Raw genomic sequence first — 144,179 nt, forward strand, 5'->3', positions numbered from 1 at the left:
TACAGTTGTGAGCCAGCATGTGGTTGCTGAGATTTGAACTAAGGACCTTTGGAAGAACAGTTGGTGCTCTTAACTGCAGAGCCATCTCACCAGTCTCTTCTTTTCTTCCTATGTCTTCCAACTCCTCTTTGGAGAGGAATTTCAATCCAGCAACAAAGCTGCTCTGGCAATGGACCACATGCAAAGATTTTCTGGGTCTTTGTGATCTGTCTGGAATACAGACACACTGTATACCTTTATACCTTTAATCCCTCTGGCTGGAATCAGACTTAGTACACTCCTTTAATTCAAAACCAAGTAAGTAAAGTTAGTTTATACAAGGAAGCAGCCAAGTTTGAAAGTGACAAATCAGAAGTTTTGACAGAATGAATCGGACATAACATGTATACACCTCTCACAAGAACAGCACAGGAGAGAGAAGGTTCTTAACAGCAGTGCAGGAGAGAGAAGACTCATTTGAGTTCAAGCAATGCTCTTAGAGGCAGTTCAGTTCATTGTATTCAATGCAGTTCAATTAAGTAAATGCAGATCAGTGAATTTGAGTTTGTTTTTGATTTTGTGCAAGAAACAGTTGAAGCCAGAAAATAAGAAGTAGCCAGAAGATTAGAACAAATCGCCAGGGTTAGATTGAGGCCAGGAAGAGCAACTATGAAAAACCCAGAGAAGCCAGATTGATTCAGGCAGCTTGGAAAGGAATTTCAGCCAAACAACTGAGTGCAACAAGCCAGCCAGAGCTCAGGAAGACCTAGAACATTCCTGACAATGGTGACATTAGACATAGCTACTAATAATAACCGTGTAATTAGAAGATGGCGTTCCTCATTCTTCTACCTGTCTTCCAGTGCTTACATTCTTATATTCCTTTGAGCCTTACACAGTGGTATATTTTTTTTTTGGTATATTTTGTTTAAGCTAAGTCATTAACCATTAATCTTCAGAATCTTGTGGAAGCATGAGTTTTTGTGCTCAGCTCCATCACTAAAAAAGAGGCTTCTATAGTTAAGGAGGAGAGCAATTTTCATTTATGAGTATATTTTACCCACACACACTTGGAGGAGACTTTGATGTATATCATGTTAGCAAGCAGCCTCTTTATCAGCCTCATCATAAGTTTAGGAGAAGGTTTAAAGTTTCAGGCATAGATTGTCTTGTCTGGAATAGGCCTTGAATGTTAACTAGGATATGTCTGACTTTTCCATATTCTGGTGTCTTTCTCAATTTCTTTGTAATTGTTAAGGCCTAGGCAAAATATTAAGGCCTGGATCGGTTGATAAGGAATAGGCAAAATGTTAAGACCTATGTAGCAGTTACCTGGCTAGCCTGTTATTGTAAGGAAACTTTCTCATATGATTCTACTGTTACTAAAAACTTCTAATGCCAAGATTGATTACATATTCTGTTATGTTTTATCACAGTAAAATTCAGTAAAACCTTTTAGTATAGTTACATATAATAAGCTTGGACCTGAGTCAACCACCAAGCAATACTTTCTACATGTTTGTATAACATTTTATGATATAAGCTATTCCTGAGATGAACCCCATCTTAAGAAAGACACCTGTACCTTATCCCTATTGGAATAAGATTTCCATTTTGAGTCATGCTCAAGTAAAGTTTAAGTTCCCAAGACCTCCCTGGGAACCGACATTCTATTTGGCAGAAAGAGACATTTATTTGGGTAACTGAAATCCTGGTTGGCAAGTTAAGACATGAATATTAGACAAGTCCTATCCTGGAAGACAAATTAAAACATGAATACTAGACAAGGCCAATCACCTCAAACAGTTGAATACCCGAAAGGAGGAGAGCAGGATAAGACTACAACAAAGACAAGTTCCTAAAAAACATCCCCCTATCTATAAATCTTGATTGGTGAAATAATTTGTAACAGGTGTTTTGGATTTTAGGCCTTAAAACCCTGTAAAATCTTAACTCACTGTCATGGTTCAGTTCCAGAATCTGGACCATACTGGACCGTAGGCCGGGTTAAAGAGTCCTAGGTTGTATGCTCAAAAAACAATTCCTGTTTGACTGATATCTGTGATCCTGTGTTTTATGACGTGATTCTTGGATCCCAACATATGGAGAATTGGTCTGAAAGCTTCAACCTGCAAACATCCCTCAGTTGTGATACTGAGCAATGACATGTGGCCAGCTCTCTCCACAAAGAAGAAAGTTTCTGTGCAGTTCTGGTTTCTGGTTGGCTAGACAGCTGGGGACTCAAGTGAGAGAAACTGAACAGAATGGCTTCCCTGAATCAGGAGGCAAGGGAGGCAAGGGATGACTTGCTCCTTCCCAACTGAAGAGGCACAGGTTTTGTTTGGTTTATCGTACTGGCTGGTTTTGTGTGTCAACCTGACACAGCTAGATTTATCACAGAGAAAGGAGCCTCCTTTGAGGAAATTCCTCCATTAGCTCCAGCTGTAAGGCTTTCTCAATTAGTGATCAAAAGGGGAGGGCCCAGCCCATTTTCATGGGTCCATTGTGGCTGGTGCTTTCCCTGAGCTGGGTTCTAGCCCTGGGTTCTAGCAAGCTGAGCAAACCAGAAGAAGCAATCCAATAAACAGCACCCTCCATAGCCTTTACATCAGCTCCTACCTCCAAGTTCCAGCTGTGTAAGTTCCTGCCCTGACTTCCTTTGGTGATAAACCGCAATGTGGAAGTGTTAAGCTGAATAAAACCTTTTTCTCTCCAACTTGCTTCTTTGTCATGATGTTTTGTGCAGGAGTTTAAACCCTGACTAAGACCTTTCATATCTTACCTTCTTCATATCTAATGAGCTCTCCCTCTCCCTCTCCCTCTCCCTCTCCCTCTCCCTCTCCCTCTCTCCCTCTCCCTCTCTCCCTCTCCCTCCTCTCCCTCTCTCCCTCTTCCTCTCCCTCTCTCCCTCTCCCTCTCTCCCTCTCCCTCTCTCCCTCTCCCTCCCCCTCCCTCTCCCCCCCTCTCTCTTGGGAGGAAACAAGTGCAAAGGAACTTTGTAAAGTTGTCAGTATCTGTCTCTGAAATTCTGTCGTTGTGTGTCTTTGAGTCTGCCAATATCTTTGTCAAGTTTGTGTCTCTTTTTTTCTTTTTTTTATTCGATATATTTTTATTTACATTTCAAATGATTTCCCCTTTCCTTGTTCCCCACTCCCTGAAAGTCCCATAAGCCCTCTTCCCTCCTCCTGTTCTCCTATTCACCCCTTTCCACTTCCCTGTTTTGGTGTTGCCCTATACTGCTGCACAGAGCCTTTCCAGCGCCAGGGGAGTTTGTGTCTTAAACATTCATTCTTTTTATTGGAGCTTTCCTTCTCTATTACCATCTCCCAAATTGTTCTAGAAAAATAGCCTTCCTCTATCACCTGAATCTACAAAGGATAGGTGGAAAGTTCTCACTGTAGGTCTCCAGGGCTCACACAGTCCTTTGCCTTGTCTCCAAGCCTTAATTCTCCCAGCCCTGGGAGAGAGGCATGTGGTCCCACTTTTCTGCTCCACTGCTCTGTCACCTTGAATGGCCACCCTTCCAAACTGGCCATCTGAGGTTTTACTAAACCTTTCTAATTTATTTGCAGTCTGAGACATCATCTTCAGACACCATGGATATACCACTCTTAGTTTGGTCTGATTGTTGTTAAGTGTTTCATACTTGAAAAAATAATGGGCCAAACTTAATCTGCAGCCTGTTTACCCCTTAATTCAGTCTTTTTTTCTATATTCTTTGTTTATATTCCAAATGATTTTCCTTTTCTCGGTTCCCCCCTCACCATAAGTCCCATAAGCCCTCTTCACTCCCAAACAACCCCCTTCCACTTCTCTGTCCTGGTAATCTCCTACATTGCTGCATTAAGCCTTTCCAGGACCAGGGCCCTCTCCTTCCATCTTCTTGGGAATGATTTGATATGTGAAGTATGTTTTGGGTGTTCAGAGCTTCTGGGCTAATATCCACTTACTACATTCCATTTGTGTTCTTTTGTGATTGGGTTACCTAACTTAGGATGATATTTTCCAGTTCCAACCATTTACCTAACAATTTCACGAATTCCTTGTTTTTAATTGCAGAGCAGTATTCCATTGTGTAAATATACCACATTTTCTGTATCCATTCCTCCATTGAGGGACATCTGGGTTCTTCCCAGCTTCTGGCTATTATAAATAAGGCTGCTATGAACATAGTGGAGCATGTGTTCTTATTGCATGCAGGGAAAACCTCTGGGCATATGCCCAGGACGGGTATAGCAGGTCCTCCAGAAGTGTCATGCCCAGTTTTCCGAGGAACCACCAGACTGTTTTCCAGAGTGGTTGTACCAGCTGGCAATCCCACCAGCAGTGGAGGAGTGTTCTTCTTTCTCCACATCCTAGCCAACACCTGCTGTCTCCTGAGTTTTTAATCTTAGCCATTGTGACTGGTGTGGGGTGAAATCTCAGGGTTGTTTTGATTTGCATTTCTGTAATGACTAGTGATGTTGAACATTTCTAAGGTGCTTCTCAGCCATTCAAAATTCTTCAAGTGAAAATTCTTTGTTTAGCTCTGTACCCCATTTTTAATAGGGTTATTTGGCTCTCTGGAGTCTAACTTCTTGAGTTCTTTGTATATATTGTATATTAGCCCTGTGTAGGATGTAGGGTTGGTGAAGATATTTTCCCAATTTGTTGGTTGCCATTTTGTCCTTTTGACAGTTTCCTTTGCCTTTCAGAAACTTGTAATTTTTTGAGGTCCCATCTGTCAATTCTTGATCTTAGAGCATAAGCTATTGGTGTTCTGCTCTGGAAATTTTTCCCTGTGCCCATGTCCTCAATGGTCTTCCCCAGTTTCTTTTCTGTTAGCTTCAGTATGTCTGGTTTTATGTGGAGATCCTTGATTCACTTGGAGTTGAGCTTAGTACAAGGAGATAAAAATGGATAGATTTGCATTCTCCTGCATGCTGACCTCCAGTTGAACCAGCACTGTTAGTTGGAAAGGCTATGGTTTTTCCACTGGATGGTTTTAGCTCCTTTGTCAAAGTTCAGGAGACCATAGGTGTGTGGGTTCATTTCCGGGTCTTCAATTCTATTCCATTGATCTACTTGCCTGTCACTGTACCAATACCATGCAGTTTTAAACACTATTGCTCTGTAGTACTGCTTGAGGCCAGGGATACTGATTTCCCCAGGAGTTCTTTTACTGTTGAGAATAGTTAACACAGGGATTTCTAAATTGGTACTGTCCTTGAAAGACTTGCACCTGCAGCTGAACACTGCCGGGAAAGCCCCCCATCCAGCAATGAATCGAGGTGATGTCAAGCACGAGGCTGTGTGAGCTTCAGTATAAGCTGCTCTTCAAGAGGCACCAGCAGCTTCTATGTTTCTCTAGTAAAGAAACTGATGGCTAACTGTGCTACAAAACTTCTGTGCCCATGTGTACTGGATTCACCAGGTAGAAAGGCAAGCTTCCCTTGGGATTATAACTGAAGAATGTAAGAAAAAAATGTCTATTTTAAATGTATGTGGCCACTACATCTTTCTTTCTAATTTTTTAGTCTGTATTATTTTATTTATTTATTCCCAAGGTTCTCCCCCTTCCCAGCCAACCTCCCCCCAGAGTTCTTTACCACTTCCCTCTCCCCTCCACTTCTGAGATGGTATTTCCCACCCACCCACCCTCATCTCACCATCACCAGCATTCTTCTTCCCTGGGCATCAAGCTTCCACAGGATTAAGTGCATCCTCTCCCATGAGGTCTGCCAAAGCAGCCCTCTGCTATGCATGTGCCCTGGGCCACTAACCAGCCCGTGTATGCTCCTTGATGTGAACTTAGTACCAGGGAGGAGCTCTGAGTGTTCCTGTTAGGTGATACTGTTGTTTTTTCCTCTGTGATTGCCATCCCCTTCAGCTCCTTCAGTCCTTCCTCTGACTCTTCCATATTGATTCCTGACCTCTATCCAATGGTTGTCTGTAAGTATCTACATCTGTCTCAGTCAGTTGCTGGTAGAGCCTCTCAGAGGACAGCCATGCTAGGCTCCTGTCCACACACAAAATCAGTAATAGGGTCAGGATTTGGTGTGTGCACATAGAATAGATCCCAAGTTGGGCCAGTCACTGGGTGGCCTTTCTTTCAGTCTCTGTTCCATTTTTGTCCTTGTGTTTCCTTTACATAGGAGCAATTCTGGGCTAAAAAAAATTGAATATGGGTGCATGGCCCCCTGCCTCAACTGAGAGCCATGTCTATCTACTGGGGATGGTATCTTCAGGTTCTACTTTTCCACTGTTGGGCATTTTAGCTGTCATCCACATTGAGTGCTGGTAGCCTCTCATACCCTAGGTCTCTGGGACTTTTTTAGAGGTTCCCCCTGTCACTAATCCCTATTGTTGTATATTTAATTTCTGATCTGTCTTAAATCTTGTTCTTCTTGTCTTGGTTATAGGATATTGTTTTATAAGTTATTTAGTATAGCTAAAAATCTATAATACCTATAACAAAAAATTTGGTTTAAATCAAGTAACTCAGGAGTTAAAGCCATTCTAGGCAACAACCCATGGCATGAACTGACCAAAGAAACAGGTAGAAATTGAGGAAGAGGGACATCCCATAGAAAGACCAGCAGTTTCAACAAACCTGGACCCCTGAGATCTCTCAAACACTGAGCCACCAACCAGGCAGCATATACTAGCTGCTCCAAAGACCCTAACACATGTACTGCAGACAACTGCCTGGTCTGGCCTCAGGAAGAGAAGATGCACCTAATCCTTGTGAGACTTGAGCCCCAGAGAATAGGGATCCTGGTGGGGTCTGGGGAGTATGAGGGTTATGGACAACCTCCTGGAGACAGAGGAGGAGGAGGAATCTGATGAGAAACTTTCTGAAGGCAAAATGGGACTGTATAAAAATTTAAAGATAACAAAAATAAGAAAAACAAATAAACAAATTTAAAAAACAAATATAAAAGATACTTTTAAACTGGGATTAACAGTTTCTGTACTGATTTAAAATCTGACTTAAAAATATAGAATTTAAAATAATGTTTCTTTAATGCTGTATTGAATCTGCACCTCCATACATTTGCATATAAGAACTTTTCTTGCTGGCAAAAAAACTTTTTAACATGAAAATAACCTACTCATTTTACACTGCTAAAACTTGGGTTTGCCTTCTGAATATTTTAGAGGTTCACAACATTGAAAAGGTTAAAGTCACTGCCTTAAAATATGTTTAGCCTTCTTCTTGCTAATTTTATTAAGCTATAATAAAGCTTTAGATTTGTAGAAGATATAGATTGTATAAACTTACATAAAACTGTTATGTCTTATAGCGATATACCATGTAAAGGTCATGAGAGTTCCATTTCTCTATATTGACTATGTACATTTAAAAGGTTCATTTTGATACTATAAGCGCTTCGAGTCAAGATCATGATTTTTTTTTTTGTGGCTCAAATCTAACAGTGATAAAACCTAATGTTTAGTCTCATAAGTTATTATGAAAAATAAGAGTTGATAGTAACCTTATTAATGATCAGATCCTTTAATATGTTTAAAGTCAAGATAATTAGCCTCCTCCTTTCTATTTTCAAGTTACAATTTGGAAGGGATAATTAAAAAGAAACAAAGATTGTTTAACTCAGTTATACTAGGTAACTACCTGTCCACAAACTTGTTAGAGATCTGCTGCATATATCATTAAATATATTAAACTTTCCATGACAGACAGATACTCCAAAATCCTGTCAGTGCCCCCGCCCTCAAGTTTGCAAGAAGACATGGGTACCACCTGGATTGTGGTATAATAACCACAGGGCATAACTGACCCAGTGTCTAGCCTGCTGTCAGGGCCTGGCCTGAATTGTGAACAAAGAACACTGGAGAATTAATTGTCACAGTTTCTCAACACAGAGTGAGGTCAGTCTCTCCCATGTTCTTCCTCTGGAGTAACAGGCAGAGATGGGCAGAGATATGAACTAATCTCTGTCATTTCAATTGATACACATAGGTCATCTAGATTACAATTTATCCTCCTCAGGTCTCTGATCACATTGATGGCTAAACTAGCTATGGCTTGATGGAAAACCACAGGCAATTCATTTATTACTTAAAACTTCTAGATCTCTTATTTAAAGGACAAACAGCTTTGCTTTGCTCAGAGGCTTCATGTTACCATCTGTGACTCGTGGTAAATAATTAAAATTAGAAAATGTTAAGTTTGTATGTATACATACACACACATATATACATATATTACATGTGTAATATATATATGTAATATATATGTGTATGTATATATTTCCACATTATGTCTGATGATGTATACTCCTATGAAAATCTTTATTCAACACTGAGCACTAATGACTATCTTTAATCCCCAAAGAACACAAGACCATCCAATGAGTATAAATAGTAAATGCATTCATTGTCTTCTACAGTGGAAACTCCATCCAGATTTAATGATAACAAAGAATTTTATGGTGAGTGTTTATAGATTTGGGATGTTGAAACAAGTTGTTTACAGCAGGTCTTTTAAAATAAAGCTGTATATTATATTTGGTTAGAGTTTATAGCACAGTGTTTGCAATTTAAAGTTGGCACACACAGGGAACTTAGGGTATTAAATTTATCCATTAGAATATTAGTATTCTACACAGTTGCCTGTATATGCTAATGTTCACACTACTTCCAAATTTCTATATTTTTAATAACTTCAAGCAAACAAGTTACTTGCCAATATAAATAGGATCACAAACAATAGGAAAATTTTTTTTTGCAGTCATCCACATCAGGGACTTTCAGTTCGTTATTACTGCATTATGAGCAGTTATTAGGCAATGTTTTGCATTGTGTGGTAGTGGTGAGTTTTAAGTAGTCTGTTATTAATACTTATCCATTTTAGAGAGGCACTTATTACTCGTCAGAGTAAGAGATCTTAGGAACTTTCTTCAATTATTAGAATGTGGTTTAAATAACTGACTTGTCCACTGCCAACTTCTAGACTTTCATTCCTGAGATCTTAACTTAGTTTTTTTAATATATATTTTTATTTTCAATATTCTTTGTTTACAATCCAAAAGCTTTCCTCTTTCCCAGTTCCCCCCTCCCCATATGTCCCATAAGTCCTCTTCTTTCCATCCATTCTCCTATCTTTCCCCCTCCCATTTCTCTGTCCTGGTACTCCCCTACAATGCTGCATCAAGCCTTTCCAGGATTAGGGCCCTCCTCTTCCTTCTTCCTGGGAATCATTTGATATGCTAATTGTATCTTCAGTATTCAGAACCTCAGGGCTAATTAATATCCACTTATCAATGATTGCATTCCATGTGTATTCTTTTGTGATTGAGTTACCTCCCTTAGGATATTTTCCAGTTCCATCCATTTGCCTAAAAAAATTCATGAATTCATTGTTTTTAATAGCTGAATAGTACTCCGTTGTATATATATATACCACATTTTCTGTATCCATTCCTCCATTGAGGGATATCTGGGTTCTTTCCAGCTTCTGGCTATTATAAATAAGGCTACTATGAACATATTGGAGCATGTGTCCTTATTGCAAGCTGGGGAATCCTCTGAGTATATGCCCAGGAGAGGTATAGCAGGGTTGTACCATCTTACAATCCCACCAGCAGTGAAGGAGTGTTCCTCTTTCTCCACATCCTTGCCAACACCTGCTGTCTCCTGAGTTTTTAACCTTAGCCATTGTGACTGGTGTGAGGTGAAATCTCAGGGTTGTTTTGTGCATTTCCCTAATGGCTAATGATGTTGAGCATTTCTTAAGGTGCTTCACAGCCATCCAAATTTCTTCAGGTGAAAATTCTTTGCTTAGGTCTGTACCCCATTTTTAATACAGTTATTTGGTTCCCTGGAGTTTAACTTCTTGAGTTCTTTGTATATATTGGATATTAGCCCTCTATCAGATGTAGGATTGGTGAAGATCTTTTCCCAATTTGTTGGTTGCCATTTTGTCCTTTTGACAGTTTCCTTTGCCTTTCAGAAACTTTGTAATTTTATGAGATCCCATTTGTCAATTCTTGATCTTAGAGCATAAGCTATTGGTATTCTGTTCAGGAACTTTTCCCCTGTGCCTATGTCCTCAAGGGTTTTCCTCGGTTTCTTTTCTATTATTTTCAGTGTGACTGGTTTTTGTAAAGATAGCCCAGAACATGAAGAAAGGCTGTGCTTTCAACACTTTCAGTCCCTGCCAGTGTTGGGTTTGCCAGTTCAGATGTAGACATGATGGCACATGGTGAAACTCTGTCTCTTTTTTCTCCATTTAGCCCTGGCTGCATTGGAACTCTCTCTGTAGAGCAGGCTGGCCTCGAATTTACAAATCTGCCTGCCTTTGCCTACAAAGTGCTGGGATTAAAGGCATGCACCACCACTGCCTTGCCTCTTTGTCTTGATAGAATCACTTCTTGACAGAGTCCTCTTCCATTATTTTATATTGTGTTCTATGAAAAAAAAGGTGTTCTACCATGTACACATATGTAATATATATTATATATTATATATAACATATATTAAAATAAATAAATATTATATAATAATATATGTATATTAATATAAAAAGTATATATTTCTTTGAAAAAAGAGAATTCTTTTTAAGTGGATCCATAACTCGGTAGCTGTATGATTCTCTTATACACACATGAAATTAATGAATATACTAGTTGCCTTTTAAATAATGTGGTATATAAAGTCTTTTACACCAAATAAAGCACTAAGACGCATTAATATAAGAATATACACCCACTTCCTAAGGTATCATTATTAATAAAGAGATGGAGAAAACATTTCCAGAGACATAAGCATTTCAATATGAAAATACAGTTGACTTACATAAGAAGAAATGATGTAATTGACATATATTTTAATAGTAAACATAGGGTTAAAGATCTGAACTCGCTTTCAGATTGAAAACCTACCAATTCCTAAACTCAAAAACCTACCAATCCCTGTGCTCAAAATCTCACCAGTCTCTGGACTTGTTCCAAGCTCAGGATTTGAAATTTCCCCAATCCTGCTCCCCAACCACCCAGTAGAAAAATCCTCCCCTAAGAAACCCTCTATAAACCTGGCTGAGCAGGTGTCTCCCTGGACAGAGGCACCCCCATCCTCTTTTGTCTTTCTCAATTGATCTCTTCTGGGAGGTTTGTTCTGTGCTGTGACTTTGTGTTGTTATTTGGCTCCCTGCTGCCAGGATTCCTTTCTTCTTAGCAATGTACTCCTCCACTGGGGAAGCGGTTTTTCATCAGAGCTATAACATTTTAATAACTTTAGAAGTGGGGATTATTTCCACAACTAAATCTAAAAGGACCAATGGTAGCTCATTTTTATTTATGAATATTAATATATATTGTCTCAAACACATTTATTAATTTGATTCCTTAAAAAGCTTTGTGACACAGAAAATAACTGCAGTTTAAAAATTTAATAAGGTTTTTACAATTTATTAGGATTTTTTGAGAAATTGGGTATTATTAAACACACAGCAAAAAATTGTACAAAATATTTATTTGTAATTCAGAAAAAAAAATAAAAATTGATACAGCTAAGTGGATAAAATGCTTCAGCAAATTTTTCTGATTGTATACAAAATAAAATCATATCCACTAAAAACACATCATTTTCACTGTAATCAGAGAAATGTTAAAATACAAATACATGAATACAGCAATACATTACATTATTCATAAAATATATTTTGAATACATATATATGTATATATATACATATGTATGAACATATAGAAACAACTTTATAAGTTATTTTTTATATTTGTAAGTACAGTAGGTATGGACTCTATATAGTTTTAACATTTATTAACAAAATTCTCTCCAGTGTTTCAAACTGAATTTCTATAATATTAAAAAAAATTCATATCTTCTAAAAATGTACAATTTTAGGGAAACAAAAATGATGCTAACAACCACAAATATTTTTTAGTGTCAGAAACATCGTCAAGCAAATTTCAATGACTTAAAATATGAGTTTACATTTTAAAAGTCATGTTTTTTTTAATTAATTGACTTGTTTAAATGAGCTATTATTTCTTAATAATATCTAAAACAACCAAAGATATTGGTTAACTTTGGAGTTTAGCAGGAATTCAAAGAATTTTCTGCATTCAGCATGGATTTGTTTTCAATACTTGAGAGGTTAGAAACTGTTTCAAAGTTTATTTTACAGTTTTGTCATAAAACATCATAAATGAGGAAAGCCAAAAGAAATGTTTTACTGCGATTTCATTGTATTTCTTAATGTGCTTGGAATAAAAACCATTTCCTTTTCACAGATCAAAACTGTGTGAAGGTTCTTATTAACATGGTAGAACATAACCTTTGACTTTTTATGGGGGCCTGAGGACACCCACAGCAGAAACTAACTTTTCTTCTAGGTAAAAATTCCATTTTTTCTCTTAATGTGAATGTTTGTTCTTTGTCAAAATAAGTCCCCTGGAAAACACAAGAAAGCATGCATCTCAAGAGAATGGACAGCGTCATAGTAAGAAATAAACAGCTGAAAAGCTACTCATGGTCCATTCTTATAAAAACTAGCATTTTCTCTTAAAAGAGTGTGATAAAACTTTGCCAAAGCACACTCTAATATAAGCTAGGTCTGCCTTCACTTTGAGATAGTATCTATGTTAAATTTAAAACTCTTGATTGTATCTTCCTTCCTACAATATTAGCTGAATACACTCTAACATTGATCCAATTTCCTGATTGATATGTCACTTGAGTCTATACTGTAAATGTACACAATTTATAAAAGATGGGTCTTTAAAATTTTGTTAAGTTTTGTTTTTATTTTCTCATGAATAGCTGTTAAAGGAATGCATCTTTATGATGTTCAAAAATATTTACCTTTTTGCCAAGGGAGGTATAAGTACTCTTAATTTTTTGTTGAAGAATGCCCACTAATTAGTCAGAAGATATTGATGGTTGAAAACAGAGACATTTTCAAAGCATTTGGTAATAGGAAGAAATATTCCTGTGAGGAATATCCCGACTGAAGCAAGACTGTGTTTTGCTAGAGAGGAGCAATGTAGACACCTATACAAGGTGCCTGTTAAGATTGGTATTATGTTGCCTGTGTTCAATAATTGCATAGACTCAACTTTCTGAAAATATTTGCAGTAAAAATTTAGTTTTAAGAAAAAAAATAATTTTTTTTACAGAATTTGCTCAAATTTTTTTTACAGAATTTGCTCAAATTTACAGAATTTGCTCAAATATTTTTACAGAATTTGCTCAAATTTTTTTACAGAATTTGCTCAAATTTACAGAATTTGAATGACTCAGATTATAATATGGTACCCATTTCTTCAATTTTTTAAAGTAATTAAGGATAAAATTTCTTTTACAGTAATTATGGGAAGTGCAAAAATATGTTTTAAGTAGTGAGTTACTAATAGTCAATGCAATTTAAAAAAGAATCAGCATGTTTATTTAAACTGGATGGTTGTTGATGAACTATGTGAATTGCCCTTTCTAAACTGGGATGCACTTTAGGGAATCATTTCTTGGAGCTGTGGGTACTATGAAGGAGGTCAAAGTACATGGAGATTAATGGGAAAATTGAAGAAGAAGAGAAAAGGTGATTTAAGTATGTTTTAATTAATGGTTACAAATAGATGAATAAATATTGACTGTTTGAAAAAAGAATGAAAGTAAAATAAAGCTGAGCCAACAGTGGAATTCATAACTGAAAGCAGCCCTGCTCTCTGGTTCAGAGAGCCCTGCCTCAGTTTTTGTTACATATTCCTGCTTGACTTTCTGCCCTGATGTCTGTGTATGAAGAACTGTAAGCAAAACCATGTAATAAACCATTCTCTCCCCAAGTTGCCTTTGGTTATGGTGTTTATTACAACAATAGAAAGCAAACTAGGATACAATTCATCAGACATTTTAACATTCAGTTTGCTGAAAAACAAAAATTCAACCATTGTAACCCACAATTATATAATAAGATACTGGTAGAATTTTCTAACTAAAAAAAAAAAAAGGAATAAAATATTTTTCATGCTGTATTTATAAATATATGTTAAAATGTTAAAAATTGAAGATAATTTTAGACAAAAAAAAAGGATATCAACAAAATATGTGTCTCTACGTAAATGTAAATCAACTCAGTCACAATGGCTTGTAGGACTTCTTGCTTTTGCTGACACCTCTATATCTGTATGCTTTTTGTGTAAAGTAAAATTATACACTAAAAATAGCACTCAAGATATGGAAGAACAGAATTAAGTTTGCTGTATCAGCAGAGTAATTCTTAAATTCAAATGTGAGAATAACACTATTATTTCCTCTATTTTTAAAGATCTATGTATTCATGTGTGTGTATGTGTATGCGTGTCTGTGTGTGTGTGTGTGTGTGTGTAGCTGTGTGCATTTTGTGCACCTTGTGTAAACAGTGTCTACAGAGAAAAGCAGAGGGTGATACACTCTGTGAACTAGTATTATAGAATCCTGCAGGCCATGAATGCAGGGGCTGAGAACTCAATCCTGGTCCTATGAAAACAAATTAGTGAAAGGCAGTGGGCAATGTCCTTGATCTGCTGTTTGGAACAAGACTCAAATTTAGGTAGTCTACATGGCACAAGTTTCTCATTTGTCATTTTGAGATAAAAATTAATTTAATTATAACACTATTGAATAGGAAAGGGTAGGAAGATAGCCTAGTCAGTAAAGTATTTGTATATAATAATGATGAATTGGATTCCAAATATCTACATTAAAAACTAAGCATGGTGCATGCATTATCTTTTTTAATCCCAGTACTTGAGAGGCAGAAACAGGCACAGCTAACTGGATAGCCACAACAGTAACCTAATCAGTGGGTTCCAGATCTCAGTTAAAAACCCTGTATCAAACCCAAAGTAGATAGCTTCTGAAGGTGGGTGGTGGCTTCCTTATTCATATACATACAATGCAACTCCATACATGTATTCTAGTACATACACAAACACGTTCACACAGGCAGATACACAAACCGCTTATTACTATGTGTGATTTTCTTTGATAGGTTTCTTTAAAGACAAATAGTTATGTTTAGGTAATTTTTAATATCCTTTCAAATAGAATCAATTATCTTTACAGTGCTCAACAACCTAACTCGTCTTTAATGTTCCAGCTTATTTACTTAAAATTTCAATAAATATAATTGAAGTCTTTCATAAAATGACTTTATAATATAAACAAAATCTTCACACTATGCAACTTAGATTAATATTTTTCTCATAGCCATTAACAATTTTCTCTTCCCTAAACTATGTGATTTTTTGTTTCAGTGATTCTCCTGGCTAGAATTTTACTCATAGTCATTGACCCCAAGATTTCTTTGTAACAATAAATAAAGAGGTTTATAAAATGTTATCAGTTTAGATGGATACATAACTATTCTTCTCTCACAGTACATGGACATTACTCCATGTCCATGGAGTTTCATGTAACCTCCAGTCTTCATTCAAAATCCAGAATGAAAGTACTGTCTACAATCCATCATGCTTAAACATAATACAAATTTATAATACTTAGCAGATATGTTAAAGATAAAGGAAATACTATGACTAAACGTGGACAGCATGTAATGGCCTCAACCATGGAGCAGAGTTCTTTCTATAATATAGTAGCTTCTGTGATAATAACTTTTCTATCAAGGATTTTAGAACAGAGGATGAAATGTGGTGAATAGCCATATGTAGAGGCAAGGGCAACTAAGGCATCTACTGTGTTCACAAAGCTTTTGCCAACACACGTGTGCCTGGATAATGTAAGTACAGTGAGCGGCTCCAATTTCAGAAAGTTTATAATTTTTACTGGCAACAAAAGACAAAAAGATAATCACAAATTCAAAGCAGGCCCATTGTACAATCCATGGATAAAGAAATCCAAACTGAATGAAAGTTGGACACTGGCCTGATGCTTCCTTCATTTCACAGTAAACAGAGCAGAGCTGAGAAACAGGAAAGCAAGGTTTGGGCAATCTCATTGAGCCACGGAGAAAATGGGTGGATTTCAGCACCTTCTGAGAAGGCAGCCTTGTGGAAACATGTGGAAGGTTCCTAGAATAAGTAACATCCGAATGAATCTGGGCTCCAAGGTGAACGCAGCTCTGACATTGTTTGCTCCATGCTGTGTCGAAGTCGTTTACACTTACTTTAATTGCATGTCACAAGCACAGATGGCCTTTTCCTGGTAGAGCAATAGCATTATACAGAATTAGTAGGATTAAAACAATTTCTTGTATTTTTTCAGAATAAATCGGTCAAGCCAAAGTATAGGAAATGATAAATAAAATTAGTGAATCAACTCAGATTGAGCTACTTACCAGAATATAAGAGATGCATATAAATACATGCATAACTAAATTGAACCATGGTAGATAATATTTTTGTGAAACACTAAATAGCTAATCATGATTAAAATGTAGATTGTCCAAGATGTTCTGATATCTAATTTAAATAATTTATTATAAAACAATATTATCTCCTAAGCCAACAGGGTTGAAATCTGAGTGGTAATTAATACTTACTTCACTGGTAGGCTTGCTGTGTTAGAAGGGATGGCATTGTTGCTTCTACCAGGTTCCCAGAATTAGGGAATTAGACACTTACTGAAGGATGAATTGGGAATAATTCTGCATAATAATTTTTGTTTGTTGGCTTAAATCCCAACTCCATGATTAACTAGGTTTGTCCTTTGTTGTTTCCATTGACTTCTCTTAATTTTTCTAAATTTGGTAGGTAGATATTCTTCACTGGTGAATATAAGGTGTTGGCCTCTAGTTTGCTAAAATATAAAAATTGCCTCTGCTTCAGTGGATTTCAAGAGATTAGCTAAATGATGCCTGACTGGGGAGCAAGTTTAATGAATATAAGGTTCAGAATGTTGGCACACATCTTACCAAGAACCCAGGATGCGAAGGCAAGCCTGTCTCTGTGAGTAGAATGCTGGGTTGTTCTAAATACTGAGTTTCAGATAACATCTCAAAATAAAGCAAAATAAGTAACATCAAATAAAAAAATCAATAAAATTAAATGTTCTCTATTTTCCAGTTAAAAACCAAACCTACTCTCAGGTATCTGATCATCTGCTCCTCTCAGAAGAGCTCAGGATCCCTCCATTAATGAACCAGACAAAAAACTTTGTACCTATATTTACATTTGGCAAAGGATATTTTTAATCATAAGGAATTAAGATGAACAGAATAATTGTGCAATTACCAGTCAATGATGAGTATCTTTCTTACAACTCAAAATCTGGTTTGCCAGTTCTTCAAAATATATCTAATTATGGTTTTGCATGATGATAATTTCATTTTGCAGCAATGTTGTTTTCTTTAACCATCTCCTCAGAACTGACTGCTGTGATTAGAGAAGCATACCGTAATATAAAGTTTCAGCTTCAGCTAATTGGATGATTTACAAGGACTGCACTGGGTATGAAACCCTCATGTAGTGGATTTTTCCCATGCTTGCTGCTAAGGGAAAATACTATCAAATCACACTGGGATGTTGCTATTCACAGACTTGCTCTCTGTGCTAAAACTGCTTTGTTTGGTAGGCTGACCTGAAATGAAAAAAGATGAGTTGAATATTTCATGCTGTGCCAGAATGTATAATTCATGATCAAATTCTTCAAAAAGAAAAAGATAAGAAGAACTGAAAGCTATAAATGAAATATTTTATACTTAACAGAGACACTCCATAAAGATCTTTTAAGTTTCACTTTCACTGATATCATGAAGAATTATGAAAAATAACAAGTCACTAAAATAGAATAAAAAAGGAAACAGAAGGTAAAGTGGGAAAGAAAAATAAGTAACTAGAAAAGTAGATACTCTTCCAATAAATACAGAAATAGTTTTCTCTGAAGTCATTCATGATAATCTCAGCAAGTTTTGAAAGATTGTTGCTCATTGCCTCCTTGTCCACTGTGAGTGACATGGCTGTCAGAAGGGGGCATTCGAAAGTATCTTCAGAAAACTTAAAAGTTCCTTTACTTATTTAAGTATTAATTTATGTGCTAATGGTACATAGTTTGTTGTGGTGGTTCTGGGTAGAACACCAGCCATGCTAGACAAGCATCCTACTGATAAACTACCTCATAAAAGCCCTTTATTGTGTACCCATGGATTTCATAGGTTAATGCTTATTTGTTCAAAGCACAGGCCTTAAAAATCTAGTGACTAAGCCAGGCATGGTGGCGCATGCCTGTAATACCAGCACTTGGGAGGCAGAGGCAGGCGGATTTCTGAGTTCAAGGCCAGCCTGGTCTACAGAGTAAGTTACAGGACAGCCAGGCCTACACGGAGAAACCCTGTCTTAAAACAAAACAACAACAAGAAATATCTAGTGGCTATATACTTTATCATCCAAAGAAAGACACTTTGCAGCATAAAACAGGACTTATGTGAGAGATTGTTTTAAAATGAGATTGACAATGACAAATAAGATATACAATCACTACTTATTATATATTGGCCTTCTAAGTTCATAGCATAGGGGTAACATAAGTTTATATATGGGCCAACAAACAAAAAATTATATGATCATATGATTAGTTTATTGTGTGAGCAACTCTAGCAAGACAGATGTGTATAATAGTGTGTGGCTTTAAGCTGAAGTTAGGGTAATCATATTTAAGTTATTTCTTTAATAACTAAATTTAAGGCTTAGTAAAATACTCAACCATTAGATAAAGAAATCATTTTGAAAATGAATGTCATTTTTGTAATATCTTCCTAAATGCAAAATAAAATGTAGGGCTTCTGAGTGCCCGGTCTTCAAGTAAGTAGAAACATCCCATCTAAAGTTCAAGTTCTGAGTTATTATAAACTTGTATTGACAAACTTCACACATTAGTTATCAACCTCACTCTATGTTTGGAACAAGAGGCTCTCTGCACTACCAATAAGTAGTGTCCTCACACCTAGTGTGACTCCTGGGAATTACTGAGCTTGTAAAATGGTGCTCAAGGTTATAAATTTAATTCACATCCTTACGCTGTCACCATCATTACTGCTACAGGATGAGCTGAAACTACATAATTTAATTAGTCATCTGGTTCCTTTGGATCATATTACACTGATACCACTGATTTATTTATCAAGGACCTCTTGAAATGCCACTATTTCTCTACTGCATGAGCTCCTAGGTACTAAACCACCAACCAAAGAGTGTGTCCATCATTCCCACTACATAGGTAATAGAGGACTGCTTCATCTTGCATTAGTGGGAGGGGAGACTCTTGGTCCTATGGAGGCTTATTGCCCCAGACAAAAGATGCTTGAGGAGTGAGGAGGATGTGTGAGTGGGTAGGGATCACCCTCTTAGAGGCAAAGGAGAGTGGAAATGGAGTGCTGGAGTTGAGTGGAGACTGGGAAGGGGAGCAACATTTGAAATGTAAAATAATTAAAAATAAAAGAAGAAGCCCTGGAATATTCTCTCATGTCTGCTTCTCTTTCGTACTTACTATTCTTACTCTCTTAGAGAAAATATCCCACAGAGTATTCAACTCCTCAACATTGTTCTGATAATGCTTGTCAACTTTTTCCAATTATAGTTATTTCGTGCTGTTACTTCCCTCCGGTTTTCTCATTTTTATCTTACAAAAAATCTAATCCTTACTCATGTTGTATTAAGGAGAATATGGCACTATATATTTATGCCATCACAGCTTTCTCTATTTCTGTATGTCACCAGGAAGAGAACTGTTGTAGAATCAAAGCTAATTTGGAAACGTGAAGTTTCTGACAAATATGCTTTTAAGGTAAATCTCCAAAGGCTGTACTTCCCAGTAAGTTGTTACAAAGTGTTTTGGTCTTTTCTGTCACTCATTAGTCTGGAAATATCTAATCCTATCATCTCACCACATTTATATCCTCCTTTTATTAAAAAAATTAGGTAACTCGCTGCTTTAATCAGGTCCAATATTATCAATACTTCTACTTCAATTCATGAAATATACATTTTAAACTCTTAATATGGAGATATATCTTCAATTATTTTATAATATATATGTACACATATATAAATGTATTTATATATTTATATATCAACAGTATTCTTCAAAAAGAAAATCTTTAATTCTTAAAGGTATTTTGTGTTACATCACATATGGGACCTCATAAAATTGCAAAGCTTCTGTAAGGCAAAGGACATTGTCAAAATGGCAACCAACAGATTGGGAAAAGATTTTTACCAGTCCTACATCTGATAGAGGGCTAATATCCAATATATACAAAGAACTCAAGAAGTTAGACTGCAGAGAAACAAATAACCATATTTAAAAAATGGGCTGCAGAGCTAAACAAAGAATTCTCAACTGAGGAATACTGGATGGCTGAGAAACACCTAAAGAAATTTTCAACATGCTTAATCATCAGGGAAATACAAATCAAAACCACCCTGAGATTCTTTCTCATACCAGTCAAAACGGCCAAGATCAAAAACTCAGGGGACCACAAATGCTGGAGAAGATGTGGAAAAACAGGAACACTCCTCCATTGCTGGTGGGATTGCAAGCTGGTAAAACCACTCTGGAAATCAGTTTGACAGTTCCTTAGAAAATTGGACATAGCACTACCCAAGGACCCAGCTATACCACTCCTGGGCATATATCCAGAAGATGCTCCAACGTGTAATAAGGACACATGCTCCACTATGTTCCTAACAGCCTTATTTTTAATAGCCAGAAGCTGGAAAGAACATAGATGTCCCTCAACAGACAATGGATACAGATAATGTGGTACATTTTTTTTACATAATGGATTACTACTCAGCTATTAGAAACAATTAATTCATAAAATTCTTAGGCAAATGAATGGAGCTAGAAAATATCATCCTGAGTTAGGTAACACAATCACAAAAGAACACACATGGTATGTACTTGCTGATAAGTGGATATTAGCCCCAAAACTCAGAACACCCAAGATACAACTCACAGACCACATGAAGCTCAAGAAAAAGGAGGGCCAAAGTGTGCATAGTTTGATCCTTATTGGAAAGTGGATCAAAATACCCATGGCTCACAGCTAACCAATAGAATGAACATAGGGTCCCCAATGGAGCAGCTAGAGAAAGGACCCAAGGAGCTGAAGAGGTTTGCAGCTATGCAGGAGGAACAATAATATGTACTAACAAGTATCCCCAGAGCTCCCAGGGACTAAATCACCAACCAAAGAGTACACATGGAGGGACCCATGGCTCTAGCTACATAGGTAGCAGAAGATGACCATTTCAGACATCAATGAGAGGAGAGATCATTGGTACTATAAAGGCTTGATTCCCCAGAGTAGTGGAATGCAAGTCAGGAAATTGAAGGGGGGATGAAGAGGGGGAGGGGGAATGGGATAGGGGATTTTTGGAGGGGTAACACAGAAAGGGGATAGTATCTGTAATGTAAATAAAGCAAATATCTAATAAAAAAGAATAAATCCCAAATAAAATTATTTGAAATGAAAAAAAAAAAAAAGAAGTGCTTCTTAAACGACTTCTACAGGCATGTGTACGCTTTTCCTGTGGTTTTCTTGGAATACAGCTCAATAAATTAAGTTCTAGATTGTGTTCATTTCTTTCTTTTTTTCTACTTTTACTCTTTTAATCTCAAATCTCATTTGTACCTATCTGCATTAGTGCAGAAAGAGGACTGTCATAGTTAGAGTTTCATTGCTGTGAACAGAGACCAGACCAAGGAAACTCTTTTTTATATTTTTATTTTTGTTTATTTATTTTATTAAATATTTTCTTTATTTACATTTCAAATGTTTATCCTCTTTTCTTGTTGCCCCTCCAACACCCCCTGTTCCGCTAACCAATCTACCCGCTCCAGCTTCTCTGTCTTGGCATTCCCTTACCCTGGGGCATCGAGCCTTGACAGGACCTTATAAGAACAACATTTTATTGGGCCTGGCTTACAGGCTCAGAGGTTCAGTCCTTTATTGTCAAGGCAAGAGCATGACAGCATCCAAGCAGGCATGGTGCATACAAAGCTGAGATTTCAACATCATCTAAAGGCTGCTAGGGTGAGGGTATTAAAGCCCACACCCACAAAGCCAGACCTCCCAAATGTGCCACTCCCTGGGTCAAGCATATAGATACCTTCACAGGGATCTAATATACTTCCATGTGGAATGTGTCAAGGATGATCATCAGAGGAAGGGAAATTTGCAAAAAAATCTAGAAACAATGTAACAAAAGGGTACAAGTGACCTACAGGAAAATAAAAGAAGACAGAAACATGACTGTCCCTGGTTTGGACTTAGAAGAGGGTCATTGTTTCTCTGGTAGAAAATAAGAAGTTTTCTATTGTATTTCCTAGTCGTTATGTGTGATTCTATTGGGAATTTGTAATCTCCAAATCTGTGATATGTTAAGGCTTTTAAAATATTTTTACCATCTTTTGCTTAGCAGACTTTTACTTAGAACTACAAAAATGCAAATGTCCTAGAAAATAAATCTGCCTATAACTTTCCCAACTTTAAAATGCTGACAGTATATAAAGAATAGAGGTACTATTTATAGGTTGTGCAAAATGTTCTTGCTTTTTCAACAAAAAAATAATAATTCATGTTTTGTCAAAGAGGAATAGGTTTTCTTATCTATGGATCCTTTATGTCTCTGAATCACAATAGGCTGAGAAAGCAACGCTTACTGTTTTTCATTCTGATGGTTTTGCACTTCCAAGAGAAGAGAAAAGACCCAGGAACTTCTTCAAATAGTAGCTTTAGCTGTTTGTTTCAGTTTTTAATTTTCACTGTATGCTGTTCTATGTAAAGTGCAGTGGGCATCATTAGAAATATGTTTCAGACGCTGACAGTTGTAGCACACTCACTTGGAAATCCTTTGGCCCCTTTACCTGTGTGTGTTTATGTATTCTCATGCCCTATCAAGGTTCTTTGTTACCATGCGCATAGCTAGAATTCAAGGAAGTCTAGACCATTTGAGTCCTTTTCAAAATTTAAAATGCCAGCACTTCTCATCATTTTACCTAAACACTCAAACTACCAGACTTCAAGATCAGTCTACTTAATATCATTTGAATTTTTACCTTTAAAGCATTGAAAAATTACAGAAAAAAATAGATCAATGCGCCATAAAATTATTTGCTCAGACATTACTAAAGGGTGCACAGAATTGTTTTTTTTTTTTTGAAGATATAAACTAGGTTTCAAAAAGACCATACAAATTTTAGTTTTAAAACATCAGATCTGAGGTAGTGTTAACTATATGTCTATTATACCTGCCTAACTTTACCTAACAAGCATGAATTATAAATTTCTGAAATACATCAGTCCCTGGAGAATGTAGTTCAGGCCTATGTATGGCTGATTTTCTTTTCTCACAGTCTGGTTGCAGATACCCCGTCATCCCTGTACTGAGACTGAAACTCTACTGACTTGCCTAAATATGATTTAATTTCTCAGTATTTATTAAACTCTTATTTGTTAAGAAAAAGTGTGTGTATATATATATATGTGTGTGTGTATATCTATATACATATATATATGTGTGTATATCTATATACATGTATATATATATATATATATATGTATATATATATATATATATATATATATATATATATATATATATATATATATATATATATATATATATTACTTGCAGACTCTTCATAATCCTTTGATCAGGTGCTGTCCTAGTCCCTAGACAAACAGAGAAAATCACCTATCTGTCTAACATCTATCTTCTGTCTGTATCTACATTTACTCCTTTTTAAATTTCTCTATTTTTCTTTTCAGGGCAGGGTCTCATTGTCAAACACCAGCTTTGATTTTAGGATTTTATTCACTCAGATGGGTGTATATAGATTATCTCTTTTCTGAGTGATCATTGGCATGCTAAATCGTGTTGAACTTACCCTTTTATTGTTCATCTTGTCTGGTTTATTTTGTGTTGATGACTTCTATGGATCTTTAAAATATTAGTTTTGGATTTACTTTGATATAGGTACAGTCTTCTTTAATGTATCTTCATGAACATACTTTTTTAAGCAAAGGCTCTAAAAGATATTGTTGTTATTATTGACAGTTTCAATACTAGGATTTCAGTATGTTTTTTCCTTTGTATGTCAACTGTTCACACAAGTGTTCTATGTTGGATAATAGTAATTGATGAGGATCAGAATTACAATGAAGCATACTGTAAATTCTTGTGTGGTAACCCCCGTATCTGTCTTCATGATCACAGAAGGGGACAATTCTTTCTCAATTAAACTGATATTTCCTTGGTTCTTGTAATCAATCATAGGGCTGAGTTAGTGTTTCCTGAACCTAATGTTATATGACTCCCAATCTCATTTAATTTTATAAAGCATTTGATTTATTTTTGTATAGCATATTAAGTCTAGTCTACTTTGAGGGAAAAATCAAAATATGTTTATTCCATATAGTATTATTTTGTCATGCTCAAAGGAATTCTAGTTATCTCCTTTCTGTTGTTATTTGAGGGGAAGAAGAGGTTTTGTGATGAAGTGGAGGCTCTTTCCTATCCCTCTTAGGAACAAGAAATGCCAAAAAAGTATATAAATTTTGTTTGTAGATGTTCACTACAATACTTGTTTCTTAAATGACTGAAGTCATCTGAAATTAAATAAGAATTTATTACAGAAATTGTTTATTCTGCAATACAAATTGATAGTTGTGGTAGGCTAAATAGGTATGTTCCCCATAGCCAGATGCATTTGAATACTTGGCCCAATAGGGAGAAGAAATATTAGGAGGTGTATCCTTATTGGAGTAGGTATGTCATCTTTGTAGGAAGTACATTACTGTGAGGATGGGCATTCAGGTCTCCTAGGCTCAAGCTGCTGCTGACATACCAAGATATAGGACTCCTGGCTCCTCCCGCATTGTGTTTGCCTATACACTGCTCTTGCCATACTTCCCACCATGATGAACATTGAAATTATAAGCCAATTCCAATTACATATTTTTTTATAAGACATGCCATGGTTATGATGTCTCCTCACAGGAATGAAACCCTAAGACAATGGCGACAATTGCTTTAATTTCTTCTAAGATACCCACAGATACTAATTTTCTACTAATGAATTTTGAAGGCATTACTGATTTTGACATAGTTAAATCACTGTGCTTCTTCAAAAATCATCATGTTGTGTTGTTTCCGTCAACATGCAGTTTAAATTCTGTATTCTAATGGTAAGTGACTATTTCCTTACATTTGAAGCAGAATATATTTTCATAATTTCCTTCAGAAGTATTTAGAGAATAAGTTAATTGTTTTGCTGAAAATCATTTGTTGGCAATCAGTATATTCATCTAAAGGGAAAACTTTATGATAAGACATAAATGAAATGACTAGTAGTAAATATCCAGATAGGTTTAATTAGGAATTGGGCCTTTTGTCATTTGTTTTATATTTTTTGGTCTTTTTTTTTTTCACTGTTTTCCCTAGATCATTCATTCAACAGTTAGAATTACCTGTTACTACTTTGAGTAATAACTTTTCCCCAAGTTATACTCCAATCAACATCACACTGCCTCTGTAAAGTAAGGCAGCAGGTATGTTCTGAATAAGTCATTAATGGAAGCTGATGATTTAAGTATTACTTTTCTGAGGAGTTTAAAGCAAAGTAATTTAAATATTTCTGAAAAAAACTGAAAAATTAGTGTCCAAAAGGCAACAAAACATGTTGACAATTCTCTGCAGCATGAGCAGACTTATTTGAGTGATGGTTTCTTTCTCCATTTTCATTGGACCATGAAATACGTCTTAAAGTAACTACAGTTCTATTCAACATTCAGTTTTTAGCAGATATTTTCATATTCATTCATTCTCTCAGAGCAGAATCACTCCCAAGATGTTCTCTATTGTTTGGTGTATAGTGAGTGCATGTTGTCTCTTCACAATGAGTTCTCTACTATTGGATATAGCAACTGCATTCCTGCCTTAAAACAGATTGCAACTACTGAAAGAGCTTTAAGTCAGTTCTATGAAGTTAGAAAAACAATTAGTAATTTCTAAACAATCCCCCTAATAACTTTCTATAGGTATAGTTCAAAAGCATATTTTCTCTACTTAAGCAAAAACATTATATTTTACACAATTTTTATATTAAATACTTCCTTAAGAAAAAGTTTTAAAATCACTCAAAATTATGTAAATTTCTTCTACAAGAGCATTGCTTTTAGATTTATCCCATGTTCTAAAGGCACTATGAAATGACACCTCTATAAACAATTCATTTGAGTTCTGTTAGCAAAATATAAAGCAATACTTTTCTGAATTTACTGTGCAGGTTGGTATGCTACAAATTTGTTGCTAGACTGAAGTAATAAATGTCTTGTAGGTGATCGAAATTTTTGTTTTCTTGAGTATATGCAGGACATAAATCCTGAAAAGTCTGGGCTTTTTCACACAGTGAACAAAGCCTCAAAGGTAAGCAGATGGCTCCTGCCAGTGGGGCAGTACGTTGTGCTTCCAGGATTCATGATGTTTGAATGAAAATTACTATAGTGCAAAGTTATTGATTATGAAAGTTTATCCAATTAATTATTCTCCTTTCTTTTTCTTTGTGGATTTGTGACGAAGAATTGTTTTTTTTTATGCCTAAAACTTCCAATTTCAAAGTTACTGTATATCAGACTATCAGGCTCTTTCTAAATCAATGGTTGGGGAAGAGTCCAGTCTTAATATTTTTTGATTAAATGAGTGTTATTTTTTGTAATTTTCTAGGCAAATATTTTTAATTAATAGTCATTGAATTTTATCTACTATTTAAAATATCTCCTTGATTAAGCTAGAATTAATTTTTAAAAATTTACTTATTTGTTTGTTTGTTTGTTTGTTTCTTACTCACTTTTCATCATGCTCACTGACCATCTCCATGTCACAGCCTCCCACAATCCTTGCCCCGCATCTTCCTTCCTCTTCTCCTCTGTGAGGGTGGTGTCCCCTTGTGTATCCCCTAACTCTGGTACTTCAATTCTCCCTGAGGCTAACTTCAAGTCTCCCAGTGAGGCTGGACAAGACAGCCAACGTCAAAGAATACATCCCATGAACAGGCAACAGCTTTTGAGATAGCCTCCTACCCTTACAGTTGTGAAGGACCCATATGAAGACCAAGCTGCACATCTGCTACAAATGCCCAGGGAGGTCTAAGTCCAGCCCATGTATGCACTTTGGTTTGCATCTCAGTTTCTGAGAGCCTCGAGGGTTCAGGTTAGTTAGATTCTGTTGGACTTCCTGTGGAGTTCCTATCCACTGCCTCCCATCTCCAGGCTGCAATCCTTCCTCCTTTTCATTCACAAGTGTCCCCAAGCTCCATCCACTGTTTGGCTGTGTGCTTCTGCATCTCTTTGAGTCAGTTTCTGGGTGGAGTTTCTCAGAGGACAGCTATGCTAGACTCCTGTCTGCAAGCATAACAGAGTATCGTTAATAGTGTCAGGGACTGGTGCTTGCATGTGGAATGGGTCTCAAGGTGGGCAAATTATTGGTTGGCCGTGTCTACTTCATCTCCTGTCCCTGCATTTTTTGTATGCAGGATAGATTTGGGTTAAACGTTTTGCTTCAATTAATTTTTAATGGATGAAATGAAGATTTAATTTAAGATTCTGTCAAGAAAAAATAGGAATTTAAAGTTTTAACTAGTAGATATATCCTTTTATAAAACTAATATCAATATTTTCCCTGTAATTTTCTAAATGCTACTTCACACATATCACAGAAGCAAAACAAGACCTACATCAAAGGAGAATATTGGTGGTGTCTATACCCCGTTACATATTTATGTGGTTTGATGAATCAGTGGATGAGCAAATGAACATACAGAAAGACAGGCATATGGTTATTTAAGTGATTAATTACTGCTCCTTGATTGAATTTTGTCATTATCTTCATAGTTGATTGGTTTTCATAAAGGTAGATTTATTTTCAAAGTAGACTCTGGCTATAGTCTTTCCCAGGTTTTTCCTGCCCTCAATATTTTAAAGGAGAAAAAATAAGTTCTTTCCAGATATAGCAGGATGCTCTTGGATTGCATAGCCTTCCAAATCTTATGAAATAAATTTGTTTCCTTTATCTCATCCAATCTCTCATGTAACAGCCACACAGAAATGGACTAAGGCAAACAACAATGTCTACAGGAAATAAAAAATGTTGGCCAGACAATTTTGAGATGTGTGGGAGGCCCCATCTCTCAACTGGGGTCCCTGCCTAACCTTTGGATATGGTCTCTAGAGGATCTATCTTCCATTTGTTGGATATTTTAGATAATATCAGCCCCAGTGGGTCCTAAGAGCCTATTGCTTTCCTGGCATCTGGGACGGTCTAGTAGCAACCCTATGTTCCCCATCCTCTATCGCTATACATCTCCCTTCAATCTCCTGACACTCTGCTTCTATGTCATAACCTTCCACACCTAATCGTTCTACCCTTTTAGTCTCCCACTCCTCTCTTCCTACCAGGCACTTACCTCCCTCTATGTCCCTGATTACTTGTTCCCCCTCTAAGTAGGACTGAAGTATCCATATTTTGGTCCTCCTTCTTGAGCTTTACATGGTCTGCCAGTTGTATTGTGGGGATTCTTAGCTTCTTGGCTAAAATCCACACATCACTGAGTACATATCATGTGTATTCTTTTGTGACTGGGTCAGATCACTTAGTATAATATTTTCTAGTTCCATCCATTTGTCTGTGGATTTCATGAAGTCACTGATTTTAATAGCTGTATAGTACTCCATTGTGTAAATATATGACATTTTCTGTATTCATTCCTCTGTTGAGGGACATCTGGGTTATTTCCATCTTAAGCAAATGCAGTGACAAAGAGTAGAGCAGAAACCAAAGGAAATGCAATCCAGAGACTGACCCCAGCCCCTAGGGATCCATTCCATCTACAGACACCAAACTCAGAAACTATTGATGATGCCAAGAAGCACTTGCTGACACGAGACTGGTATGTCTGTCCCCTGAGAGGCTCTGCCAGTGCCTCACCAATACAGATGTGGATGCAAGCAGCCAACCATCACTGAGCATGGGAACCCCAGTGGAGGAATTAGGGGAAGGACTGAAGAAGCTGAAGAGGTTTGCAACCCCATAGGAAGAAAAACAATATCTACAAACCAGACCCCTCCCCAAGCTCCCAGGGACTAAACCACCAACCAAAGTGTACACATGGAGGGACCCATGGCTCCAGCTGCTTATGTAGCAGAGGGTGGCCTTATCTGGCATCAATGGAAGGGGATGCCCTTGGTCCTGTGGAGACTTGATGACCCAGTGTAGGAGAATGTTAGGGTGGTGAAGCAGGGATGGGTGGGTGTGTGGGAAAGCACTTTCATAGAAGCAGGGGGCGGGGAGTTGGATAGGGTTTTTTTGTGGAGGGGAACCCAGGAAGGGGGATGACATTAAAAATGAAATGTAAATATTAAAATAACTAATACAAATATTCCCAGCAAAAAAATAATAATAACCAAGAAAAGAAAAGAAAACGTTGGCCAGAGCACAGAACATTGAGAACCCTTCTCTACCTTGCGAATAAGACTGTGAAATGGCTCCACTGCAGTGGAAGAAAGCTTTGCAATTTGTGGTTACTCTTTTATCTTTCTTTTCCTATATATACCTTTCTGATATGTCTGCTTTTATATGCATGTGTGGGTGGGTGGCTGAACATGCATGTGCATATGCTTGCATGAACAGGCCTAAGTATGATATCAGGTGCCTAGATTAATCTCTACATCATTCAACTAATGAGGGTCTCTAGTTGAACCTGGGTATTGCTATTTAGTCTAGTCTAACTATCTAGCTTGTCTTAGGAACACCCTGTCTGTTGTCTGAAAACTACAGTAATAGGGAAACATCAAACTCACCAGGCATCAATGCAGACAGATACTGGAGATCCAAACAGAGGTTCTCAAGCTTCAAAGCATCCCTTACTCTGTATATTGAGACATCTCCCAAGACTTTGGTAGTGGTTAACTTCAAGTGTAAATTTGATGTTTAAGAGATGCCCAGATAACTGTTGGAACATTATATTAGGCTATGTGTTCAAAGTATTTTCAGATTAGTTTAGATGAATTTATAATTGAGTAAAATTACATTCTCCAATCTGGGAAATCACATATCCACTGAGGGCCACCAAGAACAAAAGTGAGTGTGGGATGGTGGGGGAGGCAAACATTTTCTCAGTCTTTTCAACCAAGTTAGCCTCTTCTTTGTTGCTACTTAAGGCCTGGAGAATATGTTATGATAAATTTTTCAAAAACAAACCTGTGTTCCTGGTTTAAAAACATTTAAAAAATAATAGCTTCCCTGTGAAGGCAATAAACTTCAAGAAAATAAAAAATGAGGGAACCCAACCACAAAAGAATACACATGGAATACAATCTCCGATAAGTGGATATTAATTAGCCCAGAAGCTCTGAATACCCAAGGCACAAATTGCATAACAAATGACTCCCATGAAGAAGTATGGAGAGGGTCCTGATCCTGGAAAGGATTGAACTAGCATGGGAAGGGAATATAAGGACAGAGAAAAAGGAGGGAGGTGATTGGAGAAAGGATGGAGAGAAGAAGGTTTATGGGACATATGGAGAGGGGGGATCTGGGAAAGGGGAAATCATTTGGAATGTAAACAAAGAATATAGAAAATAAAAATATTAAAAAAATAAAAAAATAAAAAATGATATACACATTAGAGTGTTTTATTTTCCATTTACCACAAACCCTCAGTGTCTTCTGACTTTGGAGAAAAAGATGAAGAAATTAATAAGCATACCAATTGTCTGAGTGTTGTTTTCATTTGCTGTTATTGTTATTTGCTTGGGTATTGTTGTTGTTGTTGTTGTTTTGTTTTGCTTTGCTTTGCTTTAACCATAGTATTTCTCATTCTTTTTAGCTCCCATTTGAAGACACACATCTTATGCCAAAAGATATACAGGTATAAAAGGACAAAACACTAGATGTTGCATGAGTCAATACAATGTCAAAATGAATATTCATGTCTCTTTCTGTAAGTATTATCTGTTTTACAGCCTCAAGTTTTAGCTTTCACTTTAAGTGAAATGGTTTTGGGAGCCCCGGCAAATAGTGGGTTCCAATGTAAAGGAAATGATCTTCTGCCCTTCTTAGCCTCTGCTTTTAGAAGTTTTCCAATTCTTCCAATCCATTCTAGATTTCTAAGATGCAATTTCATGACACAGTTCTGAAGTAGCAGGAAGCAGAAAAATGATGTCTCATACTCTACTCCACTGATTTGAGTGTCAACAACCTCATATGCCCCTATTCCACAATAAACTCACATGCCTCTATTCCTCAATAATTTGTTTCACATTCAATTGTTCTGGGTTTTTGATAGAACAATTTCTTAAATATCAAAAATCATGAGTCCTACTTTGTAGTTTTAGAAGATGTTTTAAGAGTTGAGGGCAAAGAACTATTGCATGATAAACAGAAGGTGCTAGTACAGAGAAGCTGCTAAAGGGGAATAAAAGCACAGTGGCAAATTATTGAAATCTTTAATCAAAGCAGGTGATAATAGAAATCCCATTCTGAAGTAAGCCAATTGCTGTGAAAATCATCCATCTCTAATATAGTTTTATTTCTACAACTTTCAACTCAGTCTAGAAAAATGACCACAATTCTCTGTAAATTGATAAATTTTGTGTACTTTACTTTTGGTGGCAATATCCATACTAATTTTGTATTTATTTTTGATAAACAAAATAGGAATTTTTCAATAAACAGAAAGAAATTTAACAGATAATTTGCTGTTGATAGGATTATAAAACATAATGCAATAAATGAAGAGGGGTTGATCAAATGATGATCAATATCAGACTAAAAAGATAAGTGGAAAGTAAAGATAGTACCTTGCCCCCTGCTGCTAACATCAGCATCACAAACTCTGTCATTGTGCCTTGATGTCCCTTAGATGAGCCTCTCCTGGGAATGGCAAGCACTATCATCTCCAAGCATATCCATTCACATTTTCCATTAACTTTGGTGGCCATGTAATAGAATTTGTGAAAGTATTTAACTTTAATGAACTTATTTTGAATTACAAATACAGAAAGAGGAGAGAGAGAGAGAGAGAGAGAGAGAGAGAGAGAGAGAGAGAGAGAGAGAGAGAGAGAGAGAGACTGCCTGATATTTTCACATTCTATTTTCTGTCACAGATCAAGGAAAAGCAAGAAGGATCAAATGAGCTAAGTTGTCCATGTATCAGAAAGAGTTCTTGTGAGCAGAACCCCTTTAATGAATTAGATCTTGAAACAGACAAAGCAAACGAATAGGAAAAGGCCCATAAACCCATTGTCTCTTATCTCACACCCAATAATTAGGAGATATCCCAACATGAGCATTAACATTCAACAATAACAAAAGATCAGATTAGAATCAAGTGATCATTTTTGTTGGCTGCAATATTTAGCTCTCAATACACTGGAACTTACATTAATACCATTTAAAATTAGAAAATCTAATAAGTAAAAATGAAATTAGGGAAAGAGTTCACTTTCTCTGATCTTCCCTCTACTCCATCTCTTTGTATCTCTATGCCGCTCTGTTTCTATATCTCTCCGTGTCCCTCCGTGACTCACTCTTTGTTCTCTTTGTTCCTCTCTGTTCCCCTGTATCTATATCTTCATTCTTTGCTTTGTTTCATCGCACAGAATATTCTTATGTATCTCAAGGCTGACCTGGAAGTGACATTCTTCTTTCTTCAGTCCTTTTAATGGTGGCTTTAGAGGTGTGCACAATCATTCCGGACGTAGCAAAGGTCTATTTTCCTAAGGAGAGGCTCGTTGAGGCTTCAATGTTTATATGGCACCCAGATTTGTCAATGTTGTTCACGTGATTCTGCTTAATGAATGGCTTGAAAAACATAAAGACAATTTCAGTGGCCCTCCAAAATGGCACATACCAACAACCATAGAACAAAAGCAAAGATATTCTTTAAGCAAACTAAAGGAGCTCGAAAATGTTTCAGTATGTTCAAATGAGAATTTGAAGGGGTAGTCTGAAGTCTAGGTTAGTAAAATGTAAAACCAGAAACAGAGCTAATTAGATGTTTTTATATAGTGGAAAACACCATTCAAAACTCTACAATAAATGACAAAATTTGTATACTACAACGTAATTTGTGTTATAAATATTTTGTCTAACTGCTAGATTTATAATTAGAGTTTTAAATTGATCTCTGAAAGCCAGAATTATACAAAGGTCTATATGGGAAATAATTCATGGATGTCCCAGAGGAACATCTTGTTTCTCTACTATATGGATTCCTTAAATCTTTGTGACCATAAGTATATATATATATATGTGTGTGTGTGTGTGTGTGTGTGTGTGTGCACACGTGCGCACTTGTATTATGCATTTTATGTTATATAACATAATGTATACCATATATCATAAATATATGAATAAATACATATGAAATTCATAGACACAAGTATTATAACTGATAACTGTCAATAGAAATATGCTTTCATAGGGGATTTCTAAAAGTATTATTTTTCTAATGCACAAAATTGCTTCTAGAAAGTGGATTAGAATTGGCAGTTTCAAGTTAATTCAGCCTATTTAAATACATAAAAATTTGGTGTACTTATGTTTACATTTGGAGCCTTCCTTGGAACAGAAATAAGTTGCTGAAGTGCTTTAATATTCTAAAATCCTAAAAGTGCATGTTTTTGTATAAAGTAGATAAAGAGTGATATTTTCTACAGCACCCAAAACTATCAAAGCTGAACAGCTTAATGAGTAACCTAAGTTCATAAAATAATTGAACAGTAAGGTTTTCTTCATTTTTGTATGGCTTTAAAATACCACAAAAGGTCAAAATGAAAAATCAGGGATGGAAAACATGGCAGACTAATTATACACAATCTTAAGCAAGGCAGTGCTTTTCTCATACGGACAATTTTCATCAAGATAATAAATTGCTATTTTATAGCCTGGGGATTTACATAAATTTGTTCAATGCTTAACCCTGATGCTTGACCTCAAGAACTTTAAAATAGTTATTATGTATTGGATCCTCATATTGGAAATATAATTTGCATTTTAAGTCAGATACATATTTGCCTTGCCTCAGATTAACATAATTTATTAAATGTTAAATCAAATTACAATTCTATCTTAGTTTTTCCATGGTGAATTACTTTTTTCTAATTGCATTCTATTAATAATGGCATCTGGTAGAGGAAACTCTTTGAACTGTTAATAAAAATAATAGTCTCATCTATCTCAAAACAAACAATTGAAGGATATAAGTTGTCATATTAATATTCTTCTCTAACTGCAACACATTGATAGGTTTCCTTAGCTAAGAATTGTGGTATATACATTATTGGTATTGTCAAACTAGCATTTTCTCTCATTTGTCTTTTTCAGCTGTTCAATGGTTACCCTATACTGAGATGTCAAGTGCATAGGAAAGACAGTGCTTACTAACAGCTAGGTAATTCCAGTTGGTGTTGCTTCAGATTCTAATACAAGTTGGTAAAAATATTCGCTATTGTTCTATAAGTGTTCCAATTTGGCCATATTTAATGTGTACAATAAAATCATGGTGGTAGAAAACCATTATTTCTCATTTGTATAGGGACCAAAGAGAATATTCAGATGAGAAAATAATATATTTGTCTTATTTTCACCATTATTCTGTGAGAGTTGCTGTTGGGGATTTAGCTAATTCCTAGGCTCTTTGTGTCCCTTTAAGTTCACTATTCAGTCACTGTTACAGAAATTCAGTGTTTGTCACCTAACATGCTTCTTTATAAATAAAGAAGTGGAATGTACTTCATGTCATAGGATTCTTGTAGTAGAGCAAAGAAAATGTAACTGGGAGTTCCAATTTTATTTTAAAAAGTCTCTAAACCAGACATATAAAAATAAAAAGCAAAACTGTTTCATATACAATGAATTTAAATAAGTAAGTAAGTAAATAAATAAATAAATAAATAAATACATCCTGAGGCTGAAAGTAGAATGGTCTTTAACAAGGGCAAGAGAGGAGAATACACATACCTAGAAAATGCAGAAATAAAGCTAACAAGTTTTATGAGTACTGGGTATCTACAATGTCCTGATATGGATGTGAACACAAATTTTAGGAAAGAGCAATGAGCCCTTGATGTTACACAAAACTGCCTAACTGATTAGAACATTGACAATTATGAAGAGATTAGAATGCTACATATAAATGCAGAGTCAATTTCAGCTTACCATGGTTATCTTAGCAACGTCTCCTTAACCACATGTTTACTTGTGCTATCCCTATAACTAGAAGGTGAAAACTCTCAGGACCTGTTAATGTGCCACAGCATTTTATTCCACCATACAGAGACTAAGCCTGTCACTAGATACCATCCAAGACCTAGAGCAGAGATGTCCCCATATTGTTATAGCCCTCCACCTAATGTTTTCAGCAAAGTACTTGGAAGTTGTTAACTCATAATGTATGATGCTTTGTTCCAATAAAATATACTTACACACACACACACACACATGTATATATATATATATATTCTTTAAAGTGAGAGTTTTTATTTCCAATAAAAATTATCAAGCAGATGACAGTAGATAATAAATATATTGAGTATTCTTGAATTTTATAAGTATTTACTTCTGAACAACCGATTTTTAATTAAGAGTAATTAATAACATATTTCTGCATTTATAAATAAGTAAACTAAAATTATATAAAAATATTTTTCCTAGGTAGTCTATTAAATGTTGAAAGGCTGAATCTAGGGGAATCTTAACATTGTTTCCACTACATTTCCTCCAGTAAATAGTGCTACCCCCTTCTGAAACCTGAAGAAATGATTTAGAAATATAAACAAGCTATATTTCAAAGAACTTTATAAATTGTGAAAAATGTTGGTAGTTACTGAAAATTCCTTAAATTGTTACAAACTTTAAACAATACATACTTTAACTAATAGTTTAACTTTTCTAATTACTTTATGAACTTGATCACAAACTCACGTTTATCTTTTTCACAGGCCAATTCTTGTTACATGACAAAATATTTGTTAGTCAATTAAACCTGCATACTTGAAATAATATTTTTATGAGTAAAAATAGTGAACTCTTTCATATTGTATAATATTGGCATTTTAAACATCACAGAGTTATATAGGACAAAGATCCAATGAAGTCAATTTTTATTCTTCACAGTGTATTCTTCCTTGGAAACATTGGACCTCTTCAATGACCAACTCCAACAGACCAGGTAGTGTTATTTTTAATTTTTTATTATTTTTGTAGAATAATAATTAAGTGTGTTATTCCATGATTTTGACTTTCTGAGATTTGAAGCAATTGTAAACTGCAGGGTTAACTTTTTTCCTGTTAAGAGTTTTATCAGTTCTTTACATTATTTATTTAATATACACTGTCTGCACTTCTTAATTTTTGTTAGTCTTTCAAATTTTCTTTATTTCTCTATCTCAAATCTTCTGTTGATCTTTACAAAAATAATTGTTGCACAATTAGGCTGAAATAATGATTAACTTCATTGTGAAATTAGTTTTTATTTTGAACTCTGTTCTAAAATACACATATGTTGTCAACCAATTTCCTGGAATTGATCATATGAAGGATATTCATAAGACATGGGGAGCTCCTACAGTTACAAAATTAACAAGGACTTTTCTCAGTTATAAAATTAGGGAACAAGTGCTAAAGGCAGGAACTATTCAGGTTGCTTTTTTTTTCTATGAATTTAGTAGGGAACTAATGGGATTCAATTTTCAAGAGTTCTCAGTCACAATAAGTTGGACATTTTAGTGACACGTCTAACTTTGAGTTTTTTATGTAGTGGTAAGTAATCCCAATTATCTCACTGATTCCCTAAGGTAGAAGTGGATATGCCTAGTTCTTTATTGTGTCTATCTAAGGGGAATAGACCTTTGCTCAGATCTCCATTAATTTGGACACAACTGTTGTTCTCCAAAATCTCTAAAATAATAACATATTCCTTGGCTCATAAAATAAAGATCAACATTAAAAACAAACAATGTGTTTTATCTACAGTGATGACATGCTTGCAAGATGTGCTGCCACAAAAGCTTGTAAGAGTAGTGAATAATTATCTGATCAGAGTTAAATCCTACTTCACAAGTTAGAACCCATATATTTATTACCTGTGTGAGTGAACGTGAAGTAGGATTCTGATATGCTATTGATCTTTAGGAAAAGAAAATACTACTGTTTTGCTAAAGGATTTTAGTCAGAAAATTACTCCAAATGTCATTCTACTCTATCATAGATCTGTTTTTTGGTCAACAATCATTAGAGAAGCTTCCTCTTTCATAGAAGAAAACAAATGCAGAGACCCATAAACTGGAATCTTCTGGTTTCATTTTTTTTATTTTCTATATTCTTTGTTTACATTCCACATTATTTTCCCTTTCCCGGTTCCCCACTCCCCAAAAGTCCCATAAGCCCTCTTCCCCTCCACCTGTTCCCCAATCAACCACCTTCCAATTCTTTGTCCTGGTAATCCCCTACAATGCTGCATCAAGCCTTTCCAAGATTAGGGCCCTCTCCTTCCTTCTTCTTAGGAATGATTTGATATGTGAGTTCTGTTTTGGGTATTCAGAGCTGCTGGGCTAATATCCACTTATCAGTGATTTCATTCCATGTGTGTTCTTTTGTGAATGAGTTACCTCACTTAGGATGATATTTTCCACTTCCAACCATTTGCCTAAGAATTTCATGAATTCATTGTTTTTTATAGTATTCCATTGTGTAAATACACCACCTTTTCTGTATCCATTCCTCCATTGAGGGACATCTGGGTTCTTTCCAGCTTCTGGCTATTATAAATAAGGCTGCTATGAAAATAGTGGAGCATGTGTCCTTATTGCATGCCTAGGAATCCTTTGGGTATATGCCCAGGAGTGGTACAGCACGTTCCTCTGGAACTCATGCCCAGTTTTCTTAGGAACCACCAGACTGATTTCCAGAGTGGTTGTACCAGCTTGCATTCCCACCAGCAGTAGAGGAGTGTTCATCTTTCTCCACGTCCTAGCCAACACTTGCTGTCTCCTGAGTTTTTAATCTTAGTCATTCTGACTGATGATGTTGAACATTTCTTAAGTTGCTTCTCAGTCATCGGAAGTTCTTCAGGTGAAAATTCTTTGTTTAGCTCTGTACCCTATTTTTAATAGGGTTATTTGGTTCTCTGGAGTCTAACTTCTTGAGTTCTCCTACAGCTGATAAACAGCTTCAGCAAAGTGGCTGGTTATAAAATCAAATCAAACAAATCAGTGCCCTTCCTACACTCAAAGGATAAGCAGGCTGAGAAAGAAATTAGGAAAATGACAACCTTCACAATAGCCACAAACAATATAAAGTATCTTGGTGTGACTCTAACCAAACAAGTGAAAGATCTATATGACAAGAACTTCAGGTCTCTGAAGAAGGAAATCAAAGAAGACCTCAGAAAATGGAAAAATCTTCCATACATGTGGATTGGCAGGATTAATATACTAAAAATGGCCATCTTGCCAAAAGCAGTATACAGATTCAACGCGATCCCCATCAAAATCTCAACTCAGTTCTTCATAGAGTTAGAAAGTGCAATTCTTAAATTCATCTGGAATAAAAACAACAACAACAAAAAGCCAGGATAGGTAAAACTATTCTCAACAATTAAAGAACTTCTGGGGGAAGCAATACTACAGAGTAATAGTGTTAAAAACTGCATGGTATTGGTACAGTGACAGGCAAATGGACCACTGAAATAGGACTGAAGACCCAGAAATGAAATCACATACCTATGGTCATTTGATCTTTGACAAATGAGCTGAAACCTTTTGAACAAATGGTGTTGGCTCAACTGGAGGTCAGCATGCAGAAGAATGCAAATCGATCCATTCATACCTCCTTGTACTAAGCTCAACTCCAAGTGAATCAAGGACCTCTACATAAAACCAGACACACTGAAACTTATAGAAAAGAAATTGGAGAGGAGCCTTGAGGATATGGGCACAGGGGAAAAGTTCCTGAACAGAATGCCAATAGCTTATGCTCTAAGACCAAGAAGTGACAAATGGGACCTCATAAAATAGCAAAGTTTCTGTAAGGCGCAAAGGACACTGTCAAAAGGACAAAACAGCAACCAATAAATTGAGAAAAGATCTTCTGGTTTCTTTGAAAGGTCAGTTATATCAAATTTTCACTAAGGCACACAGATGAAAGCATGCTTTGTTAAAGCAGACATGTGAAAGAATATTTTCCTGAAGCAGACACAGGTGAAAGGATGTTTTTCTATAGCTAACATGTGAAAGGATCCATGATGTTCAAAATGAATATATATATATATATATATATATATATATATATATATATATATATATATATATATATATATATATATAAAATGAGCCCACAGACAGTGGGAGATCGAGCACTGGTTTGATTTGCCCTGCATAGCTAGTCTTCACTAAAAACACTTAGGTATCTGTTCACCTTACAATTCCTTGCTGAGCTCTGCTTGTGGCACCTTAGGGAGGAACTCACTAGAGAATATCTTGTGAGTTTCCTGCAGCTTCTTGTTGCTTCTGGGGCCTCAGATTTGTTGGCAAGTCTTTTGATTTTTCCTCTATAAACTACTTTTACATGTTGGCATGGAGTGACTGCAGAGTAGACAGAATTACAAATACTGCTTCATGTGTATTTTCTGCTGAGAAGACAGGACTGCAGCTGCTAATTCATAGTTGGTATTTGTTACTGAACTGAATTGCTGATATCCCAACAACAATGATTGGAATTACCTCCAAAGAACTATTTCCAAACAGGTTTATTTCCACTGTGTCCTAATAAATTTTCTTTTCTACTAAATTTGGTGGATGGTGGACTAGAAGAAAGGTTGAACCCTTATTAAAATAGGTTGGAAAAATTATGCATGGGCCCATGAGTAGACAATGTATAGAATGAGAAAGAGAAACATGCAGTCCTAAATGGTATGTCTCCATCAAATCTCACCCCTTAGGACTCAAGAAACCCAGAAAAGGGGGAGACTGAAAGAATTTAAGAGCCAGAAGTAATAGAGGTTACTAAGAAAACAAGACCCTTTAAACACAATAGGATCCAAACACATATGAACACAGAAAGACGACTGCTGCATGCATAGGGCCTTTATGGGTCTATGCCAGATGGAGTCCTAGTGCTCAGATAAGTGAACGCACTCCAATCACTAATCCAGAAGCTATGGCTAATCTATAACTACTTGCAAATGAAAATCAGTTTTTCTCTGGGTCTCTCTGGAGATACAGACTACTTTCAAGTATAGGCTCCATGCCCAGCACTAGATGTTCAAGAGAAAACAGAATCAATGGTATATTTGGAGAGTCTTTGTTTTATTAAATTTTCATAGAACATTGTTTTTTTTTAGAAAACTTTATAGGTCCTTTGTGTATATAATTTGGCTTCTGTTGGGAGTCTTTTACGGGGTTCCTGTGTCTGTGTCTATAAGGAAATAATGTTCCTCTTTGGCTCTTTTTGCTATGTTTGTTTTGTGTCATTCTATACTACTACTACTGCTACTAATATTAATAATATTATTATTTAAAATAATAATAATATTAGTATTAGTAGCAGTAGTAGTAGTAATAGTAATGTCTCTGTTTATAATTTAATAAGAGAAAGTTTGTGAAGCCAAAGAGAAGGAATTTCGGGGCATATTTAAGAAGACAAAAATAATAATTAATACATTTTATGAAAAAAATTTTAATAAGAGAAATAAAAACTATAAAAATCTTAAATTAATTTCTATTTCATGTAAAATGTGAAGAATTTATTGTGTGTGGCTCTTTTCTACAAACAGAACAAGGGCATTCTACATTTTCCATTATCCTAATGCTGCTCATTCATCCATATAGTTGAAGATAAATTACTTCATATCTACATTGTAACTTACTGAAAGGAAGGGGGACTGGGATGTCACTTCATTTATCATAAGTATGTGAACCCAATATTATACACATCTGTCTTCCTTCTGCTCACATTGAACAGGCATTGGAAACACTTGAGGGCTAACCTCAGAGGAGGCTGAGTTACAGTGTGTTTATTTTTGGTAGCCATGTGATTGCTCCTTATTAGTGTTACATTGCTTTATGTAATAGAGGAGGACAACCTTGAACATCTGACATTAGATATTTCCAGAGAATATAGAGGCTTTATTGGAATCTATTTTTATTTGAAGATGAAACTGAAACTTTGGAATAAGAGAAAAATGTAAATTTTCCTTTAAAATACAGGAGTAATTATAATTTAATTATACTATGGGAAGAAATTGGTAAATTGAAATATAGAGATCATAGTAAACATACTAGGTACATGATCCTAAACTGAAATCTATTGTACAAGTGAGTTGTAGTCAATAGCAATATCTTTACTTTTCATTTATTTATCTATAATTTATGTATTATATGGTACTTGATCTATATCTAGTTGTACCTGAGTTCAGTATAAATCTCAAGTATATTCAATATAGCAGTTAAATAGATTCAGAAAAATAAAACCTGTTGTATGAGTTAAATGATGTAGGCACAACACAATTTGGAGCCTCGGGGGGGGGGGGGGGGTGAGTTCAGAACTCCAGAGAACTGTTACGGGCTATTTCCTGGGGAAACATGAATGTAGAAACATGGATTCCCCACAGATTGAAATTTTACTTGTAATATATGAAAACAATCTTCTCTGTGATTATCTTAGTGAACTGATAAATTTATTAGTTGCAGGTATATGGAATTCTCAAAAGCATCTATGTAATAAAAGATCTCATTTTAGGGACGGTGACTATAAGAGCTTTACACAACTAATAAACATTATGGTAATTTTGCTGGTCAGAAAATCTCCACTCCCTGAACTCAGAAATTGTTCAATATGTCTATAAACTTGGAAAGAATTATTTTGAACCATGTTAGTTTCTATAAAAAGGTTTATTTCTAGCCTGAATCTCATGGGTCTTTTGCCCTGCAGAAGCGAGTGATTTATAGGGACAATTGCTTTTCCTATCTAGACATCAGTGGACCTAGTGAAGATCCTAAGCTATTTCCTCACATGAGATCTAAAAAGGGAAATGAAATGATAGAAACTAGGAGCAGATATACTATCAGGTGGTACTGGAAGAAATAACAAATAGCTAGTATTTCAATTCATATTATTACCAAAATTGGTGAGAGGGAACTTGAAGTGTCCACTTCCAGTAGATAGATGGGCATTAAATGGAGGAACTGGGTAAGCAACCCACAGTCAAAATTTCTGATCTAGAATTTTTTGGCTAAAAGAACTACAGGGACAAAAATGGAGAAGAGAACTAAGGAAAGACAGTCCAGGGACTGGCACTACTTGGGATCCCTCTCATGGGGGGGTGCAGGGTGCAGTAGCAAGGCCTGACACTATTACTGATGCTATGATGTGACAGGAGCCTGGCATGGCTGTTTTCTGAGATGCCCAACCATCAACTGATTGAGACAGCAGCAGGTACTTACACTCAACAATTGGAATGAAGTCAGTGACTCCTATGATTGAATTAGGGAAAAGATTGAAGAAGCTGAAGGGGAGGAAGATCAGCAGTTTCAACTAACCTGGACCCCAGAGAGCCTCCACTAATAAGGAGGCAGTATATAAGTGCTTGTCTGAGGCCCCTGGCACATAGAGAACAGAGGAACTTCCTGCTCTGGCCTCAGTGGGAGAAGATGAGCCTAATTCTCAAGACATGTGAGGCTCCAGAGAAAGGGGATTCCTGGAGGAAAGTAAGCACCCTCTTGGAGGCAATGGGGAGGAAGGGTACAATGAGGAATTAAGAAGCAGAGACTAGGAGTGGGGCAACAGCTGAAATGTGAATAAATAAAATAATTAAAAAATTAATGCAAAGAAACACAAAACAAAACGAGAGAGACCTGCAAAGAAAGACAGTAAGGAAAGAAGGAAGGAAGGAAGGAAGGAAGGAAGGAAGGAAGGAAGGAAGGAAGGAAGGAAGGAAGGAAGGAAGGAAGGAAGGAAGGAAGGAAGGGAAAAAACTTCTGGGCATAGGCATAGGCCTGATATGCAGTGTGGTTGATATACCCATTAACTCCCCACTGGAGAAAACACATCTTCCCATTTGAGAGGTATCTATTGAGGATGGATTCTTGTTAAGGCATAGGGCACATGTGCACTTCTCCTTTAGTGCTGGAATATATACACATATTAAGCATACCACTACAGTCTGTGTGAGTTCATATGTGCATCATTTCTATTGTATTTGGAAGACAGTTTTCAATTGCATCATCAAACAGCTCTGGCTCTCAGACTTTTTTCATTTCTTCTTCCACATAGATCACAAAACCTTGTCAGAAGGGTCTGGATGAGGACATTCTATTTAGGATAGTGTGTGTCAAAGTCTCTCTGCACATGGTGGTTCTCTAAGTTAATTACTATGTACTTCAAGAAGCTTCTTTGATGGGTTATATAATACATTGATCTACAGTCACTGTTATAGCAATTTATTAGTAGGGATCATTTTAATGCTGTGTTTTGTTTTTTTTTAAGAATAATAGTATCAGGTTTCCCCCTAATACTCTAATTAGGTTTTCATGAAATATCTCATCTCAGGTTCTTGGCCATTTAACAGTGTTAGATTCTGTACAATAAAGTGGGCCTTAATTTCAATCAAATAGTAGTCAGTCAAACTTTATGGGTGGAACTTCAGTAATTACTGGGAGACAATTAAAGAATGCCCCCCCAATCTTATGGCTATACTTGAATAATTACAACAATAATAGATATGACAAAATGCCAGGAGTTCTTATCCCTACACAAAGAACTACAGGGAATGAAGAAACTCTGAGAGTGAGAGAAATAGTCTGCTTCAGAGCGAGAGCACACCAACTGGTTATCAAATAATGAATGGTCAGTCCTAACAAAAGACCCAAATGAAGTAACTTAATCAGATCATGTTATATATATATATATATATATACATATATATATATATATATTCATATGTATATTCATATATGTGTATATATGCATATATTTTATATATTTAGAAATATTTCTTTATACTTATTCATATATTTATAAATATAAGTGTAATATATGTATATATATAACCATATCTGTATGAAAATATACATATATGTATGAAACAGCAATCAGAGAGGAAAAGAGGACACAATTTTGAAAAGATCAAGAAGGACTATATAGGGAGAGGCTCTCTGCCATCTTGGTTCCCGGACACCAGAGAGACCTGACAGCATCCAGGTATGCAGACATAGTCTGAGGCTAACATCTCTTGGGTCTAAACCTGTTAGGCTTTTGCCTACACTCAGGGCCTGGACAGCTTGGTGGGCTGTCTGTGCTCCAACCTGGTCTGGAGGTCATTTGCCTCGCAGGCTGCCCAGTACTTGCAGGGATGCTGCTCTGCCATCTTGGCTACCAACACCAGAAAGATCTAACAGACAGAGCCAGCTACTCAGACATAGCCCGAGGCTAACATCTCTTAGGTCTAAGCCTGTCAGGCTTTTGCCTATACCCAGGCCCTGGGCAGCTCGGTGGGCAGTCTGTGTGCCAAACTGGACAAGGGATCATTTGCCCTGCAGAGTAATCAACACTTGGAATAGGTCCCCGCAGTATCCCCAATCTTCGCACCCTGAAGGAGCAGATGGGCAGAACCAAGTTCACAGAAACAACCCGAGTATAGCATTGCTTGTGGCAGGACACACTAGGGCTACAAGGGCTCCCAAAAGGAGGGCAGCACATCAGACATCTGTACCAGGGGTAAACCAATCATCCAGAGGTGTGGAAATAGCCTTACAGGCTCACAGTGACACCAGCCAATAACAACAATACCAACTAACGCCAGAGATAACAAGATGCAAAAGGGAAATGTAGGAACGTTACTAAGAGAAATCAAGGCAATATGGCAGCATCTGGACCCAATTCTCCAAAACCAGCAAGTCCTGGCTACCCCAACACATCAGAAAAACAAGATTTGGATTTAACATCACTTGTCATGATGCTGCTAGAGGAACACAAAAAGGACATAAATAAATCTCTTAAAGAAATACAGGGGAACATGAATAAGTTAGAAGCCCTTACAATGGAAACATAAAAATCACTTAAAGAAATTCAGGAGAATATGGGTCAACAAATAGAAGCCAATAAAAAGGAAATGCAAAAATCACTTTAAAAACTGCCGGAGAAATTGAATCAACAGGCAGAAGTCATAAAAGAGTAAACCCAAAAATATATTTAAAAAATACAAGAAAATACAAACAAAAAGTGAAGGAACTGAGCAAAATTGTCCAGGATCTAAAAACAGAAGTAGAAACAGCTAAGAAATCACAAAGGGAGAAAACTTTGGAGATAGAACCTTGGGAAGAAATCAGGGGCCATAGATGCAAATATCAACACCAGAACACAAGTGATAGAAGAAATAATCTCATATGCCGAGGATACCATAGAAACCATGGACTCAACAGTTAAAGAAAAATCTGCCATGCTCGTGGATCGGCAGGATTAATATAGTTAAAATGGCCATCTTGCCAAAAGCAATATACAGATTCAACACAATCCCCATTAAAATCCCAACTCAGTTCTTTTTTTTTTTTTTTTTTTTTGCTTTCCTATTTATTTTCTTTTTTTCCCCCACTTTATTGTTATTTTTTATTCGATATAATTTATTTACATTTCAAATGATTTCCCCTTTTCTAGCCCTCCCCCACTCCCCGAAAGTCCCGTAAGCCCCCTTCTCTTCCCCTGTCCTCCCTCCCACCCCTTCCCACTTCCCCGTTCTGGTTTTGCCAAATACTGTTTCACTGAGTCTTTCCAGAACCAGGGACCACTCCTGCTTTCTTCTTGTATCTCATTTGATGTGTGGATTATGTTTTGGGTATTCCAGTTTTCTAGGTTAATAACCACTTATTAGTGAGTGCATACCATGATTCACCTTTTGAGTCTGGGTTACCTCACTTAGTATGATGTTCTCTAGCTCCATCCATTTGCCTAAGAATTTCATGAATTCATTGTTTCTAATGACTGAATAGTACTCCATTGTGTAGATATACCACATTTTTTGCATCCACTCTTCTGTTGAGGGATACCTGGGTTCTTTCCAGCATCTGGCAATTATAAATAGGGCTGCTATGAACATAGTAGAGCATGTATCCTAACTCAGTTCTTAATAGAGTTAGAAAGAGCAATTCTCAAATTCATCTGGAATAACAAAAAACCCAGGATAGCTAAAACTATTCTCAACAGTAAAAAGAACTTCTGGGGAAGGGAATCAGTATCCCAGACCTCAAGCAATACTACAGAGCAATAGTGTTAAAAATTGCATGGCATTTGGACAATGACAGGCAGATAGATCAGTGGAATAGAATGAAGATCCAGAAATGAACCCACACACCTATGGCCACTTGATCTTCGACAAAGGAGCTGAAAACATCCAGTGGAAAAAAAGATAGCTTTTTCAACACACGGTGCTTGTTCAATTGGAGGTCAGCATGCAGAAGAATGTGACTTGATCTATTCTTATCTCCTTGTACTAAGCTCAACTCCAAGTGGATGGAGGACCTCCACATAAAGCCAGACACACTGAAGCTAATAGAAAAGAAACTGGGGAAGACCCTTGAGGACATTGGAACAGGGGGAGAGTTCCTGAATAGAACACCAATAGCTTATGCTCTAAGATTGAGAATTGACAAATGTGACCGCATAAAATTTCAAATTTTCTGTAAAGCAAAATAATAGCCAGAAGCTGGAAAGAACCCAGATGTCCCTCAACGGAGGAATGGATACAAAAGAATGTGTTATATATACACAATGGAGTACTATTCAACCATTAGAAACAATGAATTCATGAAATTCTTAGAAAAATGGATGGAGCTGGAGAACATCATCCTAAGTGAGGTAACCCAGACTCAAAAGATCACTCATGGTATGCACTCACTGATAAGCAGATATTAACCTAGAAACTTAGAATACCCAATACTTAATCCACATATCAAATGATGTCCAAGAACAAGGAAGGAGTGATCCCTGGTTCTGGAAAGGCTCAGTGCAGCATTTTAAGGGAATACCAAAACAGGGAAGTGGGGAGTGGTAGATGGGGGAACAGTGGGAGGGAAGAGGGCTTGTTGGACTTTCAGGGAGTGGGGAGCCAGGAAAGGGGAAATCATTTGAAATGTAAATAAATAATATATTGAATTAAAAAAAGGACTATATAGGAGGCTTTGGAGGGAGAAAAAGTAATGAAAAGTAATGCAACTCTTTTACAATTTCAAACAATGTAAAATATTAAGGTGTAAAAATAAAGGTGTTTGGTTGTTCCCCTAAGTTTTATGCTACTGTTGTAGTATTCTTATGAGCAGGTTACTATCCCAGTTCATATCTGGGTTAGAGATTGATGATTGTTTTTCTAATCTGATTAATAGTCAGTATCATGACTGATAGTAGTGGTGAAACTTATAAAGGACAGCAGCTCAACATTGTCTTGTTTCATGATATAAGTAACTATTCTCTTCATCAGTAGGGCCTTACAGTCAGGTTGTAAAGAAAAATGAACAGCTCTGGAAACAACCTGTAATAGTTTGTGGGTTCCATTGGACTTCGGTTGTAAACAACTGAACAAAGTTAACCCCATTTCTTCATGCCATAAGATGTACAGTTGGAGGACTGTCTCCCTTATTATTTATTTAATCATTTAAATTACTATTTCTATATACATTAGGAAACTTCTGCTGTGATAGAAATTTAGCTTCTCATCTCATAGTAATTATTCTGCCACTTCTTACATGCCACTTATTCTAAGTATCAAAATCTTCCAAGAAGAGAAGATGCAAAACAAACAAACAAACAAACAACAAAAGAAAAGAAAAAAATCAGGAAAAATATTGACTTATATATAAAGAAAGACCAACAATTTAAGTATAAATCTAAGCCACCACAGGCAGCCATTACTGTGAAGAAGGATTCTTCTCCACAGTGTGGATTGTATAGTGCAATTACCCAGACTCTCACAAGAGCTTTTAGCCAACAAATCTGTCTTCAGTTTTAGGTGAACCCTCTTGTATTAAATGAACAGTACAGTGTTAGTCTACATCAGGTCAATTTGAGAAATAGAAAACAGTATTACTGGATTTTCAACTCTATAAGCCTTATATATTATTTTAAAAATAAATCTATAGTCTACCTGAAGCAACAGGATCAAAACTTTAAGTTTAAAATTCTAAGTTAATTAGAGCAAAAGGGAAACGTTTAGAAAAATACTAGAGTAGTGTACTTATTAAACACCATCTCTGTCACATACAAATTTTTTGAGGCAAAAGAAACATATAAATAAAAAAAGAACAATGTTGGATATTTCAGATAAGGTTGTGAATATATTTTAAATATTAATGAAAGACAAACAGTACATTTTTATGCTTTCAATTTGACAGAAAACTTAAATAAACAACAAAAATCACAAACACACCCTGGGGGCCAATAGTCAAAGTATAATTGCTAAACAGCATGAAGTAAACAAAAACGAAAGGAAAAAACCCCACAGAGATTAATTTACTGTCAAAAAGATATCCCATATGAATAAACTGAACCACATGGAAAGAGAGTCTATAGAACGCAGCACAGAGAATATACATCTCCACAAAAAAGCAATAGAGATGCAAGGGAAAGAAAGTTCTTGCAGGGAGTTTCTCTGCTCTGTAAAGTCTGGAAAACAGGAGTCTACCAAATCCATGTGGTGAAAAAACTCAGACAGTACAGTTCTTTAATTTATAATTCTTTCTTTCCCTTCTTCTACTTTTTTAATGAAACATGAAAAAATCTTTGTGGGCCTGCAAGATCATAGTACCAACCTCCACAGAAACAAAATGGCAATAAGCCTCCTCTTAATCTTACATATAAAATGGCAATATTCCAAGAACTTGGCCCTGTAGAGAAGCACGTTGAGATGGGAGAATGAAGAACCAGCCCTGCTTTAGCCTAGAGAGCAGTGGGCAAACCAGGTATCATCAGAGTACATACATTTGCAATGCTACAACACAAAATAAACCCCTGTATTTTACTGGAGAAACATAGGATGTAAAGCAGAATATGCATGCTTAACATTAGCCTCCAGCTCTGCCTGAATGCATGAGGGAGATAGTTTGTTTGAATCACATTTGGAATTCCAGAGTAGATGGTATTATTAATGGGTAAAAAGTATCCTAAAGTAAGAAGTTGGCCACTCTCACAAATAAGAGTTTAGGTTTAAAAGGAAAGTCATATCAAAGATATCCTTAGACTCTAGTGCTACAACCACTTCTATTAGAGGTCTTGGCCAGAAAAAGATAAACATCAAAAATGAATGATAAAATTAAATAAGAATTCATAGCACAGAAATGTAAGAAGTTAAACATGAAATGTGTTAATGTATTTTAAAATATAGCAAACTATATATATACATACACACCTTGGAGGTAAAATTAAAAGAGCATGTGTGTGTTTGCATGTGTGTGTGTGTGTGTGTGTGTGTGTGTGTGTGTGTGTGTTTGTGTGTGTGTATGATAGGTCAAAATAAAACTGAATAGGCATAAAATAAAAGTATTAGAAGAAATAAAGACCAAGGAATATTCAAACATTCCCCCTTCCCAGCTTTGTCTCCAAAAGTACCCTATCTCCTCCCACTGCCTCTATGAGCATACTCCCCCACCCTCCCACCCACTCCTGCTTCAGTGCCCTAGAATTCCCTACTCTGGGTCATCAAGTCTCCGTAGGACCAAGGGGCTCTCTTCCCTGTGAAGCCCGGTAAGGCAATCCTATGCTACATATGCAGCTGGGTCCCCTATGTATACTCTTTGGTTTGTGGTTTAGTCCCTGGGAAATTTGGGGGATCTAGTTGTTTGATATTGTTGTTCTTCCTATGGGGTTGCAAACCCATTAAGATACTAAGGTCCTTGTTCTAACGTCTCCATTGGGGTCCCCATGCTCAGTCCAATGTTAGGCTGCACACATCCTCATCTGTTTGTTCAGGCTCTGGCAGACCCTCTCAGGGGACAGCTATACTATACTCTTGTCAATAAGTATTTCTTGGCATCAGCAACAGGGTGTCTGCTGGTGGGAAGGATCCCTAGGCGGAGCAGTCTCTGGATGGTCTTTCCTTCAGTCTCTGTTCCACTATTTTTCCCTGAATGTTCTTTTTGACAGTAAGAATTCTGAATTAATATTTTTTGAGGTGGGAGGGTTGCCCCATCCTTCAACAAATGGGCCATGCCTATCTGCTGGATATGGTCTCTATAGGTTATCTCTCCCCTTTTTTGTGTATTCTAGCTAATGTTCTCCCTGTTGGGTCATGGGAACCTCTTGGGTCTCTGGCATCTGGGGACATTTTAGAGGCTACCCCAGCTCTCCCTCTTCCACTGCTACTGTCTTCCTTTTAAATTCTGTTCCCTCTGTACATCTCCCCCATCTCCTCCTCTATATGAACTTTCTCCTGCTCTCCTCTCTCCCTTCCAAATCCTCTTATCCTCTACTTCTGAGATTATTTTCTTACCCCTTCTTACATAAACATGTAGGTCTGTAACATACACATTTTGGTGTCCTCTACATTCTTCTTGGGTTTCATACAGTCTGTAAGTTGTATCATTGGTATTAGGAGGTCTTTTTGGCTAATATCCACTTATCAGTGAGTATATACCATGTATGTTTTAACTGAGAATTCTCATATGGCTAAGAAGCACTTAAAGAAATATTCAACATACTTAGTCATCAGGGAAATGCAAATAATACAACTCTGAGACTCCAACTCACACTAATCAGAATGGCTAAGATCAAAAACTCAGGTGACAGCAGATGCTGGCAAGGATGTGGAGAAATAAAAATAGTACACCATTGTTGGTGGGATTGCAAGCTGGCACAACCACTCTGGAAATTAGTTTGGTGGTTCCTCAGAAAATTAGACATAGTACTAACTGAGGACCCAGCTATACTATTTCTGGGCATATACCCAGAAGATGCTCCAACTTGTAATAAGGACACATGCTCTACTATGCTCATAGCAGCCTTACTTATAATATCCAGAAGCTGGAAAGAATCCAGAAGTTCTTTAACAGAGGAAGTAACACAGAAAATGTAGTATATTTATGCAGTGGAGTACTACTGAGCTATTAAAATCAATGAATTCATGAAACTCTTAGGCAAGTAGATGGAGCTAAAAAAATATCATCTGGAGTGATGTAACCCAATCACAAAAAGAAAAAAAAAAGAGCACACAAGATATCTACTCACTGATGAGTGGATATTAGCCCAAAAGCTCAGAATAACCAAGATACAATTCACAGACCAAATAAAGCTCAAGAAGAAGGAAGATCAAAGTGTGGGTGCTTTGGTTTTTCAGATAAAGTAAAGAAAATACTCTAAGAAGCAATTTTGGAGATAAAGGGTAGAACAGAGACTGAAGGAAACATCGTCCAGAGACAGTCCTACCTGGGGCTTCATCCTATAAAGAGTAACCAAACCCTGACACTATTGTGGATGCCAAGAAATGCTTGTCAAAAGGAGTCTGATATGGCTGTCTCCTGAGAGGCCCTACCAGATCCTTACAAATACAGAGGTGTGGGGTATCCAACATAGGATTTAGAAAAAATACTACAGGAGCTGAAGGAGTTTTCAACCTCACAAGAAAAACAACAGTATCAACCAACCAGACCCCCCCCCAGAGTTCCCAGGGATTAAGCCATTAACCAAGGGGTACACACGACTCCATTCACATATATAGCAGAGGATTGCCTTGTCAGGCATTAATTGGAGGAAAGGTCCATGGTCCTATGAAAGCTAGATAGATGCTCCAGTGTAAGGGAATCGACGCCTGTGGAGGTGGGAGTTGGGTGGGTGGAGGGACACCCTCACAGAAATAAGAGGGAGGATGGGATAAGAACTATCCGGGAGTGAGGGGGTGGGCTGGAAAAGGGGATAACATTTGAAATGTAAATAAAGAATATATTCAATTAAAAAAAAACCTTTTTGTTGGAAAAATGGAAAAATAAAGAACAAGTTTTTGTAAGTGCACATTACATATTTGCATTTGGATCATTTCTACTAATAGTCTACAAGAGGGCTGGTGATGCATTGATCAGTTGGTGCAGCGTTTACCAAGAGTATATTAAAATCTAGGTTTGCTCTCTGGTACCATAAAAATTAAGTGAGATGCCTGCATGTAACCTTAATACTTGGAAAGTGGAAGCAGAAAATCTGAAATTTGAGACTGGACTTAGTCAGTATCAAGTCAACCAGAGCTGCAGAAGACCCTGAAATCAATCAAACAATTAACTAATTAATTAATTAGTTAATTGTATACCAGAATCAACAGATCACACCTCATTTATTTTCTTTCTACAACAGACAACATATTAGTCTATTAATTTTCTGTGTTTATTAGTTTGTTATTTTATGCTGATATTACCTGTGTATTCTATATTCTCCCTCTACCATGAATCACATTTGTTTATATACTATTAGAAAAATACATACAGATTGATAGTCTACTTTAAGTATTTTATTATTTAATTTTCTGTTACTGAACTTTTCTCCCGCCTGGCACAAGTAATTATTATATTAAGTTTCTATTATGGAAAATATTTTAATTTATATGATGTGTGTGTATCTGATACAATTGTTAATTATTATATATGTGCATATTGGGGAACACAAGTGTAGAGGTTAAAGGTCTATGTTTTTATCTTCCCTCTCAACCTGTACATTTGCTTTTAGAGACAGTTTCTCATTGAGCTTGAAGCTCACTAATTAAGCTGAGCTGACTGGTTAAAGACCTTCAAGAACCCTCTTTTCTTGCTCTCTCTCTCTTAACTAGCAGTGTAGTTATAGGTATGTGCACCAATATCAGCTTATTTATATGAGTGCTGAGGAGTGAACAGAACTTTCTGCTTCTGTGTCAAGGAGTTTATGGACTGAGCTATCTCCCTGCCATGTATAAATTTGTATAAGAGCAGTTGACATGCACGCACATACATATTTTCTCTCATTTTAATGAAAACTTGTCTTGGTGTTCTGCTGTCAAAATCATATATATTTACATATATAATACATACATATACATATATATGACTGTGTGTGTGTGTATGTGTATACAGTTGTGAATTGAATATTTTATATAGTCTTTCCAGTTACTCTGGTAGAGTTTCTTATATTTACCTGACTCCCCATCCTATTAAAAATAATAATGTATGCTTTTTTTACATTTATGATTGATACTTTTTAGTTAAAAATTATGAGAACTGTTTTTCTTTTAAGAAATTTCCTTCATTGTTAATTCATTATTTTACTTAAAACATACCTCCCTTTCCTTCATAAAATCAAACACTGTTTACAACATAGTTTAAGTTTTACTCTGAGTTATCTAGAGAAGCAGTTCACCTTACATTGGATTCTTCTCACATATTCAGCACATTCATTGTTTTTTCCTATTTGCTTTAATCTATTGTTGTGTCTATTTCTATTTTCTATGTTTATTTTTGGACATTCTTCTGCATTAAGTTCAAGCAGATCTATATTTGTCTATGTCAATGATAATTTAGATTACTTTTAAATCTACATTGTAATTCTATTCATGTTTTTCTTCGTTTCCTTTTCATTTATTTTGATTTATGAACTTATCACTGAGCTTTTTTTCAATTTTTAACTGAGTACAATCAAAGATGAAGGTACCATTGAGAAATTTCTATTTTTATAGGGTTTCAAATCAACTGCTCTTTTCTATTACATTATATATTTTACCCTTCTATTAGGCTATAGGCTTGTTTTGCTAGTTTGTTTTAATCTTTCTTTGCATTAAAGTTCTTTGCTTCTATAAACAGTCACCAAACCCCAACACTACTATGGACGACAAGAAGTGTATTCCAAAAGAAGCATGCCATGCTTGTCTCCGGAGGAGCCCTGCCACAGCCTTAGAAACACAGAGGCAGATGCTAGCAGCCAACCATTGGATTGGGCATGGCGATCCCTAATGGAGGAGCTGGAGGGTGGTTCGGAGGAGCTGAAGGGGTTTACAGCCCGTCGAGAAGAACAATAATTTCAGCCACTGAGATGCCCCAGGGCTCCCAGGGACTAAACCATCAACCGAGAGGTTCACATGGCACCAGCCAAAAATGTGGCAGAGGAATGCCTTGTTGGGCATCAGTGGGAGGAGTGGTCCTTGGTCAGGTGAAGGCTCAATAAATGCCCGAACAAAGGGAAATCACTGGGGGCAGTGGGTCAGGTGGAGGGGCATATACCTGGAGGCAGGGGGTGGGAGGAGTGGTTGGGGGTCTTTGGGGAGGGGGGAAATCAGGAGAGGTTTTACCATTGGCAATGTAAATGAAGATGATATTCAATAAAAAATGTTATTTGCTCAGATATTCTATTTGATTTGAAATGTGAGGTAGCTTTAGTGATATTTTCTTTCTGAGAAATACATGTTTCTCCAACTATAATTTACAACCTCAGAATTGAATTCTGTCAGTATTTCCTAAAGATCATAAGAATGGAGACCAGACTCTAATGATCTATTCACCTATGGCTTTCATGGGATTGTGGTTTACATGCAACTCTAAACAGAGGAGAGTCACTATACCCTCAACTCAATAGTCCTCAGATGAGGACTATACCCTCAACTCAATGTGGCAGCCAGGACAATTCATATCAGGCAGAGAGAATTTGAGTAAAAAAAATTCTAACAACATCTAAAAATCTCACAAACTTTCACTAGGAATAGTAATGAGACAAATGCTCAGAGTTTTATAAAGAAGTTTGATTTGTGAAAAGTAAAGTTTGAATTAAGACTTTGAAATATTATAATGATGGGATCCAGAATTTTTTATATTTCAAATATCCCTGCTCCAGTATTCAAGGGTTTCAATATAAAGGTATTAACAAGAGGACTGTTGAGTCTAGAAAGATGACTCTGTGAGTAAGAATGTACGTCGCTCTTGCAGAGGATAAGAATTTATTTTCCAGCACATGCATCAGTAAGTTCACAACCACTATCAATAAACTTCAAGTCCAGAATTTCAGTTACTCGTCTTAAGTAACTACACTCATGTGTTCATGCATACACACAGATAAAAGAAAATAAAACTAATCTTAGAAAAAAATTATTACCTTTATTGAGAGTTAAATCCAGAAGGCTTTTTTCCTCCTTAATAAGACAAATCTGATAATAAATTAAGCTTTATGGAGAGTTTTGTTACATGCTCCTGCTGCTGTTCTGCCTTAGGAGGGCAAAAGCTGTGGACTTCACCATTACCGTGGGAGACACAGTGAAACAGCTCTCATCAGAGGATTGTGTCTTGAACATAAGGTCTTCAAATTACACAGATGTAATATTTTGCTAAAGTAGCACAAAGCATTATGATACAACTTGATGATGTAGAAAACAACACACTGGCAAACGTGGATGAAATGGACAATTTTCTAGACAGATACCAAATACCAAAGTTAAATCAGGATCAGATGAACCATCTAAACACTCCCATAACTCCTAAAAAAAAAAAAAAAATAGAAGCAGTTATTGAAAGTCTCCCAAACAAAAAAAGCAAAGGACCAGATATTTTTAGTGCATAATTCTATCAAACCTTCAAAGAAGACTTAAACCCAATACTTTTCAAGCTATTCCACAAAATATAAACAGAAGGCACACTACCCAACTCATTTTATAAAGCCACAATTACACTGATACCAAAAACCACACAAAGATCCAACAAAGAAAGAGAACTTCAGACCAATTTCCCTCATGAATATCGATGGCAGAATACCCAATAAAATTCTTGGCAATAGAAAATAAGAACACATCAAAACAATCATCCACCATGATCAAGTAGGTTTCATCCCAGGGATGCAGGGATGGGTCAATATATGAAAATCCAACAATGTAATCCAATACATAAACAAACCCAAAGAAAAAAACCACATGGTCATTTGATTAGATGCTGAAAAAGCAGTTGACAAAATTCAGCATCCTTTCATGTTAAAAGTCTTGGAAAGACTTGGAATTAGGGCTGATACCTAAACATAGTAAAAGCAATATACAGCAAACCAGTATCCAACCAGTATCAAACTACATGGAGAGAAGCTTGAAGCAATCCCACTAAAATCAGGGACTAGACAAGGATGCCCTCTCTCTCTATATCTATTCAATATAGTACTTGAGTTCTAGCTAGAGCAATTAGACAATGAAAGGTCAAAGAAATGCAAATTGGAAAGGAAGAAGTCAAATTATCACTACTTGCAGATGTAGATATGATAGAATATGATAGATAGAATACTTTAGAAACCCAAAAAACCTGCACCAGAGAATTCCTACAGCTAATACACTTTAGCAAAGTTGTCAGATATAAATTAACTCAAACAAATCATTAGCCTTCCTATAGTCAAAGGATAAACAGGCTGAGGAAGAAACAGGCTGAGGACTTTCACAATGGTCACAAACCATATAAAGTATCTTGGTGTGACTCAAACCGAACAAGTGAAAGATATATATGACAAGAACTTGAAGTCTCTGAAGAAAGAAATCTAAGAAGACCTCAGAAGATAGAAAGATTTCATATGCTCACAGATTGGCAGGATTAATATAGTAAAAGTGGCCATCTTGCCAAAAGCAATCTACAGATTAAATGCAATCTCCATCAAAATTCCAAAATCAATTCATAGAGTTAGAAAGAGCAATTCTAAAATTCATCTGGAATAACAAAAAACCCAGGATATCTAAAACTATTCTCAGCAGTAAAAGAACTTCTGGGGGACTCAGCTTCCTGGACCTCAAGCAGTACTACAGAGCAATAGTGATAAAACTTCATCTTATTGGCACAAAGACAGGCAGGAAGATCAATGGAATAGAACTGAAGACTGAGAAATGAACCCACACACCTATGGTCACTTGATTTTTGACAAAGGAGCTAAAACCATCCAGTGGGAAAGAAGATAGCCTTTTCAAACAAATGGTGCTGGTTTAACTGGTGGTTAGCATGCAGAAGAATACAAATCGAGTCATTATTATCTTCTCATACAAAGCTTAAGTACAATTTTGTCAAGGACCTCCACACAAAACCAGAGACACTGAAACTAATAGAAAAGAAAGTGGAGAAGAGCCTCAAGCACAGGGAACACAGGGAAAAATTTCCTGAACAGAACACTAATAGCTTATGCTAACAATCAAGAATTGACAAATGGGACCTCATGAAATTACAAAGTTTCTGTAAGGCAAAGGACTCTGTTAATAAGACAAACAGCAACCAACAAATTGAGAAAAGATCTTTACCAACCCTACATCCAACATAAGGCTAAAATCCAAGATATACAAAGAACTCAGGAAGTTAGACTGCAGAGAACCAAATAACCTTATTAAAAAATGGAGTACAGAGCTAAACAAAGAATTTTTAACAGAGGAATATCAAATGGCTGAGAAGCACCTAAAGAAATGTTCAACATCCTTAGTCATCAGGAAAATGCCCATCAAAACAACTCTGAGATTTCACCTCACACCGGTCTGAATGGCTAAGTTCAAAAACTCAAGAGACAGCAGTTGCTTGTGAGGATGTGGAGAAAGAGGTACATTCCTTCACTGTTAGTGGGACTGCAAGCTGGTTCAAGAACTCTGGAAATCAGTTTGGTGATTACTCAAAAAATTGTACATAATACTACTAGAGGACTCTGAGATACCACTCCTGGGCATATACCCAGAGGATTCATTAGCATGTAATAAGAACACATGCTCCACTATGTTCATAATAATCTTATTTACAATAGCTATTAGCTGGAAAGAACCCAGATGTCCCTCAACAGAGGAATGGATACAGAAAATGTGGTATATTTACACAATGAAGCACTACGCAGCTATTAAAAACAATGAAATCATGAAAATTTTAGGCAAATGTGTGGAACTGGAAAATAACATCCTGATTGATGTATCCTAATCACAAAATAACACACATGGTATGTACTCACTGCATACCATTTAAAGGCAACCATGAACCAAAGAAGCTTGGAATTTCCATAACACAATTCACAGATCAACTGAAGCTTAAAAGGAAAGAAGAACAAAGTATGGATACTCTGATCCTTCTTAGAAGTGGGAACAAAATACCCACAGGAGGAGATACAGAGACAAAGTGTGGAGCACAGTCTCAGGGAAAGACCATCCAGAGACTGTTCCACCTAGGCATCCATCCCATATACATTTACAAAACCTAGACACTCTTGTGGATGACAACAAATGCTGGCTGACAGGAGCCTAATATAGCTGTCACCTTGGAGCTTTTGCCAGTACATGACAAATACAGAGGGGGACACTCCCAGACAACCATTGAACTGAGCACAGGGTCCCCAGTGGAGGATCTAGAGAAAAGACTGAAGGAACTGAAGTTGTTGGCAGTGTCATAGGATGAACAATATGAGCCAACCAGTACCCCCAGAGTTCCCAGGGACTAAACCATGAACCAAAGAGCACACATGGAAGGACCCATAGCTCCAGATTCATAGGCAGCGGAGGATGGTTTTGTTGGACATCAAAGGTAGAAGAGACCCTTATTCCTGAGAAGGCTCAATGCTGCAGTATAAGGGAATGTCAGGACAGGGAAACCAGAGTGACTTAATTGGTGAACAGGGGGAGGGAGGATGGGTTAGGAGATTTTTTTTTGTGGGTGGGAAACCAGGAAAGGGGACATTTGAAATGTAAATAAAGAATATATCTAATAAAAAAATAAAAGAGAGAGAGGGAGGGAGGGAGGGATGAAGGGAGGGAGAGGGAGAGAGAGAGAGAGAGAGAGAGAGAGAGAGAGAGAGAGAGAGAGAGAGAGAGAGAGAGAGAGAGAAGAGAGAGAGAGAGAGAGTAAGTATTATGACAACTTAAACCTACAAATGTGTAAGGACTTTTGAAATCAGGTGGTGGACAGAGCAGCAATGCTCTTTTAAATAATTTTTTGCTCCAAGCCTGTATACTCATGAGGGAAACATTTAAAGGCAAATCCGAGTGAAGGTTCTAAAGAAAAGGGAGGAACTACAGGAATACCATGGACCATTTAAAAGACCATGTTGATGGCTGTGAATAAAAACATTAGTTAAACTCCGGCCATGATGGGCCATGTTGTGGGGGACTTTGGCAGACATGAAGAGGGTGCACTAGAAGCACCAGTTATATAGTGTAGCAAAATAACAACTGGTGCCCTAGAGCATACGTCATTTCACTGCATTATAGTCCTGGAAGTTTTCAGAAAACAGAATTCAACAGCAATGATCAAGCTATTTGGTAAATTATTTTCAAAAAATTCAAGGTACTAAAAACAACTCTCAATTTTTTACAGCAAATATGGAGAAGAAAAACCATACTTCTCCACTGAGAACTAACATGAATAAATCCACAGTTTACATATTTAAAATATGACTGCTTGTGGCTATGGTACAGTTTTTGAATTATTGTTTTTGTTGTGTATTGTATGGTTCATAATCTGCTGGCTTTCTTTTTCACAATCTGCATTTGGAAGGCTTCTCTTGTACTATGTATTTCTTTATTTGGATGTTTAAATTTGCACACTAATTTTAAAAGTAAGAAACCTATTCATCATTTTTGATCTCTTTTTATTATTGTTTCTTGACAATTTATTTTTATTAAATTATTTTAGTTCTTTACATTCCAAACATTGCTCCCTTCTGGATTCCTCCACTGTGTTCTTCACCACATTCCCCCACCCATACCCCTTGAGAGGGTGTTCACTCACCAGGCCACCTGCCCCCAATACAATATCACCAGCATCATTCTTTCCTGGGCCATCAAATTTCCACAAGATTAAAACATTCTCTCCCAGCCCAAATATGCTACTTGGTTGTTGCTAGGTTTCTGGGTGACCTGAGGGTCCTGATTAGTTGACACTGTTGTCCTTTCTATGGGTTTCAATCCCCTTCAAAGCCTCAGTCCTTCCTCTTAACTCTCAGTACAATGGTTGACTGTAAATATCTGTATTTGTCTCAGCTAGCTGCTGGTAGAGTCTCCCAGAGGACAGTCACTTGAGACTCCTGTCTGAACATGCATTATTGCATCAGCAATAGTTTCCGGATTTGGTGTGAGGAAATGGGATGGATCCCAAGTTGGGCAGGTCACTGAGTGACATTTCTTTCTGTCTCTGCCCCATTTTTGTCCCTTCATTGCCTTTAGACAGAAACAAATCTTGGTGTGTAGCCCTCTGCCCCAACTTGTGGGCATGTGTATCTACTGGAGGTGGTTTCTTCAGATCAGTCTCCCCACCGTTGGGCATTTTGGTTAACATCATCCCCCTTGAGTCCTGGTTGCTTCCCACATCTCAGGTCTCTGGGAATTTCTAGAGGCTGGCCTGTTCCCTAACTCATATAGCTACACATTTTGACTCATTCTCATGGCCTTCTGTCCATCCGTCCTGTTTCCCCCATACCTGTTCTGGTTTCTCTTTTCTCTTCTCCTTCCCTTTTCCTACCAATTTTCCTCTCTTCTTCTGCATCCCATAATTGTTCTCTTCCCTTTCTAAATGAATTTCAGGCACTTTAATATGTGCCTTTCTTTTTGTTACACTTCCTATCATTTGAAAGTTGCATAATAGGTATTCTCTTACCCACTTATTAGTAAGTACATACTATGCATGTCTTATTTTGGTCAGGGTTCAATCAGGATGATATTTTCTAGTTAGCCTGCATTTGCCTGCAAAATTCTTTTTATTTTTAATAGTTAAATAGTATTCCATTGTGTGGATGAACTTCATTTTTTGTACCCACTCTTCATTTGAGGGATATCTGGGTTGTTTCCAGCTTCTGGGTATTATAAATAAGGCTGCTTATAAACACAATGGAGCATGTGTCCTTGCAGTATGGTGGAGCATCTTTTTGGGTATATGTTCAGAAGTAGTATAACTGGATCTTCAGGTAGAACTATTTAAAACTTTCTGAAGAACCACCACATTTATTTCCAGAGTAGCTGTACAAGTTTGCAATCCCACCAGCAAAGGGGACGTTTTCCTCTTTATCCACATCCTGGACAGCATGTACTGTTGATTGAGATTTTGGCCTTAGCTGTTCTGATTGGTATAAGGTAGAATCTCAGGGTTATTTTGATTTGCATTTCCCTGATGATTAATTATGTTGATCATTTCTTTAATTGCTTCTCAACTTTTTGAGATTATTCTGTTGAGAATTTTCTGTTTACCTCTACACCCCAAGTTTTTTGTGCAGGTTTCATTTTATTTTATTTTGTTTTATTTTATTATTTTCTGTAGTCTTTTTTACATTCCAAATGATTTCCTCTTTCCCAGTTTCCCCCTCCCAATAAGTCCCATAAGCCTTCTTCCCTCTGCCCATTCCTCAACTCCCCCCTTCCCATTTCTCTGTCCTGGTAATCTCCTACAATGCTGCATCAAGCCTTTCCAGGACCAGAGCCCTCTCCTTCCTTCTTGGGAATCATTTGATATGTTAATTGTGTATTGAGTATTCAGAGCTTCTGGCTTAATTAATATCCAATTATCAGTGACTGCCCTCCCTATGTACTCTTTTGCAATTGGGTTACCTCACTTAGGATGATATAGTCCAGTTTCACCCATTTGCCTAAGAATTTCATGAATTCATTGTTTTTAAGTGCTGAGCAGTATTCCATTGTGTAAGTATATCACATTTTCTGTATCCATTCCTCCATCGAGGGACATCTGGGTTCTTTCTAGCTTCTGGCTATTATAAATAAGGCTGCTATGAACATAGTGGAGCATGTATCCTTATTGCATGCCGGGGAGTCCTCTGGGTATATGCCCAGGAGTGGTATAGCAGGGTCCTCCAGAAGTGTCATGCCCAGGTTTCTGAGGAACTGCCAGACTGATTTCCAGAGTGGTTGTACCAGCTTTCAATCCCACCATCAGTGGAGGAGTGTTCCTTTTACTCTACATCCTAGCCAGCACCTGCTATCTCCTGAGCTTTTAATCTTAGCCTTTCTGACTGGTGTGAGGTGAAATCTCAGGGTTGTTTTGATTTGCATTTCCCTAATGATTAATTATCTTGAACATTTCTTAAGGTGCTTCTCACCAATTCGAAATTCTTCAAGTGAAAATTCTTTGTTTAGCTCTGTATCCCATTTTTTTTTAAACAGAGAAATTTGGCTCCAGAGCTATTTGGCTCTCTGGAGTCTATCTTCTTGACTTCTTTGTATATTAGATATTAGCCCTCTGTCAGATGTAGGGTTGGTGAAGATCTTTTCCCAATTTGTTGGTTGCCATTTTTTCTGATTGACAGTGTCTTTTGCCTTACAGAAACTTTGCAATTTTATAAGGTCCCATTTGTCTATTCTTGATCTTCGAGCATAAGCTATTGGTGTTCTGTTCAGGAAATTTTCCCCTGTTCCCATGTTCTCAAGGTTCTTCCCCAGTTTCTTTTCTATTAGTTTCAGTGTGTCTGGTTTTATGTGGAGGTCCTTGATCCATTTGGAGTTGAGCTTAGTACAAGGAGATAAGAATGAATCGATTTGCATTCTTCTGCATGCTGACCTCCAATTGAACCAGCACCATTTGTTGAAAAGGCTATCTTTTTTCCACTGGATGGTTTTAGCTCCTTTTTTGAAGATCTAGTGACCATAAGTGTGTGGGTTCATTTCTGGGTCTGTTCCATTGATCTACCTGCCTGTCACTGTACCAATACCATGCAGTTTTTTACACTATTGCTCTGAAGAACTGCTTAAGTTTCATCTACACCCCATTTTTAAATTGGGATATTTCATTTATTGGAGTCTAACTGCTTATGTCTTTTTTATATTTTGTATATTAGTCCTCTATTGGATGTCAGGTTATTGAAGATATTATCCCAATCTGTAAGTTATAATTTTGTCCTATTGGGATTTTACTTTGTTTTACAGAAGCTTTTCAGTTTCATGAAGTTCTATTTGTTAGTTGTTGGCAATTTCAAAGATAAATACAATTCAGACTCTCTTTAACATTTTTACTAATATTTTGCCTTCTATTCATCTCATTTCCATATTAAAAGTTTTATGATCCATTGATTTTTATCAGTGCTAAATGTCTGATGAAATTGGAACATATATTGTCTGATTGAATTGGAACATACATTAGTATATGGTTTAAGATGGGGACTCCTTCCCTCAAAGACATTTTAATAACTACTAATTTAGAGAAGAAAAAACAGTCATCCTGGACTCTCTTCCCATATAAAGACTGACTATTGGCAGATTATTCTTGTATTACTCATTACAGGCTGTAGATTCATTACTGCAATGAGTATGTCCTACCTAGAAGATAACATCTTAGAATGCTTCCTTATCACCCAGATATTACATTCTTTCTGTACCCTCTTTCACAGTGTTCCCCTAAGACAAATCTGGTTGTATAAATATCTTGATTAAAGATAATTTCTTGGTAATAGTTTCTCTTTAACAACATACATAGCCATGATTTTTATATACTCACAAGCCATTAACTGTAGAGAAAAGCTTCTTTGATTAAAGTCAAGAGAAGAATTTGTTAATAAGTATAAACAGAAATATTTATATGGAAGTTTATCATTATGAAAACTTAGCTCAGCAAGAGTAGGAGAGTTAAAATACTCTATTTATTTAAGATTTTATTGTAATCTTAGATATTGGTACATTTAAATACAATACAATATTAATGATATTGATACATTTAAATACAATACAATATTAATGATAAAGTATTATGCTTGCAGAACGGATTCTAACAAGGTTGACTTCTGAGAGATTCTCTTAACAGCTGGTTCAGATAGAGGCAGAGACCCACAGTCAAAGAATGGATGGAGCTTGGGGACACTTATGAAAGAGTAGCAGGAAGAATTGAGTTTCTGAAAGTTATAGGGACTCCACTATAAAAACAACAGAGTTAACTAAGCAGAACAGTTGCCATTCTCAGAGAACCACCCACCAAATAGCACAATGAGGCTGGACCTAGCACTTCCACACAAATGTAGCAGATGTGCAGTTTAGTCTTCATGTGGGTACTAAACAGCTGGAATGTGGGTTATCCCTTATGCTTTTGCCTGTCTGCGGAATATGTTCTTCTAGCTGGGCCTTGTCCTGCCTCAGAGGGAGAGGACACATCTAGCACCACAGAGATTAGATATGTCAGGGTGGAGAAGATACCCAGGGTAGGTCTCCACCCTCTCAGAGGAGAAGAGGAGAGCAGATGGATTTTGGTATGGGGTACAGCAGACAAGATGTAAAGAAAATAATTAAATTATATGTATATATAATGTACTATGTATTATATGTATGTATAATGTATGTATACTATATGTATATATATATATATATATATATATATATATATTTACATATGGGTGTGTGTGTGTATGTGTGTGTGCGTGTGTGTGTGTGTGTGTGTGTGTGTGTGTGTGTGTGTGTTCATGCAACTTTCATGTATTTATTAGTGGTGCAAAGTAAGTTTCTTCTGGAATGAAAGGTATGAAACATTCCATTCTGGAGAGCAAATGGAAGTTATAAGTTGTTGGAAAATACAACTTAGGAGATGACTCCTGAGAGTTTTGGAACACATATTGGTTTGGGTTTCTGCCTTCTCACTGTGCAGAAACGTCTAATGTTCCTCTGCCTTTTGTCACCAATGCTGAGGTCTAAATTTCTGAGGATGCAGTTTCCAGATGATCCTATGTCTCTTTAAGCAATCTATGAAAACTTATTTGTTCACCATTCTGGACTTGTGTAGAATTTTCCTTGGTCCCTAGTCACTTCCCAAGCTAGGGTAGAGAGACACACAACATTTCTAACACATTTATTACTATTTTATTGAACCATGAGAGGAAAAAACAACCTTCTAAAATGTGAAAAATTACTCTTTCCTTGTACCCCACAGGTACATAGAGCAATACCTCGGTTTTTAAGAATAAAGTGAGTCAGACAAGAAACATTTAAGCACTAGGTTATATTCTATGATATTTATCCTAAAAATATGGCACAAATACAGTATAATCACATTACCTGCTCCCTCTCAACAGTCACAAATATGAGCTCCCTCCTTGCTCATTTTTGGTAAGCTTCTAGTTACTCAATTGACAATTGTAAAAGTGTAGAGAAAGTTTCTACAATAAGTAAATGGAGATTAAGGAAGTAATGTATTCATTTTATCTATAGATATCTAATAAGAAAGTACTGTTTGTTGATGTCAGGAACTATGTTAACACAATTTTATTATAAAGCTTATTGATAGGAATTTTACAATATAATTTATAAGACTTATATTTGATATTGTCTTACATAATTGGAAGATAATGGACTCTGGAGTCATGTAATAGGATATAAAGTAAATTGTCTAGCTTAAACTTTAACAAGGATTTGTTTATTTTTATTTGATGGATAAATTCTTGACTTTTTTTTTTTGGTTGTTTGTTTTGGCTTTTTTGTTTTTTGTTTTTTTGTTTTTTGTTTTTTGGTTTTTTTTTTTTTTTCGAGACAGGGGTTTCTATTTTTCGCCCTGGCTGTCCTGGAACTTACACTGTAGACCAGGCTGGCCTCGAATTCAGAAATCTGCCTGCCTCTGCCTCCCACGTGTTGGGATTAAAGGCATGTGCTACCACCACCTGGCACATAAATTTTTAAATAGTTAAATTCTAATGTGAAGTGCTACAGCTTCATAATGGCTATTTTTAACTATGCAGAAATTCACTGGACTATACAGTTGAGGACTGACTTGATTCAAGATTTATTATTTTCTATTTGTGAATTATGTTTAATGAAGTATTGAAAATATTAAAATATTAAAAAATTAGGCTGGCCATTCATAAAACAGGACTGAAAAATTTAGTATTAATCACACTATTTATTATAAATATTGTTATTTGAAGATAACTGTAAGAAATAGATAATAGAATGAGTGAAAATATTCTCTTAAATGTTTAGAGAACCTATTTTATTCAAAATTCCCATTAAGTAGAAGGAAATTCTCTGAATTAAAGAGTATTCAAAAACTATTAATGATAGACTTGTTTTTGAAAATTTTAGTTTTTACTTTTCTATGAAAAAATTTCATCGATAGATGACTATTAATAATTATTTTATCATCAGCAATTAATTGTTAGTATTTTGTATAATATTAATAATTTAACTATACTTAGATATTCACTGTTTGTTACTATTTAATAATATTAGTAATTTGAAACAAAGTCCACAGTCACTAACATACCTCCTCCAGATAGGCCATGTTTCCTAATCCTTCCTAAACAGTTCCAAAGAGCTGGAGATCAACTATTCAAATGTATGAGCCTGTGGAGGTGAGGCCACTCTGATTTAGACCATCACACCCTCCAAAATTCAGGGCACAAAATTAAAGAGGAGACAAGAAGAAGGTAAGAAACAACAACCAAAACAAACAAACAAAAAAACCCCACAAAAAACATCAAATAACTTTATGGAAATGTATTTGCAAATGTAAGAATAATGGGAAATGTGATCTTTTCTTTCCTTTTTTTATTGAATATATTCTTCATTTACACTTCAAATATTATACCCTTTCCCGGTTTCCCCCTCTCCAAAATCCCCTAACCCATCCTCCTACCCCCGTCTCCAAGAATATGCCCCTCTACCCAATCCACTCCCATCTATCCCCCTCCTTCTTCCCATGCTGGGGCATCTATTGAGCCTTCATAGGACCAAGGAACTCTCCTCCCACTGAAGCCTGACAAGGCTTTCCTCTGCCACTCTTAGCTGGAACCATGTGTACCCCTTGGTTGATGGCTTAGCCTTGGGAGCCCTGGTCATCTGGTTGACTGACATCATAGTTCTTTCTATAGGGCTGCAAACCCCTTCAGCTCCTCCCCAATGGAGGAGTTGGAGGGCAGATGGGAAATGTGATTTTTATGTAGAAGCTAGTACATGATATTCACATACATGGGTTAAGGTCAGTATGCCAGGAGTTTTGTTTGTTTGCTTGCTTGCTTGCTTGCTTGCTTTTCTAAATTCTGTCCCTCTTGCCTACTCTGTAATCTCTTGCTTCCTCTCTGTCATTCACAGCCCTTCACAGGATGTTTCCCATGCACTGTCCCCCTCTAATTATGACCCAGTACAAAAGCCCTCAGCAGATGGTATCACTGTGGCTTTATACATCCCTGACTTCAGAACCATTGGAGACAAACACATTTTCTTTGCATGTGTCTTAGTTAGGGTTTCTATTGCTCTCATGAAATACCAAGACCAAAAATAACTTGGCAGCAAACAGTTTATTTGGCTTATACTTCCATACCACTGGTTATCGTCAAAGGAAGTCAGACTAGGAAGTCAAACATCTTGGAACCTGAAGGCAGAAGCTGATACAAAGGCCATGGACAGATGCTGCTTATTGGCTTACTCCCCATGGCTTGCATGAAATACTTTCTTTTAGAACCAATGCCAGCTGACAGGGATGTCACCACCTATAATGAACTATACCCTCATCATTCAATTACTATTTAAAAAATGCCCTACAGCAGTATCTTATGAGGCATTTTCTCAGTTGCTGATCTCTTCCTTTCAGATATCTCCTGCCTGGGTGAAGTTGACATAAAACTATCCAGGAGGGCATGTTACTGAGTCTTGAACAGTGTATTCCAATAAATGAAAATAGACTGACATTCTTTTTCTAAATTTGGAGGTCATTTTAACTAACATAGATAAATATTAAGTCCTTACATTGATGATCTAAAATGATTTTATATTATGTTTTTATTTTAGACATTAAAAAATCTGGAGCCCCTATGGTTAGCAAGACTTAGGGAAAGGAATATCTCTGTGTTTTTGATGCATAGGTATTAGCATATGGATAAAAATATAAAATCTCACAGAAGTATTAGTAACAGAATTTTCCAATTCAAAGTATGAGGGTCACTGATAATTGATGTAATGCCTAATGCCTCTCTACTCCAGCTGTTTCCTATGTTGCCTTAAGTAAGCTGTGTTTGGTTTGCATGCTATCTGTTGTAGTATGCTTCTCTATCTTTTCATCTCCCTACATGTTATTTCAAGCAGTGTCTAACTTGTTGGTGCTTATATTGACGTCTTTAAAAATATTAAATTGTTATTTAAGAACACTATTGACTGATTCCACTGGCGAGAAAACAAATTAGTAGTACTAACATTTTATTATTATAGGAAACGAAGTATTTCAATGGAATTCTAAAAAGTATATTAGGTTGACTGTTTCTTCTCTCTTTTAATACAGATGCATAATTTATGTTTCCATCATAACTATTGTTAAGATCAATATAAAATCTGTTTCAATGAGATAATTTAAAAATAACATTAGAATATAAAAACTGGAAATATATTCATAAGGTTTTGATGTTTCCCCATTTAAATTCCCAAGCTCTTAAATATTTTGCCAAGAAGAAAACCAAGTGTTTTATTTGCTAGCCTACAAATTACTACCGTCTTCTTTCATGATCTTTTCAATTCCTTTGAAGACTTTTGTGTAGAGAAATTAAATTTTCACATTTAGCAAATGATTTTCAGATATGTTACAAACCTTAATTCATTTGGAATTCAGTATATATTTCATTGGTTTTTATTTAGCTCTACTTGTCTTCTTCAGGTAGAAAAATGTGATGTTTTCAAAACTGTAAAGGAGGTTGTTTTTGTTGAAAATTAGCCTCATATTTTCTTTAGCATTTAATTAATGTGCATAGTGCACATTCAAAATAATTTTGATACCCAACTTTGAAAGACATTGTCCATATAGATGTGTATATATAACATTCATAAGGACTGTGGCTCAGCTTGATTCACATTTCTTTGTAAAAATGAAAGTAATTATGTCTCTAGAGTTTCTTAGTCTTCATCCACAAAGTAAATGACAGCCTGCATATCTTTAATTTCCGTTCTGTTAAATTCTTATGTAGTAGATCACACAATTTGCAGTTGTGAAGTCTGATTATGATATTATATATATATATATATGATTATGATATTATGTATATATATATACATATATACAATTCACACTGTAAATGTATAAAATTCTGAGTCATCAAAAATCATCATGGGATAATTTTAAGAAGAAAAGAACAACTTTTGTTTCAAAAATGGTTGTCAACTATTATAATTATCTTAAGGTACAATTCAATAAAGTATCTGAAATCAAAACTTTCCAAAGCATAGTTTTCATTTGAAGCAGTGCAAGGAATAGAATTGAATAAGTAATAAATGTACTTTATTATTGGTTTACAACCAATACAAATTATATTTTGGACATGATTTTTCAGCAAAGTCATTCCTTAAAATTGACTTATGCTATTCTGTTAAAAGTTGATATCACCCTTTTTATTCAGGATTAGCTTTGTGGTAAAATGCTCTGAATGACACATAGTTGAAACTGTCCTTTTCTAAAGACCATAACACAAAATGAGTCTAAGACAGAGCAATGGCTATATCCATGGGATTTTTGTAGGCTAAATTGGATTACAGGCATGATTGTTGACGGATATTTCAGATTTAGCTTGGGAATTATGTAGAATACTGAATAATTAATAATTTAACTTTGAACTTAACAGTCAAACGTAAAATTTTAAATAAATAATAAATTTATTCTATAGTATTAAGTATATAAATATAGTAATAGTCATATAAATGATCATGCTATTTAATAAAATTTTTATATTGTAAAATATAGAAATATAGTATCAAATGATTACATTTAAAATATCAAATAGTTCAATAGATTTGGAAGCAAAAAAAGGATATTGCTTTTAGTGGTATACAGATAAAATGACAAAAGTCATTCTGCAATGAAAGGCACATTTGACGGCTAAGTATGATTGCCAATTGATGGGATTTACAATCACTTAACAACAAATCTCTGAGAATGTATTAGATATGGCTAATTGAGGTGGAAAGATACTCTCTAAATATGGGCTATGTCATTCCATGTGATGGAGTTCCAGCCTTAATAAAAACAAACAAATAAACAAAGAAACAAAAAACAAGTTGAACAGCGAATGCAATGTGCCCAGCTGCCTAAAGCTCCTGTTCCCATGACTTCACTGCCATTGTCGACTGTACACTGGACTAACAGCGAAATAAGCAGTCCCTTCCTTAAGTTGCTTTTGCCAGGAATTTTATACCAACAACACATAAAGTAACTAATGCAGAAGGGAAAGATATGAGTTTCACCCACATGCATAAGACTTTTGCATACATTTTAAAGTCTGAGAATGTGGTCATGAGAGGACTCTGAACTGAGGCAGTGACAAATGTTTATACTGCAAAGAGGAAAGGAAACAGACCTCTTGCTCTTTTGAAATCTGTAAACCAGAAGAGAGAAGTACCAAGACAACAACTTGTTCTGGGACATGAGAAGATGTTGAATTCTGTGAAGTGGTGAAGAGATTCCAAAACTGAAAACGTTTAAAGACTATTTCTCTTATTGGTGGTATTCCTGCAGAGCGGTCAGACACAGTGAGAGCACTGGCTTGGTTCAGAGCCTGAATGTCTCAAAATTCTCCTAGAACTGCACTGATTCATTGCATTCTTGGGGACCCTGCTGAGTATATGAAGGCAAATCATTTTCATCTTGACAAAATGCTTCTGTAATTTTGTCCTATGTCTATTTCGTTTTCTCTGAACTTTATCTAAAAGTCAGCAAAATTTCTCTGAGCAATAACATACTTATATGTGCTTGCCCCCTCCACACCCACCCATGACCTGTTTCAACCATGCCTCAACATACGTTAGAATATTTTCCTATGCATCATTCCAGTTTTATAAAACTTTGCTGTGAAATTCTATTGCTTGTTAAGTATGGCGTTTTTGATTCAATGATTTGCTTTTTGGGACTTTTTATTTTTTATCACAATATTCAGGATCATTACAATTGAATATATCAATCCACATTCACCAAAAAAGTATATTCTGAATTTCTTTCTTCATGTTCATTCAAAATATTCATTAACCTTAACCAAACAGTTTTCTATTACTGCATATATTGTTGATTCCAGATTTATTCCCTCTACAAAATAATTTTTTCTCAAATCAAGATCAATATGCCTTTTAAACATTTGTGATTGCTTTTCCATCAAGTCTGTGAATAGAAATTAAATTCATGCCCAAATGGTGCTTATCTTCTGCATCTCTTTAAATATTACAAGCATTCTTAATTCCACACTTTGTGGAATTAAGAATTGGAGAGTTTTATTAACTGTTAGTCATTATTCCAAGCACTTCATCCAAAGTGTGTCCTGTGAACTTCTAAGTAATATCTAAATTTACCCAAAGCTTCCCATGCCCTCTGTCATTTGAACTTTGCTGTTATTTTCACCTAAGACTATTAAAATAATGTCTTAACTGGTTGTGTTCATCCAACAAAAGATCTGGACTTTGTTTACCATCTCTTGTTCTATTTTAAAGAAGAATAAGCAAAATTCTAACCTATGCCAATTCAGTTCAATAGACTGAATTTGTCAAACACAGAATTTTGACAAAACCAATTGTCACCCCTCCTTCTAATTTTTGTTTGTTTGATTGTTTTTTGCTTTATTTTTACTACAAGTATTATCTTGTTGATTATAGGCTTATACTTTACCAGGCAATTACAAATTCACAAAATTCATGCAATTTGTGAGTCTTTGCTTACATTTGCAAAATATTACCTCTTAAGTGTAACAGTTCGCTAATAAATAAAACAAATGTACATCTTCAACTTCAAGTTTCTCTTTAAAATGTTCCTTGTTTGGGACACTCTTCCACCTAAAAGTAGTTTTCATGTCCATTTTGTCTGAGATGCTTGGTTTTTCAGCCCTCAATAACAAACATTATTATTAACAACAGTTGTGGCATATGGGAAAAAGTTTGAGCATAGGCAGTAGACATGCTAACATGAAGAAGGTGCCTCAAGTCTCCTGATAGCTGAAGGAACAGTTTCCTACGCTGAGAAGAGTACAACAACTGTTTATTCCATCCTGGTTGGCAGCCCGGCCAACATACATGCAAAGTAACATTATAGAGACGAAATAGGCTCCATTTATTTATCTAGGGATATACATGCAAATATTTATATATACATATATTTATATAAAAACAATTTTAAAAGAGGCCACGTATTTTTGAAAGAGAAATAAGGAATGTTTAGAAGAATTTAGATGGAGGAAAAGAAAATGGCATTCTATTATAATCTAAGAAAAATAAAAGAAACATTTTTAAAATAGGAATTTAAGGATTTCTTGATCTGCTAAGGGCATAGTATACTTCCACAGTTCTACAGTGAATGCCATGTTCTTTAGAGAGAAGGCTCTTTGCTCTTAAATGAAAAAGAAAGAGGAGAAAAACAAAATCTTAATTATATTAGAAGTTTACAATCCCCTAATTTTATTTATTTTGGTTTAATTCTTATACTTTAATCAACCATAAATTCTTTGCTTTGGCAAATTCTACTCTGGAATCAACATTATTGACAATGATCCCTGTATAATTTTAGAGGATATATCATTATTCTAATGACATCTGTGGTTTCTTCTGAATAAGTCATCAACTTGGTGGATAATAATTCTCAGTAGACCTTACCTCCTGCCTAAGAAAAGTTGGAACTGGATACCATTTAAATCTTACTTATAATTTTGCTGTATTTGTGATGAAACATAGACACTGGAACATTGAAAAAATGTTCTACCACTGAGATACACTGTCAGCCATACCAACTATATTTTGTATTAATATGATGCTATGAGTCCTTTGGGTGCATTCTGTCCAATTGATTTCAGTATATCTTATAGATAAATGACACAGACATCAGTATTTCCAATGTTCTTACTTTATACTTCTCACTAAATATTTTTAAATACCTTGCTTTAAAATTATATATATGCATTTATATAAGTTAGTTTTATGTTGTCATGACATGAAAAAATTTAGTTAATAAATGTATCTGTATTGAGCTAAATATGAAAAATTCATTGCTTTGCTAACAATTATCTTAAAAAGAAAATTTTTAAAATATTTGAAAATGTTGATATAATACTATCTTTAGAATATGTCCAATATAGATTTATCAAACCTTTGAAAATAGATACAGGCAAGTATTATTTAGTGAAGAAGCAAGGAAACAAAAAAGATAGCCTTATCAACAAATGGTGCTGTTTCAACTGGAGGTCAGCATGCAGAAAAATGCAAATCGCTCCATTCTTATCTCCTTGTACTAAGCTCAACTCCAAGTGGATCAAGGACCTCCACATAAAACCAGACACACTGAAACTAATATAAAAGAAACTGGGGAAGACCCTTGAGGACATGGGCACAGGGGAAAAGTTCCTGAAAGGAACACCAATAGCTTATGCTCTAAGACCAAGAATTGACAAATGGGACCTCATAAAATTACAAAGATTCTGTAAGGCAAAGGATATTGTCACAAGGTTAAAATGCCAACCAACAAATTGGGAAAAGTTCTTCACCAACCCTACATCCGACACAGGGCTAATATCCAGTATATACTAACAACTCAAGAAAGTAGACTCCAGAGAGCCAAATAACCCTATTAAAAATGGGGTACAGAGCTGAACAAAGAATTTTCACCTGAAAAATTTCGAATGGCTGAGAAGCACCTTAAGAAATGTTGAACATCATTAATCATTAGGGAAATGCAAATCAAAACAACACTGAGATTTCACCTCACACCAGTCAGGATGGCTAAGACTAAAAACTCAGGGGACAGCAGGTGTTGGCAAGGTGGTGGAAAAAGAGGAACACTCCTCCACTGCTGGTGGGATTGCAAGCTGGTACAACCACTCTGGAAATCAGTCTGGTGGTTCCTCAGAAAACTGGGCATGACACTTCTGGAGGACCCTGTTATAGCACTCCTGGATATATAAGCAGAGGATTCCCCAGCATGCAATAAGAACACATGCTCCACTGGGTTCATAGCAGCCCTATTTATAATAGCCAGAAGCTGGAAAGAACCCAGGTGTCCCTAAATAGAGGAACAGATAAAGAAAATGTGGAATAGTTACACAATGGAATATTATTCAACAATTAAAAATAATGAATTCATGAAATTTTTATGCAAATGGTTGGAAGTGGAAAATTTCATCCCAAGTGAGGTAACCCAATTACAAAAGAAAACACGTGGAATGCAGGCACTGATAAGTGGATATTAATTAGCCCAGAAGCTCTGAATACTCAAGACACAATTAACATATCAAATGATTCCCACAAAGAAGGAAGGAGAGGTCCCTGTTCCTGGAAAGGCTTGATCCAGCATTGTAGGGGATTGCCAGGACAGAGAAGTGGGAGGTATTGGGGAATGGGCAGAGAGAAAAGGGCTTATGGGACTTATAGGAAAGGGGGAACCAGGAAAGTGGAAAGCATTTGGAATGTAAACAAATAATATAGAAAATAAAAAAAAAGGAAAAAAAAAGTCTGCTGGGTGGTGGTGGTGCACACCTTTAATCTCAGCACTTGGGAGGCAGAGGCAGGTGGATTTCTGAGTTCGAGGCCAGCCTGGTCTACAGAATGAGTTCCAGGACAGCCAAGACTACACAGAGAAACCCTGTCTCAAAAAAAAAAAAAGGCAAAATGAGTATTATGTAGCATATATATACAATCTAACAATTCTCAGATATCATAAGTTTGATAGGTAGATTATAAAAATGTATTCAAAATTAAAACAAATATATGCCTTCTGGACATATCTACAGTTAACAGTCTAGTCTAAGATATATTCTGGCAGAAGACAAGATACACTTTATTCATCACTTTTGTATGCAAAAGAATGTTAAATTGAATTGAATTTACTCAATCCTTCTTCATGTCACCAGTGAGCCAGATTCCCTAAAGCTAGAATACAGCCTTATACATTAAATGATATTTATTAGTCTGCCTTGCTGCATTAGCTACCCACAAAATTATGAATTCCTTGAGAATTTTAGTTTTAGCCTCTTTGTCTGTTCTGTTTTTTCCTTTATTTCCAGAAACACAGTAAGGGATGGATGACTGCTGGAACAGTTTTGTTGATTACACAGTCATAGTTCATTAAGGGAAGCCTAAGGACCAATATGAATCACACTGTCTTCCTTCTTAGTCACATATTCTGTTTTACTCATTCTAGTTATTTTTAATCCCAATGACTCCACCGTCACGAACCCAAGTCATTTTAGCAGAATTCAGTAGATACAAGGTCCCCTTTAATTTTTATGTCTATTGCCCTTGTCTATATTTAATTCTCTCAGTGTTTGATTGTCTTCCTCCACTGTCCACGATTTCCTCCCTTATACCATTTCTCTTTGTTCACTTCTGATAATCAATTCCATCTACTTAATTGTGTTTAACCATGAAAATTATCTTATTTGCTCATTTTCATGACCCTCTTACAGGATATCACTAGTCATTTAAGTGGCAAAGAAAAATTTAAATTAGGTTGATTTTTGATCATACTCTCTATATTTTGAACTCCCATTTATCTTAGGTGCTTCATTGCTCCTTGATACTTAGATTCGTTCTTGCTATGCACTTGAATCCCATTTTATTGGGTGGACTATAATAGTGACTTCTACTGCTCAGAATATTTATAGTGCCTTTGTCCCATCTTTACTTAATTTGTCATTGCCTTTGAAATTAGTTAATGGTAAGAAACACATTCAAGTAGGATTGGATGCGAGACATGAATGTCATGTTCATTTATGGCTTTTGTATACTGTATGGTTTTATTCCATGTGCCCTAAACACGGTATAGGATAAAGGGACAATACTGTATTCTGTCCAATGCTACATACACAACTCATCAACTTTCTCGTTGGATGTAGCCTTTCTATAAAAAAGATTCCTACTTTCCGGGGATTTTTTTCCTCACAGTAATTTCTTTTTTTTTCTTCTTTTTAATTTGATATGTTCTTTATTTACATTTCAAATGTTATCTCCTTTCCTAGTTTCCTTCTCCCAGAAAACCACTATCCCATCCGCCCCCTACCCTGGTTCTATGAGGGTGTTCCTCCACCTATCCCACTCACACCTCCCTGTCCTTTATGCCCCTATGCTGTAGCATCTATCGAGCCTTCATAGGACCAAAGATCTCTCCTCCCATTGATGCCTGACAAGGCAATCCTGTGCTACAAATGCAGCTGCAGCCATGTGTATGCCTTGGTTTATGGCTTAGTCCCTGGGGAGTTCTGGGGGGATCTGGTTGGTTGATACTGTTGTTTGTCCTATGAGGTTGCACACCCCTTCAGCTCCATTAGTTGTTTCTCTAACTCCTCCATTGGGTACCCCTCATTCAGTCCAATGGTTGGTTGTGAGCATCTACCCCCACTTTCTGTGCTTTTAACAGGTATATAAATCATAAAATTAGGCAGTGTTTTTATGTTTCTTGGAGAAGTTTTTTTGTTTGTTTGTTTGTTTGTTTCCAGATATATTGCTCAAGAACAACTCCTTCTGTTACCATACCAAAACATGATGTCTATTTTAGATGACTAAGTTTGAGGGGATGGTTTGGAGCTTTTGACCTTTTTCTGTCACATAGCCTACTAAAGTCTTCTCTATTGTCATTATTTTGTCTTCACTGTTGGTAATGCATTTTTGAAAACCACAGGACTTGTCTCAACCAAATTGATGCTGGTCTAGTGATAAAGTTTGGAGAAGCTGACTCATCAGACACCAAAAGACAACTTGAAACAGTAGCTCTCAAATTTCTTGGTTCATATTAGTGAAGATTAAAGATGTAAACATGTGTGTTAGCTTCACAGCAGTAAGTTTTTTTTTGTTTGTTTTTTGTTTTTTTTTAGATAAGAGAAGTTAAAGAAATTTGGAAGCTCCTCCTACAAGTGGGAGGAGATTACAAGATAGAAAAAGAACTGTCTAGGATTTTTATTACGTTTATTTGACTTGTGGCATGAACTGAACCCATATTGATGTGAATCTTGGTGGTGGCACACGGCACGCCTTTAATCCCAGCACTTGGGAGGCAGAGGCAGGTGAATTTCTGAGTTCGAGGCCAGCCTGGTCTACAGAGTGAGTTCCAGGACAGCCAGGACTATACAGAGAAATCCTGTCTCAAAAAAACCAAAAACAAAGAAACAAACAAACAAAAAACTCCTCGCCCAGTTCTTGACCCAATCATTCATGGCTTGCACATGTCTTTCTCACCCACTTAGGGTTATTGAAGTATGCATCTTTTCATCTTTGATTGCAACTTGCCAGTCTTGACTGCTATTGTCCACAGGACTTGCAATTACTTGGTGAGTGTCTCTTATTCTATAGTCTCTTTATTCTCACATTTATTAGAACGCTTGTTTTTCATCCTGCTCCAGTAACCAAAATCACAGTATAGTTGGTTTGGGCTCCGTTGTGTTTAACTTCTTGGTTTTGGGGAAATCTGGCTATCTCTTTGCTGTGGAAGCTATTGTGGAAGCCATCCCTCACAATTAAGTCTGATTCAGCAGTTTTATTTGAAGTAAAAATACATGAATGAGAAATATCGTAGCCTCTCAAAGACCTTTGTATTTTTGCTTATGGTCTGCCTCTTTCTCATACTGATCTGCAAGTCCTGGTATTCATTATTTCTTAAATCTTGGTCCTGATGTTTTAAATCTGACATTTTCTTTTTCCTAGTGTCTCTTCTCATGATAATATGTTTGAACATCTCTAGTTTGCACTATGTTCTCTTTGTCCTTACTGTCTACAGTGAACTATCTCTTGTCCCACAGATTTTACCTATATTTCACACTTGTTTTCCTTCTTTCTATTGTTAGATATTTTAATTCCAATTCTTTTGTCCCTATATGATATCCACTCCTCTTTCTTCATAATGAAACGTTAATGTTCTAATGGATTCTCAGTGTTTCCATATTCACAATAAATTTTTTTTTGGTAAAAAATGTCTAACCAATTTTTAGTTGCTTCTTACTCATTTCTTTCCTATTCTTGATAGAATCTCTAGAGTTTTAATTTTCTCTATGAACAATAGTGGCCAATAGCATACATGGATCTGGTAACGCTGTCTAATACTGTCAAACAAGAATTCCTTTTCACTTACACCTTCACATAATATCTACGAGCTGCATGTGTTATCATACTTGACAACATTGTGAAAAAATCAACCCTATGTGGTAAATAACATTCTATTACATTTTGGTTTAAAATATAAGACCATTTCACATCATTTTAAAAAATAAATCTAAACAATGTTTTCAAAGTTTGTAAGCCATTACTCATTTCTTATATCCTGTATTTCAGATTATAAGGTGGGTTTTGAATTTATGAGCTCCCACTTGCTTTCATCACAGATAAAACTCAGTGTTTTATGGCATCCAGCAAGGAGTGACTTTGGGCAGTAAAAGGTAAAATTGAAAAATTTATTTCCACTATAGTTGTACTGTTTAGGGAATTCAGTATATACTTAAAATTCTGTTTGATTTTTAAATATTCTAGGGCAAATATTATTTAATCACAGTAACCAAGTGACTGAGTTTAAATCAAAGTGGCATTTTGATTTACCCTCATAAATAATATAGTGCTCTAAAAGAATATTTGTCATGATGTTGGAACTTATAAGACATATATCATACATATTTATGATGTGTGAGAAGTAGAAAGTTTGCATAATATATTAGAAGTCAACTTTGTGTATGTCTATATATGTACTTACATACTGTTACATACATAAAGTATCACTCAGGAACTGCTATGTAAGAATTTCTGTCATTAGCAACTCCCTTCAGAGCAGACCTTTTTTTATTATTACATTATTATAAACTCCTTTTCGCAAAGCCCAAACTTATTCCAGCTTAAATCTAAACTCTATGACTAGCTCTGGCCTTAAACAAATGTGAGATACTTTGGTTTGTAATTCTTCACAGACAGAAATGAAGCAGAGTATCTTAGACTAATCATCACCACAGATTAACACTAAAACAGTAGCATCCTATCCTCGTCTACTCAATAACTGGGAGGATCTGTTATAGCCATATGGTCTGTTTACTTTCACTGTGTGTATTCCTACACTCATTTTCTTACTGTTTATTTTCTTTCTGTTTTTAATTTTTTTATTAGATAATTTCTTTATTTACATTTCAAGTGCTATCCTCTTTTCTGGTTTTCCCTCGAAAAAGAAAAAAGAAAAAGAAAAACCTATCCTATCGCCTATTCCCCTGTTCACCAACCAACCTACTCCTACTTCCCTGTCCTGGCATTCCCTTACACTGAGGCATTAAGCCTTCACAGGACCAAGGGCCTCTCCTCCCATTGATATCCAACAAGGCCATCCCCTGCTATATATGAGGCTGGAGCCATGGATCACTCCATGTGTATGTACTCTTTGGTTGGTGGTTTGGTCCCAGAGAGCACTGGGACACTGGTTGGTTCATATTGTTGCTCCCCTTATGGGGCTGCAAACTCCTTCACCACCTTGGGTCTTTTTCTAGCTTCTCCATTGGGAACCTTGCATTCAGTCCAATGGTTTGCTGTGAATGTCCACCTCTCTATTTGCCAGGAACTGGCAGAACCTTTCAGGAGAAAGCTATATCAGACTCCTGTCAATAAGCACTTCTTGGGTTTGGTAACTGTATGTGGACAGGTCCTCAGGTGGAGCAGTCTCTGGATCTCCTTTCCTTCAGTCTCTACTCTACATTTTGTCTCTTAATCTCCTCCCATGGATATTTCCCCCTTCAAAGAAGAACCAATGTATCCATACTTTGGTCTTCCTTCATCTTGAGCTTCCTGTGATCTGTGAATTGTATCTTGGGTATTGAAGGCTTTTTGAGCTAGTATTCACTTATCACTGAGTGTATGCCATGTGTGTTCTTTTGTGATTGGATTAGCTCACTCAGGATGATATTTTCCAGTTCCATTAATTTGCCTAAGAATTTCATGAATTCATTGTTTTAAATAGCTAGTCCATTGTGTAAATGTACCACATTTTCTGTATCCATTCCTTTGTTGAAGGACATCTAGGTTCTTCCCAGCATATGTCTATTATAAATAAAGCTATGAACATAATGGAGCATGTGTCCTTATTACATGTTGGAACATCTTCTGGGTATATGCCCAGGAGTAGTATAGCTGGGTCCTCAGGTAGTACTATGTCCAGTTTTCTGAGGAACTGCCAAACTGATTTCCAGAGTAGTTGTACCAGCTTGCAAACCTGACATCAATGGAGGATTGTTCTTCTTTCTCCACATCCTTGCCAGCACCTGCTGTCACCTGAGGTTTCACTCTTAGCCATTCTGACTGGTGTGAACTTTCAACCTACTTGGGCATTATAACCAAATAGAAAGTTAATCTTTTGAGAGTAAAATTTCTCATTTTTTTCATGCATTCTTGACCCTAAGACACCTTGGTGTATACTCTTCTCTTGATACGGGAATTCAAATACAATTGCTGGATTATATTTTAAAACATGTAAATTTTTGGTGGTGTGACTTCTTTGCATACATGAATAATTGCTGAATAGTTTCTAATTCTAGGAATTAAACAAAAAATTCTTTCACTATATCATTTTGATTTTGTAATTTGGGTTTTATTTGAGATGGTTTTGAATTTCTTAGTTCAAGTGATTCTTGCCTATTGGCATTGCAAGTGCAGGAACTATAGGTAGGTATTCAATACATATGACTTCTTCCTATCTTATTTAATGAGGTAAACACCAAATCACATTTATTTCCTACAACAACCAATTTAAAAGTGGATAAAAAAAATCAACCCTTAGAAGAAAAAGTTGATGTGCAAGGGAGTTAAAGCACCTTATTTTCCTTAAATCTCTGGAATATAATGTATCTTTAAAATATGGACTACATAAACAGAGACCTCAGAGATGTTGCATATAAACAATGAATTATGTCTCTTTATCACAACAGAAAATTATAGTAAAAAATGAACTCACTGATCTTGTTAGAATTATATAAAGAAGCACATATAACAATGTCCTATAGGTTAGATTTTTCAAAATATTGATAACTAAATTTTAAAATGGGTCTATAATATTTTCAACTTAGGATTTTAAATAAATTATGATCTCATACAGACACTATACTACAAAAGTATTACAGTAAAAATTGTGTTATTAATTCTTTCTATAATATTCCCAATGCTACAATAGTTTCATATTCAGAGGGTTATAATTTATTTTTACATTGCTATGAATTGATTCCAGCTTGAATAATTTAGGCCGGACTGCATACAGCAGCCAGGCAGGTTGAACTTAGGTTAGTACTAGGCTTTGTAGGGTAGGTGCTCGGTGAGTGCCAGTGCCCGCTGGCAGTACACCTTGGACTAATAACAACCAAACCAAAGAAGCTAACACTTTAAAGTTTTGTTGAAAGTGCATCTAACCTTCCACTGGCTAAGAATTTTTATGGCCTTCCATGCCCAAGTCAAATAATGGTGGGGCAGGGAAGACAATTTGACTCCAAAAAGATGAAAGAGCAAAATGTTTGAAAAGGCAATTTAAGAATATTATTATGCAGACTAAAAATTAAGAGTAAGATAACCACTGTTTTTTATTTAAAATAGCAAAATACTAAGATCAGAATTATCCATGCCATTTTCTTCCCAACTTGACAGCATGTGCACTACATCCAGGAACTTGTTTAGAATTATCAAAGAAGCATTAGACAATGACAGAAGCAAACTACATGCCAGATAAATTAATACAGTTGGTTAAACTAATACCACACATTAAATAATATGGTTCTCCTAAATGATGTTATAAAACAAGTGAACTTTAAAGACATGATCTATGTCTAATATTCTTATCATAAACATACCTTTTATGTACCTTCTATAAAGGTCAAAGAACAGAAAAACACATAAAGATGATGGTTATTAAAAGGGGCTAGAAGGAAGGGATTATGAGGAGTTAATTTCTAATGTTCAGTGTTTCAGTTTGAAATAACAAAATAGTTCAGATGATAGGTGGTGGTTGCCACACACAACTGTCAATGTGCCTCTTTTTGCTGAAATGCTCCTCTGAGCACATTTCCAATAGTAAATTTCATGGTGCAAATGTTTTACCCATTACTAGTAACAATAACAAAAACACATCTCATAATGAAAGGATATTGAATGATTTTGTCATGATTAACTAAGTTTGTTCTCAATAAAGAAACAAGGATTTTTAACTCCACAAAGCTTAATAAACAATTTGAGCAGATACAATTAATGTAGGACAACTGATAAAACTAGGGGATCCACTTAAAGATTTGTAATAAATTAGGAAGAGAGGGGTGAAAATAAATGTTTCAAAGATAAAGTAGTTTTTCAGTTATTATTGGCAAGAAAATCTTAGTAAATGTAAAGTGAAGTTGTAAGTCATTCGCATAACACTGCTATATACTGGCTTTAAGGAAACAGTTATGGTACAGGATGAAGGGGATTGGTTAGATTAAGTGACCTCGAGTATGAAGAAAATTGTACATAGAAAAATAAACACTGGGATAACAAAAATGATATGATGTATTATGGAGTCTGTGGCTCTGGTAGTTGAGTGAAGCTGTGATTCTTCATCATTCAATAGAATTTTCTTGCAGCAGAGCAGAGATTGATCAGTGTGATGTCAGCTAGCCTATCAAAAACTAAGGTTTGTCAAGGGAAACAAATGAAACTATTTCCCACTTCCATAAATCACAACACATGTTCTCTTGCCTTTCTCAAGCAAGAGAATGCATTGGAAAAAGTTATCATTAAATAATTCATATATAGTACCATGTACCTGTAATCACTGGAGTAAAATGCAGAAATAGGCAGATTATATCTTGTATACTAGGACTGTACAGCAAAACCCTGAAAAAATAGCAACAACAACAATAATAATAGTAGCAATAGTACTAATAAGAGTGGTATAAACATTAATTTCTTTAATTTTCTAATGCCAAATATTGATGCAATTGAATCTGCTCCTATCTCTTGATTTAAGGTACTGATAAGATTCTCTATATTCTAATATCCAACTATTAAATTTTTTACAGAACATCACCTAGATATCTTGTGAGAATATTTTGCCCAACTGAAAAGGTATGAAATAATGATAATCAGACCCTCCACATTTGTTTTTAAGACGTCTATCAGATTTATGTGTGTTTACATTCCTGTCACTATTAATAATATACACTATTAAAGTACACTTTGAGTGCACAGAATAGAAAACAAAAGTGAGATACAATACAGTTCACTGTCTTTATACCAATAGACAAAGTCAAGTTAACAAAAGCATAAACAAAGTATTTTATGTATACATTGTTTGAAATATTTGTTGATATTCAGGCTATTCAGAAAACATTTTGATGACAAGCTAATTTACTTTGTGATAAAATACAGATATTTTATATGTAGTTTGTATTTTTGAGTCATCAGTCATATTTTTACTTATGTATCTATATACCTAGGGTGAACACACCTGCTGTAAATGTTTTGATTTCTATATAAAATTATTTTGATAACAAGTTACATGTTTATACTAATTCCAAAATTAATTTTCTGGCAATTGTTTATTTTTTGCATGCTGCCTAGAATAAATTACTTTCACAAATATATCTGGTGATTCTTTTAGTCTCTGAATCACTCACATACCCTGAAATATACTTAAATTTTTAACTTGAAATCTAGCAGTTCTGTCTTATCTATTCACTTATCAATATTAGATGTGTGAAACTGTGAATTGTTAGAATGAAATGTTTTGACTTTGTGTTTGTGAGTAGGGACATGCTGGATCATGTCTGATCTTCTACTACCAAGAAACTATAGAGAAAACAGAACTCAGTAAGAATGATGATCTAAACATGACTTGATATTGCCCATTTTGGCAGTCATTGTTCTTTGTACTAATTTAGTTATTTATAGATGATTACTGTCATTTTACAAATAAACAAGAGCGAGTCTGTAAGGAAAATCAGACAAACAGAAACCCAAGTCTCACCAGCAAAGTAAGTAGAGTCATTTTAGCTTGTAATTTTAATAAGACAATGAAATGGGTAATAACAAAAACAGGTAGAAATGGGAGAGGTTTAGCTCATGGAAGGGGAAACAACACTCAATGGTCTTCACACTTATCGTAACGTATTAATATGAGGACAAAATCTAATACATGGATGTCATGTGACTCACTGCCCACTGGAACACCAGCTATAGGTTTCCACCACCCATTTCTAACCTCCAATATTGCCTATACCCATATATACAAACCCTCACAGAGAAACACACTCACACACAGAGAGACAGACATAATACATGTATAATAAAAAAATAATTTATAAACACAGATACGCATACATATTCTCAGGAAAATATTTTATAAATTTTATATAAATTAAAAAATGTATAATGATAAAGCAAAACCATGGGTGAGGAAAAGAAAACAAGTGTCATTTTCACTTACAATAAGGCATATAAAAATATTATGGGAAACAAATATTTTGGCACATATTAAATGTATATTATCCCAGAATTTGAGAAATTCTAAGTTTATGGAAATTCTGGGTTCACCTCAACATCCTTCCTCAAAAACAAAGTAAACAAACAAAACGCATAAGTACATGAAGTTCTATTATCATACATTAAAATTTACTATAATACTTATTCTGCTGGTGAATTAGCTTCTTTTTGTTGCAAGGCTTTCAGGTATGACATTAAGCTTCTAGCATATGCTCTCTCCATTTTCATTTTAGAGGCACTCAGGGCTATGAGTTTTCCTCTTAGCACTGCTTTCACTGTGTCCCAAAGATTTGGGTATGTTGTCCCTTCATTTTCCTTAAATTCTAAAAAGTCTTTGATTTCTTTCTTTCTTTCTTTCTTCCTTGACCAAGGTATCATTCAGTTTCCATGTCTACGTGGGCTTTCTGTTGTTTTTGTTGCCTTTGAAGACTACTTTTACTCCATAGTGGTCTGATAGGAGGCATGGGATTATTTCAATCTTCTTATATTTGTTGAGGTCTGTCTTGTGACCAATTATATGATCGATTTTGGAGAAAGTACCATGAGGTGCTGAGTAAAAGGTATATTCTTTTGCTTTAGGATGAAATGTTCTCTCTCTCTCTCTCTCTCTCTCTCTCTCTCTATATATATATATATATATATATATATATATATATATATATATGTTAAAACCAATTGGTCCAAATCTTCAATTAGTTTCACTGTGTCCCTGTTTAGTTTCTTTTTTCCTGATCAGTACATTGAGGAGAATGGAGTGGTGAAGACACCCACAATTATTGTGTTAAGTGCAATGTGTGCTTTGAGCTTTAGTAAAGTTTCTTTTGTGAATGAGGGTACCCTTGCATTTGCAGCATAGATGTTCAGAATTAAGATTTCTTTCATGGATTTTTCTTTTGACCAGCAAGAAGTGTCCATCATTGTCTCTTTTGATGAGTTTAGTTTGAAAGTTAATTTTATCTGATATCAGAATGGCTAATCCGGTTTGTTTCCTGAGACAATTTGCTTGTAAAATTGTCTTCCAGCCTTTTACTCTAAGGTAGTGTATGTCTTTGACACTGAGGTGTGTTTCCTGTATCCAGCAAAATGTAGGGTCCTGTTTACATATCCAGTCTGTTAGTCTATGTCTTTTTATTGGGGAATTGAGTCCATTGATGTTAAGAGATATTAAGGAATAGTGATTATTGCTTCCTGTCAATTTTTATGTTAATTTTATATTTGAGTGGTTATCTTCTTTTGGGTTTGATGAAAGAAAGTTACCATCTTGCTTTTTTCAGGGTATAGATTCCCTCCTTGTATTGATGTTTTCCCCCTATTATCCTTTGTAGGGAATCAGTATCCCAGACCTCAAACATTACTACAGAGCAATAGTGTTAAAAACTGCATGATATTGGTACAATGACAGGCAAGTGGATCAGTGGAATAGGATTGAAGACCTAGAAATGAACCCACACACCTATGGTCACTTGATCTTCAACAAAGGAGCTGAAAACATCCAGTGGATAAAATATAGCCTTTTCAAAAAATGGTGCTGGGTCAATTGGAGGTCAGCATGCAAAAGAATGCGAATTGATCCATTCTTATCTCTTTGTACTAAGCTCAACTCCAAGTGGATAAAGGACCTCCACATAAAACCTGACACACTGTAACTAATAGAAAATAAACTGGGGAAGACCCTGGAGGACATGGGCACAGAGGAAAAGTTCCTGAACAGAACACCAATAGCTTATGCTCTAAGATCAAGAATTGAGAAATGGGACCTCATAAAATCACAAAGTTTCCATAAAAGGACACTGTCAAAAGGACAAAACAGCAACCAACAAATTGGGAAATGATCTTCACCAACCCTACATTCGACACAGGGCTAACATCCAATATATAAAAAGAACTCAAGAAGTTAGACTCCAGAGAACCAAATAACGCTATTAAAAAATGTAGAGAGCTAAACAAAGAATTTTCACCTGAACAACTTCCAATGGTTGAGAAGTACCTTAAGAAATGTTGAACATCATTAATCATTAGGGAAATGCAAACCAAAACAACCCTGAGATTTCACCTCACACCAATCAGAATGGCTAAGATTAAAATCTCAGGGGACAGCAGGTGTTGGCAAGGATATGGAGAAAGAGGAACACTCCTCCACTGCTGGTGGGATTGCAAGATGGTACAACCACTTTGAAAATCAGTCTGGTCATTCCTCAGAAAACTGGAAATGACACTTCTGGAGGATCCTGCTATACCTCTCCTGGGCATATACCCAGAGGATTGCCTGGCATGCAATAATTCTACATGCTCCACTATGTTCATAGCAGCCTTATTTGTAATAGCCAGAAGCTGGAAAGAACCCAGATTTCCCTCAGTGGAGGAATGGAAACAGAAAATGTGGTATATTTGCACAATGGAATACTTCTCAGCAATTAAAAACAATGAATTCATGAAATTCTTAGACAAATGGTTGGAACTGGAAAATATCATCCTAAGTGAGGTACCCCAATCACAAAAGAATACACATGGAATGCAATCACTAATAAGTGGATATTAATTAGCCCAGAAGCTCTGAATTCTCAAGACACAATTAGCATATTAAATGATTCCCAAGAAGAGGGAAGGTGAGGGCCCTGGTTCTGAAAAGACTTGAATCTGCATTGTAGGGGAGTACCAGGACAGAGAGATGGGAGCAGGTGATTGGGAAATGAGTGGAGGGAAGAGGGCATATGAAACCGATGGGGAGGGAAGCCTGGAAATGGGAAAGCATTCTGATTGTAAACAAAAAAAAATTAGAAAATAAAAAAAATTTAAAAATTACTTAATAACTATAAATGCATTTTGCCTATTCAGATTGATGTAACACAAATATATTTCAAAAAGAAAATATTTAATGAAACCACTTAAAATATTCTCTTTCAGCATCAGCAAAGCTAAAATAAAAATCTACATCACTTCAGGGAAATCCACTTCAAAGTAAACCTATGGGGGAGAGTTACAATCAAAGGATGAGAAGAAGTATGACAAACCCATGGCATTGGGTACAGTTTCAGTAACATCAGCCAGCTACTCATGAAGAAAAGAGTAGAATACAGCCAAAGGAAATGCAATGAGAAAATTCACCAACAAAGCATAAAAAACATGAAGGTAAGAGATTGTAAAATACATGTAGAAAGCCAACAAAACTAACTAGAGAAAACTGATTCCCTTTAGTAACTGCTAGAAGAGCTAGACAATTTAATTGAGAACACAGAAAATTTGAATTACTTTGTGAATCAAATCAGCATGCTAGCTTTTCTCATCCATAGCTCTAGTATTATAATGGATTGATTTTCAAAGTTGTTCATGTGAACAAACAATCACCTAGAAAACTTTTTAACTCATTACTGAGACAGACACTACAGGACTGATGAACATGTGAGTTCATAAAAAGTAGGACAGCAAACACAAGGCCTGGTGCAGCTAAAGCCAGACTGTGTTACAGCATGGAGAGAAGACATGGTATTACACACCCTGAACCAAATAGCTACTTGCAACTGATACCCACTCTGAAATTAAACTCAGTTTCTGCAGTTTACTGAGAATAGATATACTAGAAACTCTGAGGAAGGTTCACTCCCAGGAGACCTGATCAACAAAAAGAAACTTCTTGTTTCTTTTGTTTAGTTTCATTGGTTGAGGACATTGTATCCTATTGTTTTTGTTTCTGTGTTTTGATCTATTTGTTTGTTTTTATTTTTGCTTTTGTTTTGAGAAAAAGAGAAAGACCATTAAGTTTGATATGTAGGGAACTGGGGAGTATATGGGAGGAATGGAAGAGGGGAAAACACACGTATATAATGTATATGTGTGTGTATGTGTGTGTGTGGCGTGTATATATACACATATGTGTGTATGCACTTTTAATGAAAATGAGAATGCATTTTTTTGTTCCTCTAAACCTAAATGTCAATAAAATTAAATTACTTTGCTGGACATAAGGTTAAAAACATAGAAAGCATCCATGGAAAACTTGCACATGAGTAGCCACACATTGCTCTGACAATGGTGAAGATTGGAAGCATAGCTTTTCACGCCAGAAGAAGCAAGATAGAGATAACTTCATTGGCAAACTTTCATAGAAAAATGAAAAATAACAGTTTACAAAACTTTCTGATTAAGTAATGATAGTTGGATACAAAAACTCTTTTCATTGTGCTAAGTATATTCTGGGATCAAATAAGAAAAATTGCCTGACACCACAAACTTCTCATGGAGTGAGTGATCACTCTTAAGTTTCTTGTTTGTTTGTTTGTTTGTTTACATGGTTTGTATCAGGATCGTCATTGGCAGCCCTACTAAACTCAAAATCTTTCCGCCTAGCTCCCACATAGTGCTAAGATTAATAGTATGTACCAAAATACATGGATAGAATTCTTAACAAAATATGCCAAGTGAAATCCAGTTAAGTTTATGGAAAAAATACCATTAAAAACTGTAAAACCCACAGCTATTTCTTGATATCTGCAAATTATTTGACAGATTTTATTATATTATCAAAATAATGTAAATATAATTTAAGAATATAACTTGTTTATATTTCCCATGGGAAATAACGTGATGTTCCAATAGAAGTATCCAATGTGGAATGATTACATTAAACTTAGAGATATACTATCCCCTCACATATTGTTCTGATTTTTTTGAAATTTGTTTAGTATTTTTAAAGTTTGTAATACTTTACTCATAACTGTTGCCACCACATATAAAATGGACTGACAAGCTTATTTTTTAAAAAGTAAGTAAAATTTGTGACCTTTAATTAGAATATACTTGACCTCCTTATGTTGTCTAATTGCTCTAGCTAGAACGTCAAGTACTTTATTGAAAAGATATGGAGAGAGAAGACAGTCTTGTCTAGTCCCTGATTTTAGTGGGCTTGCTTAAAGTTTCTCTCCATTTAGTTTGATGTTGGCTACTTGTTTGCTGTATATTGCTTTAATGATGTTTAGGTATGGACATTGAATTCCTGTTCTTTCCAATACTTTTAGCATGAAAGGATGCTGGATTTTGTCACATGCTTTTTCTGCATCTAATGAGATGATCATATGTTTTTTTTTCTTTGAGTTTGTTTATGTAGTGGATAGCATTGATGGATTTCCTTATATTGAACCATCCCTGCATCCCTGGGATGAAGCCTACTTGATCATGGTGGATGATCATTTTGATGTGTTCTTGGATTCGGTTGGCAAAAATTTTATTAAGTATTTTTGCATCAATATTCATAAGAGAAATGGGCCTGAAGTTCTCTCTCTTTGTTGGATCTTTGTGTGGTTTTGGTATCAGTGTAATTGTGGCTTTATAGAATGAGATGGGTAGAGTTCCTTCTGTTTCTATTTTGTGGAATAGTTTGAAGAGTATTGGTGTTAGGTTTTCTATGAAGGTCTGATAGAATTCTGTACTGAAGCCATCTGGACCCGTAATTTTTTTGGTTGGGAGAATTTCTATGACCCTTTTTATTTCTTCAGGTGTTATGGGACTGTTTAGATGATCGATTTGATTCTGATTTAGTTTTGGTGTCGGATATCTGTCTAGAAAACTGGCCTTTTCCTCCAGATTCTCCTGTTGTGTTGAGTATAGGATTTTTTACTAGGATCTAATGATTTTTTTGAACTTCCTCAGTTTCTGTTGTTATATCTCCCTTTTCATTTCTAAGTTTGTTAATCTGGACATTGTCTTTGTGCCCTTTGGTTAGTCTGGCTACGGGTTTATTTATGTTGTTGATTTTCTCAAAGAACCAGCTCCTGGTTTTGTTGATTCTTTGTATGGTTCTCTTTGTTTCTACTTTACTGATTTCAGCCCTGAGTTTGGTGATTTCCTGCCTTCTACTTATCCTGTGTGAAAAAGCTGCTTTTGTTCCAAGGCTTTCAGGTGTATCATTAAGCTGTTAGTGTATGCTCTCTCCATTTTCTTTTTGGAGGCACTCAGGGCTATGAGTTTTCCTCTTAGCACTGCTTTCATTGTGTCCCATAGATTTGGGTATGTTGTGTTTTCATTTTCATTGTGTTCTAAAAAGTCTTTAATTTCTTTCTTTATTTCTTCCTTGACCAAGGTATCATTGAGTAGAATATTGTTCAGTTCCCACGTGTATGTGGGTTTTCTTCTTTTTGTTGCTATTGAAGACCACTCTTACTACATAGTGATCTGATAGGAGGCATGGGAGTAGTTCGATCTTCTTATATTTGTTGAGGTCTGTCTTGTGACCAATTATATGGTCGTTTTTGGAGAAGGTACCATGAGGTGCTGAGAAAAAGGTATATTCTTTTCCTTTAGCATAGAATGTTCTATATATATATATATATATATCTGTTAAATCGAATTGGTCCAAAGCTTCAATTAGTTTCACTGTGTTCTTGTTCAGTCTCTGTTTTCCTGATCGGTCCACTGAGGATAGTGTAGTGTTGAAGTCACCCACAATTATTGTGTTAGGTGCAATTTGTGCTTTGAGCTTTAATAAAGTTTCTTTTATGAATGAGGGTGCCCTTGCATTTGGGGCATAGATGTTCAGGATTGAGAGTTCTTCTTGTATTTTTCCTTTGACCAGCAAGAAGTGTCCCTCAGAGTTGCTTTTGATGACTTTGGGTTGAAAGTCAATTTTATCTGATATTAGAATGGCTACTCCAGCTTGTTTCCTGAGACCATTTGTTTATAAAATTGTCTTCCAGCCTTTTACTCTAAGGTAGTGTTTCTCTTTCACCCAGAAGTGTGTTTCCTGTATGCAGCAAAATGTATGGTCCTGTTTACATATCCAGTTGGTTAGTCTATGTCTTTTTATTGGGGCATTGAGTCCATTGATGTTAAGAGATATTAAGGAATAGTGATTGTTACTTCCTGTCATTGTTGATGTTATTTTTTAAATTTGATTGGTTAACTTCTTTTGGGTTTGATGAGAGAAGGTTACTATCTTGCTTTTTCCAGGGTGAAGTTTCCCTCTTTGTATTGGTGTTTTCCTCCTATTATTCTTTGTAGGGCTGGGTTTGTGGATAGATATTGGGTAAACTTGGTTTTGTCATGGAATATCTTAGTTTCTCTATATATGGTGATTGAGAGTTTTGCTGGGTATAGTAGTTTTGGATGGCATTTGTGTTCTCTTAGAGTCTGCATAAGATCTGCCCAGGATCTTCTAGCTTTCATAGTCGCAGGTGAGAAGTCTGGTGTGATTTTGATAGGTCTTCCTTTATATGTTACTTGGCCTTTTTCTCTTACTGCCTTTAATATTCTTTCTTTGTTTAGAACATTTGGTGTTTTGATTATTATGTGACGGGAAGTATTTCTGTTCTGGTACAGTCTGTTTGGAGTTCTGTAGGCTTCTTGTATATTCATGGGCATCTCTCTCTTTAGGTTAGGGAAGTTTTCTTCCATAATTTTATTGAAGATATTTGCTGGCCCTTTAAGTTGTAAATCTTCACTCTCATCTATGCCTATAATGTTTAGGTTTGGCCTTCTCATTGTGTCCTGGATTTCCTCGATATTTTGGGTTACAAGCTTTTTGCATTTTGCAGTTTCTTTAACTGTTGAGTCCATGGTTTCTAAGGTATCTTCAGCATCTGAGATTCTTTCTTCTATCTCTTGCATTCTGTTGTTGATATTTACATCTATGTCCCCTGATTTCTTCCCAAGGTTTTCTATCTCCAAAGTTGTCTCCCTTTGAGTTTTCTTAGTTGTTTCTACTTCTGATTTTAGATCCTGGATGGTTTGCTTAGCTCCTTCACTTGCTTGTTTGTGTTTTCCTGTAATTCTTTAAAAGATTTTTGTGTTTCCTCTTTCATGACGTCAGCCTGGTGACCAAAGTTCTCCTGTATTTCTTTAAGTGATTTTTGCATTTCCTCCTTATTGGCTTTTGTATTCTCTTAAATTTCTTTCAATGATTTTTGTGTTTCCCTTGTAAGGGCTTCTAATTTTTGATCTAGTTTCTCCTGAATTTCTTTAAATATGTTCTTCATGTGTTCCTGTACCAGCTCATGATCAGTGATTTTTAAATCCAAATCTTGTTTTTCTGCTGTGATGGGGTATCCAGGACATGCTGTTAAAGGAGAACTGGGTTCAGATGCTGCCATATTGCCTTGATTTCTGTTAGTGACGTTCCTGCATTTGCCTTTTGCCATCTAGTTCTCACTGGTGTTAGTTGGTCTCTTGTCAGTGTTGAACTCACCACTGCAAACTGCCTCTTCCCAGCTGGCCTCTTGTGCACAGCTGATCTCCTGCACTGCCTGGAGACAGGGTGCTGTAGCCCAGGCTGTTCAGATCCTGAAGCAGACACCTGAAGTCTCCCACCCGGGGCCTGCTGGACTCACCAGAGCACACAGACTCCTCTCAGCCAGCCTCCCGGGTGCCCCTCTGGCCTCTTGCAGGGCCTGGAGATGTTGTGTTATAGCCCAAGTTGTTCTGGATCCCGAAACAGAGATCTGTAGGCTCCTGCCAGAGGCCTCAGGACTGGAACCTAAGCTCTGTGGGGCCAACCCACCTGAGCAAGCTGTGTCCTTCCAGTCTGCCTCCGGGTGAATTCTTACTTTTAATAAAGTATTTGACATGTATTAGTAGACTGATGCTGTAACAAACTTCTAAACCATTAATGGTGTCAAACGCTTCAGTATATGTTTATTTCATTTTACTTTGACTGTCAGAAGTACAAAATTAGTCTCACTGGGATGAAGTCACAAATTTCTAAAGGTATGTTCCATGGAAATAAAATTAATATGAATCCATGTAAATTGGTGTATGTGCTGCCTTTGCTTCTTTTAGCAGTTAGGTGAGCTTGACATTATATCAATATAAAATATTTTAAAAATAGAACCCACTTATTCCTCACATCGCCTTTTGCATCAATTTATGCAGTTTTAATCTCTCATATTCTATGTTACAATATAAATGAGAGTGCCAAATCCAATGTGCTGATGGTGTCAAAAGTGGGGTGAAAGAGAGTCATAATTACTCTTCTGAATCTGAGACAACAAATCTTATGATCACCTGTCTCTCGTTGTCTTGCATCACAAAATACAACCCCTTATGTTTAAAAACCTCTCCTGAGACTTTACTTACAGCAACTCAACACTACATAAAGATCCAAAGTTTTCCCGTATTATACAGAACACAAGCTCTGACATAATAATAAAATATAATAATTCATATTGCAAAACTCTCTGAGAAAACCATTTGCTAGTTGTACTGGCTGGTTTATGTGAACTTGACACAAGTAGGAATTATTACAGAGATAGGAGCCTGTGATTTTGGGGAAATGCTTCCATAAGATCCAGCTGTAAGGAAATTTCTCAGGACCCATTGTGGGTGTTGCCACTCCTGTCCAGATGGTCCGGGGTTCTATGAGAAGGCAAACTGAGTAAGGAAAAGCAAACCAGTAAGTAACATCCCTCCATGGTCTTTGCATCAGCTCCTGCTCCTCCTGTGTGAGTTCCTGTCCTGACATCTTTTAGTGACAAACAGCAATGTGGACATATAGCTGAATAAACCCTTTCCAAACAAGCTTGTTTCTTGGTCATAATGTTTTGTTCAAGAATAAAAACCCTGGCTAAAACACTAGTGGACATGTTTAGTACTCTTTGATTGATTTAACTTTATTTACATTAACTCCCCAAAAATACTATTCTAAAATACATCAGGGTTTCACTTCAACTATAATAAGAACTTTCCATCTAAGTGCTTGGATAATTACACAAACAACATCACTTAATAAAAGGTACAAGTGACTTTGTTAAGCAAATATTTTGCATGAATCAAGAAATATTCAGTGACAAAAACTATTGAACATTTCTTATTTTCATTTTATTTTAGGTGATAAAATAAATGGGAAAGAGGAAATAAACTTACCAAAATGCAAATCAATCATTTGTTTTTAATTAATGAATTAGTCATAGATTTAAGCTAGCAAATTTTATATAAATTTGTACCATATTATTAAAAGAATATATTTTGAACATTCTTATTGAATTTTTTCTCTGAAATATTTCTTCATAGTCAATAGTTAAATATATTTATATTCATATATGTGTTCATACATTCATATACCTAATCACATAGAATTTGTAATAATTGGATATAGATGATATCTTGTTATGTTTTACAACTGATATAAAGTATTTGAGTATAAAATAACATTTTACTTTTTCAAAATTATGACTATATATAATCTTTATACTTCAGGATATTCACTTCTTTTTGAAGTCATTTTCCTAGAGTGTAGAGGTTAAAGTGAGATAGCCACTACCATGTAGAAAGGTGTTGAATTTGTACAATGATATAGTGGACTAAGAAAAAGGAATGGGAAGATATGAATTGAGTCTAATTATACATGAGAAAATCAAGATTAAATGGCTTCTGATTTAATCTGTTTTTGTTGATAATTTCACACCAACCCTAATTCTCTTTTCTGAGCTGAAGCATAAAAGTACATTCTTCTCACAGCCTTTAATTATAATACATCAATTTTTTCATTAAGTCAGGGTCTCACAGCGTAGTCTTGAGCTGCTGTTAAGCATGTGATCTTCCTTCTTCTGTATCTTGTGTGTTAGGTTACAGACTTATCCACATACCAATGTTTGTTGTAATTTTATAAAAGCCTTCAACTGCATTATATTATCACAGGACTCTGAGCTTTTTAAGTCATTATAAAATTACTATAGTTATATTTTTATTTTGTTACATTTTAAATTTTAATATTTCTCCATATTATATGGTGAAATTGTGTTGCCAGTGTTTTCCATTTCCCCCCTTTTTGGAGATTATATATATCTTCATGCATACCTATACTTAATAACATACAGTTTGGAATACACACACAGACACAGACACAGACACACACACACACACACTCACACACACACACAGATAATGAATATTTTCCCCATCTAAGCTCTGTTTTAAAGCTACTATCATTTTATGTCATTTATATTTTCCAGTATAATGCAGTCTAGGGTTTTAAAATATTAACTCATAATCTGAGTAGCGTTAGTGTCTGTTCTAAAGTTTATGTGCTCATTTCTGATTATGTTAATTCAATGTTTTTTTCTTTCACTTAGATTAGCCAAGATTTTGTCAATCTTGTTTATCATTTTAAAAAGCCCAGTTTTCAGATTACTTGATTTGTTAATGTTCTTTTCTTTGTTTCTAAACTTATTGATTCCATTCCTGCTCAGACCTTTATTTCTTCCTGTTAACTAAGTTTATTCTTGTTTTTTGTTGTGGGTTTTTCTTTCTTTCATTCTTTCTTTTTATCTTTTCTTTCCTTCATTTTAATTTTTTGTTGCATGATTAAATGTTTTATTTGGGTCTCAACTAATGACCCCTGAGATCTCTCAGAGAGTGAGCGACCAACCAGGAAGTATAAAGTATCTGGTCTGAGGCCTGCGACACATATACAGCAGAGGACTGCCTTGTCTGTCCTCAGTAAGAGAAGATGTGCCTAACCTTCAAGAGACTTGAGGCCCCAGGAAGTGGGGTGAAATGGTGGGGTGTTAGGGGTGGGAGTGGGGAGATCTTCTTGTAAACAGGAGGGTATGGGATGTATAGAATTGTGGGAAATGGACTGGCAGGGGGTAAGGACTGGACTGTAAAATAATAAGGTTATAATAACAAAAGACAGTTATATAATAATATAATATTTATTAATATATACTACAATACTATATACTATTATATATGCACACATATATGTATATATTAGCTACAACAGAGTTGAGGAATAAAGGAGAGGGAAAGAGAGAGAAAGAAGGAATGAAGAGACTGAAGGAGCTAAGGGGGATTGCAGCCCCATGAAGAGAACAACCGTGTCAACAGACCAGACCCCCAGAGCTCCCGGGGACTGGACCACCAACCAAAGAATACACATGGAGGGACCCATGGTGCTGGTGTCTTATGTGGCAGAGGATGGCCTTGTTGGGCATCAGTGGGAGAAGAGGCCCATGGACCAGAAAGTTTTCGATCCCTTAGTGTAGGGGAATGCCAGGGCAGGAGGACAGGAGTGGGTGCGTGGAGGAGCACCCTCATAGTGCCAGGGGTAGGAGGGAATAGGATAGGGAGTTTATGAAGTAGAGACATGGAAAGGGAAAAACAAATACCTAATCAAAAAAAAGAAAAAGAAAATAGAAATTTGGTCAGCAGAGGAGTAGAACAATATTTGTGAGAAATTAGGGAAATGTATAAATATGATCACAATCATGTGACATTATCAAATAATTAATAAGATATCATTATATAAAAATATAACTTTAATCTTTTAACAATTGTTGATTAGTAGCCTTGAGATATAAGGAAGAGAGTTAGGCTTTCTTGGCAATAACCCAAAGCCATAAAAAATAACCCCAGGCTTACCATTGCTTACCATCTGCAGAAACAATATGCCTGGGTATTGAAAACAATCCACCCTCTTCCCAGTCAAACCAGAAAATATAACTTTAACATTCTGGTGGCTAAATAAATATACACAGACACACGGATATGCACACAGATACAGATTCGGATACAGATACAAATACAGATACAGACACAGGAAGGCGCACACACGTGCGCGCGCACACACACACATACACACACACCACTTTCACCCATTATAGCCCCAAACACTCTAATGCCCTCAACATTTTTCCAGTGGATAGGTTGGGGTCTTTTGTTGCTTCAATAAAGAAATCTCATCCTAATGAGATTGTTTCTATGCCTCATTTTCCTCACATTAATAATGTGTTTAAAACGAAACTAAATTTTCAAATAACTCTTTTCATGTAGGCATCAATGGCTTGAATCATATCTTAAAATTTACTGGTCTGCAGAGGGTCCCTGCAGGGAAACCATCCATGAAAAGATGAGAATGAGAATTCTTCTTAGTAGATTTTTCCTTTGGTGAATATGAAGTGTCCTTCAAACAAAGAAAACTCTGGAATAACAAATCAATGACAGTATCAAGAAGACATGGAAAGAAGTGGACATGTCTCTTTTTAGTTTCTTTTTACATGATGATAATAGGAATTTATTACCTATTTTTAAAATAATTCTTCTTTAAGCAGACTGGTATATGCCAGGGGTATGTAACTCTGGATTCTTTATTTTTTTCTCTTTTTTTTATTCAATATATTTTTTATTTACATTTCAAATGATTTCCCCTTTTCAGGCCCTCCACTCCCCGAAAGTCACATAAGCCCCCTTCACTTCCCCTTTTCTCCCATCCACTCCTTCCCACTTCCCTGTTCTTGTTTTGCCTAAACTGCTACACTGAGTCTTTCCAGAACCAGGGGCCACACCTCTCTTCTTTTTGTACCTCATTTGATGTGTGGATTATGCTTTGGGTATTCCAATTTTCTAGGCTAATATCCACGTATTAGTGAGTGCATACCATGACTGATCATTTGAGACTGGGTTACCTCACTTAGTATGATGTTTTCCAACTCCATCCACTTGTCTAAGAATTTCATGAATTCATTGTCTCTAATGGCAGAATAGTACTCCATTGTGTATATATACCACATATTTTGCATCCATTCTTCCATTGAGGGATACCTGGCTTCTTTCCAGCTTCTGACTGTTATAAATAGGGCTGCTATGAACACAGTGGAGCATGTATCCTTATTACATGCTGGGGAATCCTCTGGGTATATGCCCAGGAGTGGTATAGCAGGATCCTCTGGAAGTGACATGCCCACTTTTCTGAGGAACCGCCAGACTGATTTCCAGAGTGGTTGTACCAGTTTGCAACCCCACCAGCAGTGGAAGATTGTTCCTCTTTCTCCATATCCTCACCAACACTTGCTGTCTCCTGAATTTTTAATCTTAGCCATTCTGACTGGTGTAAGGTGAAATCTAAGGGTTGTTTTGAATTGCATTTCCCTAATGACTAATGAAGTTGAGCATTCTTTTTTTTTATTCGATATAATTTATTTACATTTCAAATGATTTCCCCTTTTCTATCCCCCCCACTCCCCGAAAGTCCCGTAAGCCCCCTTCTCTTCCCCTGTCCTCCCTCCCACCCCTTCCCATTTCCCCGTTCTGGTTTTGCTGAATACTGTTTCACTGAGTCTTTCCAGAACCAGGGGCCACTCCTCCTTTCTTCTTGTACCTCATTTGATGTGTGGATTATGTTTTGGGTATTCCAGTTTTCTAGGTTAATATCCACTTATTAGTGAGTGCATAGCATGATTCACCTTTTGAGTCTGGGTTACCTCACTGAGTATGATATTCTCTAGCTCCATCCATTTGCCTAAGAATTTCATGAATTCATTGTTTCTAATGGCTGAATAGTACTCCATTGTGTAGATATACCACATTTTTTGCATCCACTCTTCTGTTGAGGGATACCTGGGTTCTTTCCAGCATCTGGCAATTATAAATAGGGCTGCTATGAACATAGTAGAACATGTATCCTTATTACATGGTGGGGAGTCTTCTGGGTATATGCCCAGGAGTGGTATAGCAGGATCTTCTGGAAGTGAGGTGCCCAGTTTTAGGAGGAACCGCCAGACTGCTTTCCAGAGTGGTTGTACCAATTTGCAACCCCACCAGCAGTGGAGGAGTGTTCCTCTTTCTCCACACCCTCTCCAACAGCTGCTGTCTCCTGAATTTTTAATCTTAGCCATTCTGACTGGTGTAAGATGAAATCTTAGGGTTGTTTTGATTTGCATTTCCATAATGACTAATGAAGTTGAGCATTTTTTAAGATGCTTCTCCGCCATCTGAAGTTATTCAGGTGAGAATTCTTTGTTTAACTCTGTACCCCATTTCTTAATAGGGGTGTTTGGTTTTCTGGAGTCTAACTTCTTGAGTTCTTTATATATATTGGATATTAGCCCTCTATCGGATGTAGGATTGGTGAAGATATTTTCCCAATTTGTTGGTTGCCGATTTGTTTGTTCCTTTGCCTTACAGAAACTTTGTAATTTTATGAGGTCCCATTTGTCAATTCTTGCTCTTAGAGCATACGCTATTGGTGTTCTGTTCAGAAACTTTCTCCCTGTACCGATGTCCTCAAGGGTCTTCCCCAGTTTCTTTTCTATTAGCTTCAGAGTGTCTGGCTTTATGTGGAGGTCCTTGATCCATTTGGATTTGAGCTTAGTACAAGGAGACAAGGATGGACCAATTCGCATTCTTCTGCATGCTGACCTCCAGTTAAACCAGCACCATTTGTTGAAAAGGCTATCTTTTTTCCATTGGATGTTTTCAGCCTCTTTGTCGGGGATCAAGTGGCCATAGGTGTGTGGGTTCATTTCTGGATCTTCAATCCTGTTCCATTGATCCTCCTGCCTGTCACTGTACCAATACCATGTAGTTTTTAACACTATTGCTCTGTAGTATTGCTTGAGGTCAGGGATACTGATTCCCCCAGATTTTCTTTTGTTGCTGAGAATAGTTTTAGCTATCCTGGGTTTTTTGTTGTTCCAGATGAATTTGATAATTGCTCTTTCTAACTCTGTGAAGAATTGAGTTGGGATTTTGATGGGTATTGCATTGAGTCTGTATAGTGCTTTAGGCAAAATGGCCATTTTAACTATATTGATTCTACCGATCCATGAGCATGGGAGGTTTTCCCATTTTTTGAGGTCTTCTTCCATTTCCTTCTTCAGAGTCTTGAAGTTCTTGTCATACAGATCTTTCACATGTTTGGTAAGAGTCACCCCAAGATACTTTATACTGTTTGAGGCTATTGTGAAGGGGGTCATTTCCCTACATTTCCCTAATTTCTTTCTCAGCCTGCTTATCCTTTGAGTATAGGAAGGCCACTGATTTGCTTGAGTTGATTTTATAACCTGCCACTTTGCTGAAGTTGTTTATCAGCTGTAGGAGCTCTCTAGTGGAATTCTTTGGGTCACTTAGGTAGACAATCATGTTGTCTGCAAATAATGATAGTTTGACTTCTTCCTTTCCAATTTGTATCCCTTTGACCTCCTTATGTTGTCGAATTGCCCGAGCTAGTACCTCAAGTACAATATTGAAAAGATAAGGAGAAAGGGGGCAGCCTTGTCTGGTCCCTGATTTCAATGGGATTGCTTCAAGTTTCTCTCCATTTAGTTTGATGCTGGCTACCGGTTTGCTGTATATTGCTTTTACTATGTTTAGGTATGGGCCTTGAATTCCTGTTCTCTCCAAGACTTTAAGCATGAAGGGATGCTGAATTTTGTCAAATGCTTTTTCAGCATCCAATGAAATGACCATGTGGTTTTGTTCTTTGAGTTTGTTTATGTAGTGGATTGTATTGATGGATTTCCGTATATTGAGCCAACCCTGCATTCCCGGGATAAAGCCTACTTGATCATGGTGGATGATCGTTTTGATGTGTTCTTGGATTCGGTTTGCAAGAATTTTGTTGAGTATTTTTGCATCGATGTTCATAAGGGAAATTGGTCTGAAGTTCTCTTTCTTTGTTGGATCTTTTTGTGGCTTTGGTATCAGCGTAATTGTGGCTTCGTAGAAGGAATTGGGTAGTGTTCCTTCTGTTTCTATTTTGTGGAATAGTTTGAAGAGTATTGGTGTTAACTCTTCTTTGAAGGTCTGGTAGAATTCTGCACTGAAGCCATCTGGTCCTGTACTTTTTTTGGTTGGAAGACTTTCTATGACTCCTTCTATTTCTTTAGGCATTATGGGACTGTTTAGATGGTCTAGTTGGTCCTGATTTAATTTTGGTATTTGGTATCTGTCAAGGAAATTGTCCATTTCCTCCAGATTCTCCAGTTGTGTTGAGTACAGGCTCTTGTAGTAGGATCTGATGATTTTTTGGATTTCCTCAGTTTCCGTTGTTATATCTCCCTTTTCATTTCTAAGTTTGCTAATTTGGATACTTTCTCTGTGTCCTTTGGTCAGTCTGGCTAAGGGTTTATCTATCTTGCTGATTTTCTCAAAGAACCAGCTCCTGGTTTTGTTGATTTTTTTGTATGGTTCTCTTTGTTTCTACTTGATTGATTTCGGCCCTGAGTTTGATGATTTCCTGCCTTCTACTCCTCCTGGGCGAAATAGCTTCTTTTTGTTCTAGGGCTTTCAGGTGTGTCATTAAACTGGTAATGTATGCTCTCTCCATTTTCTTTTTGGAGGCACTCAGGGCTATGAGTTTTCCTATTAGCACTGCTTTCATTGTGTCCCATAGTTTTGGGTATGTTGTGTTTTCATTTTCATTGTGTTCTAAAAAGTCTTTAATTTCTTTCTTTATTTCTTCCTTGACCAAGGTATCATTGAGTAGAGTATTGTTCAGTTTCCATGTGTATGTGGGTTTTCTTTTGTTTCTGTTGCTATTGAAGACCACTTTTACTCCATAGTGATCAGATAGGAGGCATGGGATTAGTTCTATCTTCTTATATTTGTTGAGGTCTGTCTTGTGACCAATTATATGGTCGATTTTGGAGAAGGTACCATGAGGTGCTGAGAAAAAGGTATATTCTTTTGTTTTAGGATAGAATGTTCTATATATATCTGTTAAATCTAATTGGTCCAAAGCTTCAATTAGTTTCATTGTGTCCCTGTTTAGTTTCTGTTTTCCTGATCGGTCCATTGAGGAAAGTGCATTGTTGAAGTCACCCACAATTATTGTGTTAGGTGCAATGTGTGCTTTTAGTTTTAATAAAGTTTCTTTTACGAAAGAGGGTGCCCTTGCATTTGGGGCATAGATGTTCAGGATTGACAGTTCTTCTTTTTGTATTTTTCTTTTGACCAGCAAGAAGTGTCCCTCAGGGTCTCTTTTGATGACTTTGGGTTGAAAGTCAATTTTATCTGATATTAAAATGGCTACTCCAGCTTGTTTCCTGAGACCATTTGCTTGTAAAATTGTCTTCCAGCCTTTTACTCTAAGGTAGTGTTTGTCTTTGACCCTGAGGTGTGTTTCCTGTAAGCAGCAAAATGTAGGGTCCTCTTTACGTATCCATTCAGTTAGTCTGTGTCTTTTTATTGGGGCATTAAGTCCATTGATGTTAAGAGATATTAAGGAATAGTGATTGTTACTTCCTATCATTTTTGACGTTATTTTTTAAATTTGAATGCTTAACTTCTTTTGGGTTTGATGAAAGGTTACTATCTTGCTTTTTCCAGGGTGAAGTTTCCCTCCTTCTATTGGTGTTGTCCTCCTATTATCCTTTTTAGGGCCGGGTTTGTGGATAGATATTGGGTAAACTTGGTTTTGTCATGAAATATCTTAGTTTCTCCATCTATGGTGATTGAGAGTTTTGCTGGATATAGTAGTTTTGGTTGGCATTTGTGTTCTCTTAGAGTCTGCATGAGATCTGCCCAGGACCTTCTAGCCTTCATAGTCTCAGGTGAAAAGTCTGCTGTGATTCTGATAGGTCTTCCTTTATATGTTACTTGGCCTTTTTCTCTTACTGCCTTTAGTATTCTTTCTTTGTTTAGAACATTTGGTGTTTTGATTATTATGTGACGGGAAGTATTTCTGTTCTGGTCCAGTCTGTTTGGAGTTCTGTAGGCTTCTTGTATATTCATGGGCATCTCTCTCTTTAGGTTAGGGAAGTTTTCTTCCATAATTTTATCGAAGATATTTGCTGGCCCTTTAAGTTGTAAATCTTCACTCTCATCTATGCCTATAATCCTTAGGTTTGGTCTTCTCATTGTGTCCTGGATTTCCTGGATATTTTGGGTTACAAGCTTTTTGCATTTTGCATTTTCTTTAACTGTTGAGTCCATGGTTTCTATGGAATCTTCAGCATCTGAGATTCTTTCTTCTATCTCTTGTATTCTGTTGTTGATATTTGCATCTCTGTCCCCTGATTTCTTCCCAAGGCTTTCTATCTCCAAAGTTGTCTCCCTTTGAGTTTTCTTAGTTGTTTCTACTTCTGATTTTAGATCCTGGATGGTTTTGCTTAGCTCCTTCACTTGCATGTTTGTGTTTTCCTGTAATTAAGAGATTTTTGTGTTTCCTCTTTCATGAGCTCAGCCTGTTGACCAAAGTTCTCCTGTATTTCTTTAAGAGATTTTTGTGTTTCGTCTTTCATGACCTCAGCCTGTTGACCAAAGTTCTCCTGTATTTCTTTAAGTTTTTTTTGCATTTCCTCCTTGTTGGCTTTTGTATTCTCCTGGATTTATTTCAATGGTTTTTGTGTTTCCCTTGCAAGGGCTTCTAACTTTTGATCCATTTTCTCCTGAATTTCTTTAAGGATGTCCTTCATGTGTTCCTGTACCAGCATCATGACCAGTGATTTTAAATCCAAATCTTGTTTTACTGGTGTGATGGGGTATTCAGGACATGTTGGTAGAGGAGAATTGGGTTCAGATGTTGCCATATTGCCTTGATTTCTGTTAGTGACGTTCCTGTGTTTGCCTTTTGCCATCTAGTTCTCACTGGTGTTAGTTTGTCTTGTCAGTGCTGGACTCACCAGTGCAAGCTGCCCCTTCCCAGTTGGCCTCTGGTGCACAGCTTACCTCCTGCACTGCTTGTAGACAGGGTGCTGCTGCCCAGGCTGTTCAGATCCCAAAGCAGGCACCCAAAGACTCCCGCTGGGGTCCGCTGGATTCACTGGAGCACACTGACTTCTCCCAGCTGGCCGCCCGGAAGCCCAGCTAGCCACTTGCAGGACTTGGAGATGTGGTGCTGCCGCCCAGGCTGATCTGGGCAGCAGAACTCCCAACCGGGTTGGTGCACACAAGGCTAGCCTAGCTGCTCAGGCCCTGAGTCTAGGCAAAAGCCTGGCAGGCCAATGTTGGTACAAAGTTCCCCTCAGCTGTGGGTGTTAATTGGGTGGCTAGGATGGTGGTGTGCGCAAGTTCCCTGAGAGTGCTAGGAGAGTCTGCTGGGCTAACAACCTCCTGGCTGGGTCAGCACACAGATGGCCCAATGAGCAGCCCAGGGCCTGGGGGCAGTCCAGGGCCTGACGGTCTGAGACCCCTGCTATGTCCGCCTTGGGCTATGCCTGTTAGCTGGTTTGGTTTTGCCTGCTAGGTCTCTCTGGCTTCCCGTAGGCAAAATGGCGGTGGCGGTGCGCGCCGGCCCGGGCAAACAAGCTCCTGGCTTGGTCGGCACACAGATGGCCCACTGAGCAGCCCAGGACCTGGGGGCAGTCCAGGGCCTGACCGTCTGAGACCCCTGCTATGTCTGCCTCGGGCTATGCCTGTTAGCCGGTTTGGTTTTGCCTGCTAGGTCTCTCTGGCTTCCCTTAGGCAAAATGGCGGTGGTACACAAACGGCCCTGATAAACACCCTCCTGGCCGGGTCGGCACACAGATGGCCCACCGAGCAGTCCTGGGCCTGGGGGCAGTCCAGGGCCTGACCGTCTGAGACCCCTGCTATGTCTGCCTTGGGCTATGCCTGTTAGCTGGTTTGGTTTTGCCTGCTAGGTCTCTCTGGCTTCCCGTAGTCAAAATGGCGGCGGTGCGCGCCAGCCCCGGGCAAACAAGCTCCTGGCTGGGTCGGCACACAGATGGCCCGCCGAGCAGCCCAGGACCTGGGGGCAGTCCAGGGCCTGACCGTCTGAGACCCCTGCTATGTCCGCCTCGGGCTATGCCTGTTAGCCGGTTTGGTTTTGCCTGTTAGGTCTCCCTGGCTTCCCTTAGGCAAAATGGTGGTGGTGGGCGCGCAGGCCCGGGAGGAAAAAAACCTCCTGGCCGGGTTTGCACCCCGATGGACCCCCGATCAGCCCAGGGCCTGGGTGCAGGCCAACGCCCGTCGGGCTTAGACCCCCCGCGATGTTGGTCTCGGGTTATATTTGCGTACCTCAGTCTGATTTCTCTGGCGACCGAGAACCAATATGGAGCCCTCGTAACTGACTGGCGGGAGGCAGAGTTCTGATGTCGAAGTTTTGCATTTTTTAAGATGCTTCTCAGCCATCCGAATTTTTTCAGGTGAAAATTCTTTGTTTAGCTCTGTACCCCATTTTAATAGGGTTATTTGGTTTTCTGGGTCTAACTTCTTGAGTTCTTTGTATATATTGGATATTAGCCCTCTATCTGATGTAGGGTTGGTGAAGATCTTTTCCCAATATGTCGGTTGCTGATTTGTCCTTTTGATGGTGTCCTTTGCCTTACAGAAACTTTGTAATTTAATGAGGTCCCATTTGTCAATTCTTGATCTTAGAGCACATGCTATTGGTGTTCTGTTCAGGAAATTCCCCTCTGTACCGATGTCCTCAAGGGTCTTCCCCATTTTCTTTTCTATTAGCTTCAGAGTGTCTGGCTTTAGGTGGGTAACTCAGGATTCTAAAGCAGAAGGATCACTTGAGTGCAAGAACTCAAGACTATACTGGAAAATGAAGTAAGGATCCCAACCCAAAAGAAAAATATTGACTCAGGGAAGGCCACAACATGCAAAAAATAATATTATTAAGGGCCACCCACACATTATCAATATATAAGGACTTTAAAAGAAAAAGAAAAATCCGGGAAAGGGGAAAGCATTTGGAATGTAAACAAAGAATATAGCAAATAGAAAAAAAAAAGCAAAAAAAAAAAAAATGACAAGAATGAAATTCAGTTCAGCTCAATTTTATTACAGATGGTGGAACAGTTCTTCTAAAGGCTGACATCAGCACATTCTTTTTTGTCATATTTAAGCATAGCATAATTTTGGGAAAAATTTTTCAGTTAACAATTATCTTGACCCCATGAGTAAGTACAAAAAAGTTTAATATATGTTTACACCAAGACCATTTACAAAGTACATATAGAATTGTCTATAAGATGGGTTCTTGTGGACATAAAAAACAATGCTCAAGATAAAGGTATATGGAAAATGACTGAAGTAAACATGCCTGGACTTATATAACATATAAATCACTTAGTATGTTGTAAAGAATGGATGACATACCACACAAGAATGAATTTATAACTTAGAAATAATGATCAAGGTTATAGGATGAAAGGGTCTGGGATAAGTAAAGCGTAAGTTCTGGAAGACAGAAGCAGAGCCTGGTTCATCTCACAACAAAGGATCAGCAGGTTTTTTAACTATATCCATTCCTATCTTTTATATAATATCATTAACTGATTAACCCTTTTGAATAGCTGCTATGAATGAAATAACCTCTCCTAAGAATCTTCATGTTTTCCTGTAATCCCTGTTATAATGGTTTGTGTCTCTGTGTGTGTCTGTATGTGTAAGAATTTCATAAAAGTCAAGGTAAAACTATATGATATCTATGCTAGAATAAGACTAAACAAACTGTGATAATTATAAAGTGTTTGTGTCTTAGTCATAGGCTCCATTTACCTTCTGCCAGTAGCATGTCTAATATTCCTAAAGCTAGGTATAATATGCACTGCCAAGTATCATCATCTGGAAAATAAAACACAGATATATTAATTAAAAATCAAAACACAGAATTATAGACCATGCCTATATATTAAAATATATCTATGACAAAATAAAATGATCTCACTCTCTTCCATTGTTCATATGTAGTGTGTCAGTTATGATGCTGGTTCTGAATACAAAAGCCTGTTTAATATATATAAATAACCTCTGTGACATATTACTAGAGCAGCATTAAAGTGTGAAAATATAAGATATGAAGCAGCTGCTTCAGAAGGGATAGAATGTGATTCAGAAGAAAATTAGAGATTATTAGGTGTAAATAGTGCAAAAGTCACATTTATTTTCTTAGATGTGGGGATGAGATAAGAATAATACTCAGTCTATGTGAATACCCTACTTAGCTGAGTCAAGAGCATTTTTCTTTAACTATCCCTAGACCTAGGCCTAGAAGCTTCTAGATTTACTACAATCTAATCTTCCATGATGACTGGTTTCTCTTGGCTTCTGACTGATTTGTACTACTTGTTCTCCTACTAACTTTGGCAATAAGTTTTAAAAATCTTCTAGCTCCTCATTCTCTTGCTCATTCTGTCTCATCAATGTACTTTACAACAACAGCAATAAAAGTTTGGTGTAACTCTAGGCAAGTTTATGGTAGAAACTTCAAATCTTCAGAGGAGAAATTGAGGAACATACCAAAAGTGAATCTCCCATGCTCATGAATCAGTAGGATTACAATAGTGAAAATGGCATTCCTTCCAAAAACAATCTACAGATTCAGTGTAATTCCTAACAAAATTCCAGCACAATTCTTCACAGACCTTGTGAGAACAATACTAAACTTGGGACATCTACAGGGATACAGGACGGTGGGGAGGAGGTATGGGATATAGAACAGTCAGAAGGTCAATGGCGGTGGGGTGGGAAAAAATATATGGATTGTAAAATAAATAAATAAATAAATAAATAAATAAATAAATAAATTTAAAATAAAAGGAAAAGTAAATAAGGCAAGATGCCACCTCTATAATGATATTTTTCCATTGTTAAAAAATGCATGGAACCCAGAATCTTTCCATAAGAATGTAATCATTTATTTATGCCTATGTGGAGCCACTATCAACAATCTGATTCTAACAAGGCAACAGTACTGAAATCTCAAGGTAAATTCTACATCTAACTCATTACAAATATGCACTCCTATTGGGATTAGAATTAGCTGTGCATATTTGCAATGAGATAGAAACCTGGGACAATAGAAACTCAGATGAATCTGTGCATGTGACTCTAGCTCAACTCCTAGGAATAGAGGATATAGAGTCATCTCCTATATTCAGGTAAGATTTTCAATGAAGTGATTGTGAAAACTGAGCCACAAAATCATAGACCCACAATTTGTCCTGCATATAGGATGTGTACAGGTAGGGAATAGAGCAGAATTTGAGGGAAGGCCAACCAATCACTGGCCCAGCATGAAGCACTTACCATCAGAGGGAGCCCACCCTTGACACTATGAATTACATTCTGCTATACTTGTAGACAGGGCCTTAGCATAATTGTCGTTGGAGGGGCTTCATCCAGCCACTGACAGAAGCTGATGCAGGAATGAACAGCCAAACATTGAGTGGAGCTTGGAGAATCCTGTGGAAGAGGTGGAGGAAAAGTTAAGGGAGACAGAGGTCAAGGAAACCTAAAGAGTCTAATAACCTGGCTTCATAGGGGCTCATGGAGGCAGAAGGGCCAACCAGAAAGCATACATAGCACTGATCTAGGTCCTGTGAATATATGTAGTCAAGGTGCAGTTGTGTCTTTGTGTGGGACTCCTCAAGTGGGAGCATGGACTGTCTCTGAGTACACTGCATGACTTTGGATCCCTTTTCTCTAACTGTACTGCCTTGTTTAGCCTCAGTAGAAAAGGATGAGTCAAGTCTTGTTGCTACTTGTTATGTTGGACTAGTTGTCATCCATTGGAGGCCTCCCCTTTTGGGGACAGAAGGTATCAGGGAAGGACTCTAAGAAGAGAAGGGAGAGGAAGCTGTGATTTGGATGTAAAGTAAATAAATAACATTTTTAATGGATGGATTTTCAAAGTATCCATCAGTTTGATAAAACAAAAACATGTTTTAGAAAGACACAAACCTTTAAAAAGGTCAAAGCTGTTATTTTTTTGCCAAAAATAATTACAATTCACAGAATTCAAAGCATGATCTATGATAAACACACTTTACTGTGGGCAAAAGAATATATCTAAGACTTCATGAGAATTGAACTATAACCTAGAACTAAGATGTTCTTCTCGCACTTTTTAAAGCATACATCAGTTAGTCTTTGTCAACAATTAAAGCAGGACAAAATGTCAAAAGTTCATGCTTCCTTGTTATAAGAATGTGTGATGAATATATAATACACTAAAAATAAAATATAAATTCAAATATCCTTCATTTATATGTGATTATGGCTTATTTTATGAGTGCCTAAATTACACTTCCCAAAAAATCAGGGCTTATAATTAATAAAATTTACTTACCTTTTGTAGGTAATGGTACATATACATCATTGCTCACTTACATATATATTTAGTGTTCAAGTGTTCTATTCACTTCTGAATCATTTAAATTAATACCATTTTTTGATTAAAAAGAATCCTTTCATTGACTAAAGTGGTCTTTTTTTAATGCCACCATTACTTCTATTGTATTTTACAGAACTAACAAAAGCCCTCTTAAAGGTTAGAGTATTAATATCAAGAGCCACCTTTTGTTAATTTTGTATGGCTGTTTCTAAAAGAAATCCTGCTATCCTTCTTTATAAATTTCTGCTGACCAGAACTGAATTATATGCCTACTTTAAGTCACAATGGTAGACACTTTCAAGTACAGTACCCAAAACCTTGACATTTGCAGCTTGAAAGCTACTAGAATTTCACCTCACTCACACTACATTTTAATGAATATTTCTTCATTTTACTTTCTACTTGTCTTTGTTCTATTTTCATTTTTAAACTTGCAAATTAAAACGCATGAGTTTCTTTTCTCTGTAACGTACTTTGCTCAATCACATTGTACTTCCAACAACTCTATGCATGTTCCATGCAGGTTGTATTCTCCTTTTTCTCTGGCCTTTGAAACTTCACTGCACCCAAATAATTAGCTGGAAAGATATAATATTTCTTCTTTTGGAAATAAGCCACATTGTAATAACATGGATTTTGAAAGTATTTTTCTTTAGGATTCTCCATTCTTTGATCTATTAGAATGTGTGTATCCATATTTAACTGAATTTTATCAATTCTAAAAGGCTTGATTAATAGTTTTAATTTATCTGAACTATCATAGCTATCTTGTGTTTATTGATGTGGATGGCTACTCTGCTGATCATTGCTTGGGCAAGTGTGATTGTTGATCGTACTTAACCACAAGTTTTCCGATTTAATCAAGCATGTTTTTTCATGCTAAGAGTTTAGCATTGTCAATCTGTTCAAAAACAATATTACATGACATTGTAGATAGCATTTTCAACAAATTATCGTGGTTCAACTGGCAGTCAACATTTAGAATGCAAATTGATCCATTCTTATCTCTCTGTACAAAGCTCAAGTCCAAGTGGATCAAGGACCTCCACATAAAAGCAGCTACATTGAATGTATAGAAGAGAAAGTTGGGGAAAATCTTGAATACATGGGTACAAGGAAATTTTTCCTAAACAGAACACCAATGGTGTATGCTCTAAGATCAAGAATCAACAAATGGGACCTCATAAACTGCAAAGCTTCTATAAAGCAAAGGACACTGTCAAGTGGACAAATAAACAATCAAAACATTGGGAAAATATTTTTACCAATCCTACATTCGATAGAGGCCTAAAATCCAATATATACAATTAATTCAAGATGTTAGACTCCAGAGAACCATATAACCCTATTAAAAATGGGAACAGAACTAAACAGAGAATTCTCAACTAAGGAAATTCTAATGGAAGAGAAATACCTAAAGAAATGTTCAACATCCTCAGTCATCAGGGAAATGCAAACTGAAACAACCCTGAGATTCCACCTCACACCTGTCAGAACAACTAAGATCAAAAACTCAGGTGACATATGCTAGCAAGGTTGTGGAGAAGGAGGAACACTCTTCCATCGCTTGTGAGATTGCAAGCTGGTATAATTACTCTCAAAATTGTTCTGGTGGTTTCTCAGAAAATTGGACATAGTACTACTTGAGAACCCAGCCTTACCACTTCTGAGTATTCACCAAGAAGATACTCCAACATGAAATAAGGACAAATGCTCCACTAATATTATAGCCTTATTTATAATAGCCAGAAGCTAGACACAACCTGGATGTCCCTCAATAGAGGAATGGATACAGAAAATGTGGTACCTTTATACAATGGAGCACTACTCAGCTATTAAAAACAATGACTTCAACAAATTCTCAGGCAAATGGATAGAACTTGAAAATATCTTTAGTAAGGTAACCCAGTCATAAAAGAATGCACATGGTATGCATTCACTGATCAGTGGATATTAGCCCAAAAGTTCAGAATATCTACAACATATTTCACAGACCATACGAAGCTCAAAAAGAAGGAAGAGCAAAGTGTGGATCCTTCAGTGCTTCTAAAAAGGGAGAACAAAATACTCACAGGAGGAAATATGGAGAGCAAATGTGGAGCAGAGACTGAAGGAAAGACCATTCAGAGACTGTTCCACTGAGGATCCATCCTATGTGCAGTCGCCAAACCTGGATTCTATTATGGATACATGGAAGTTCGTGCTTGTGGGATCCTGATACAGGTGTCTCCTGAGAAGCTTTTCCAGAAAGTGACAAATACAGAGGTATATGCTCAAAGCCAACCATTTACTGAGTGCAGGGTCCCAGATGGATGAGTTGGAGAAGAAACTAAAGGGGATGAGGGGATTTGCAGGCCCATGGGGGAGCAACAGCGTCAAACAGCCATACTCCCCAGACCTACAGGGACTGGACCACCAAGAGAAGAGTACATATGAAGGGAGCCATAGCTTTAGCCATATATGTGCCAGAGGAAGGCCTGTTGGATATCAGTGAGAGAAGAGATCCTTGGGCCTGATGGTATTTGCTGTCCCAGTGTAGGGAATGCCAGGACAGGAAGGTGGGAGTGGGTAGGTAGGTGGGGGAGCACTTTTATAGAGGCAAGGGGAGTGGGAGAGAATAGGGGGTTTCTGTAGGGGAGACCTGGAAAGGAAAACATTTGAAATGTAAGTAAAGAAACACACACATACACACACACACACACACACACACACACACACACAAAGTATCAGTTGCAAAAATTCACATAGAATAATTATAGTAAAGCCAACTCTTAGAAGGATATCTGAAACTTCAGTTGTAGGAAGAAGTTTCCAGGTTTTATAAAATTCATGATAAAGCTGAATGGATCATTTCTGGCTCTTCAGTGTATCTTAAACAATATGTGTGGGGAGTTGTGGGAAGCAAGGGAGCTGGAAAGGGAATAGAACAGATGCTTCTGACATAGAAGGAGTGCATATTACAAAAACTCTTATATTTGAAACTTTACACACAGCATTATGAAGAAATCTACTAAACAAATATAGTAATCATGATTGCTAGTATTTGTAGCATTGTGTGAAAGGAAGACCATTGTACTTATAATCCTTCTCCAAATCAACATGATCCTGCCCATCATAGAAATGCCCTGTGTCTTTAATACTGTTTTATATTCGAGCTTGCTTTCTGTTGTGAAAAAATATGAAAAAATGTTTACTTGGTATATATGTTAAAATCCAGCTGAGGGAAGTCATGGAAGGGACTTGTCTTAGCTAGTGTTCTATACACCATGACCAAAGAAACTTAAAAACATTTAAAAGGGCTTGATAACATAAAGTTTAAGAGGATTAGTCAATTATTATCATGACAAGGAGTATGGCAGGACACAGGAAATATGGTGCTCAAGAAGGATCTGAAAATTCTATATCTGGATATTAAGGCAGCAGAAAGAGGCACTGGGCAAGGTTTGTGTCTTTGAAATTTCAACCCCCTTGTAGCACATTCCTCAAGTTAGATCACACCTAGCTTAACAAGAATATACCTTCTTATTATCCTCAAATACTTCCACTGAATGATGAATAACCATTCATGTATATGATCCAATCAGGGCAATATTATTGAATCACAGTCTCAAGAAAGGAAATGGAGGCAAAAACTGAAGTAGAAACTACCCAGGGATGCTGCTTAATGGATTACTTTCATACTTATATTTATCTATTTTTTTCCAATTTTTCTTTGAAATGTTTCACTATGTATCTCAGGTCATCCTCAAACACAAAAATTCCTTGCCTCTGACTTTTAAATACTGAACTTAATGATGTGCATCACCATGTCTAGGCACAGCTAAAGTTCTTATACATACAAGGTCCATTTGCCAAGGCATTTGCCCATAATTGGATGGAACATTCTGTATCAATTACTAATCACGAAAATATCTCACAGTTGTAACCACAAGATGTTTCTATATAAAGAAGCATCTATTACTATTTTACTTACAAGGTTGTATAGTTTGTGCTTGGAGGAGATTATGAAGAAAATCATCAAATGTAAATTGACTGTCATATTGCTAGTACAAATCTTGTACAGTGAAAATTAAATAAATATGTATTGTATCGATAAATATGCTTGTCAATGCTACTATCAAAAAAGTAACAAAATCTCAAAATGTGATATATATATATTACATATTGTATTAAGACTGTGTAATCTGAAATTATAATATATATGCATAGTATATAAAACTTTAATATACTTTTATCTCCACTGATGTGATAATACTTTTCATAGTATAGAAACATATAATTATAGGTTCCTGGAGAAACAAAGGAAAATTGGCATGCAACAGTATATAGGAATATTGGTGGATAATGATTATGCACTTATGAGATGATAAAAGGGTTTTGCAACAGTGGAGAATGTTAGCTTGAAATCAGTGATGATGAAATAGTGGAATAGAAACAGACCTGGCAAGCAATATCAGGTGAGTGAACAGTAAATACATGGTATATATGCACAATGGATTTTTATTCAGCCATAAATAAAATAAATAATCAAGGTACAATGAATGGATCTAGAAAATTATTCTACATAAGGTAACTGAGACCCAGAAAAAAAGATATCACATTTCCACTGAGATATGAGTGTTTCTGCTTTGTATGTGTATATTATGTTAGTATATGTATGTATATAGACCAGGGTCCTAGAATGGTGATGAGAAAAGCAAAACATGCTTATGAGGAAATGAAAAATAAAAATAAAAAAGGAGAAATTTTGACATGACAACTAAAGAGAGACCAATAGAGATGGAAGGGTAAAGACAGGGAAGACAATAGAGAAAAGTGAATCAAAGAAAGAAATTCTTTATAGAAACACCATAGAATATTGTATCGCCTTTTACATTAATTAAAAAACACAATCAGGACTAGTGGCCTGGGTTCATTTTGTAAATTCAGATTCAATAAGAGTGACCAATATAACATAAGTGTAGAGTAATGTTATTTTACTTAAAGAAAATATTTATTTCTTCTCTAATATTCAATATTACCTTTCATTTATTTTAAAAAATGTAATATGGAGGACATGACTGGAAAGCAGATCCAGAGCAGCCAGGGAGTAACAACACAGGACACTGCACTCATCCACTTCAATGGTTTAGGAAAAGTTTCTCAGTGAATTTGAGGCCAGTAAGGATAACAATGGGAGTCCACCTTCCAAACCAGCAATTATAATTTGAGACTCTGTATTTAGTTGACATAGCAAAAATAAACTTGTAAGTTTCTGTCAATATAGATCACTGCTCTTCATGGGTTTCTAATATAAAATGTGCAGAATTCTATGGCACACAAGTCACTGTAAGGCATCTGTGTCACATGTTAATATGCATGTTTTTCTGCACATGTTTGGCTTTCACTCATACAGAGCTGACGTTTGAGGAGGCAGGGCCTGTAAAGGGAGCTCACGCATGCTGTGGCTGAGACAACATCTCCTGTTTTTTCATTCTCAACTCATGCTTTCCTTTCTACATTTCTGAAAGTGGGGAAGTGTTTGATGCACAGCACCATAAAACCTTACTGTCTGTTTATATGTGCTGGTAAAATGATGCATTATAATTTCAAATTCAATTAGTCCCACAGGTGCAGTGTAGATGATAAAGCAGTTCAAGTATAAAACTGAGGCTGATGGATGCTCTGACTGCAAAAGGTACATAATGACATACTTGTGAAGGTATTATGGAGTGTCAGGAAATAAGGAAGGAACAGAGCATGCCTCTTGGTACATATGTCCACTCAGAACTAAGCTGTTATTGCTGTTCTAGCGATGACATAGTAGCAGTGGCTGTGTCAAGGAGAGGAATGGGCATATAATCCATTTTGTGTTGCCCAGAGTTTGTCAAAAGATATCTGCAGCACCAGCATTCTGATCTAAATTATGTCCTCAACTGAGGTTTCTAAAAGATGAGAGTGAATACATTTGTAAAACCGACGGCAAACCAGTAGGTAGAAGTTATAAAGTAGTATTTTGATGTCATACAGAATTTTCACCTAAGCAACATTGAACAACAAAGTGAAGGCAGGTGCTGAAAGTCTAACTTCTCATTCTGCTTCTATCCCAGAAATAATCTTTCCTAAAACCTAAAGAAACCCTAAAAACATATCTAATTTTTTTTATTTGATATAATTTTTATTTACATTTCAAATGATTTCCCCTTTTCTAGCCCCCCACTCCCCAAAAATCCCATAGGCCCCCTTCTCTCCCCTTGTCCTCCCACCCACCCCTTCCCACTTCCCCGTTCTAGTTTTTCCCTATACTTCTTCACTGAGTCTTTCCAGAACCAGGGACCACTCCTCCTTTCTTCTTGTACCTCATTCGATGTATGAATTATGTTTGGGGTATACCAGTTTTCTAGGTTAATATCCACTTTTTAGTGAGTGCATACCATGAGTCACCTTTTGAGTCTGGGTTACCTCACTTAGTATGATGTTTTCTAGCTCCATCCATTTGCCTAAGAATTTCATGAATTCATTGTTTCTGATGGCTGAATAGTAATCCATTGTGTAGATATACCACATTTTTTGCATCCACTCTTCTGTTGAGGGATACCTGGGTTCTTTCCAGCATCTGGCAATTATAAATAGGGCTGCTATGAACATAGTAGAGCATGTATCCTTATTACATGGTGGGGAATCCTCTGGGTATATGCCCAGGAGTGGTATAGCAGGATCTTCTGGAAGAGAGGTGCCCAGTTTTCGGAGGAACCGCCAGACTGATTTCCAGAGTGGTTTTACCAATTTGCAACCCCACCAGCAGTGGAGGAGTGTTCCTTTTTCTCAACACCCTCTCCAATACTTGCTGTCTCCTGAATTTTAAATCTTAGCCATTCTGACTGGTGTAAGGTGAAATCTCAGGGTTGTTTTGATTTGCATTTCCCTAATGACTAATGAAGTTGAGCATTTTTTAAGATGCTTCTCCGCCATCCGAAGTTCTTCAGGTGAGAATTCCCTGTTTAACTCTGTACCCCATTTTTTAATAGGGTTGTTTAGTTTTCTGGAGTCTAACTTCTTAAGTTCTTTATATATATTGGATATTAGCCCTCTATCTGATGTAGGATTGGTGAAGATCTTTTCCCAATTTGTTGGTTGCCGATTTGTCCTTTTGATGGTGTCCTTTGACATACAGAAACTTTGTAATTTTATGAGGTCCCATTTGTCAATTCTTGATTTTAGAGCATACGCTATTGGTGTTCTGTTCGGAAATTTTCTCCCTGTACCAATGTCCTCAAGGGTCTTCCCCAGTTTCTTTTCTATTAGCTTCAGAGTGTCTGGCTTTATGTGGAGGTCCTTGATCCATTTGGATTTGAGCTTAGTACAAGGAGACAAGGATGGATCAATTTACATTCTTCTGCATGCTGACCTCCAGTTGAACCAGCACCATTTGTTGAAAAGGCTTTCCTTTTTCCATTGGATGTTTTCAACCTCTTTGTCGAGGATCAAGTGGCCATAAGTGTGTGGGTTCATTTCTGGATCTTCAATCCTGTTCCATTGATCCTCCTGCCTGTCACTGTACCAATACCATGCAGTTTTTAACACTATTACTCTGTAGTATTGCTTGAGGTCAGGGATACTGATTCCCCCAGATTTTCTTTTGTTGCTGAGAATAGTTTTAGCTATCCTGGGTTTTTTGTTGTTCCAGATGAATTTGATAATTACTCTTTCTAACTCTGTGAAGAATTGAGTTGGGATTTAGATGGGTATTGCATTGAATCTGTATATTGCTTTTGGCAAAATGGCCACTTTAACTATATTGATTCTGCTGATCCATGAGCATGGGAGGTTTTCCCATTTTTTGAGGTCTTCTTCCATTTCCTTCTTCAGAGTCTTGAAGTTCTTGTCATAAAGATCTTTCACATGTTTGGTAAGAGTCACCCCAAGATACTTTATACTGTTTGTGGCTATTGTGAAGGGGGTCATTTCCCTAATTTCTTTCTCAGCCTGCTTATCCTTTGAGTATAGGAAGGCCACTGATTTGCTTATGTTGATTTTATATCCTGCCACTTTGCTGAAGTTGTTTATCAGCTGCAGGAGTTCTCTAGTGGACTTTTTTGGGTCACTTAGGTAGACTATCATGTCATCTGCAAATAATGATAGTTTGACTTCATCCTTTCAAATTTGTATCCCTTTGACCTCCTTATGTTGTCGAATTGCCCGAGGTAGTACTTCAAGTAAAATATTGAAAAGATAAGGAGAGAGGGGGCAGCCCTGTCTAGTCCCTGATTTTAGTGGGATTGCTTCAAGTTTCTCTCCATTTAGTTTGATGCTGGCTACCGGTTTGCTGTATATTGCTTTTACTATGTTTAGGTATGGGCCTTGAATTCCTATTCTTTCCAAGACTTTAAGCATGAAAGGATGCTGAATTTTGTAAAATGCTTTTTCAGCATCCAATGAAATGACCATGTGGTTTTGTTCTTTGTGTTTGTTTATGTAGTGGATTGTATTGATGGATTTCCGTATATTAAACCAACCCTGCATTCCCGGGATAAAGCCTACTTGATCATGGTGGATGATCGTTTTGATGTGTTCTTGGATTCGGTTGGCAAGAATTTTATTGAGTATTTTTTACATCGATGTTCATAAGGGCAATTGGTCTGAAGTTCTCTTTCTTTGTTGGATCTTTGTGTGGTTTTGGTATCAGCGTAATTGTGGCTTCGTAGAAGGAATTGGGTAGTGTTCCTTCTGTTTCAATTTTGTGGAATAGTTTGAAGAGTATTGGTGTTAAGACTTCTTTGAAGGTCTGATAGAATTCTGCACTGAAACCATTTGGTCCTGTGCTTTTTTTGGTTGGAAGACTTTCTATGACTCCTTCTATTTCTTTAGGCGTTATGGGACTGTTTACATGATCTATTTGGTCCTGATTTAATTTTGGTTTTTGGTATCTGTCAAGGAAATTGTCCATTTCTTCCAGATTCTCCAGTTGTGTTGAGTACAGGCTCTTGTAGTAGGATCTGATGATTTTTTGGATTTCCTCAGTTTCTATTGTTATATCTCCCCTTTCATTTCTAAGTTTGTTAATTCGGATACTTTCTCTGTGCCCTTTGGTCAATCTGGCTAAGGGTTTATCTATCTTGTTGATTTTCTCAAATATCCTGGATTCGTTAATTCTTTGTACAGTTTGCTTTGTTTCCAATTGATTGATTTCAGCCCTGAGTTTGAGGATTTCTTGTCTTCTACTCCTCCTGGGTGAATTGGCTTCTTTTTGTTCCAGGACTTTCAGGTGTGTCGTTAAGCTGCTAGTGTATGCTCTCTCCATTTTCTTTTTGGAGGCACTCAGGGCTATGAGTTTACCTCTTAGCACTGCTTTCATTGTGTCCCAAAGATTTGGCTATGTTGTGCCTTGATTTTCATTAAATTCTAAAAAGTCTCTGATTTCTTTCTTTATTTCTTCTTTGGTCAAGGTGTCATTGAGTAGAGTATTATTCAGCCTCCATGTGTATGTGGGCTTTCTGTTGTTTTTGTTGCTGTTGAAAATCGCTCTTACACCATAGTGATCTGATAGGAGGCATGGGATTAGTTCGATCATCTTATATTTGTTGAGGTCTGCCTTGTGTCCAATTATATGCTCGATTTTGGAGAAGGTACCATGAGGTGCTGAGAAAAAGGTATATTCTTTTGCTTTAGGGTGAAATGTTCTATAAATATCAGTCAAATCCAATTGGTCCAAAGCTTCAATTAGTTTTACTGTGTCCCTGTTTAGTTTCTGTTTTCCCGATCGGTCCATTGAGGAAAGTGGAGTGTTGAAGTCCCCCACAATTATTGTGTTAGGTGCAATGTGTACTTTGAGCTTTAGTAAAGTTTCTTTTATGAATGAGGGTGCCCTTGCATTTGGTGCATAGATGTTCAGAATTGAAAGTTCTTCTTGGTGGATTTTTCCTTTGACCAGCAAGAAGTGTCCTTCTGTGTCTCTTTTGATGACTTTAGGTTGAAAGTCAATTTTATCTGATATTAAAATGGCTATTCCTGCTCGTTTCCTGTGACCATTGGCTTGTAAGATTGTCTTCCAGCCTTTTACTCTAAGGTAGTTTTTATCTTTGACACTGAGGTGTGTCTCCTGTATACAGCAAATTGTAGGGTCCTGTTTCCTTATCCAGTCTGTTAGTCTATGTCTTTTTATTGGGGAATTGAGACCATTGATGTTAAGAGATATTAGGGAATAGTGATTATTACTTCCTGTCATTTTTGATGTTCTTTTTTTATTTGAGTGGTTATCTTCTTTTGGGTTTGATGAAGAAAGGTAACTATCTTGCTTTTTCCAGGGTGTGGTTTCCCTCCTTGTATTGGAGTTTTCCTCCTATTATTCTTTGCAGAGCTGGGTTTGTGGAAGGATATTGTGTAAATTTGGTTTTGTCATTGAATATCTTGGTTTCTCCATCTATGGTGAATGAGAGTTTTGCTGGGTATAGTAGTCTTGGCTGACATTTGTGTTCTCTTAGAGTCTGCATGACATCTGCCCAGGATCTTCTAGCTTTCATGGTCTCTGGTGAGAAGTCTGGTGTGATTCTGATAGGTCTTCCTTTATATGTTACTTGGCCTTTCTCTCTTACTGCCTTTAATATTCTTCCTTTGTTTAGTGCATTTGGGGTTTTGATTATTATGTGACGGGAGGTATTTCTGCTCAGGTCCAGTCTGTTTGGAGTTCTGTAGGCTTCTTGTATATTCATAGGCATCTCTCTCTTTAAGTTAGGAAAGTTTTCTTCCATAATTTTGTTGAAGATATTTGCTGGCCCTTTCTGTTGTAAATCTTCACTCTCATCTATACCTATAATCCTTAGGTTTGGTCTTCTCATTGTATCCTGGATTTCCTGGATGTTCTGGGATACAAGCTTTTTGCATTTTGCATTTTCTTTGACAGTTGAGTCAATGGTTTCTATGGTACCTTCGGCATCTGAGATTCAGTCAGATACGAGGCCTCCATATTGGTTCTTGGTCGCCAGAGAAATCAGATGGAGGTATGCAAATATAACTGGAGACCAACATCGCGGGGGTCTAAGCCCGAGGGGCGTTGGCCTGCACCCAAGCCCTGGGCTGATGGGGGGGGGCACCAGGGTGCAAACGGGGTCTCAGACGGTCAGGCCCTGGACTGCCCCCAGGTCCTGGGCTGCTCGGTGGGCCATCTGTGTGCCGACCCGGCCGGGAGGTTGCTTATGTGGGCCGGCGTGCGCCGCAGCCATTTTGCCTACGGGAAGCCAGAGAGACCCAGCAGACAAAACCAAACCAGCTAACAGGCATAGCCTGAGGCGGACATAGCAGGAGTTGCAGACGGTCAGGCCCTGGACTGCCCCCAGGCCCAGGGATACTCGGTGGGCCATCTGTGTGCCGACCCGGCCAAGAGGTTGTTTATCCAGGCCGGTTTGTGCACCACCGCCATTTTGCCTACGGGAAGCCAGAGCGACCTAGCAGGCAAAACCAAACCAGCTAACAGGCATAGCCTGAGACGGACATAGCAGGGGTCTCAGACGGTCAGGCCCTGGACTGCCCCCAGGCCCTGGGCTGCTCAGTGGGCCATCTGTGTGCTGACCCAGCCAGGAGGTTGTTAGCCCAGCAGACTCTCCCAGCACTCTCAGGGAGCGCACGCACACCACCATCCTAGCCACCTGACAGACCCAATTAACACTCACAGCTGAGGGGAACTTTGCTCCAACATTGGCCTGCCAGGCTTTTTCCTAGACTCAGGGCCTGAGCAGCTAGGCTAGCCTTGTGTGCACCAACCCGGTTGGGAGTTCCACTGCCCAGCAGAGAGATCAGAACCCAGAAAAGGTCCCTGCAGCATACAGCCTCAGCACTCCCTGAAGGAGCAAACGGGCACCTTCTGACTCACAGACACAATCTGGGGCAAAGAACACTAGGGCTGCAAGGGCACCCAAGAGGAGGAAAGCACATCAGCAATCTGCAACAGGGGAAACCCTGCCCTCCAGTGTTGCAGAAATAGCCCTAGAGCCTCTCAGGAGGCTGAAACACATATCTAAATTTTTTTTAACTTTGTCTGCTCTTTATTGGATATTTTATTTATTTACATTACAAATGATATCCCCTTTCCCAGTTTCCCCTCCAGAAAGTCCCTATTCTACCCCCTTCCCTGCTTCTTTTTTTTTATTCGATATATTTTTTATTTACATTTCAAATGATTTCCCCTTTTCTAGCCCCCCACTCCCCGAAAGGCCCATAAGCCCCCTTTTCTCCCCCTGTCCTCCCACCCACCCCTTCCCACTTCCCTGTTCTGGTTTTGCCCTATACTTCTTCACTGAGTCTTTCTAGAAGAAGGGGCCACTCCTCCTTTCTTCTTGGACCTCATTTGATGTGTGGATTATGTTTGGGGTATTCCAGTCTTCTAGGTTAATATCCACTTATTAGTGAGTGCATACCATGAGTCACCTTTTGAGTCTGGGTTACCTCACTTAGTATGATGTTTTCTAGCTCCATCCATTTGCCTAAGAATTTCATGAATTCATTGTTTCTAATGGCTGAATAGTACTCCATTGTGTAGATATACCACATTTTTTGCATCCACTCTTCTGTTGAGGGATACCTGGGTTCTTTCCAGCATCTGGCAATTATAAATAGGTCTGCTATGAACATAGTAGAGCATGTATCCTTATTACATGGTGGGGAATCCTCTGGGTATATGCCCAGGAGTGGTATAGCAGGATCTTCGGAGAGTGAGGTGCCCAGTTTTAGGAGGAACCGCCAGACTGATTTCCAGAGTGGTTGTACCAATTTGCAACCCCACCAGCAGTGGAGGAGTGTTCCTCTTTCTCCACATCCTCTCTAACACCTGCTGTCTCCTGAATTTTTAATCTTAGCCATTCTGACTGGTGTAAGGTGAAATCTCAGGGTTGTTTTGATTTGCATTTCCCTAATGACTAATGAAGTTGAGCATTTTTTTAAGATGCTTCTCTGCCATCTGAAGTTCTTCAGGTGAGAATTTCCTGTTTAACTCTGTACCCCATTTTTTAATAGGGTTGTTTGGTTTTCTGGAGTCTAACTTCTTAAGTTCTTTATATATATTGGATATTAGCCCTCTATCTGATGTAGGATTGGTGAAGATCTTTTCCCAATTTGTTGGTTGCCGATTTGTCCTTTTGATTGTGTCCTTTGCCGTACAGAAACTTTGTAATTTTATGAGGTCCCATTTGTCAATTCTTGCTCTTAGAGCATACGCTATTGGTGTTCTGTTCAGAAATTTTCTCCCTGTACCAATGTCCTCAAGGGTCTTCCCGAGTTTCTTTTCTATTAGCTTCAGAGTGTCTGGCTTTATGTGGAGGTCCTTGATCCATTTGGATTTGAGCTTAGTACAAGGCGATAAAGATGGATCAATTCGCATTCTTCTGCATGCTGACCTCCAGTTGAACCAGCACCATTTGTGGAAAAGGCTATCTTTTTTCCACTGGATGTTTTCAGCCCCTTTGTCGAGGATCAAGTGGCCATAGGTGTGTGGGTTCATTTCTGGATCTTCAATCCTGTTCCATTGATCTGCCTGCCTGTCACTGTACCAATACCATGCAGTTTTTAACACTATTGCTCTGTAGTATTGCTTGAGGTCAGGGATACTGATTCCCCCAGAATTTCTTTTGTTGCTGAGAATAGTTTTAGCTATCCTGGGTTTTTTGTTATTCCAGATGAATTTGTTAATTGGTTTTTCTTACTCTGTGAAGAATTGAGTTGGGATTTAGATGGGTATTGCATTGAATCTGTATATTGCTTTTGGCAAAATGGCCATTTTAACTATATTGATTCTGGCGATCCATGAGCATGGGAGGCTTTCCCATTTTTTGAGGTCTTCTTCCATTTCCTTCTTCAGAGTCTTGAAGTTCTTGTCGTAAAGATCTTTCACATGTTTGGTAAGAGTCACCCCAAGATACTTTATATTGTTTGTGGCTATTGTGAAGGGGGTCATTTCCCTAATTTCTTTCTCAGCCTGCTTATCCTTTGAGTATAGGAAGGCCACTGATTTGCTTGTGTTGATTTTATAACCTGCCACTTTGCTGAAGTTGTTTATCAGCTGTAGGAGCTCTCTAGTGAAGTTTTTTGGGTCACTTAGGTAGACTATCATGTCATCTGCAAATAATGATAGTTTGACTTCTTCCTTTCCAATTTGTATCCCTTTGACCTCCTTATGTTGTCGAATTGCCCGAGCTAGTACCTCAAGTAAAATATTGAAAAGATAAGGAGAGAGGGGGCAGCCCTGTCTAGTCCCTGATTTTAGTGGGATTGCTTCAAGTTTCTCTCCCTTTAGTTTGATGCTGGCTACCGGTTTGCTGTATATTGCTTTTACTATGTTTAGGTATGGGCCTTGAATTCCCGTTCTTTCCAAGACTTTAAGCATGAAAGGATGCTGAATTTTGTCAAATGCTTTTTCAGCATCCAATGAAATGACCATGTGGTTTTTTCTTTGAGTTTGTTTATGTAGTGGATTGCATTGATGGATTTCCGTATATTAAACCAACCCTGCATTCCCGGGATAAAGCCTACTTGATCATGGTGGATGATCGTTTTGATGTGTTCTTGGATTCGGTTGGCAAGAATTTTATTGAGTATTTTTGCATTGATGTTCATAAGGGCAATTGGTCTGAAGTTCTCTTTCTTTGTTGGATCTTTGTGTGGCTTTGCTATCAGCGTAATTGTGGCTTCGTAGAAGGAATTGGGTAGTGTTCCTTCTGTTTCTACTTTGTGGAATAGTTTGAAGAGTATTGGTGTTAACTCTTCTTTGAAGGTCTGATAGAATTCTGCATTGAAAGCATCTGGTCCTGTGCTTTTTTTGGTTGGAAGACTTTCTATGACTCCTTCTATTTCTTTAGGCGTTATGGGACTGTTTACATGATCTATTTGTTCCTGATTTAATTTTGGTATTTGGTATCTGTCAAGGAAATTGTCCATTTCCTCCAGATTCTCCAGTTGTGTTGAGTACAGGCTCTTGTAGTAGGATCTGATGATTTTTTGGATTTCCTCAGTTTCTGTTGTTATATTTTAACATCACAAAATATATGGCTTTAGGGAAAAAAGACCTCCAAATGTATCTACGCATATTGTTCTGCTTTAAAATTAATTATTCAAATAAGGAGGCTCAACATTAGAGGGTTTATACAGATTAAATGAGAGTAGGTTCAGCAGCTGTGCCATACAGGGCAAATTCAGGCTGCCTACATCTGGTTTTTAAGGTAAGGTTTACTACAACACAGTTCCACCCATTCATTTTCATATCATCTATATCTGTAACAGCTGAAATATGTAATAAGAGTACAACATCACTTGCTGTGCTTAAAATGCTTATTATTTGGAAATTTACAGAAAAGCACAAGAAAAAAAGCCTCTTTCAGGGTTTGGATGAGCTAAAGAACAGATGCTTGTTTTCCAGTGTTCCTGGACCATAAACAGTGACTCAAAACTGCTTCAGGTCTGGTGTTTGCCTACTCAAATACTCAATAGAGTAGCTGCATTACTCAACACAGTCATAAATTGTCCATCAGTGACTAGGCAATATTCAGCATCTGTTTATAACTGTATTTATGTATAGAAATATGTAAAGATTAAACAAGTTGAGAGCCAGACAATTCTACGGTAAAGAACCAAGGAAAAGGGAGGAAATGAAAGTATTATAGTCTAGTATATGGGATTAAACACATTTTAGTATACATTTTTTTTTTTATTTTTCAAGAAATACAAATGATGCTATCAGTAGGAAATATATTTAAGGATGATATTATTAATATATAATATAGTATGTATTTATATTTATTAGTAATTGAATATTGCTATAAACTTAATATTTAGATTATGACACGGTAATTTTCAAATGTAAGTTAAATAATAATTCAGTTGAAATAAGCTAAAATGGCAAAATCTATTAAAAGCCCTTTTCATTATTTTATTTCCTTAATACCATTCTTTTCTTTAATTGAATAAGGTTGGAATTTTAAGAAGAGTTTGTCCTTTGTTGGTCATAATTTATGGCAAACAAAATTCTAGGCAAAAACTCCTTTTTTACACAGAACTGCATAAATTATTGGGGTTTCACATTAAGGTCTTTTAACATTGGATTTTATTTATGTGTGTGTGTGTGTGTGTGTGTGTGTGTGTGTGTGTGTAAATGTGTGCATGTGCACTCAAGGTGATAAATACAGGTCTAAATTCATTCTTCTACATATAAACATACAGTTTTCACTGCACTGTATGTTGAAGATGTTATCTTTCCTCCAGGGTGTATTTTTATATCTTTCTATTTTTATATCAAATGAACATAATTATTTATACTTATATTTGTATATATTATTCCATTTGTATGCATAGATGATTTGTTAATACATGTTGTTTTTGTTACTATTGCTTTTAATATATTATGAAATCTAGAATTGCAACTTTGTCATTGTTGTTTATTTGATTATACTTTTCTTGGCTGTCATTTTTTCTGACTGTTTGTTATTTCTGTATTAACACTATCCTCAGAGTAACTTCCCTGAACAAGTCTAATGGTTAACAAAAAGTGTGTGTGATGTGTGTACAGTGCCCTTTATGTGCATGTGCATGACAGGAGAAGCAGAAAACTTTAGTTCTCTGTTCTATTGCACTCTCGCTTGATTTTCAAACAAGGTCTCTCACTATGAGGAGTTCATCATTTCATTTTTTCACTTGATTGTTTTCTATAGAAATGTTTTAAAACAATGTGGATTTGAATTGGCTGGGTGAACAAAACATCTGGAGAAAATAAAGGAGGGGAAATTATATGAAATTATATTGTAGCACATTATACATTTGAGTTTTCAGCTTAATACTAGTGTAAAGTTGACAGAAGTTTAGTAGGAACAATAATTATTATGATTTAACCCAGTACTCATCAAAGATTATGTGATATTCTTCTGCAATGTTGGGAAGTAGCCATAAATAATGGCTTCCTATCAATTGCCAAATCACAAAGAGAGATATTCTTCAGTGTGCTGTCCTAAGCTACAATGTCTGCTGAGGTAGGTTTACTATGCCATATTCTTTTAAAAATATTTTCAGTTTGTGATATTTGGGGACCATGTGTATAACAATTGTAAGGTAAGGAGAGTGAGTATTTGCTATTTAGTGAAGATTAAAAATAAGTGGTTTGAAAATAAAAGGCTGAGGTCGACCATGCGGAGTCTATAAAATTGGAGCAGCAATGAGTATCATAATATCTTAATTCCAATTTTAGAAAAATAGGTTTGGTGTGCATAGTATTAATTGATTGAAGATATAACTGTCTTATAGTATGGACATAAATCTCTTCATTCCTCTAAATCTCATTAAACTTAACAAAATATGTAATCATAAAATATATACTCTCTCCAGGATCTCAGTGGATAAAATGTTTGCTATGAAAATGTGAGCAAGTGAGTTTGGATTTCCTACCACTCATGAAGAAGTCAGGTATGTCATATACTATTATAGCTCCAATATTAGGATCCTGGAGTTAGTCACATCTCCCAAACTTTGTAGTTAGCCAGTTTAACTCAGTGAGTCATTTCCTTGTTCTATTATTATATTATGTCTCAATAAATAAGATGATGGTTGATAATGAGGATGTTTGATATTTTTTCAGACCTTCATATACATGTGTCATGTGCATGTATATGTCTTCAAGTGTTCAGGCACACCCCCATCCAAATGAAAATATGAACTTCTCACAAGAATAATACCCAATCTCATTAAGAATCAAGGTCTGAAGAAAAAAATACAAGAGAAATGGTGAAAATTAAGAAAACAACATTAGGGCGGCAGCAACAGCAACAGTGGCTGGTCCAGCTGAAGGGCCATCAGCAGTGGAACCAAGGTGACAGGGTCCAGGAAGGCCCTGTGCCCGCGACCACTGACCTTCGCTGGCCAGCCAGGCTGCAAGCAACAACAGATTTACAGTGCCTTTCACCACTTGGAAGCCACTCCAGAACTCTGCCTCCCGCCAGTCAGGAGAGACTCGCCTCCATCTTGGTTTTGGATTCCAGAGAGATCAGACAGACTGAGGTACACAAACATAACCCGAGGCCAACATCGCGGGGTCTAAACCTGACGGGCGTTGGCATGCACCCAGGCTCTGGGCTGTTCCAGGGGCCATCGGGGTGCCAACCCAGCCAGGAAGTTTTTTGCCCAGGCCAGGCGCTCATGCTGCCTTTTTGCCTACAGGACACCAGAGAGCTCTATCAGGCAAAGCCAGCTAATAGGCATAGCCCCAACAGGCCCTGGACTGACCCCAAGAACTGGGCTGTTTGGTGGGCCATCTGTGTGTCAACCTGGCCAGGATGTTGTCAGCCCAGCAGACTCTCCCGGCATTTTCAGAGAGCACCCTTGTGCATGCCCACCATCCTGGCCACCTGACAGACCCAATTAACAGTCATAGCCCAAGGGGAACTTTGCTCAGACCTTGGCCTCCCAGACTTTTGCCTAGACAAAGGGCCTGAGCAGCTAGGCTAGCCTTGTGTGCACCAACCCAGTTGGGAGATCAGCTGCCCAGCAGAGTGATCAGAACATGGAAAAGGTCCCAGCAGCATACACCCTTCAGCACTCTCTGAAGGAGCAAACGGGCACCATTTGGTTCACAGACAAAATCTAGGGCAAAGCACACTAGGGCTGCAAGGGCACCCAAGAGGAGGACAGCACATCAGCAATCTACTACAGGGGAAACCCAGCCATCCAGTGTTGCAGAAATAGCCCCAGAGCCCCTCGGGAGGCTCAAACACTAGCCAGAGAAAGACCAACTAACTCGAGAGAACAAGATGGCAAAGGGCAAACACAGGAACGCTACTAACAGAAATCTAGGCAATATGGCAGCATCTGAACCAAACTCTCCAACATCAGCAAGTCCTGGTTATGCCAACACACCAGAGAAACAAGATTTGGATTTAAAATCACTGGTCATGATGCTGCTAAAAGAACACAAAAAGGACATGAATGAATCTCTTAAAGAAATACAGGGGAACATGAATAAGCTAGAAACCCGTATAATGGAAACACAAAAAACACTTAAAGAAATGCAGGAGAATAAGGCCCAAGAGATAGAAGCCAATAAAGTAGAAATGCAAAAAAAAAAAAAAAAAAAACCTTAAAGAAATGCAGGAGAACTTGAGTCGAGAGGCAGAAGTCATGGATTTGACTGATATTTATAGAACATTCTAAAGCAAAAGAATATACCTTTTTCTCAGCACTTCATGGTACCTTCTCCAAAATTGACCATATAACTGGTCACAAGACAGACCTCAACAAATACAAGAAGATCGAACTAATCCCATGCCTCCTATCAGATCACTATGGTGTAAGAGTGGTTTTCAATAGCAACAAAAACAACAGAAAGCCCACATACACATAGAGGCTGAACAAAATTCTACTCAATGACAACTTGGCCAAAGAAGAAATAAAGAAAGAAATCAGAGACTTTTTAGAATTTAATGAAAATGAAGACACAACGTACCCAAATCTTTGGGACACTATGAAAGCAGTGCTAAGAGGAAAACTCATAGCCCTGAGTGCCACCAAAAAGAAAATGGAGAGAGCATACACTAGCAGCTTAATGACACACCTGAAAGCCCTGGACCAAAAAGAAGCCAATTCCCACAGGAGGAGTAGAAGACAGGAAATCATCAAACTCAGGGCTGAAATCAATCAAGTGGAAACAAAGAGAACCATACAAAGAATCAACAAAACCAGGAGCTGGTTCTTTGAGAAAATCAAAAAGATAGATAAACCCTTAGCCAGACTGACCAAAGGACACAGAGAAAGTATCCAAATTAACAAAATTAGAAATGAAAAGGGGGATATAACAACAGAAACTGAGGAAATCCAAAAAATCATCAGATCCTACTACAAAAGCCTATACTCAATACAACTGGAGAATCTGGAGGAAATGGACAATTTCCTTGACAGACACCAAATACCAAAATTAAATCAGGACCAAGTAGATCATCTAAACAGTCCCATAACCACTAAAGAAATAGAAGGGGTCATAGAAAGTCTTCCAACCAAAAAAAGCACAGGACCAGATGGTTTCAGTGCAGAATTCTATCAGACCTTCAAAGAAGACCTAACACCAATACTCTTCAAACTATTCCACAAAATAGAAACAGAAGGAACACTACCCAATTCCTTCTACGAAGCCACAATTATGCAGATACCAAAACCACACAAAGATCCAACAAAGAAAGAGAACTTCAGACCAATTTCCCTTATGAACATCGATGCGAAAATACTCAATAAAATTCTTGCCAACCGAATCCAAGCACACATCAAAACGATCATCCACCATGATCAAGTAGGCTTTATCCCAGGGATGCAGAGTTGGTTCAATATATGAAAATCCATCAATGCAATCCACTACATAAACAAATTCAAAGAAAAAAACCACATGGCTATTTCATTGGATTCTGAAAAAGCATTTTACAAAATTCAGCATCCTTTCATGCTTAAAGTCTTGGAAAGAACAAGAATTCAAGGCCCATACCTAAACATAGTAAAAGCAATATACAGCAAACCAGTAGCCAGCATCAAACTAAATAGAGAGCAACTTGAAGCAATTCCACTAAAATCAGGGACTAGACAGGGATGCCCCCTTTCTCCTTATCTTTTCAATATTGTACTTGAGGTACTAGCTCAGGCAATTAGACAACATAAGCAGGTCAAAGGGATACAAATTGGAAAGGAAGAAGTCAAACTATCATTATTTGCAGATCATATGATAGTCTACCTAAGTGACCCAAAAAACTCCACTAGAGAACTCGTAAAGCTGATAAAGGACTTCAGCAAAGTGGCAGGTTATAAAATCAACTCAAGCAAATCAGTGGCCTTCCTATACTCAAAGGATAAGCAGGCTGAGAAAGAAATTAGGGAAATGACCCCCTTCACAATAGCCACAAATAGTATAAAGTACCTTGGCGTGACTCTTACCAAACATGTGAAAGATCTGTATTACAAGAACTTCAAGACTATGAAGAAGGAAATGGAGGAAGACCTCAAAAAGTGGAAAAGACCTCCATGCTCATAGATCGGCAGGATTAATATAGTTAAAATTGCCATTTTGCCAAAAGCAATATAAAGATTCAACACAATACCCATCAAAATCCCAACTCAATTATTCACAGAGTTAGAAAGAGCAATCCTCAAATTCATGTGGAATAACAAAAAAACTCAGGATAGCTAAAACTATTCTCAACAATAAAAGAAATTCTGGGGGTATCAGTATCCCTGACCTCAAGCAATACTACAGATCAATAGTGTCGAAAACTGCATGGTATTGCAAGTGACAGGCAGCCGGATCAATGGAAAAGGATTGAATATCCAGAAATCAACCCACACACCTATGGCCACTTAATCCTCGACAAAGGGGCAGAAAACCTCCAATGGAAAAAAGATAGCCTTTTCATCAAACGAAGCTGGTTCAACTGGAGGTCAGCATGCAGAAGAATCGGAATTGATCCATCCTTTTCTCCTTGTACTAAGCTCAACTCCAAATGGATCAAGGACCTCCACATAAAGCCAGACACACTGAAACTAATAGAAAAGAAACTGGGGAAGACTCTTGAGGACATCAGTACCTGGGGAAAGTTCCTGAACAGAACACCAATAGCTTATGCTCTAAGATCAAGAATTGAGAAATGGGACCTCATAAAATTACAAAGTTTCTGTAAGGCAAAGGGCACCATCAAAAGGGCAAATCGGCAACCAACAAATTGGGAAAAGATCTTCACCAACCCTACATGAGAGAGAGGGCTCATATCCAATATATATAAAGAACTCAAGAAGGTTAGACTCCAGAAAACCAAATAACCCTATTAAAAAATGGAGTACAGAGTTAAACAAAGAATTTTCACCTAAAGAACTTCGGAGAGCAGAGAAACATCTTAAAAAATGCTCAATTTCATTAGTCATTAGGGAAATGCAAATCAAAACAACCCTGAGATTTCACCTTACACCAGTCAGAATGGCTAAGATTAAAAACTCAGGAGACAGCAGGTGTTGGCGAGGATGTAGAGAAAGAGGAAGAGTCCTCCACTACTGGTGGGGTTAAAAATTGGTACAACCACTCTGGAAATCAGTCTGGTGGTTCTTCTGAAAACTGGGCACCTCACTTCCAGAAGATCTTGCAATACCACTCCTGGGCTTATACCCAGAAGATTCCCCAGCATGTAATAAAGATACATGTTCCACTATGTTCATAGCAGCCCTATTTATAATTGCCAGAAACTGGAAAGAACCCAGGTATCCCTCAACAAAAGAGTGGATGCAAAAAATGTGGTATATATACACAATGGAGTACTATTCAGCCATTAGAAACAATGAATTCATGACATTCTTAGGCAAATGGATAGAGCTGGAGAACATCATACTAAGTGAGGTAATCCAGACTCAAAAGATCAACCATGGTATGCACTCACTAATAAGTGGATATTAACCTAGAAAACTGGAATACCAAAAACATAATCCACACATCAAATGAGGTACACGAAGAACGGAAGAGTGGCCACTTGTTCTGGAAAGACTCAGTGAAGCAGTATAGGGCAAAACCAGAACAGGGAAGTGGGAAGTGTTGGGTGGGAAAACAGGGGAAGGGAAGGGGACTGATGGGACTTTCGGGGAGTGGGGGTCTAGAAAAGGGGAAATCATTTGAAATGTAAATAAAAAATATATTGAATAAAAAAAGAAAAAAAAGAAAACAATGTTAAATATTAAAGAGACCCCAAAAACTCAAGAAGGAAATTGGAAAATATCCTGCGATGAAAGAAAATAGAAAGCACCATAACAACTTACAAGAAGGTGAGTTTTGTTCTTTGAGGGAGGCTTAAAATTATGAAATATATATGAAATAAAACAAAATCAATAAACAAAAATGCAGGAATAAACGTGAAAATAGTGATTTAAGCAGTGTATGAAAGTAAAATATACAAGATAAATATCTGAATTTAGATTTTTTATAAGATAGTATTAATGAAAACTGGCATTATAAAATTACTAATTTGCTTCAAATGATGTTATGATAAAAATGAAAGTATTTCACAAAGTGAGAAACATGTGAAATCATATGTCAATAAAATGACTAGTTTTCAGATTACAAAATAGTTGAAATTAAGACACAAGTACCAGGAGACCCCTGCCGGAGCCTTCAGGTGTCTGCTTCGGGATCTGAACATCCTGGGCCACAGCACTCAGTCTCCAGGAAGTGCAAGAGGTCTGGTGTGCACCCGGAGGCAGACTGGGAGGACAGAGCTTGCTCCAGTGGGTCGGCACCACAGAGCTTAGGTTCCAGTCCTGAGGACTCTGGCAGGAGCCTTCAGATCTATGCTTGCAGATACAGAACATCCTGGGCTACAACACCACATGTGCAGGTCCTGCAAGAGGCCAGAGGGGCACCCGGGAAGCCAGATGGGAGGAGTCAGTGTGCTCTGGTGAGTCCAACAGGCCCCTGCAGGAGCCTTCAGGTGTCTGCTCCAGGATCTGAACAGCCTGGGCCACAGCACCCTGTCTCCAGGCACATCAGGAGGTCAGCTGTGCACCAGAGGCCAGCTGGGAAGAGGAAGCTTGCACTGGTGAGTCCAGCATTGACAAGACCAACTAACACCAGTGAGAACTAGATGGCAAAAGTCAAACGCAGAAATCAAGGCAATATGGCAGCATCTGAACCCAATTCTCCTTTAACAGCATGTCCTGGATACCCCATCACACCAGAAAAACAAGATTTGGATTTAAAATCACTGGTCATGATGCTGGTACAGGAACACATGAAGGACATACTTAAAGAAATTCAGGAGAATACAAAAGCCAATAAGGAGGAAACGCAAAAATAACTTAAGGAAATACGGGAGAACTTTGGTCAACAAGCTGAGGTCATGAAAGAGGAAACACAAAAAAGCTCTTAAAGAATTACAGGAAAGCACAAACAAGCCAGTGAAGGAGCTAAGCAAAACCATCCGGGATATAAAATCAGAAGTATAAACAACTAAGAAAACTCAAAGGGAGACAACTTTGGAGATAGAAAGCCTTGGGAAGAAATCAGGGGACATAGATGCAAATATCAACAACATAATACAAGAGATAGAAGAAAGAATCTCAGAAGCTGAAATACCATAGAAACCATGGACTCAACAGTTAAAGAAAATGCAAAATGCAAAAAGCTTGTAACCCAAAATAACCATGAAATACAGGACACAATGAGAAGACCAAACCTAAGGATTATAGGCATAGATGAGAGTGAAGATTTACAACTTAAAGGGCCAGCAAATATCTTCAATAAAATTATGGAAGAAAACTTCCCTAACCTAAAGAGAGAGTTGTCCATGAATATACAAGAAGCCTACAGAACTCCAAACAGACTGGACCAGAACAGAAATACCTCCCGTCACATAATAATCAAAACCCCAAATGTACTAAACAAAGAAAGAATATTAAAGGCAGTAAGAGAAAAAGGCCAAGTAATATATAAAGGAAGACTTATCAGAAGACTTATCACACCAGACCTCTCGCCTGAGACTATGAAAGCTAGAAGATCCTGGGCAGATCTCATGCAGACTCTAAGAGAACACAAATGCCATCCAAATCTACTATACCCAGCAAAACTCTCAATCACCATAGATGGAGAAACTAAGATATTCCATGACAAAACCAAGTTTACCCAATATCTATCCACAAACCCAGCACTACAAAGGATAATAGGAGGAAAACACCAATACAAGGAGGGAAACTTCACCCTGGTAAAAGCAAGATAGTAACCTTCTTTCATCAAACCCAAAACATGTTAACCAATCAAATTAAAAAATAATAAAAAGGAAGTAATAATCACTATTCCTTAATATCTCTTAACATCAATGGATTCAGTGCCCCAATAAAAATACTTAGACTAACTGACTGGATATGTAAACAGGACCCTACATTTTGCTGCATACAGGAAACACACCTCAGTGTCAAAGGCAAAAAATTCCTTAGAGTAACAGGCTGAAAGACAATTTTACAAGCAAATGGTCTCAGGAAACAAGCTGGAATAGCCATTCTAATATCAGATAAAATTGACTTTCAACCCAAAGACATCAAAAGAGACTCTGCAAGAAACTTCTTGCTGGTCAAAGGAAAAATACCACAAGAAGAACATTCAATCCTGACCATCTATGCTCCAAATGCAAGGGTACCCTCATTCATAAAAGAAACTTTACTAAAGCTCAAAGCACACATTGCACCTAACACAATAATTGTGGGTGACTTCAACACTGCACTTTCCTCAATGGACCGATCAGGAAAACAGAAACTGAACAGGGACACTCTGAAACTAATTGAAGCCTTGGACCAATTAGATTTAACAGATATATATATATATATAGAACATTTTATCCTAAAGCACAAGAATATACCTTTTTCTCAGCACCTCATGGTACCTTCTCCAAAATTGACCATATAATTAGTCACAAGACAGACCTCAACAAATGTAAGAAGATCAAAATAATCCTATGCCTCCTATCAGATCACTATGGAGTAAGATTGGTGTTCAATAGCAACAAAAACAAAAGAAACCCACATACACATTGAAACTGAACAATATTCTACTCAATAATACCTTGGTCAAGGAAGAAATAAAGAAAGAAACTAAAGACTTTTTAGAACATAATGAAAATGAAGACATAACATACCCAAATCTATGTGACACAATGAAAGTAGTGCTAAGAGAAAAACTCATAGCCCTGAGTGCCTCCAAAAAGAAAACGGAGAGAGCATACACTAACAGCTTAATGACACACCTGAAAGCCCTGGAACAAAAAAAATCTATTTCACCCAGGAGAAGTACAATGCAGGAAATCATCAAACTCAGGGCCGAAATCAATCACGTAGAAACAAAGAGAACCATACAAAGAATCAAAAAACCAGGAGCTGGTTCTTTGAGAAAATCAGCCCTTAGCCAGACTGACCAAAGGGCACAGAGACAGTATACAGATTAACAAACTTAGAAATAAAATGGGAGATATAATGACAGAAACTGAGGAAATTCAAAAAATCATTAGATCCTACAAAAAAGCCTATAGTCTACACAACTGGAGAATCTGGGGGAATTGGACAGTTTCCTGGACAGATATCTAACACCAAAACTAAATCAGGATCTAATAGATCATCTAAAGATTTCCATGACACCTGAAGTAATAAATAGGGTCATAGAAAGTCTCCTAACCAAAAAAGCACTGGACCAGATGGATTCAGTGCAGAATTCTATCAGACCTTCATAGAAGACCTAACACCAATACTCTTCAAACTATCCCACAAAATAGAAACAGAAGGAACTCTACCGAACTCATTCTATGAAGCCACAATTACGCTGATACCAAAACCACACAAAGATCCAACAAAGAAAGAGTACTTCAGGCCAATTTCCCTTATGAATATTGGTGCAAAAATACTTAATAAAATGCTTGCCAACCAAATCCAAGAACACATCAAAACGATCATCCACCACGATCAAGTAGGCTTCATCCCAGGGATGTAGGGATGGTTCAATATAAGAAAATCCATCAATGCTATCAACTACATAAACAAACTCAAAGAAAAAAAAAACATATGATCATCCCATTAGATGCAGAAAAATAATTTGACAAAATTCAGCATTCTTTCATGGTAAAAGTCTTGGTAAGAACAGGAATTCAAGGCCCATACCTAAACATCGTTAAAGCAATATACAGCAAACCAGTAGCCAACATCAAACTGAACGGAGAGAAACTTGAAGCAATCCCACTAAAAGAGTGGATGCAAAAATGTGGTGTATCTACACAATGGAGTACTATTCAGCCATTAGAAACAATGAATTCATGAAATTCTTAGGCAAATGGATGGAGCTAGAGAACATCATACTAAGTGAGGTAACCCTGACTCAAAAGGTGAGTCATGGTATGCACTCACTAATAAGTGGATATTAACCTAGAAAACTAGAATACCCAAAACATAATCCACACATCAAATGAGGTACAAGAAGAAGGGAGGAGTGGCCCCTGGTTCTGGAAAGACTCAGTGAAGCAGTATTTGGCAAAACCAGAATGGGGAAGTGGGAAGGGGTGGATGGGAGGACAGGGGGAGAGAAGGGGGCTTGAGGGACTTTCGGGGAGTGGGGGGCTAGAAAAGGGGAAATCATTTGAAATGTAAATAAATTATATCGAATAAAAAAATTAAAAAAAAGATAAAATACTATACATTAGAAATCTGTACATTTCTATCCAAAACATTCTAGAAATATAGTGAAATTCAATAAAGTATCAGGGCATAGAATCAATATGGTGAAAAAGACTACTTTACCAAATGCTATTTGCAAATTTAATGAAATCCCAATTATATGGGACTACAGTAGATCCTAATATTTGAAATAATTCATGGTCAATAAGAATAGTGCAGGAGATTGCCATTTGAGATCTTAATACATATTATAGAAAAGAATAATATGGTACTTTATATATAACTGTATGAAGGATCTTTCTGAATAGGTCTCCCGTTTGCTCAAGAATTAAGACAAACAATTGACAAATGGAAATCTTTTTTTTTTTAACTAAAAAGCCTCTGTACAGCAAAAGAAATAATCATATTGGTAAAGAGGATTTCACAAAATAGGAGAGAATGTTTGCCAGATATATCTTTGACAGATTACTAGTACCAAGTACATATAAAGGACTCAAAAGAAGAGAGAGAGAGGGGGGGCGAGAGAGAGAGAGAGAGAGAGAGAGAGAGAGAGAGAGAGAGAGAGAGAAAGAGAGAGAGAGAGAAAGAACCTATTCAAACAATCATCCTTGGGCTTGAACAGAGTATTTTCACAAGAAAAAAAAACATGTCACAAAACAATCCCCCAAAATGTTTATGTTCTATGACATTTAGGAAAATGAAAATCAAAACAATCTTAATATTTCATCTTACCTTAGCAACAGTGGCAAATGTCAACAAAACAACTAGCAATTAATGCTGGAGGGATGTAGGGTAAAGGAACCCTGATTCACTCCTGGACATATTTGCAAACTGTTGCAGCAGCCATGGAAATCAATGTGAAGAATTTTCAAAAGATATAAAAAAAAAAAAAATCCTACTACATGACCTAGTTAAACTACCTCTTGGCATGTGCCCTTAGGACTACAGCAAAAATAATTTCTCAGTCGTGTTTATTGCTGCACTGTTCATAAGGATAAGAAATGAAATAAAACCTAATGTCCTTCACCAACAAATGGATAATGATAATGTGTGCATATACATTATGGAATATTATACAGCTGTAAAGAAAAATGAAATCATGAATTTTATAGGTAAATAAATGGAGGTAAAAATAATATTGGGTACAATAATTCATACTCATATAAGCAAATGTTACAGGTTCTCTCTCAAGAAAGGATCTGAAATTCTAATCTTCAGATGTGAGTATATGTCTTGCGATGATTGCTGAAAGCAGAAAAGTGAAAGGAAGCATTGCCAGATTCCTCTGGCAGCAACAGAGATGAAAATAGTGAGTGCAGGGGATGGGGCTGGATAAATGAAATAAAAAGGGGACACATGAAAATAAATACACGAGGAAAAGAGGGTAAAATAACAGTGAGGATTACCGAAAACGTCATGAGACTATACAATTAACTATTCTCCCATAAAATCTCTATAATAAAAGCAAGAGTGCTTATCTATATACATACAAGGTTTGAGTGAAATGTTCTTATCTGTATTGATAACGCTCTCTCAAAGAACCAAGGCCTGATCCAGCATTGTAGGGGAGTACCAGGATAGAGAAAATGTAAGGGGTGATTGGATAATGGGTGGAAAGAAGAGGGTTTATGGGACATATGGGGAGGGGGAACCAGGAAAGGGGAAAGCATTTGGAATGTAAACAAAGAATATAAAAAATAATAAAATAAAATAAGAACCAAAGACTTCTTAACAAAACCCAGTATTGGGCATGAAAAGCACTTGTTTGACTTTTTGTGCAGGGTTGCTCAAGAGACTTCCAAACCATGCATTGCTCTCACCCTTAGTGCTCCTCTGCCAGATACAAAGGGTAAATTTTAATTTTGAAATACTCCATTAGCTTAGACACAGATCTTAGCAGAACCTGAAGTTGTATTGACCCGAATGTCTCCTCCCTGAGCACAACTTTTGATAGTGCTAGAAATCCCCATGCAAGTGTCCAAAGGAGAGACAAAGACATCAGTTCTTCCCAACTTTGGTGCCTATGAAATAGAGCATGAAATAACGGCTATGCGCGCACAGAGGTGAACCACATTCTTTTGTGGCACCCAAAGACCTACATACTCTGCTTGATAGCGGATATGTAGCTAACTAATTAATGCAAGCAAAGTCATAGTCATCATAGGAGAAACTACAACCACTAATTTACTAAATCAACAAAATCCCTAATAACAATCAGTTAACATTTGTCTTCATACCCACAAAAATATAGTCTTCACCCCTAATCAAGGAAATTTGCTTTGCAACAGACAGAGACCATACAGGAGACAACAACCAATCAATTTTCAGAGAGTTGTAGAGCCCAGTCCCAATGTATACATCTCTAAAGCACACCCTGTCTGTGAATCATATAAACAACAACTATAAGATGATAATCCTGAGGGTGCACTATTGACAGAAATACCTTGGTGGTTACCAACACTCTAATTAGACTTAAGATTCACTTTACAAGTGGGAAAATATGTCCAGTACTGAAAACCTAGTAGTCAACTGCTAAAGGCTAGTGAAACCATGGGTTTTAGAGGAACACCTACAACTGCTATTTTATTGAATGGCAAAATGCTTAACCACACTATTTATGTGACTATAAATATGTTACATTATACCCACATGTAGCCCTCATCTCTCATTAAGGAAGCTTCCCTTTACAACAGATGAAGACCACTACAGAAAACCACTCCTTATTAGTCAGAGTTGTTGAGTCCAACCACAATAGAAACATCTACAAAATAACCCCCACACCTAAAAATCATAGGGCATTTGGAAGATCAGGTGAAAGATTTTAAGAGCCAGAGCATGAATGAGTTTGCTGTAATGCCATATGTTTAAGGAAACCAAGAAGCTTGAGCTTATAAAATCTCGCCAACATGATGTCCAAACCCGAACTCTGCAAGTCAACAACTATTGGCATAACAAAGTAGATATGGGAAGGCCCATGAGTCATCAACCCTATAAAAAAGAGCTATAGGCCATTAAGGAAGCTGAGAAGGAATGGTAGAAAAAGTCTTCTTTAGGGCAAAGGACACCAACTTCTCAACCAATATTAAATAGTAAGTCCTAGAAATACATTATAGAGTAACATGATACAGACTTAGAAGGTTATAATAAAGAATACATGTAGAATAAAATCATGTGTGTGTGTGTGTGTGTGTGTGTGTGTGTGTGTGTGCATAATGCTTTTTACAGCCATAAAAGCTCTTGAATTATCTAAGATGAAAATCTAGACACTAGTAATCAAGCTTTACATCTAGGAAAAATTATTTCCCAGATGCAAAAAATTATCCCGAGGTGTGTTGATTTTTAGGCTATGTAGACTGTATGAACACACACACACACCAACATCTCTACATCTGAGCCATGATGATTTGCTTCATTCCTGTTCCTTTGTCTTGCAGTAACACAATACTATTTGTTGAGTCATAGAATTGTGCCATCTAACATGAGGTGGTTGTATTAATACAGAATGAAATATTAGTTATGTCCTCTCTTCACTCAGAAAAATAAACCCAGAACCATTGTTACTGAACACAGGTTTGTCCTCTAGAGTAAAATCAGATTTTTTTTAGCCTCTGTCAAGCACAGTGATATATTTTGAATCAGTTTATTTTTGTTGTTATTGTTGTTGTTCATATCCTTACTACTAAAACATCTACGTTTTATATACATACTATTCTCTCTCTAGGAAGTGACTCTATTTCAGAGTTTTACTCTAGAAAAGTTGATGTTTTAATATATGGAAATCTCTGAGAACCTCATTGTGAAAACAAAACAGGTTGCATAAAATGATTACCTGAAAATGTGTCTTCACTTAATAATTGATATCCTACTGGGGAGTATATTGTATAGTTTATAAAACATATAAACCAATTATATACCTGAGATTAATAAATTCATTTAAGTGACATGAATCCTAACTGAAGTGTTTGCTGGATAACAGAAGGAACAATCTGACTGCAGCGGAGATAAAGGCTCCTCTCTCCACTGTTCTGCTTGTGGCCTCCATGTTGTCCACAGGGTAGACTGGTTTAAATAAAAGAAATTCAGGAGGTTGGGTTGCGTGTCTAATATTTAGAGATTAAAGGATGGATGTAAGCATGTGAGAATGTTATCAACCTGAAGAGGAAGCAGTTAAAGGGAATTTTCCCTCTCCAGTATAAGGAAGCAGGAACTAGGTGAGTCTTAGGCACAATATTGCTGTGGTGAGACAACACAGACATAAGCAACATTGGAAGAAGAGCTTCATTTTGCTTAGAGTTCCATATAACAGTTAATCCCTTAAGGAAGGCAGGGTAGAAACTCAAACAGGGCAGGATCCTGGAGGCAGGAGCTGATGCAAAGGCCACAGAGGAACCTGCTGGCTGGCTGGCTCTTGATAGCTTGCTCAGACAGCTTTTTCACAGCACTCAGGACAGCCAGCCCAGTGCTGGTGTGCTCTCACAGAAAAACTATGTGAAACTGATAAAAACAAATGAACAAAAGAAAAAAAAAAACCCTAGTCAGTACAGTATGTATCTCTGCAATTAAAACTGTCACAGGATTGTGGGAGGGGGTGACTGGATGGAGGGAGTGAGCAGGATGTAAAGTGAATAATTTAAAAAATATATTAAATTTAATTAAATTAAAAACTGTTATAGGCATTCACAAATATTAAAGTTTAAAGGAATTCACAAAGGAGCGGCCCTGTCCCATACCAGACAGGAATTCAGAGAATGGTAAGGAAGTGATTTTGAAAAGCAAAATAAAATATTTTATGGGAATTGTAAAGGCTAATTTTAGTAAAGCAACAAACCATTAAAAGTAAGGAGAAAAGAGAAAATTGAAATCTAACCCAAAGTTCTCGTTCTGTCTTTGTGGGTAAGAATTCTATATTTTAACAAATTTGTCTTGATATGAACATTTTGGTCACCTAACTTTAACTAGAATCTAATTCTGAAAGACTAATGAGGGCTCCAGGCTAAGATCACAGCCTTCAAGGTTGTAGTAAGCTACAGGTTAATGTTGGGTACAATAGCTCAGATTTATAGGATGGTGCCCAGATGGCAATGGAATGGCAAAAGCCAGAGGCCAGTTGTTCCCGGACCCCAAAGGCAGTTCATTATACCAAGAAAAGGGAACATAGAAAATGTCACTGATGTAAATCTGAGAATTCCAATATTCTTTTCTCTTCCTCCCTTACCTGAAAGTAAGGATGAAAGAAAGGAACACTACCTATGTGCTCTGCTTCTATGCTCTCTATTGTGGCTACTTTATTTTTCCTTCATTGCTGTAGGAGTCTGGAGCATAAGTTGTCTGATGCAACAACCCATGTGCATATAGAGCCATGCCAATCTGATTTGTGATAGCTTTTCTCTGGCTATTGTGAGTCATAGTTCTTCACTCACTTTCCACTATAATAAAATAGAAAATTAAAGCAAAACCCCTCTGCCTATCCAAGTTTCTGTAGTTGATTTGTAGACTTTAGTCTTCACAGAGATCTTATAATTTATATTTATATACACGAACATTTGGATATGTTCGGAGAAGTATGCAAGTGCATGTGTTTATAAAAGAAAGAGGATAAGGCCTGTAGTCTTCTTAATTTGTTTTTTATTTTATTTTTTTGGAGATGCATCTTTCTTTTTTTTTTTTTCCTTTTTTTTTATTATTCGATATAATTTATTTACATTTCAAATGATTTCCCCTTTTCTAGCCCCCCCACTCCCCGAAAGTCCCGCAAGCCCCCTTCTCTTCCCCTGTCCTCCCACCCACCCCTTCCCACTTCCCCATTCTGGTTTTGCTGAATACTGTTTCACTGAGTCTTTCCAGAACCAGGGGCCACTCCTCCTTTCTTCTTGTACCTCATTTGATGTGTGGATTATGTTTTGGGTATTCCAGTTTTCTAGGTTAATATCCACTTATTAGTGAGTGCATACCATGATTCACCATTTGAGTCTGGGTTACCTCACTTAGTATGATATTCTCTAGCTCCATCCATTTGCCTAAGAATTTCATGAATTCATTGTTTCTAATGGCTGAATAGTACTCCATTGTGTAGATATACCACATTTTTTGCATCCACTCTTCTGTTGAGGGATACCTGGGTTCTTTCCAGCATCTGGCAATTACAAATAGGGCTGCTATGAACATAGTAGAACATGTATCCTTATTACATGGTGGGGAGTCTTCTGGGTATATGCCCAGGAGTGGTATAGCAGGATCTTCTGGAAGTAAGCTGCCCAGTTTTCGGAGGAACCGCCAGACTGATTTCCAGAGTGGTTGTACCAATTTGCAACCCCACCAGCAGTGGAGGAGTGTTCCTCTTTCTCCACACCCTCTCCAACACCTGCTGTCTCCTGAATTTTTAATCTTAGCCATTCTGACTGGTGTAAGATGAAATCTTAGGGTTGTTTTGATTTGCATTTCCCTAATGACTAATGAAGTTGAGCATTTTTTAAGATGCTTCTCCGCCATCCGAAGTTCTTCAGGTGAGAATTCTTTGTTTAACTCTGTACCCCATTTTTTAATAGGGTTGTTTGGTTTTCTGGAGTCTCCTTCATGCTTAAAGTCTTGGAGAGAACAGGAATTCAAGGCCCATACCTAAACATAGTAAAAGCAATATACAGCAAACCGGTAGCCAGCATCAAACTAAATGGAGAGAAACTTGAAGCAATCCCACTGAAATCAGGGACCAGACAAGGCTGCCCCCTTTCTCCTTATCTTTTCAATATTGTACTTGAGGTACTAGCTCGGGCAATTCGACAACATAAGGAGGTCAAAGGGATACAAATTGGAAAGGAAGAAGTCAAACTATCATTATTTGCAGACGACATGATCGTCTACCTAAGTGACCCAAAGAACTCCACTAGAGAGCTCCTACAGCTGATAAACAACTTCAGCAAAGTGGCAGGTTATAAAGTCAACTCAAGCAAATCAGTGGCCTTCCTATACTCAAAGGATAAGCAGGCTGAGAAAGAAATTAGGGAAATGACCCCCTTCACAATAGCCACAAACAGTATAAAGTATCTTGGGGTGACTCTTACCAAACATGTGAAAGATCTTTATGACAAGAACTTCAAGACTCTGAAGAAGGAAATGGAAGAAGACCTCAAAAAATGGGAAAACCTCCCATGCTCATGGATTGGCAGAATCAATATAGTTAAAATGGCCATTTTGCCTAAAGCACTATACAGATTCAATGCAATACCCATCAAAATCCCAACTCAATTCTTCACAGAGTTAGAAAGAGCAATTATCAAATTCATCTGGAACAACAAAAAACCCAGGATAGCTAAAACTATTCTCAGCAACAAAAGGAAATCTGGGGGAATCAGTATCCCTGACCTCAAGCAATACTACAGAGCAATAGTGTTAAAAACTGCATGGTATTGGTACAGTGACAGGCAGGAGGATCAATGGAACAGGATTGAAGATCCAGAAATGAACCCACACACCTATGGCCACTTGAACCTCGACAAAGAGGCTGAAAACATCCAATGGAAAAAAGATAGCCTTTTCAACAAATGGTGCTGGTTCAACTGGAGGTCAGCATGCAGAAGAATGCGAATTGATCCATCCTTGTCTCCTTGTACTAAGCTCAAATCCAAATGGATCAAGGACCTCCACATAAAGCCAGACACTCTGAAGCTAATAGAAAAAAAACTGGGGAAGACCCTTGAGGACATCGGTACAGGGAGAAAGTTTCTGAACAGAACACCAATAGCGTATGCTCTAAGAGCAAGAATTGACAAATGGGACCTCATAAAATTACAAAGTTTCTGTAAGGCAAAGGACACCATCAAGAGGACAAATCGGCAACCAACAAATTGGGAAAAGATCTTCACCAATCCTACATCAGATAGAGGGCTAATATCCAATATATATAAAGAACTCAAGAAGTTAGACTCCAGAGATGCATCTTTCAATCG

The sequence above is a fragment of the Apodemus sylvaticus genome, chromosome 6 (assembly GCF_947179515.1).
Source record: "Apodemus sylvaticus chromosome 6, mApoSyl1.1, whole genome shotgun sequence".
NCBI classification, from domain to species: Eukaryota; Metazoa; Chordata; class Mammalia; order Rodentia; family Muridae; genus Apodemus; species Apodemus sylvaticus.